General features: G+C 32.6%; 2 protein-coding genes across 4 annotated transcripts; one reads left to right on the forward strand and one right to left on the reverse strand.

Annotated features, from left to right (window-relative positions):
• Positions 1–17,726: 17,726 nt before the first annotated feature.
• On the forward strand, positions 17,727–47,050 carry LOC143236734 (alkyldihydroxyacetonephosphate synthase, peroxisomal-like). The gene is made up of 19 exons (XM_076475192.1): positions 17,727–17,913; positions 20,828–20,920; positions 24,170–24,260; positions 26,531–26,651; positions 27,559–27,633; positions 28,824–28,895; positions 29,490–29,569; positions 30,302–30,382; positions 32,516–32,695; positions 34,834–34,888; positions 35,654–35,781; positions 36,618–36,669; positions 37,569–37,708; positions 38,986–39,035; positions 40,586–40,655; positions 41,719–41,780; positions 42,416–42,605; positions 43,537–43,594; positions 45,485–47,050. Exons 1-19 carry the CDS (start codon positions 17,813–17,815, stop codon positions 45,610–45,612), a joined length of 1,827 nt encoding a protein of 608 aa, XP_076331307.1. The 5' UTR covers positions 17,727–17,812; the 3' UTR covers positions 45,613–47,050.
• Positions 47,051–50,016: 2,966 nt separating this feature from the next.
• On the reverse strand, positions 50,017–105,663 carry LOC143236733 (inactive rhomboid protein 1-like). Of its 3 annotated transcripts, none has more exons than XM_076475191.1 (18): positions 105,530–105,601; positions 100,925–101,021; positions 90,850–91,088; positions 88,277–88,394; positions 86,209–86,409; positions 81,269–81,385; positions 80,586–80,734; positions 77,409–77,490; positions 76,618–76,757; positions 74,033–74,144; positions 68,629–68,703; positions 65,956–66,117; positions 57,988–58,115; positions 56,849–56,912; positions 55,410–55,580; positions 53,679–53,779; positions 52,708–52,861; positions 50,017–50,580 (listed from the first exon to the last, which is right to left on the reverse strand). In XM_076475191.1, the coding sequence occupies exons 3-18, from the start codon at positions 91,068–91,070 to the stop codon at positions 50,149–50,151; spliced, it is 2,427 nt and encodes an 808-aa protein (XP_076331306.1). In that variant the 5' UTR covers positions 91,071–91,088; positions 100,925–101,021; positions 105,530–105,601; the 3' UTR covers positions 50,017–50,148. The 3 variants fall into 3 exon arrangements, with proteins under 3 accessions (XP_076331306.1, XP_076331305.1, XP_076331303.1); XM_076475190.1 differs by having other exon boundaries at positions 100,941–101,021; positions 105,530–105,586; XM_076475188.1 differs by lacking the exon at positions 100,925–101,021 and having other exon boundaries at positions 105,530–105,663.
• Positions 105,664–110,375: the final 4,712 nt, after the last annotated feature.

The raw sequence follows: 110,375 nt of genomic DNA on the forward strand, positions 1-110,375 counted from the left end.
CGAAAGTTTCATCTGACAACTACAAATTTGTAATAACATTAAAATTAATTAAAAAACTGGATTTAAAAAGGGGGGAAGGAATGATAACAAAGTACAGCATGTTATAAAACCTACAACTGGAGATATTAAAAATTAACAAACAAGGCTGGAAATAGTGTCCACATTATTTTATCAAGCTATAAATCCAAATTTTGATAAGTACTGTAGGCATGGGTTCAAAATAGGTATTTGTAGCTTGAGAACGTAATTTAAGCACTGTTTCAAGCCTTGTTTGTTTACTTTTTATTATATGTAGTTCCTAGTTGCAGGCTTGAAAATATTATCTTTCAATTTGATTCAGCTTGTTTCTATACTTTTTATTATTATCCATCTTCCTTTTTGCTAACCTTGTTTCTTAATAGTTTGTTTTTTATGTTCATTTAAGGAGAATAAATTTTATGCTAAGTACGTGCATGTGCTTTCAGTTGAATGGTGCATTGTATATATTGTAAGTTATATATTGTATATATATGAACAGTTTACAACTTCATTCCCTACTTTCCCTCCCAACAACCACACTGAACTTATTCAAAATCAACAAAACATGTACAACAAAGAATAAAGTACTGGTATGGAACTACAACAAATAAAATGTAAAACTGTTCTTCTTAAAGGATCATCTTTAAGGCAAAGATTTTATCGTCACAGATTTAATCACTGACTTCCATCAATGTCACAGTATAATGTAACAAAAGACGAGCAGCAACAGAGTAGTCTTGTCTGAATGGAATAATGTTTATTTTAAGATAACGCAACACATATTTTTGAAATTGGTCTGCTTTGTTTTAAATTTCGCGCAAAGCTACGCGATGGCTATCTGCACTAGCCGTCCCTAATTTAGCAATGTAAGACTAGAGGGAAAACAGCTAGTATTCACCACCCAGCACTAACTCTTGGGCTACTCTTTTACCAACAAATAGTTGGATTGACCGTCACTTATAACGCCCCCACGGCTGAAAGGACGTGCATGTTTGGTGTGACAGGGATTCCAACCCGCGACCCTAGAAATTTATGAAATATAAACATGCTTACCTTGTTATGTCTACATGCCACATATATATATTATAGGCCCAGCAAAGCAAGGTGGTTAAGGCACTCGCCTCATAATCTGAGGGTCGAGGGTTCGAATCCCCGTCATACCAAACTTGCTCGCTCTTTCAGCCGTGGGAGCGTTATAATGTGACGGTCAATCCCACTATTCGTTAGTAAAAGAGTAGTTCAAGAGATGGCGGTGAGTGGTGATGTCTAGTTGCCTTCCCTCTAGCCTTACCCTGCTAAATTAGGGACGGCTAGAGCCGATAGCCCTCGAGTAGCTTTGTGCGAAATTCTAAACAAACTAAACCAAACTCTCTAGTCTGATACTTTTCCTTATAGATGGCGTGTATAGCAACTTTTCGCGATATTCAACGAACAAATAAATAAATTCGATTTATCAACAATTTTCACTTAGTAGTACCTCAGTGGTGTTACTACAATTGTGAAATGGTGGTAGGCAGATGAATCATGAATGTAATTGTTTTTTTCAAAGAACTGTGTTGTGTGATAAAGTGCTTTACAGCACAAAGAACTGTGTTGTGTGATAAAGTGCTTTACAGCACAAATAACTGTGATGTGTGATAAAGTGCTTTACAGCATGAAGAACTGTGTTGTGTGATAAAGTGCTTTACAGCACAAAGAACTGTGTTGTGTGATAAAGTGTTTTACAGCATAAAGAACTGTGTTGTGTGATAAAGTGCTTTACAGCACAAAGAACTGTGTTGTGTGATAAAGTGCTTTATAGCACAAAATACAAGTAAAGGTGTGGAAATGACCCATATATCATCCTTTTCACCATGTTATACCACTACCTAAATTTACATTATAACGCCTCCACAACTGAAAGGGCGAGCATGTTTGGTGAAACGGAGATTCAAACCCACGACCCTCGGATTACGAGTCGAGAGCCTTAACCACCTGGGCATGCCGGGTCATGTTTTATATTAGTGTATGTGTTTATGACTAGTCTAAACTTTCTAAGCTGCCAGAATCTCGTGAAGTATTACTGGACTTTTAACTGCAAATATCATTAACAGCCAATGAATCCAATCCACGAATCACTGCGTCATAATGGTCACAGGGTTTAGTTTTCTGTTATAAGGATGTTTGATATTATGCTCGTTCAGTCAGTATTATTTTATTAATTAATTTATGAGATCACGTAGTTCTGATCCTTAAGTTTATTTTCGAGCAGAAGGTTCTGTACATGTACGTTTATAATAAAGTCACAATGAGCATTCTGTTATTTCCACAAAAGGGAACCGAAACTGTGATGTTAACATTACAAATCCGTAGGCTTACCATAATCCGTAGATTTACCTCTTTCTCACCAGGTGACTGAATAAAAATTATTATTAAATAATTTGATTTCACTGTGATGAATTTCCGTCACTGCTCTACTTTAGTAATGTGATTAAATTATATAAAAACATCTCCGTTTTAAATATGTAGATATTAATGTTGAAAAACTATGAACACATTACAGTTATATTTTCATAATTTCAAAATTATTAAAGCATAAATAATTGCCACGTGTAGTTAATATCTTAATTGTATTCAAATTATTCTATTTCACAACTTGCCTGCAAACATTGTACAAAAATATTAATTTTACTATAGTAGAAATTACCAACTTGATGGGTGGTTTCTGGCTGAACGACACACTAACATGACGTCAAAGTAAGAGATGATTTAACCTTTGTTGTTAGTTGAAAGCAACTCACTGTTGTATAAACGTGAATATTGTTAGTAAACACATTACACCTTGGAGTTAATTACAAACTTTATTTTGGTTCATAAACACTACAAGTAAAAACACTTCTTGTCGTGACCAGGATTCAAACCTGAGTTAATGCGGCCACAACGCATTGTACTAACCATTAGACAATCACGGCATATGCAATGTATTTAGTGTTTTCTTCTTTTCTCTATAGACTTTGTAGTGAGGTAACACAAGTAACTCGAACGATGTAATTCTACGGTAGTCATGACTCTTGGTACAGTGTTTTTCTTATAGCAAAGCCACATCGGGCTATTTGCTGAGTCCACCGAGGGGAATCAAACCCCTGATTTTAGCGTTGTAGATCTGTATACCAGCGGGGGACTCCTGGTACAAACCAGAACTTTTATCTACATCAAGTGTGTTGTCACAGTTCTTCCTGATGCAAGGAGGCTACTTGTTCCTGATTATTCAAACAGTTTTTATCGCACAAAAACCAACATATTTATACCTAGTTTAGATTAAGTAAAATAAACCGTAAACCAGCGGTGTAAGTACGGTTCCATTACGGATATTTTTTCTCTTCCCTATGTATAAAAAACGGGAGTGTTACAACAAACATCACACAGTGATCTGAAGTGATGATGACATCACGTTTGACATCCGTAACATGCATGATGATAAAAATCTGTTTGGTTTGTTTTTGAATTTCGCGCAAAGCTACACTAGGGCTATTACGCTAACCGTCTCTAATTTAGCAGTATAAGACTAGAGGGAAGGCAGCGAACCACCATCACTAACCGCCAGCTCTTGAGATACTCTTTTACCAACGAATAGTGGGATTGATCGTCCGTTATAACGCCCCTACGGCTGAAAGAGCAGGCATATTTGGTGTGACAGGAATTCTAATCCGCGAATCTCAGATTGCGAATCGAGCGCTTTAACCACCTGGCCATAATGATAAACACTCAGTATTTCACAAACTTAATGTTTAGTGTGTTCCAATCCCACTAGAGAGTTAAAAGTAAGCTGAATTAAAACCAGAGAATGAATAACCTTGGCGTTTAGAAGTTGATGGAAAATCTAAAGTGGGGTCACCTGGGATCAAAACTTTAGTATTCATGATGCAGTACGTGGTTTCTAACCTGACTTTAATTTGGAGTTGTTTTTTTGGTTTTTCCTCTAGATTTAAAAATAATAGAACATACGAAATGAGGCCCGGCATGGCCAAGCGCGTAAGGCGCGCGAGTCGTAATTCGAGGGTCGCGGGTTCGCGGCTGCGTCGCGCCAAACATGCTCGCCCTCACAGCCGTGGGGGCGTTATAATGTGACGGTCAATCCCACTTTTCGTTGGTAAAAGAGTAGCCCAAGAGTTGGCGGTGGGTGGTGATGACTAGCTGCCTTCCCTCTAGTCTTACACTGCTAAATTAGGGACGGCTAGCGCAGATAGCCCTCGAGTAGCTTTGTGCGAAATTCCAAAACAAACAAACATACGAAATGTATTAAAAATGAAGTGATATCTCACTAGTCACAACTATCAGTTCTGAAATTTAAGTACATTATTAGATTGTAGCTTCCGAGAAGCCCACCTGTGGAAAGCGCTTGGGTTACAGGGTATCTTTGGTATCTCAATTTTTTTAACCTACTTATTTTTCTGACATTACAAGTTTTTAGATTGTTGAATGTTGATTTAAATACTAAAACGTTCTTTACCGTTAAAACGTGTGTACTCACCACTTATTGGAACGTTGTACCTATTTTAAAAGTATTTTTCCTCACTCTAAAGGCCCGGCATGGCCAGGTGGTTAAGACACTCGACTCGTAATCTAAGGGTCGCGGGTTCGAATGCTCGTCACACCAAACATGCTTACCCTTTCAGCCGTGAAGGCGTTATAATGTGACGGTTAATCCCACTATTCGTTTGTAAAAGAGTAGCCCAAGAGTTGGCGGTGGGTGGTGATGACTAGTTGCCTTCCCTCTTGTCTTACACTGCTAAATTAGGGACGGCTAGCGCAGATAGCCCTCGAGTAGCTTTGGGTAAAATTCAAAACAAAGCAAACCAATCCACTGCTTAAAATGTGAAGTTCCTTTTGTGGTATTGCGCAAATTCGTCTTACTAACCCTAACGTTCCCCACTGATACAGAGGTAAGTCTTCGAATTAGCAACGCTAAAATCAGGGATTCGATTCTCCTCGGTGAACTCAGCAGATAGCCCAATGTGGCTTTGCTACAAAAAACACACAGACATAGGTGTAAACCTTTGTAAGAAGACAAATTGGAGTTGGTGACTCAGATCTTGAGAAGAATAAAGGAAAACTTACATTAAACATATAAACATATGTTCCTCACTCAGAAAACTTACATTAAACATATAAACATATGTTCCTCACTCAGAAAACTTGCATTAAGCATATGTTCCTCACTCAGAAATCTTACATTAAACGTATGTTCCTCACTAAGAAAACTTACATTAAACATACGTTCCTCACTCAGAAAACTTACATTAAACATATGTTACTCACGCAGGCATTTTAAACAGTGTGCATAACCAGTACATATTCGGTGTATATAGTTGTCTTTCTATTCACCTAGATGAACTGGTGTTTATATAAAATAATTCATTACACTAATGCGATGAATTCATTCTTTCGGATTATTTATCTGACCATTAGTTTTCTCTGGTTTCCAATACTGTACATTTCGGACAATTCCACTAATCATAGTGACCTTGAAAAATGGCAACTCGAAAAACAGCACTAGGCTTATTTATTTCCTTGTACTACAATTTTTGCTTTCCATAATTTTAAGGTATAATCCGTTAGTCAACAGTGCCATCCGCTAACTCTTGAGTTATTCATATGCGATCCACGGTGCCAAAATGTGCAGTAAATTTTCTAAGCGGGCGGTTAACCATGCATTTTGTATTCACAAACCGAAAGCATTAACCGCTAAATATAGACAAGCCTATCTATAAAAAATAAACAACTTGAATTTTAATTTTTGGCCCGGCATGGCCAGGTGGTTAAGGCACTCGACTTTTAGCCGTGGGAGCATTATAATATGACTGTCAATCCCACTATTCGTTGATAAAAGAGTAGTTCAAGAGTTGGCGGTGGGTGGTGATGACTAGCTGCCTTCCCTCTAGTTTTACACTGCTAAATTAGGGACGGCTAGCACAGATAGCCCTCGTGTAGCTTTGCGCGAAATAAAAACAAACCGAACTTTTTCACTTGCTGTTGTTTATTAGTGTATATTGACAAAACGTCATGGCATTTAATCAGAAACATCTTAGGCGTGACTAAAAAGTGTGGCCAAGGAGGATTGAGTGAACGACTTAGAGAAATGAAACCAAAATTGGCGCCCAGACTGGTAGCTAGCTACTCGTGTAGCGTTTATAATAATTTTACAGTAAATAATCATTCATTAGTTAGCTAGATTACATTTTCTGTTCAATTTCGGGCACGATAGCAGGGAAAACAAAATATGTGACCCTCTGGTCACACCGTTTTTTTCACACCTAAGATGTTTTTGATCGGATTGTTTTGAACGGATGGATTACGGCTAACAAGATAATGATATTTTGCAAGCACTCTAATTCAATTTTTTTTTAAAATTAAAATTGTTCATCTGTTTTGTTTTGAATTTCGCGCAAAGCTACATGATGGCTATATCTGCTAGCCGTCCCTAATTTAGCAGTGTAAGACTAGAGAGAAGGCAGCTAGTCATCACCATCCACCGCTAACTCTTAAGCTACTATTTTACTGACGAATAGTGGGATTGACCGTTACATTATAACACCCCCACGGCTGAGAGGACGAGCATGTTTGATGTAAGTGGGATTTCAACTCGCGACCCTCAGAAAGTAAGAAAGATGCACTTTTCATTGTAACCTATATTAGCTTTAGGATTGAAACTATATTACTGAGAACAGTAACCTTTTCTTTAAAAAACCATCCAAATTCTTTATAAGTATGAAGGTCATTTTTCCTCTCTAAAACAGTGCTAACAACTTCATTCACAGTATCGCCATGGAATTTAGATTAATAGTTTCTTGTCACCACCGAAATGAAATAATTAAAACCGTATCAAGCATCATTATTTATATTAATTGTTTAAGGGAATATCACATGACGCTAAACATTCTTTAATTAGGATAATTTCATGAGATTTTGTAAATTTGTACTGAAAATATGGTAAACAATCAATAATAATTAACCCCCTGTATTATTCTTTTGAAAACTTCAGCTAGAAACTGCTAATTTAGATTGCTTGGTCTAAACAACAGTTATGTATCTGCAAGTACTTTAACGTTATAGGTTTCCTGTCTATAATCAGAGAGACAAAAGTAAATAAAAACTTTGACTCCTAAGTGACGCTGCAGTAGAAGTGTTAGACTGACAATTCCTTGACTTTTAGCATAGGCGTGCGCAAAAATTCTATTTATATTTTAAGCGGTTTTCTTAAAGAACTTTCCATATGTGGCTTATAGTTACATCGATTGGGACTCCTAGGATAAAAAGATTTGTCAGAGTTCCAGGTTTGTAAAAATCCTCAAAAGTTGAATATATTTTTATATCAAATAAAGTTTAAGTACCTTTTTATATGCAAAAACGGCTCGTTTGGGTTGAGAAAATATTTTACATAGAAGAGCGAACAACGTTTCGACCTTCTTCGGTCATCGTCAGGTTCACAAAGAAAGAGGTAAATGACCGGAAGCTGACCACATGTTTGAAAGGGGTTGTGTAACTGTGTGTCGAAATGTAGAGGGCGGTATTAGATGTTTGAATATATAATTTTATTTATTTTATTATATTAATATAGGTATAAAGGCGTTCCTTTATATTGGTTTATTTTGGGTTTAAGTTGTTGTATAAGTAAGGCTTCTTTAATTTTGCGTTTGTTTATGTTTGTTTCTTTATTTAGTATTTGAGTGTTTTCCATGGTTATGTTGTGTTTATTTGACTTGCAGTGTTTCAAAACGTGTGAAGGTGACTTTTTATGTTCTTTGAATCTGGTTTCCATTTTTCTACTTGTTTCTCCAATATAGAAGTCGTGGCAGTTATCACATTGTATTTTATAAATAATGTTGGTGTGGTGTTTGTCAGTGTAGTCTTTACAAAGTATAAACCCCAGTTTTGTGCCGGGTTTTTTGAATAAATTTGGTATTAACTGGAATGTCATATTTTGTTACTAATTTTTGCCAAATGTTGGTTATTTGTTTACTGATGTCAGGAATATATGGTATACAGCAGTATATGATTTCGTGGTTTTTTGATTCGTGAGCTGTATTTACTTTAGTTGGTTGATTTTGCTTTCTGTCTAGGTGTGTGCGTATAATGTTTTCTACGGTTTGTGGAGGAAACTTATTGATGTTGATGAAGTATTGTTTTATTTTGTCTAATTCATCGTTAATTTTATCTGGTGACCATAGTTTTATGGCTGTGTTTATTTGGTTTCTTAGTATGTTGAGTTTTTGTTTTGTTTCATGTGCTGAGTCCCAAGGAATGTATAGTCCAATATGGGTTATTTTTCAGTGGATTCCTGTTTTAAATTATTTATCGGTTCTTGTAATTTTGAGGTTAAGAAATGATATTTAATTGCTTTCTTCCTGTTCACATGTGAAGTTAATGTTGGGATGTATAGAGTTTATGTGATTGAAAAAATTAAGTATGTGTTCTGTAGATTTGAATCCCGCAACCGTGTCATCTACATATCTGTACCAGTATAGTGGTGGATGTAATGCTGTGTTAATTGCTTGTGTTTCAACTTGTGTCATAAAAATATTGGCTAGAACTGGTGATACTGGGTTGCCCATGCTTAGGCCATTTGTTTGTATGTAGTTTTGGTTGTTGAACAAACAAATGACCTAAGCATGGGCAACCCAGTATCACCATTTATCACAACATAACCATAGAAAACACTCAAATACTAAATAAAGAAACAAACATAAACAAACGCAAAATTAAAGAAGCCTTACTTATACAACAACTTAAACCCAAAATAAACCAATATAAAGGAACGCCTTTATACCTATATTAATATAATAAAATAAATAAAATTATATATTCAAACATCTAATACCGCCCTCTACATTTCGACACACAGTTACACAACCCCTTTCAAACATGTGGTCAGCTTCCGGTCATTTACCTCTTTCTTTGTGAACCTGACGATGACCGAAGAAGGTCGAAACGTTGTTCGCTCTTCTATGTAAAATATTTTCTCAACCCAAACGAGCCGTTTTTTGCATATAAATTTCTCAACAAGTGGGTTTCTCGACATCACTGGTTTACGTACCTTTGATGCAAAGACAAAAAGGGAAGAAACTATCAAATTTGCTGTTTGAGATGTTACATCTCTGGTATTTCTTAATGGTATTTCTTGAAATTAAATATTTTAATTAAGAAATTAGCAGAGTACTCCCTCCAAGAATATGTGTTACTTTGGATTATCAAAGTCCAATATACAGGCGGAATATTGCTAAACTATGACTCCTGTTAATAACACAGAGCAGTTTGTTTAGGCTGTAAGACACACTACGATGTGTTTTGTGCGTGTTTTCTTATAACAAAGTCACATGGAGCTATTTGCTGTGTTCACCGAGGGAAATTAATCCCCTGATTTTAACAATATAAATCCAAAGGCTTATCGCTATCCCCCCGGAGAACATGTGTCTTGATATCAACCACCCGACATCTCTATATCCATTGTCAACTTGTTTTTTTTTTTGCGTAATTCCAGGACTCTTAAGGCTAGATAAGATATGGCAAATGTATCAATCGCTGAGACGCTATTCATACTAGAAAGGCCCGGCACGGCCAGGTGGTTAAGGTCCTCAAGTTGCAATTCGTGGGTCACGGGTTCGAATTCCCGTCACAGCAAACATGCTCGCCCTTTCAGCCGTGAGGGCGTTATAACGTGACGTGTCAATTCCACTATTCGTTGGTAAAAAAGTAACCCAAGATTTGGTGGTGGGTGGTGGTGACTAGCTGCCTTCCCTCTAGTCTTACGCTACTAAATTAGGGACGGCTAGCGCAGATAATCCTCGTGTAGCTTTGCGCGAGATTCAAAAAACAAATAATGAAAAACAAATCATACAAGAAAAACCTCTCATGTTTGCTTGTAGAAAATATGAAATCATTCATACAACTAATAGATAAATTGAAGTGATTCTACACGAACTGGAGTTAATCATTATTCACTTGAATTGCACATGAAAAGCTGATTTGTAGCTCCGAATGAAAAAACAATTAAGACAATAAAATTTCCCTTTCCTGACGGTGAAAGGTAAAAACGTGAAAATAGTTGTATTTTCTTCCATTTCAATAAAGACCGGGCTTTGAAGTGAGAGAACGAACCTGAGATTTTGTGTCACTTAGCACACGGAAGGAAATGCCTTAACATGGTCTTTAGTGTTATTTTTATTTTTGGAGATTTAATGATCGTCACACAACAAGCGTCAGGACTCAAAAAACTCAATGAACTCTGATGAAGTACAGTTACTCAATTAGGTCTACACCCATGACCCGAGGGTCAATTATTTAAGCATGCGAAAAATGTTTGTTTTGCTATTACTAATATAGAAATGATAGACTAGACGTAAGACATCTGACATCTAGTCAACACCACATATCGCGAACACGTGCATTATTCCTTAACACCGAATAATGGAATTAACCAAAACACAATATAACACCCTCACGGCCGAAAGGGCGGGAGTGTTCTATAATGGTATTGGAACCCGCTGGGATTGAACACATATTTCTAAAACTTTACAAACGAGAAAAAGCATGCGGCATCACTTAAACTTAAAACAAGTGAACTGGTGATAACATTTATCACAAATACTTTTAACACTAAATCCGTGGCTCTGTTCCCGCAGTTGACGCAGCGTAAGTAGTTCACTATGTAGCTTTGCTCTAAGGAAACAACAGAACAGGTTTTTAACATGAAATATGTATATTACAAATTAATAAAATAATACCTGGTAATTAGATCGAAGTCTTCAAGGTTTGAAACGTGGTATCACTAAACACGATTCACACTTTCAACTGTAAATGTGTTATAAGAGTGAGAGTAAATCACGTTATTCTGTTCTAAGAGCCACACGAAGCCTTGTAGATGGATGCTACTGGTTAAGCTGTCTTCCACCTGTTCAGTAGTTTAAAATTAAGAAAAGCTAAATCTTTATTCCAAGAGTCTCTAACTTCGCCGTTTAGCCTAATTGTATATAAGACGCTATTCAGTTTGACACTTTAAAATGAAACAAGTTTTAAATTCAGAATTTCTTCATACAGTTTATTCGGTTTTGTTCTTAATTAAGCACAACAGGTTATCTGTGCTCTGCCCACCACGGGTACATAATCCGGTATGTTGTAGTACAAGTCCGCAGACATACCACTGTTTATTTTTATTTCAAACATATCATATATAACGGACTATTTGAATTTTTACCACGGCGAGGAATTGAATAACAGATTTTAACTTTGTAATTCAGTGAACTAACTCATTTATCTCAACGTTCTGTAGATGCGAAATTCAAATCTATAGCTGTTTAACATAACCCAAAATATATGGCAGTATATTTTAATTCTTACGGTAGATGGCAGTAGCCTAGTTTCAAACATGTACAAGGAAGATCTTACAAACTATTTTCCTCCTTAACTTGTCAAACCAGTTCAAGTAAATGTTGGAAAAAAACTACTTTTCTCACTTCTCTCTGTCATTTGAATATTTGAATTTCTTTTGCACTTCGTAATTACTATTTCGTTCTTAACAAATAACTGGCTTCATAAATAACTCATGTGTACTTATCTCACTTCTGTTTTTTTTTCTGAATACCTCGACAACACCCATATGTTAGCATTTTCCTGCAACTTACCTTAAACTCGAAGGACAATCATCGGTAATAAGTGACGTTCCGTAACTTCCCAGTTAGCCTTTTTTTTTTCTATCTTTTTCTTTTTTTTTTTAACACCAGGAAATATTTCTCTAAAATTCACAAAATCACCTGCGTCGTCATATAACCCTAATTCATAGAAATCTGTTAATATTTGCCATTAAAATTATGACAACGTTTCAAACAAAAAATCAACGATACCGGTGTTGAATTATCTCACAAAGGCCTCTAGTTTTGTAGCAACTTTAATATTTGCGCTCGCTGTCTCTTTTACCAACGAACAGTGGAATTGACTGAAACTCCTATGGATGAAAGGACGACGTATTAGTTGCGGCAGGGATGTAAACTCACTACTCTCAGTGTGCGAGTTGAGCGCCCTCTCAACACTTATCGTAACAACGTTGCCACGTCCAGTCATGCGCGAAGAACAACCAACAATATCAACAGTAGCCTTACAGTGTTGTTCCTATTATAAAAAACTCTATCGTTAAGTTGTCATATTCTAAGAACACTATTGTTCCTTTGACACTTTTCATAAACCATCTATTTTACAATTATGTAGGTTTCCCAATGCTCGTTTCGACAGTCTAATCACTCATAAATCCTAAGGCGCTACATCCAGAGAGTTGATCGGTATGTCCTTTTATGGAATAACCTCAATAGCCATTTCATCCTCAAGCTGTTTAAGATACGTAATGGTTTTGTTTTGAATTTTGCCCAAAGCTACTCGAGGGCTATCTGCGCTAGCCGTCCCTAATTTAGCAGTGTAAGACTAGAGGGAAGACAACTAGTCATCACCACCCACCGCCAACTCTTGGGCTACTCTTTTACAAACGAATAGTGGGATTAACCGTCACATTATAACGCCCTCACGGCTGAAAGGGCAAGCATGTTTGGTGTGACGAGCATTCGAACCCGCAACCCTTAGATTACGAGTCGAGTGTCTTAACCACCTGGCCATGCCGGGCCTTTAGAGTGAGGAAAAATACTCTTAAAACAGGTACAACGTTCCAATAAGTGGTGAGTACACACGTTTTAACGGTAAAGAACGTTTTAGTATTTAAATCAACATTCAACAATCTAAAAACTTGTAATGTCAGAAAAATAAGTAGGTTCAAAAAATTGAGACACTAAAGATACCCTGTAACCCAAGCGCTTTCCACAGGTGGGCTTCTCGGAAGCTACAATCTAATAATGTACTTAAATTTCAGAACTGATAGTTGTGACTAGCTGATTTAAATACTAACACCTTCTTTTATCGTTAAAACTATTGACATTTTGAATGATCATACCAGTGATCGAAATTGCTTGTGCCTGTTATAAAAAATAATCTTCCTTATTGTAAAATCTGTAGCTTGTAAAAAAAAAAAAAATGTTTAAATTCATTGAGTATATGAATATTTTGCGTTGAAAAGGACCGTTACAGACGCTTTCCGAAAGCGATCAATGGCATCACACTGCTTATAAACATCAAATAACATCAAAATGTAGTTCTGATGTATTTCAACACGACGTTATATTATAAACTGTGGTTTTCATGTGACTTGTTGATGTTGAATGAGTTGTTTTTGGTTATTCAAATAAAAATAATAAAGCAGACATCAACCAACTGAACGACAGTGAAACTGTTTTATTTCTTTTGCTAAAAGTATTACAACTTAATGCAACTAGTAGGCCTAAATTCGCCACAGTAGTACAATAGATACTAACAAAACAGTTTAACTTGTTATTTTCCTTTCGTATGTAGGTGTGGCACTTTTCGTAGCTCATTTTGAAACACCAGTTAAACGCTTGTAAAAGTTAACTAATAAAACTTGAGTTAATCTATCTTCTTGTTTACTTTCTGTATAAAATTTATCAGTGTTTATTACCAGATAACGACAAACAATTCTCGTTGTAGAACTAATGTTAATAAACATATTGTACCAACAAACAAAGCGATTTATTTAATAATTTTGTTAAATAATGCTTATTTGTAACAGTTTTCATCTTCAAGACACCATTCCCTTGGTTTGTTTTTCATCACTGCTTGATTTGTCACATTCTTCAAAGAAATGCTCATGTCTTCCAAATTATAGCATTTTCCTTTTCCTGCCACATAATGGCAGCAGTTTTTGGTTTGCAAAGGTATTTGCGTGAAGTATCTGGTAATATCTCTTTTTAACTTGAAGTAGAAACACCCGTCACCTTGTGTTAACACCTATTTAATTAACTATTTTAGTTTTCTTGGACTTTATTAAAGAAAATTAATGTTTCTAAGCTATCTGATGTGATAATTTAGTAACTGGTTAAAATATTTGGTCAACTTTTTTTATTTCTTTAGTAAGTTTGACTGTGATATCAACCTACTCTTCTCCGAAACATTGTCTTACAAACTTCCTTCTAAGATAACACTCCCAATTACTTTAAACTGGCAGCCACTGATATTTTATAGTTGTTACGGTTAACTGTTGGAACATGGTTTGATGTGTCTAATAGTTGTTATAACCAACTGTTGGAACATGGTTTGATGTAACTAATAGTTGTTATGGTTAACTGTTGGAACATGGTTTGATGTACCTAATAGTTGTTATGGTTAACTGTTGGAACATGGTTTGATGTACCTAATAGTTGTTATGGTTAATTGTTGGAACATGGTTTGATATTGTTAAATTTTACCATTTTAAACACACAGCAAGATTAACAGTTTGTGGTTCATCACTCCATCTATTTACCATGGAAATGTTTCAAAACGTGCCTGATACGTTATATATCACACGCCTCCTCAAGCACCCTTCCGTTATTGGTTATTTGGTTGGGCAGTGTCGTTGAACTGTCTTGCAGTATTCTGTAACTGGATTAAACAGTGGTATGGCCGAACTAGTTCAAGAAAATCCTACAGTCACAGGCAGCATATCATTATTTGTAACAGATGGGTGCTCCTATACTGTATTATGTAACTAATGAAGTTTTTGGTTGAAATTATTGAGTCTGTGGAGAACAATGTGTGTCTGTTTTGGTTCTTGGAACAGATCTGTTTTGGTTTCTGGTACAGATCTGTTTTAATTTTTGGTACAGATCTGTTTTGGTTCATGGTGCAGACGACGAATATATGAATGATCCCTGTCCTCCACTCATTCCAATCTCGTGTAAAAGAGCAACACATATATTACTGTGCTGCCTCCTATTAAAAAAGCAGCTCAATGTAAAGTTAATACTTGCTTTATACATTACAAGGTTCAAAATATATCATATCTCACAGTGACGTTATAGAACCCTAATGCAATCCTATAATCTCGGATGTCTTTGGAAAAAGTCGGCGCTTATGATTCTTTCATTTACCAATTCAGTGTCCAGATAATACATCTTAGCATTGAATCTTTTCGGATAATTCTTTAAATTTGCCAGTTCAACGTTTATGTGTCTTATCTTAACAATGAAGTATTTTTTTTGTACTAGGGCCTGGCATGGCCAAGTGCGTTAAGGCGTTCGACTCGTAATCCGAGGATCGCGGGTTTGAATTCCCGTCGCACCAAACATGCTCGCCCTTTCAGCCGTGGAGGCGTTATAATGTTACGGTCAATCCCACTATTCGTTAGTAAAAGAGTAGCCCAAGAGTTGGCGGTGGGTTGGCCTTCCCTCTAGTCTTACATTGCTAAATTAGGGACGGATAGCGCAGATAGCCCTCGAGTACCTTTGCGCGAAATTAAAAAAACAAACAAACTAACATATTTGTTCTTCACTGGTTCCTTTTTTCCTAAATTTCCAATGTCTTCTCTGATTCTGTTGTGTTTTTCTTCCATTGATGACTTTTTGTACGTCATTGACCTTGTTATATTCCTTTAGTATAGCTCACATACCTTTTTTCACCTTCAATATGCACGTTTTTTGTAGTTTCTAAAATTTTGCCTTTCAGTCAAATTTTTGTTGGTATTTTTTCGAGATCGATCTGACGTTGTATTACTGTTATTTCTCCCTTAATTTCCTATCTGTTTCTCCTTTTATCATCTTTCCATTTTATTGAAATTCTCAGTATTTCTTTCAGGCCTGGTTTGTACTTTCGTCGCAGATAAACAAATGTTTTATAGGTAAAGTATAGTCAAGTGTGAAGGAGTTAGTGGTTTTTAATTTTGTTTTCTTCATAGAGTTGAGACTGCAGCCATTTTGCTAAATCAAAATGGTTGAAAACGTTGAAAATTTTCAACATTATTTGGCTGTGTACGTTATGAGGTTAAAGATAACGAGAAAAAGCCACATAACTCTCCCCCCCCCCTTCACACTCCAAAAGAGACGTGCATTGCCATTTTTGTTTTCCTTACAGAACAAACCCATATTTGGCTATATGTTGTTTCCAGCACAAGGAATCGACCCCCGAATTTTGTCGTTGTGAATCAGTAAACTTGTCGCTGTTACACAGGATTGTTTTGTTTTGTTTGTTTAGAATTGAGCACAAAGCTACAAAACGGGCCATCTGTGCTCTGCCCACCACGGGTATCGAAACAAGGTCTATAGCGGTGAGAGTTTGCAGACATACCGCTGTGCCACTGGAGGTATTTCTACAGGAGCATCTGGGTGAGTACCCGGATGCTATATCTTCGATTGCGCGATATGCTGCTGGAAGTACACACTTCTAACTGCTAACGTATTATAAAAGTGACAGTCGGTTCGGATTCTAGAGTAATAGTAGTTGTGTAGGTGGTGGTTGTTTTAGACTGTTTATTATATTTCCTGTAGTCAACGGTTTTGTAATGTTCTTGAGATATGAAACTGGCTATTTAACCACAAAGTAATTATCGGGTTGAAAATACCAAACATTTAATTTTAAGTATTTTCACACATTCACTGCTTTCAAGCTGGTGAACAAATATGAAATTCTGAATTTAATTGTATAAAACTGTATAAAAGTAAAGTAGCTGTCTTTTATTCATTAATAAAATATTTTCAAGCTAATATATCACCTTTGGTTCGTCATAATCGAGTGGTCAGAGTGCTTGACTCCCCATCTGAGGGTCGCGGGTTCCAATCCTCGTCACACAAAACATATTCTCCCCTTCAGTCGAGTGAGCGTTATAAGGATATGATCAATCCCACTATTCGTTAGTGAAAGAGTAGCTACAGAGTTGGCGGTAGGTGGTGATGACTAGCTGCTTTTCCTATAGCATTACGCTGTTAAATTATGGATGACTAGTGCAGATAGCCCTCGTGGTGGAGCTTTCAAAGGAATTCAAAACAAACCCAAAAAATATTACTTTTACCTACATTATTATGACTGGATGAAAACAGTTGTGAACAATAATTACAAAAACGGACAAAAACAATGTCTGGAATTTACAGAATCACACTTAAAACAAAGTTATTAACATATATGTAAAAAGAGATGGTTTGGATTGAAAAAAAATTTATGTAGAGAAGCGAACAACGTTTCGACCTTCTTCACGTGAACCTGACGATAACGAATTACAAGTGGGTTTTTTCGTTATCTCTGTAAGTTATTAACGTTTTAACTACGTAGTTGTATATTTATAAAATGTTGGTCGGGTGGGTTAAGGCGTTCGACTCGTAATCTGAGGGTCGTGGGTTTGAATCCTTGTCGCACTAAACATACTCGCCATTTCAGTCGTGAGGGCGTTATAATGTCACGATCAATCCCACTGTTCGTTGGTAAAAGAGTATCCCAAAAGTTGGCGGTGGGTGGTGAAGACTAGATACCATCCATCTAGTCTTACACTGCTGAATTAGGAACGGCTAGCGTAGATAGTCTTCGTGTAGCTGTGCGCGAAATTAAAAAAAACAAGATACCTTTTCCATAATTTATATTTGTTTCCTTTACTACAAATTAAACTTATTTGTTATTAGACTGTTCATCTAAGACAGTCAACAGTAAAGCGTATTTAAAGTGAAATATACGTCGTTTTTGCTCTCCATTTATACATATATTTATTTTCACTACAGGATTATTTTTAGTTAACTTATTCACAAGGTAACGCAAACAAAAAATAATATATGAGTTATTAACTACCACCCCTTAGCCCTTCTATTGAATTTATCCACGTGTAATAAGTTGTCATTCGATTTCTGAACGTTGCAGTTGTCGCGATTGCAAGTTTCCTTATTTGAAGGGCGGAATTTGTGGCGTAGGGATGGCAACAGAAAGGATACAAACAATCAAGCGGCATTTGGCTGGTTCTCAGGATTTCGGTATCGAAAACAATAGCTCAGAAAAATGCATGCCGAAAAACAGGTTAAAACTAAATATGAATTTTCACATTAGTGATTTAGTTAACCTAAACAGATGTTACAATTCTACAACTGTAATTGGTAAAATGTTTAGCATAGATCGGATTTTTAATCAAGCATACAAAGTTTGCCACTCGACTAACAGTTGTAACTCATAATATTACTTATAGTATTACTTTATAATGTGAGTTGTCTAAAGTTACTTGCTGTAGTTTTTTTTAAAGAGCACTAAATTGTGAAATTGATATACGTGTTACAACTCGTACCGGTATAGGCCTAATCATCATAACCAAAGCACGAATTTCTAACTAAGAGTTGCATTTAGAAGTTAAAAACTCAAGCTCATTGTGCGAATATGATTCTCTGTTTACTTTGTGCTACTGTTAGTATTAAGCTCAAAACCAGGAAGACAATAAAAAAAAATTAAAGTGAAATACTGGTTATTTTGGCTAATACAGTATTAAAACTATGTTTACAATAAACATTCTACTAGTAATAGTAGTACTTATTATACTAAAAGTAAACTTAATGAAAGTATGTAGCACAATTTTTGTTCAAGGGTTAAAAACAGAGACCTACTTGGTTTTTGAAACGTTTACCCAATTTCTGAGTTAGAGGTTGTGGATTAAACAGAAACAAGCCACAATGTGGTTAGTCATGTAGTAACACTTTAAAGTCATCTCGGTGTGATTGTGTAAATTGAGTAAATGTGGTTTTTATGGATCAGTTTGATGACTTTCTGCTAACAGAATTAGAATATCTGATCGTATTTCACATGTATTCATTGTAACTTGGTGAAAATTAGTAGGATCAGGCAATGAAGTGCAGTTCATTTAAGAGTTGTATATTACATGATATATGAGTGAATATTGGCCTGTACAACAACAGAAAGGTTCACACTATTTTCATGGTGCTGTGAAAACAATCCCAGTAAATATTATTATACTTGTTTACTTCAACAATAATCTAAATAGATAATTTACTTTATATTGCTCGATAGGATACCTTAGACTAGTTAAACTAGTAGTAATTCATTTAAAATCATTTAACTTGAAAAACTTTTTTGATTAAATAAGTGAATGTTTAGTTTGATATAAAATAATTACTTGGTCATGTTTAGTATGTTAGATGTGCTTTTGGCTAGTAGGCATGTAAATAATTGGACGTTTATTTCGAAGTATTGGCAACTCTAAAAAAGAAAAAAAAGAATGTTGTTATTAATAAGTTTTTGGAATACAGTACTTGAAAATAAAGAATAAAACAGTTTTAAGGTTACTGTTAACAGGAAAAAATATAATAAGCTTGATAGTAAAATTGCTTCAGATATGTCCATGTTAAAGTGTATAACATGGATCTGTGAGGATGAAAGTTATAAGGAAACATGATTGACAGAGAGCTTTAACAGTGAACAAACTTTCATTGAAACTTAGAAAATATGTATTGGACTGTGGTTGTTTAAAAGCTTGGATAAGCTATCGTTAAAAATTATTTTTTGATATGTACAATAGCAGTTACTTTTTGAGTGTTTGGGGTATTAAGTAAGAATTCATGAATGTTTATGACTATTCATTCCTAAACACAGTATTTTTGTTAATATATACATTTGAAAGCTACTTGTAGTTAATTTGGTGTTCATCAGTTTTAGGATGGCCCCAGTGAATTAAATGGCGTGCTGTACTCTCTATTGTTTGTACGTTTTAATAGTTGTAACACTATGCAACACAAATTTTGTTCCTGAATAGTATGTGTTATTTTTTAATTGCTTATGTTGTAAAAGTACAGAAAATGACCATTATTCCCTTCAAATTTTGCTTTTGTGACCTGGTTAATGAAATTTAGAAATTAACCTATTTTCTCTGTAAAAACAGGCAAATTTGCACATTTTCATTTACATAAGGTCTGAATAAAACAACATATGAATCAAGAATTACATGTATTTATACTAAAGTTATACAAAAATGTTTAGAAGTGAGTAGTTTTTCAAGGTTTGCGACTGTAATGTAAATCACTTTCATGGATCAGCCCAAAGTGTAGTCTCCCATCATGTTTTCGTTATATGCTCCCAGGTCACAAAAGCAAAGTTTGTAGAAAACAATAGATCTTTTCCATTTACTTTAGGCATAAGCAGTTGGGAAACAACACTTTCTGCCCAGGAACAAGAAAAAGTAAACATTTTGTTACATAGTGTAATTATAGTCAAATTGTGCTTCAGACAACAACCTGTTATTACTGTTAGTAATTAAAACAGTAATAAATAGAAGCTTTACATAAATTTAAAACTAAAGTTTTTTAAAATAAATTAGAAGATTCAGCCTTTTCATTTAGTGTATGTTTATTGTACTCTTACTGAGTTGACACCGTAGTATGATTTTAATGGCATAAATCATTGATTAAACGTAACATAGTGCAGAGTTAGAGCTACTGTTAGGTCATCCATAGTTTTGTGATTTATCTTACTGAATCCACTGTGTAACATTGTACAGATGCTGATTGAGCAAATTTCTTCACATTTGGTCTCTGTTAGCAGATAAATGTTCATAAAAGTGATTAAAGCTTAAATACATTTCTTGAATATCGGGAAGTAATCATTTTTGACAATAACTAATTTCAGGTTAGACATACAGTAGAAAAATTTTCTGAATGAAGTTTTAATTATGTTTTAAAATATAATTAAACTTTTAAACTGATATGAGATAATGTAACTGTTATTCCAGTTCTAATGTGTTGCCTTTTGTTTAAAGTCATAGTATCTTGATATTAGAACAAGTGTATGTGAGAGGTCTTTGGTTAAAATTTAGTGAGATCAGATTTCTCTTTTACTAGCACTAACTTATTAGTCTGTTGTTTTTATCAGATAAAGCCACTTTGAATGAAGTTACTTTATATTGATATAATAAGTTTTTTCTTCTTGATTTCAGACATAATGTTCTTAAGTGGAATGGTTGGGGCTACAAAGACTCAAAGTTTTATGTGGATGATAAAACTCGGAATATTTGTTTTGTTGGAGATAGGTAAGAATTTGTGTATTATTTCTTTGAAAGTCCAAATGTTATTGAATAATATAATTTAATGAAAAGTGGCCACTGATTAATATAGAAATGTAATATTGTTTTATACAGATCTCGGGTGTTGTAATATTTGTAAAGGTATTGTTATTATGTGGAAAATTGAGACCTTTTGAATTGGCAGAGGTAATGTATAGTCATTTCTACTAACATTTTCTAGCTTTAAACTGTTGAAATAAAGGTGTAGGATAAATGTTTTCTGAATCAGCTTGGAGACATAAGTGAAACAAGTGATAACTTCTTGGTTTTGTGAATAAAATTATTTTTCATATATAATGGTATCATTATTGTTTTAGATTGTGTTCCACAGGTACTGTAACATTTACTATTTCATTAAGTATTGCTTGTTATTGTTACAAATTACAAAGTAAACATAACAAAAACAACTATTCTGGAAGCTTTCGAGAGAATAAGGGTATTAGCAGCCAGAAACAGTATTTCTAGGAACAAAACAAGTTTAATTTTTAATGCAAGTAGGTTGAGGTGTACAGAATTACCATTCAGTGTATTGTTTATAAGTTTGTATCTATTCATACGTATTCAGAAATCCATTTGTGTACAATAGAAATACAAATAGCTTTGTAATTCTTGATGACAAGAAATCCACTTGCAGTAAAAATGTATCTGAGAACAACTGGTATGGGTATTAGCACTTATTGATAGAGCAGAGAACAACATTTTGACCTCATTAGGTCATCTTCATGGTTAACAAAGAGAGAGCTGCAACTTTTTTCAAGTTTGTTTGCAAGTTGTTCCTTTGTTCTAATTAACAAATGCAAAATCAAATAAGCCCTACTTATACAACAACTGAAACCAAAATTAAACCTATATAAATGAATGCCTTTATATCTATACTAATTAATAACCCAACATCTAATTACAATGTCCCCTACAATCCCACAAACATTCATACTCTCATCCCAAAGATGTGCCTGGCAACAGTCATTTGCAAGCTCTCTCTTTGTTAACCTTAAGATGACCTAGGAAGGACAAAATGTTATTCTCTGCCTTATTAGTAAGTGTTAATACCAATACCAGTTGTTCTGAGATACACAAATAGCTTTGTAGCATAAAATAGTCTCAGACTGTTAGAATTTTGTGTATTGACAGAGTTCCTGTATTCCTGGGCTTTCCACTTCTTAAGAACCTGAATTTCTTTGCTATGTAAAAAGTTAAGGTTTTGTAATTGTACTGTAAGAATGATTTACAGTAATTTGTTAATATGGTATTAGACACTAGTCACAATAATAGTTACATTGTAGAAAGTGTTGTTTATTCTGAAACAACAATATTGTATTTATTTTGTCATAAATTAATAATTGTTGACCTATTTTCTTTTACATTTCATGGGGAAAAATGTATATAAAATCTGGAAATATTGGGGATTATGATGTTCAAAGGAAGGCAAGAGGCAGTTGTCCACCTTTTGTTTCGTACAACTGTTTGGTTGTAGTAGCACTATACTTATTTTAAACATATAGTTTGTAAAATGCTTTCATTTTACCAGTCCCATATAATGTCCATTCCTTTGCAAGAAGTTTGTGTGGGTGAACTTTCCTTAACAGACTATGGAATGTGGAAGAATTGATGATTGGAACATGAATTTTTTTCCATTATCTTTGTAGCAAGGAAACAAACCACTTATTTTACATTTTCTAAACTTTGATGACAGACTATTTTAACTTTAAAAATAATCTTCAATTTTTGTATTTGCAAAAAATACAACAAACCACACTGAGGCATGCTGCTCCCACCTTTACTGAAACACAGAACTGTTGAATGTTGCTGATTGGGCAACAGATTTGTTTACTCTTTCCACATGATTGAGTTGAGAGAAACAGTAGCAAGTTAAAATGACAGTTCAGACTTTCTCATACAACAACAGAAAGAAAGATAAAATAAAAGTTCAATATGTGAACACTTTGGTGTAGGAATAGATTAATAAAATCCAACCTGTAAAATATGTGTTGCCAAGGTTAAATGCAAACAAAATAATATCAATAATATGATCTTGTACTTATGGCTTCAATGTCCAAAAATACACCTGTGTAGTTGTTCAGAAAAAAGAATGATCAGAGGATTACACATGACATTGGTTGGATTAACTCTTTGAACCCATAAATTTTTTGCACGTTCTGTTGTTGATCTGAAACCTTTTTTGAACCAACTGACAATGCTTCACATAGCTTCAGTTCTATTTACAAAAAATGGATAATAACGTGGTATGGATTAGTTTCAGCCAATGAGACCTTATTGGACAATGTCATCATTTAATGGGTAAATCAAATGCTGCTCTAGTTTAAAGAGTTAAAGAAGTCAACATTTTATGAATTTGTTAAAAAGTAAAAAGCTTTTTGTAAATAATGATTCAGAAGTGAGAACAGTGGATAGAGCTTTGGGATGTGTGTATGTATGTATATATAACGTCTGTTTACACTGTTGATTTGAAGAGATTTTTATAACTTCAAGAAACTGAATACCAAGTACTGCTTGCCTACAAGAAGACATTTTCCTGATGGTTGGATTCTGAGTAAGTATTTTGAATTAGTAGAATCCATAGTTGTCAAATCTTGAAGTTTGACCAGTGAAAAGCATTTAGGCAACGAGGGACTTGTTGGTCCATCTAGGCTGTTTCCCTAAACTAGACTAGAACTGTTAAATATATAGAAAACAAAGTCCTCAAAACCAACCCTTATCATTTATTGTTTTAACTTTATTGCCTGAACTACATCAGAAGGCAACCCATTCCAAAACCCAACCATCCTGTTAAAAAAATCAGTGTCTTAGCTGAAGATGATTCCTACCCTGCTAAAATATGTGTCCCCAGTTCTCAGGGTTTCTCTGACACCAGGGTATAAAATATCCTAGACATAACAAACTAAACGTATCATTGTGAAAGAAGTTGGTGGTTGTAACTTTCAATGGAAGCACATTGTAATTTCCGAGTTTGGTGTTTTTCAGTTTGTAGGGGAAAAAAAATTATAATAAATATTTTAAGTTTGATTAAAGAAAACAAAACAAAAAGCTTCTATTAACTATTATGATTATTATTATTCTATTAACTATGGTATCCTAGTTGTGAAATGCTACAGTAATCACAATATTTTGTCCTGCAGTTTGTTTGTTGTTTTTCCAAAGATTTTCAACCTCATGTAATCCCTAGTTGTTCTATTTTTTTGTTTGGTTTATTTGCAGATATCCTATAGGAAACAGAGTGCTTCCACTGTTTAAGTCATGGGTTGAGACAACGCTTGGGGTTGACTTGGATGTCCGACATCATTCACAGGTCAGTGTAAAACCTTCGTTTGGCCAAGATTTTCCCTTCAAAATCCATTTAAAGTGTACAGTTGTAATTATTTGGTATTTTGTGTAAACCTGAACCAGAAGTTTAATGTCCACTCTTTTTTTTTTTTTTATTGTACTGTTTCATAACCTGGTTATGTTATTACAGTTCTTCTGACATTCAGCAGTTGTACAATATTTAAGAGAGTCTGATTAAAAGAAAAATTATTTTGTTAACCCTTCAGTAGCACTAACCTCCTTCTGGTCGAACGATATTTTGTTAACAGAGTAATCTAGCCAAGCATTTCTTAAACTTCTATCATTCATGCTTCTCTTTAATAAATATGGTTTCTTTTGTGTCCCCCATGTTTTGTTTAACAAATCAAAGATTGAGCTTGGTGAAGAGGTATGATACACAAATACATATTAAAATGTTGTGTATTGTAGTAATTACTTATTTTCATTAATAAAATATATTAAAATGCTTAATTTTGTATTATTACACTACTGTTGCTGCTCTAATTACTTGCATGTTTCCCCAAGAGATAATGTCCCCTCTAGGGATGACACCCCACATTTTGGGAAGTTCTGACCTAGCCTCTTTTCTGAGATGGATGTATCATTGTTATGCAGTGTTTCTTCTACTAAAATGTTTATTGTATAAAGGTACAACAAATCAACCCCAATTAAGTAAATAACCTTTAATACTTGTCTCTTTAGTTGTAATTCAACTGAAAGAGGGGAGACTTTGTACAGCTTAAAATATATTCCTTTCCAAAATATAACTCTATTAACCACAAGTATGAAGTTTTATGACGTACTGAGAAATGTTTTGATTGGTTTATGTATTTCTAAGTTCTTCTGAGTGATTAAGAAATAGTACTATTAATAATAAATTATTTAAATAATGGTCTTTCATAAATAAAAGTATCTATTCTTTTATTTGATAATCAATTAAAAAGGTTGAGGTTGAAACATTTATTGCTTTTTTTCTTTTGTCTATAGCAAGTTTAAAAATGCTTTTCTATTATCAGATTTTATAACACTATACTTATTTGTTATTTGATTGCTACTAACATTGTGATGATGATGACTTGATTTGTTGTATTTTTCTGTGATATTTACTTTATATTTTAAAAGGTAGAAAGCTGATTAGTGAGTTAGATATGGTATAAAATAGGTGTCTCTGCATGCTGTATGATTAGGCCCAGTTATATGTATTTTCTTTGTCCTCTTCTCACCTGTCAGTTTCTTCCTCGTTCGTGTATTATTATGTTGATGTGTTATCACTGTCTTATGGTTTTGCACAACACATTTATCTTTCTTTAAATAGTATAACTGTTTGGAGTGTGGATGGTATCGATATGGAATCAACATGTTTGTAATTATTAGTACCAATTATTAAATTATTTTTGGGTCTTCTTTTTACATGAATGATGCAAATAAGTTTTGGAACCTGAAAACAAAAGATGAAATGTCTGATGTCTTCATAGCTTCTTTTAAAACATAAAATTAAAGTTGCAGCATCTGGTCACTTTCATGACAAATGTAGGCTACTCCATTGGTTTAAATAATGTGAGGTGTGTCATAGAGCTATAACATTGCTCAATGGTCTTTAGGAATCAAAGTGAAATAAATTTTAAAAAATTATTAGGAGCTTTGACATGCCCTTTGTTTATCCATTTTGGATTTTGGTATTATTGAAAAGTTTTATGTTCTTATTAATTCTTTTGTTTTCTGTTAATAGGGGCATTTAAAATTTAAAAAAATCTTTGTTCATCCATTGTGAGAATTGTTATTACTGGAAAGAATGATAGGTTCCCTGTTCATACTCTAAGATTTGGTATTATTAAGTGTAGTTATAGACCTTTTGTCTTTCAATTTCTTTCTCGCAGTTATAACTTTGTTCAATAGTTTCAGATTCTAAAGTGAGTAGATCTTTCTTGCAGTTATAACTTTGTGAATAGTTTCAGATGCTACAGTGAGTAGATCTTTCTCCCAGTTATAACTTTGTTGAATAGTTTCAGATACTACAGTGAGTAGATCTTTCTCCCAGTTATAACTTTGTTGATTAGTTTCAGATACTACAATGAGTAGTGTAGTCAGCATATTTCTATAGATTTCTCTTGGATAAGATATGAACTTGAAATGTGACTGGATTACTGGTATACAGTATATTTGTTGTTTGGCATATAGGGACTACATCAATGAAACTGAATTGTATATAAAAATATTGTCTTGTTGTATTGTACAAGTGAATTACTGTACTTTCAGCCAGAAATAAGTGACAAGGACTTGCCTGATCCAATTATCAATGAAGATTTTTTGACAGAGTTGAATAGAACAGGCATTTCATTCACTACAGATGGACAGGATAGACTGTTTAGGGCCCACGGTATTTGTAACTTTTATAAACTTTATAGCATATTTTGTTTTTTTGCATATCAAATATATTTGTAACAAACTTCATAGATGCCATAACCCAGTAAATTGATTAAAAAATTAAAAAAAATAGGAATATACTATTTATTTTTGAAACTACTTATATTAATTTCAGTATTCCAGGTGGCACCATTGTAGATCCCATTGACAATTTAAACTTATTTTTTTTAAAGTATTTTTGTCCATAACTTTATTTATTGGATGCCTTTGATTAACTGCCTTCCGAATAGCATGGTCATTCAAAACTGGGGACATCTAGTGCATGCATCTCTTCTGTAGCTGTATGTGACTTTTCCAAGATAAACAATTACTAGTGGCGTCAAGAACAGATTCTATGCAACATTTTTACTAGTGCAGTCACCCATGGTTATCTTGACACGGCTAATTAATCTCCAGTAAATATATACTTAATTCTCTTTCCAGTAGCTAACGAAGATTGAAATATAATTTGGTCAATTATAATTACTACTTCAAGTAAAAGTTTCTAATGAATCTTAGACAATTTAGAGAATTTTTTTTAAATATCTGGAAGTCTGAAGCTTTTGATTCAGGATAACAAATCTTTATGAAGTTTTCTGGATAGAGTTCATCTGATCATGTAAATGTTTATATGTTTAATGTAACTTTATTTGTTTGATAGTTTAAGTTTTGACATGATAAGTAATATTGGCATTTATTTAAAAAGCACAACTTGATGCAGACTTTGCACCTATTTCTTTCTTTTGTTACTGTTTTTTTTTGTTATCATTTAGTATTATCTGCTGTCTTATTGGAAATGGAAAGTCCAGTTTATTAAGTGTGTATCTAATTCTTATTACTCTGAATCTGATTTATTACTCAAGGCTCTTGTCTTTCTTTAGGACACACTATGAAGGAAATATTTATTCTGAGAGAAGGCAGATTTGATAGAATTCCAGACCTGGTGGTTTTCCCAGGTATGTAATTAGATATGGATATTTAATACGTTAGATTTGTTAATGTTAATTACATAAATCTAAATCTTTTCAGTACAATAGTCACTAAAAACTACATTGTGTAGTTGATTATAGTTTAAGCTTAGAAATCCATAAGTGTAAAATTACCAGATTAATTATCTTGGTGATTTAAAAGTAATGAAATAAGTGACTAGTAAAAAAAGAATTATATAAACATAATATATTATGTATATAATATAAATGAATGTAACAAGTGCTAGGTTTTGAAATGTGACTGATTCAGAAATTAATACTAACTTTTAAATAGATCTTTCATGCACAACGGAAATCAAATTACATTAATTACTTTCTGGCTCTCCTAATATAAAATAAGAACAATTTGAGACTAATTTCCTTCTATAATTTTGTCAGCTCATTTTTAAATAATTATACTAATTCTTTCTATATGACCAGATCAAAGTTGATGTCTTTTCATGATATGACTTTGAAAACTTACCTAAGCAACTTTATTATCAAAGTAAATTAGGTATGAAACAGGAATCCTGTCACTAAGTGAAATGCTTTTAAACTTTGCCTTTAAAGCTACTTTGGTTTTTCCTGCACAAATATTCAAATCATCTTTACTTTCAGCTCGAACAGTCACCCACCGTGCTAAACGTGACAAATAGTATTCTCACACTAGATTTACAGATTCTCAACGTAAGTGAATCTCATTGCTGAGATGCTAAATCTTAATCCATATTCTTCCAAGTGTTAATAAAGCTTTGAAATGTCAACGTATGAAACAGCTTTGAAAGAAGATGTACAACTGATGGGGGAAAAAAAAATGTCTACAAGTTAATCTTGCAAATGGATTCAGGCTAAACTTCCATTTTTTAAACAAACTTTTACCCTTTAAAACCACAGGTTCAAAACAAACTCATGATTGATCTTTTTGCAAATATTAGTTTGTCTTCAGTAAAATATGTTTGAAGTGCATGCCTCTCAGAGAAGAACTTCAGAAAACAAGAAACTTTTACTCTCTCAAGATAATCTGCTCATCACTTGAGAAGCAAGAAGTTGATATGTGTAACTTCTTTATTTCATTATCTTATTTTTAAGATATTATGTGTCAGTATTTTAATAGATAACAAGTTGATTACATGTTATTTAGCAGCTCATGACAGTGACTCTTATGTTTTTACTTCCAGTTTGTCATGAACAGGTTGTAAAGATAGTTGATATAGCATACAGACATGATGTTGTAATAATTCCTTTTGGAGGTAAGTACATGTTAAAAGATTTAGGATTACATATTTCATGTGCACCATAAAAACAGTGTTTAGAATTAATATCTCAATGTCGTAGTCTAGCTTAACTGAAGAATTCTGATGTCGATTTAAAAGTTTTATCTTGTGGCAGACGACAGATCGATTTGAAAGTAACATTAATAAAGTAAGAAAAACGGGTTCAGTGTTGTTGTTTTTAATTATTTTAATCCAACTTGACAACAAAAAAAATAAAGGCCATCTGAAATGCTTTTTTAATCAGATAAAATAATGAGGAAAAGATGAAAAATTAGAATATTATATACACATGTAAAATTCTGTGTTTTTCCTGGAAGTTGTGATGGGGAAGATTTGGTCACCTTTTAAAGAAAACAATAAGATAAAGCTATGTATAGTTATAGAATTGGCTACATTTTAATATTTAACTTTTATTTAATAAAAAGTAACAAATGATGGTGAATACTAGTCCAACAGATAAAGAACTCTTAGAAAACATGTCTTTAGGTTTTTGTTCCATTTAATAGTGATAACTTTTGTTATCAATAATAAAATATAACAGACTTATTAATGTACAATAAATTCTACTAGGTGGCACAAGTGTTTCAGGAGCATTGGAATGTCCAGCAGAAGAGAAAAGGATGATAGTGTCCTTGGATACCTCTCAAATGGTATTTTATCTCGTATAATACCCAAATGATGATAGAAACCATAGAATGTTTTATTTGTATCTGTGATTTAGTTTAATTTTTCAGTTTTACACTTGTGTATAAAAATAATGTCCATGTACATGTGTATGAATACACATACACAAATAAATAATGTCCGTGTACATGTGTATAAATACACATACACAAATAAATAATGTCCGTGTACATGTGTATGAATACACATACACAAATAAATAATGTCCGTGTACATGTGTATCAATACACATACACAAATAAATAATGTCCGTGTACATGTGTATAAATACACATACACAAATAGTATTTTTTACTTATTACCAGAATATTTCTTACCAGTACAAAATTTTGTATACATTGTTACAAATTGCAGATTTTCAACTAAAATAAAATATTATATCAAAACCTTAAATTTTCATATTAGGTTAAGCCAACAGAATTGTACAGACTATTAAATTGTAATAATGCCCCACTCCTTCCTCCAGTGGTAAGTCTTTAGATCCATGGTGGATACTGCGTAGCTTAACTACAGACAAAGAAAACTATGAACTTTTTTTTTTTAATGTTACATTTCACAATTATTGTCAACGTTAATGTCAAGTTAATACTTTCATTCTTATATCATTAAGGTTCTTCAGTTCAACATAACAGTTTGCACTGATTTAAAATTGACGGCAAATAAATGAATATTTAAATTCATTACTTTTATATTTATAGAATAAAATACTATGGGTGGACAAAGACAACCTCTTAGCCCACATTGAGGCTGGGATTATTGGAGAGGACTTGGATAAGAAGGTAAGTGGTAGTATATGGCACTTATTTCCTATTGTTTTTCTTTGCTAATGTACTTGATTTAGGATGTCTAGCAATAATGTTGAAACTTAAGGTGTGTAGAATTATTGAATGTTAAGAAATCCTGCTATTAATGTATAGTTGTTTAATTTCTGGAGTAATTGTTTGTGTAAACAGAAACTTCAGGATATTTCCTAATTTCATCTTTTGGTCTTAAACATGTTAACGGAAAAGAAAGAAAAAAACTGTCATAATCATCCATCGGCTTAAAAAGAAATGGCTAGCATGTTGAACCATGATTTACCCTACTAAAAAGAAGTTGCTTAACATATTGAGGCTTAGGGTGAATTATAAGACCAATGACCAAACACAAACATAAAATTTGCATCAATCTTTATCAGGACTGAAAACTGCAAAAACCAAGCCTCATTTTGAAAGGCTGAAAACTACATGACCAAGCCTCATTTTGAAAGGCTGAAAACTGCATGACCAAGCCCCACTTCTTGAAAGGCTGAAAACTACATGACCAAGCCTAACTTTGAAAGGCTGAAAACTACATGACCAAGCCTAACTTTGAAAGGCTGAAAACTGCATGACCAAGCCTCACTTCTTGAAAGGCTGAAAACTGCATGACCAAGCCTCACTTCTTGAAAGGCTGAAAACTACATGACCAAGCCTCACTTTGAAAGGCTGAAAACTACATGACCAAGCCTAACTTTGAAAGGCTGAAAACTGCATGACCAAGCCTCACATCTTGAAAGGCTGAAAACTACATGACCAAGCCTAACTTTGAAAGGCTGAAAACTACATGACCAAGCCTAACTTTGAAAGGCCGAAAACAACGTCACTGAGCCTAACTTTGAAAGGCCAAAAACAACGTAACCGAGCCTAACTTTGAAAGGCCAAAAACAACGTAACCGAGCCTAACTTTGAAAGGCCGAAAACAACGTAACCGAGCCTAACGTTGAAAGGCCGAAAACAACGTGAAAACCGAAGCCTAACGTTGAAAGGCCGATCGAAACAACGTAACCGAGCCTAACGTTGAAAGGCCGAAAACAACGTAACCGAGCCTAACGTTGAAAGGCCGAAAACAACGTGACCGGAGCCTAACTTTGAAAGGCCGAAAACAACGTGACCGAGCCTAACTTTGAAAGGCCGAAAACAACGTGACCGAGCCTAACGTTGAAAGGCCGAAAACTACGTGACCGAGCCTAACGTTGAAAGGCCGAAAACTACGTGACCGAGCCTAACTTTGAAAACAAGGAGAAAAACATTTCTAATAGATGTTCTGATATCTTTGTATGTGAAATAAAAAAAAATGAAGCTGAAGAAATATAATGAAATGGTATGTTAGATTTTCTATTTGTAGATTTATGTTACCTCTTAAAGATTGGCTGAATAACCTTGTAATTAGCTTGCAAGGATGTTTAGCCTAAGATCCATAGTATGTATAAAATTACTACCAAAACAAAATATGCTCACATTTTGAGGCTGTGGGTGTGTTATAAGATCAACAGTCAGATTATACTGTTTAATCTTACAAGAATAGTAATAATTAGCTGCCTTTTATCCAGTTTATCACTTAAATTATGAGTGTATAGTGCAGGTTGCTGTGAATCTAGCTTTGAATGGAAACAAACTAGTGAAGTAATATTTTTAACTTTCTGTTGAATTGATGAAATAGATAACACCCAGAAGATTGAAACCAGAAATCTGAAGTTTGAATTTTTCACTTGTGTATTTTTATAAACCTTGATGTTTTTTGTTGTTTTTTTTCAAAAGTTATTTTTGTTATTAAAAATCATTGACAGTTTAATACAAACATGGCATAACACAGCAAAGTGAAACCTGATACAGTTGAATTTAAAATATCTAGCTAAGCCTGTCTTGCCTTGTTTGATGAAAGACATGTATTATGCTTTAACATCATAATTAAAATGAATTACAAAACAGTAAAGCAAGTTTCAAAAATATGCAATAGTCTAACTGTGGCAGAAACAGTTCACCTAGATCTATCAACAGCATACCACAGTGTACCTTATAACTCAAGTATATTGTGTACAGTTACAGTTTAGTGTGAAGAAATTTAAAATCTGTCGAGACTATCCGTATCAACATTCTGTTTGTTTTTCTTAGCTTGCTGAGTATGGTCTCTGTACTGGCCACGAACCTGACTCTTATGAGTTCAGTTCATTGGGAGGCTGGGTGGCCACGAGGGCTTCTGGAATGAAAAAGAATGTCTATGGGAACATAGAAGATATGGTAATTCATGTAAAAATGGTTACATCTCTTGGTGTCCTCGAGAAAAACTGCAATGTAAGATTATGTTTTGGCTTCATAAACTCCTTTTACTTTTATATATAAACATACATCAAATTTGTTTTAACTCGCATGTTCTGTGAATATGAATAAACTTTTAATTTAATCATTACTGTATTTATGAAAACAGAGCAATTTAAAGTATATAAGCTCTTTAAAATTTGGTTTTTAGTTTTTCACTGTGTTAGCTCATCACCACACTTCCTAGGCCTATCTCCTGTGCAAGTTCTTCATCTTTTTAAGGGGCTTTGACAAATGTATCATTGTTTCCACATCAAAACTGGGTGTCTGAATGTCCAAATTTACAGGTTCAGCTATATATTGTTTTAAATTTATGTCATGAGAAGTACAATGCTTTTATGATGTGATAAGTGTACCATTTCCAACTGGAAAATGCATATCTAGTCTTTACCGGATGTGGAGAAACATATTCAGAGAACATTTCCATGCAAGAGACAAATACGAAAAATTGGATGTAATTCAATTAATCTGCTAGAAAGCGATATGAAATGTTGTGCTTCCAAGTGGTAAACCGAAGAGATTATAATACTACTAACAAGGTTTTCACACCTATGATGGGCAAAGCACATATAGGGTGTTCGGAAAGTCACTGTGCAGTTTTGTAATCATATGTCTATTCAGTCTATTTCAAGGCAGCAACTGATAGCGGTGTTTAGAAACAAAATAGGAAGGATCCAAGTCTGTATTGATGCCAACGAGGTTACTTTCAACATTGTTTATAATTGTCATTCATATTTACCTCTTGTATTCTATATTGAAATAAGTCTGTTAATAAATAATATAAGTGCACAGTAACTTTCTGAATGCCCTGTATAACCTATTACATGATTTTGTACCTAACAAACAAAGAAACATAACTTCCTATTAAGTTATCAGTAGTTTTTCAAATTAATCTGACAAAAGGCCCATGGAAACATTCAAAATGAGTGGTGAAAATCTCTTTGAACCCTAAGTGTTAAACATACAAGAATAGAAGAATTAGGTTTTTATCTACCTCATAGGGTACACGTCACTGTTGTTAATGTAGCATTTTCAAATTGTTTGCCTGATACACATTGTGTAACAATATTTAACACTTAAATTGTTGATTTAGTTGTATAAAAAGTTATTCATCATTTTCCTGTTTTAAAAATGTACTGATTAATGTTGTTGGAACTTAGCCTTAAGTTAATGTTAAACTTAAGATTCAACTCGTACAGATAGTTTATACTTGTTATTACACAGTAGAAATCTATTCAAACAATGTTTCAACCTTTCTATACATGTGTTGTTAAATGATAAAGTTTATAAATGTCGAACAACTCTTACTGAGCCTCGACTAACAAACTGTGGAAATGCTGTGCAAATCTTACTGTCTGGTAGTGAATTAAAAATTTGAAATAAACATAACTATTGTATTATAAATGAGTAAGTTTCCAAAACTAGCTAGTTCAACTAACAAGAAATTGATTTAAAGATATTTCTAAAGAAACTCTGTTAATAAAATACTGCCTCAATCCTCCAGAGATTTTGTTTTTTAAACTTGGAACTGGTGAACTTGTGTTATTAGAATCTATGAAAAACTTAGATTATAAGAAATTGATCCTTTTAAAAATGTTTTTCATATCATGGTATGGAGAATATTTCATATTCTGTTTTGACCTCTTCTTTATTTCAATGTTGTAGCAAGTTGTGAGAAAAAGTTTCTTTTATATCAAGTTACAAATGGTTAACTGCCCAGTTTATTTTTTGCTGTTTCAGACAGAGGATTACTTGAATTCTTTTTATCTTTACACATGATAATTGTTTTAGGTGACAAACAAGAAAAGGGGAGTATTGTGCTTCAGTAGAAGTGTCTGAGCCTTTTATTGGTGTTAATACTATACACAAAATCACCATTATCCATTGTAATTTTATGATGAAAATATGTACTTTGCACCCATACCCAGAGATATTAAGGTTAATTGTCAGGGTGTATCTATATACATTGGATTTGTGTGCGTGTCAGGGTGTATCTATATACATTGGATTTGTGTGCATGTCAGGGTGTATCTATATACATTGGATTTGTGTGTGCGAAGTAAAGTTATCTAATGTGTTGATTCATGTAAGTTAGATTCTTGCCTTCTTTACAGGTACCTCGAATTTCATGTGGCCCAGATATTCATCATTTTATCCTGGGTTCAGAAGGTAAGATGTAAACAGATTTATTAACATGACCATTTTGATTTCTAGAAATATTTTCTTCATGCTCTACTGATAGAGAAACTTTGTTAGTGAGTTAAAATATCTACAACAATAACATTATGTATGTACACTTTGAATACTAGGTTTTTATTCCTGTCAGTTTCTTTCATAAATATTAATAGATGACAAAGAGTTCTTTTATTTTATTCCACTAGTTTTCTGTGTTTGTATATTATTACTTATTGAAATTATTAATAGATTCAATTCTACTTGTTTGCTTTCTTTACAAAGTATCCCATTTGAAATTACCAGTTTGATTATTCTGACACTTTTTAACATTAGTGGAAAATGAGCAGAAATAGCAAGAGATTCGTATGTGATGACCTTTTAATGTAAATTATGTATAAGTAAATAATGTTAAGTTTCTGTTTTTCATGTGTGTCTATTCTAAATCTATTTTAAAAAGGAGTTTATGGAACAAAATTATTGGTTTAATTATCTTAATTTGATAATAAAAAAATTATAATAAAAGATATAAAAATAGCTTATGAAATGCTTTGATGTTCACACATAAATAACTTAAACACATTTCTGTCTGTTGTTCATGGTGATGGACTTGAATAATATATACGAGTTAACAAAAATAACTATTCGGTTGTTGAACTTGGTGTCAAAAACCTTTACACAAAGAACTAAAAACAATTAATTAGTGTTTGATATTTATGTATTTGAATGTGCTGTAGGTTTATATTTATAAATTAATTTCAGGAACTTTAGGAGTTATTACAGAAGTCACTCTGAAAGTCCATCCAATACCCGAATGCAAGAAATATGGATCGGTGATTTTTCCTTCATTTGAGCCAGGAGTAAGATGTCTAAGAGAAATAACTAGACAGGTAATTTGAAGCCACATATTAATGTTAAGAACTAAGTGAATATTTGATCAAGGTTGTGCAAAATGTTCTGTTGAAAGGTCGTGTAACAAGCTTTGATCATTAACATATTCATAAGTAAAGAAATTGTAAATTTCAAACCATGATATTAATACTGATATATGCCCCTAAACTTTATTCTTCAGTGAATTTGGCTAAATAAAAAAGACCTGTATACTTTCTACAATTCATTTTAAACAACATATGTCTGCTAAACTAAATTAATTCTACATTGTTTTCAGTGTGATTTAATAAAAAATATTTAAATAAATGGAAGGTTTGAATATCTAATATTGTTGTCAAATGGCCAGAAGGTGTCGATAGCTATTGGTGCTGTTAAATGGCTGGAAGGTGTTGACAGATATTATTATTAAGTTTCTATCAAGTGTCATGTAGAGAGAATGCTTTATAACATTATAATTATCTCCTTGTATATTATACGCCTGAATTTTAGCTTTTAGTATCTATTTTTGTCTCTCACTGTGTTCATATGATAGGATCTGACTGTGTCAGATGTACATTGATATTTTCAATTATAAAACCTTCTAGCATCTGTTGCCTGAAGTTTATTACTGTTTAAGTATATTACTTGTTTAAATTTTAGTATTGTTTTACAAGTCTAATATCTCTGGATTGCTTTGTCTGTTTCTTAGTTCATGTTATAAAGTGTCCATGAAGTGTAACAATGGGGTTATAGATTTTTTGTTTTATGTGATTAAAATGTCTTTGTTCATCAGTAATAGAAATAGAATCTGTCTAAAAAAAAAAGTTTTCATAATGTTTTTTTTTTATTCTGTCAGAGACTAAAACCAGCATCTATAAGACTGATGGATAATGAACAGTTTGTTTTTGGTATGTATATTTTCTTTGTTTTCCAGTTGTATGTATTTGTGAAGAAAGACCATGACTTTGTGTTTCAATTTTGGCAACTTAGGGTTAAAAGAGTGAAGGATAATAAAAGCATAGTATATGCAGTTTACCTCCAAGAGGTTAGTTGGGTTTCTTTGTTAATGTTAATAAGTTACTTTGAGTTGAACCAAGTTATTTTAAGCAAATATTTTAATGGGATTCTTTGAAAGAATCTTAAATTCCATAGTATTCACAAAGAAAATTTGACTTTAAAAGGAAGTTGTTTCTAAACTGAGGCATGTTCTGAAGTACAGTGGGATGAGAAAATTCTTTTTTTTTATTGTTTTTACTAAATTCGACTGTCTTTGTAACCACTGCATCACCATGAAACTATATAACTCATAACTCTGAATTGTTTAAGAGTATTTTCATGAAATGTGGCATGCTTCCAGTAAACATTACAACTATGGTGAACAAAATTTAGCTTCTTTATACAGTTTTTACTGAAGATTTCTCAGTAAATTTATGAAACCTTTATTGATTAAGTGCGAGTAAAATATGAACTCTTCATGCTAAGAATAAAAATATACTTGTTTCTTATTTCATTAGCCTAATCTATAGTACTTCCCAAAGTGTTTTTCTGTAGAACTTTATCCTTTACTTTTTTTATCTGCCTAAATGCAAACTGTGGCAAGATAATCTATTGTGAAAGTTCAAATATTGTGAAATAGAATCAAAAAGTACTTTATTTTGCAAGTAAACTTTCAAGTACATAACATACTAGAATTCCATTCATAAACAACTACACAAAATAGAAAGGGCACACTGCTCAACTGGATTGTGAGGTAAAATGCTGAGTTTCTTTACGTAACCCTAAAGCCTATTTCACTGTCAACTTGTAGGTCAAGCTTTGAAGCCAGAAGCTGCTTCTTTAGTGACTGCTCTGATGGATAGAGTGAAGAAGTTTTATGTCACTAAAGTCAAAGGATTTGACATTCAGAAGATGTGTGTAGCAACCTTACTGTTTGAAGGAACAAAGGAGGTGAGTTGTATGTTTTGTATTTCTCAGACTTCCTTCATTGTTTGGCATATAAGACAAGTTAACACTACCACTATTTACTCTGTAAATGAACCTGACAATTTCAAAATTGTTAGAAGTCATTAACACTTTGTATTTTAGGCCTCCTTGATGTTTAATAATAACATTTGGTTGTTGTCGTGACACAAGATTTTTGTGATCAGACATTGGATTTTCTGTAATTAATGACACAATTTTCCATCTCTATGATTAGCTGTATCTGCATTAACATGACAAATTATTAAGTGCCATCTCTCAACACTGATTCTGAATGTGAACTTTTTATCTGAGATTCTGGTGTAAAGTACATCAGTAAAGTCTACACCAGGGGTGGCCAACCTATGGCGCATGCACCAACCGTGGTGCATTGCACAGTTACAAGTGGCGCACTATACTCCAGAGATAAGAATGTACGTTTGCGGGTATATGAGTGTGAGTCCATTTATTAGGAGTTTGAAGTTGATGTGTGTTTGTTTGTCATTTGTGTTTGTGTATGAAGACGTTTGGTGCAATGATTTATTATGTAATTCAGTATATATCTTTATATCAAGACATAATAGACAGAAGAGAAAGAGAAACTTAGATACAGAAACTGCAACCTAAAATGCATACGTGAATACACAAGAAGATATAGATACATTGAAAGAAACCTAAATATAAGGGTCAGATTAACTGTACGTTACAAACCGGATGTTAAATATTGTAACAAAAAGTGCAGCTCAGGATTGAAAGGCTGTTAAAGTTTGTGTGGTGCACCTGAATTAGAAGTGAAAAAAATTGGTACATAGGAAACAAAAGGTTGGCCACCCCTGGTCTACACCAATGTTTCTGTTGTTCAGAATTGTTGAAGAAAAGTGTAAATAAAATAATGCAATTAACAGGTTTCCTGTGTATGTAGATAACGGATGACAGGTTTCCTGTGTATGTAGATAACGGATGACAGGCTTCCTGTGTATGTAGATAACGGATGACAGGCTTCCTGTGTATGTAGATAACGGATGACAGGCTTCCTGTGTATGTAGATAACGGATGACTGACATGTTTGAAATTTTGTTCCTGTTTAAAAGTCTATCTTTTGTAAAGATTTGTGAGAATCTTTAGAGATATATAGAGATATAGAGAGAATAAAAAGATTGGTTCAACTTGCTATTTTTTTTCAATTATTATTTAAAATTTAATACTTGACAAGATTTTGACTTTATTATTATTATTATTTATTATTTTTATTATGATTTCTCTAGGATGTAGAATCACTGGAAAAGAAAATTTATAACATTGCCATGAGGTTTGGGTAAGTGAAGCAATACTGTTTTTGTAAAGTTTTGTTAAGTCCTCAAGGAGGGGAGAATAAGAATCCACTAGTACATATGTAGTAAAGTAGTGTACACCATTGACAGTGGAATAAATATGGATGGAAGGCTTTGTTAACATTCAAGTCTTTCTTGTTTAAGAAAAAAAGAACCAAAAACTTAGGTCATATTATATTTTAAAGTAACAAATGAATATTAAATTTGTTACTGAAGGACTGTGAATGTACAATGTTATGCAGTAATATGTAACTATTAACATGGATATTTAAAGACTGCACAAACAATGTTATGCAGTAACACGGATACTCAAAGACTGCACGAACAATGTTATGCAGTAACATGGATACTCAAAGACTGCACGAACAATGTTATGTAGTAACATGGATACCCAAAGACTGCATGTACAACATTGTGTTCTGAAATATATCTATAATCCAGGGTTGTAGTTAGAATGGGCCAGGCCACCCAGAACTCATTCATGTACCCAGCATTCCTATGCACTGTGACTACTTCTGTCTAGCACTAAATATCACTGAGAAGACATTCACATGAACATGAAAACTTTATTTTAAGATGTTGCAGTACATACTAATAATAGATATCCAACTAGTAGCCTGTACAAAGCCACAAATATAACTTTGTATATATTTTCCATTCCTTCACAATGAGTATGTCTGTATATTAGTTTTCTTGATGTATTAATTTTCAATAAATAATTCACTTGAATGTGTGTATCTTGTTTTGGATAAATATTTTTCAAATGCAACTGAAATGTGAAATGTTTATAAATGTGTCCTGATCTGCATGTCTTGTATTGTATATAAATATATACCACCTTTTCTTAATGATAGTATATTTCTGCCTGTAATTTGGTCTATAGAAAACAAAATCTAATATTAATGCAAACCCTTATACTTAATTATGCATTGTACTAACACATAAATGTACAGTCTTTTTTATCAGTCTATTAGGTTGAGGAATAATTCGTGAGCGTTTTTAAATAATTTCTTTCAAGCATTACATGCAAGACTATACAATACTTCAATGCATGAACACATTACACCCAAAACATTTATTGTGATACTTTATATCATGTAATACCTAGGTATATAGTATGCATTGTTTTAAACGAAATTGCAAGAAATTAAATGCGAAAAGCAGATGGTGTCGAAAATGCTCGATTTTGTCCACTTGACATTCCATTTAATGAGCTGAAAATGAAAGCAAAAATTAAAGACATATGAAAATCAAACACACCATCTATTAGAGCAAAAAATTATCTACCAAATGACATGAAATATTTTGAGAAAGCGTTTCATTTATGAATATATTTTTTTAACTTGAAAAAACGCTCATGAATTATTCCTCAACCCAATATTTAAGTTTAAACTTCGTATATTAAATATTTTTATTATGAAAATATTTGAAAGCATGGTAATGTGAGGTTGAAAGATATTCCTCAATTATTGTTATGAATGGTTCTCTGCTTTAGTCATGTATTCCTAAAAATGTGTTTTTTATCATATGACAGTGGTATGTCAGCAGGAGAGGAGAATGGCTTGCGTGGATATATGCTAACATTTGTTATTGCTTATATAAGGGTAAGTAACTAGATTATGTTTAAAGTAAGAAAAAAAACTTTTGGTATTTGTAATGGTGACTCATACACAAAAAACTGAATTTAATTATTAATTAATTACTGTTTTTGTTTTACTAGGCACTAATTAGTTCATATTATCTGTTTTGATTGCTAGATATCTAATCTTGAGAAGGTCCAAAGGTCTGTTTCAATAAATTTAGTCATTTCTGGACTAACTGATTTCTTCCCATCTTCAACAACAAATTCCTAGATCTTTTACATTTTGTGGAGTTATTTTGTTTTTTAATGGGGGTAGGGTGGGGTCAACCTCTGCTATTTTATCTTAACATACATCTTTATAGGATACATCACTGTTTTCATTTAACTTTTTTTTTTTAATGTTGCCAAGTGTTTGCCTCATTCCAGCAAGTTTCCAGATGTTATTAAATTCAAATTATCAGATCCAGGGGAGATTAATTTAATGTATTAAAAATGGTAGAACCCACTTAATGTTAGTGGTTAACAGCTAAGTCAACCCAGAACATTGTTATCTTAAGATGATTTAATCGTAAATTAGCACTGGTGATACCAAAACAAGAAGTTCAGATTCAGTTTGGCAGGTTTTTCCCCCCTAGTATTCTGATGTCTTATTACATTAGTTATCCTTTGTTTTGTTGATACTTCTTTTGGAAATAAACTGCTATAAAAATTAATAAAATTATTTTTGTACATGTATGTTGTTAAAAAGGAGTACATTTTGTTTGATTTAAATGAATGCATAATATATATTTATCTATTAAAATATTTATGAAATTCTTGGTTAATTATCTAAAAACTTCTTTAAACAAGCTGTAAAGGTTTTTTAAATCCAGGTATATGCCGTTTATCTTCAATTCAGTGTTATTTAACTTCTGTAAACAAGCTGTAAAGGTTTTTTAAATCCAGGTATATGCCGTTTATCTTCAATTCAGTGTTATTTTATTTAGAATGTAAAAGATTGAAGAATAAGCCACTGGTAATTCTAATATTTTTTTAAGATAATTGTTGTATAATGATAAAAAATGAACTTGTTTTTGTTTTGATAGGATCTTGGATTAGATTATGGTGTGGTAGCAGAGTCATTTGAAACTTCAGTTCCCTGGAACAGGTAATCAGAACCTGAGACATCTTGGTTTTAATTTGGGTGAATGCTGTAACAAACAACAACTAGTACTTGGAGAAATATTTGTCTGTTTTTTGCACAAATAATTGATACAATAATTGCTTTTATCTAATCATTTGATCAGGTTCACTGTGTTAATACATAGCAGTTTTAATAAATTCCAATTTTAAAATGCTGGCAAAGAAACGCTAGCACAGAAAGACCTTGTAAACTGCACGGAAACTGAGATTTAATAAAATTATGAAATATGAAGAAAAATTCAATTTTGACTTTCCACTGGCATTGGTTTGTACAATCCACTAAAATGAATATTATAAATTAGGTTTCTTTTTAAAAACTTGTGAAAAAATTTATTAGTTTTAGGGAAGTGTTTTTAAAATGCTATTAAGTTAGAAAGTCGTGGATATTGAATGGTTTACAATCTAATCAGGTGTTTTCTTTGTGTAGAAATCAGTTAAAGTTCTACATGTATGCATTATCTGTAAGGTAACCATGGTCTGTTAGTCAGTCAAGACCAGAATACATATTGTTTCATTGTGTTTTAAGATATTGTAAGATCAATGTTAACAAGATGTACAGTGTACAAAGATTTCTTCATTATGTTTTGTTACTCCTTGTAGGGTGATTGACCTGTGTCGTAACGTTAAAGATAGAATAAAAAGAGAAGTTGAGAACCATGGAATTCGGCTGCCTCCACTAATCACCTGCAGGGTCACCCAGACCTATGATGCTGGAGCATGCGTTTATTTTTATTTTGCCTTTAATTACAGTGGTGTTCCTGACCCTGTCCACTGTTATGAAGAGATTGAGGTTAGTATTTTGGTCAGACAAATGGTTGCAGTGCTATTTCTAAAGATGAAGGAAAAAACATGTTAAAATTGCTCATTGCAAATGGTCTGTCTTAAAAGTTTCAAGAGTAAATGTAGAAGAGTTGTACACACAAGCTGTGAAAATTATTTCTCATTATCAAGAAATCACTAAATGATGGTAGTGCTTATATTTTTACTTCTCATAAATTGTTATAAGTTTTCCTTTGGTTTGGTTGAAGTATGTTACATTTCTATGTGTCATACTTCAGACAGTTTAGTTTTAAGTGTATGGGGAAAGTTAAAGACATGGGTGAACTTTTCTAATGAACATCATTAAGTCCACACTTATAATTCCAGCATTTATTAAACTTTTGTGTGAGTATAACACCTCTAATTTGTATTATGTTTAATTAGAAACTTTAGCCTAACTAAGAATTCTCTAAATATTTTAAAGACAGTGCATGTACATTATTCTGGCACAATGTTAAAGTGTTTATATAATAAACAGCCACATCAGTGTTTAAAAGTAATATTTAAAAGATGCCCAGTTACAGAGATACTTGTAACTAATATTGTTAACCACTGTTACAATTGTCACTTAAACTAGCTCATGAAGGAAAGTTAGTTGAGAGTTTAAGCCATACCAAATCCAACAATATATACATTTTTTAATTCATGTCTCCTACACTTTAGATACTGTGATACTGCAATATTTCTACCAGTTAATTTTCTCCTTCTAGGAACATTTCTGTCTCTGAACTATGCTAAAGACTGTTAGTACTGTACATTTAAATAGGTAAACTGTAACATTTTGCTGATGCCTGTAGTATCGTACACATTAATATTGGGTGGTATTACTACCACACTTTATGTGAATTATACTAAAGTCAGCTGTACATGATAATATGTGTAAAAGATTTCTTTTCGTACAGTCTGCAGCCAGGGATGAGATTATTGCTTCAGGTGGCAGTATTTCACACCATCATGGAGGTAAGTGTACAGCTTTACCTTGTAGTCCTAAGTGTGTTGACTTATGATGTGTACTTGATTGAAAACTAAAGTTTTTACACACTGTTATAAGTTTAAGATAGTTTGAAGGCACCTTCAAAGCAACAAAGAAGTTTATTGTCAAAGCAATGATAATAAAATCTAACATACAGTTTAATCTACTTGCTGAAATAGTGGATAACATCATCATGAGGTTTAATAGAAAGAGCTTTTGTTTGATGTTAATAACTGAAGTTATTCTGGGATGTTACTGGTTAGGTCTTTTTACCCACATAAGCAGGGAAACACCTATCGTTGGTATGTTTTCTACACCTTCGTTCTGTCAGTTACAACTACGTGCCACTTTTTGTTTAATTCATCCAAATACGTATTATTTTAGTGGGTCATTTTTGGTGCGAAGATATGTTTTGACAACTCCAACAGACAGATGAGAGATTGGTGATCATAAAGGAGAGTGGGGTAAAAATTCACAGAGTTTGGGCCTGTCATTCCTTAATCTTTGGGATTTGTGCCTTTCTTGTGAAAAGAAGTATTCCACAGATTTAGGGCTAAAGCCTACCACATCTGTTTCAACCACTATTGAGACTTTGTATAAATGTTATTGGAAATTCATATGCCCAGAATACCACTTTTGATGACATGAATTACCATGCTGTAAACTCATATTTCTTAGCTATGCAGTGGATTTAATGAGGTTATGTCTATAGTTCAGATACAAAAGTTACTGCTGTAGAATCACCATTATTAACTAATTTTTTTGTAAGGCATAGCAGCTTGTAGAATTGTTCCAACTTTTTTCGGTTTTCAAATACAAATTTTTAGCTCGTAGTTCCATCATTTCTTAATCAGTTTAAGATTTAATTACAGTCTTTAATTCAGGAGGCCAAACTCTTTCAATTAATGTAGTTTGTGCCCACGATCTTGCAGATTAATTTATTCTAATCCTAGCTAAAAGGATTTCAATTCGAGGGCACACTTGTAGAGAGACTGATAAGTAGTAAAGTTGAATCCGGTGTATCTGTGCTTGGTATTGGTAACACACCAAAATGTTACTAATAATAGTGAGAAAAAGGTCACACACTCTAATCCTGCATAGAAAACATTCAAGTTCTGCAGCTATTGAGGATTCCCTCTTATTTATTAATAAACTGTAGGCTAGATGACAATTAAAAAAATGAATTTTCTTTGGAAGTTAACAAACCTTGTGAATACTTCTTAAGTATTATGAACATGTAAAAATAGTTTATAAAAACACCTGTTCATGCGAGATTTCTTGCTGTGAGTTTTGTGTTCAATATAATTTATATCCAGGTCCTACTATTCACTAAGCTGAGCAAACATATTTTTAGTATGAGAATAAGAGGCAGCCTTACCAATATGGTGTATATATAGACTCACCCACACACAAGTGAATTGATGTAATTTAGTCTGGAGAAACCATGTTAATGTGTTTATGGTTAAGATGTTCTTGACCATAAATAACATGTATTTAATTTGTTCAGTAAGAAAGTTGTATACGTAACCAGAACAAGTTTTTCCATTACTTGTCCCACCAACAAAATTTTACTTAAGTAAACTCCATGCAGTAAACCAGCTTATAGTTGGTTGAGATTTCCCTTCTACGTTTTTTTTTTAAATGCTGTCACTTTATTACTCAAACACTTTCAGTATGTAAAAAGCACTTATTTGTACATGTTTTCCATATTATTAGTCCTTACGCATTATATGAACAAACTAGTCTCAATCTAGAAGTGAGAGGAATACCCTGTACCAGTCTGTCTCCATGTAATTTTAGATGATATATTATATCAGAACCTTTAGTAGGGAAAGTTATACAAATACTTCACCCAGTCTTGTTTCTATATTTGACAGTGGGTAAGATTCGCAAGCGTTGGTTGGAGAAGACAGTCTCCACTGTTGGCTTGGACATACTTAGAGCTATAAAACAAGAAGTGGACCCTAAGAACAACTTTGCTAATGGCAACTTGATGATGCCATGATAATTTCCATCTCATATTTGTGAGACAATTTGTTCTAGTAAATCCTTTTAGAAATTTCGTAATATAGTTGAAGAGCCACTTGTTTCCTTTTTTTTTTTTTTTTTAAGGTGTACAAGCAATTAATCCTAAATTTGTAATATTTTAATTATAACATTTCATGAAATGTGAGAAGTGTTTTGATATTCTTTTTTTAATGTTTTTATTTACCACTAGAGTAAAACCTTAACTCATATCTAAATGGATGGATTATTTTTATATAGATTGACAAAATTACAAAATAACTGAAATAAAAATTCACATAATTGGATTAAGCTTAATGGTTTGTATTACATCATTTACTTTATAATTAGAGGTTTAATCACAAAAGTATAAGTCTTTTCACTGCACAATTTGTGTTGCATGGGCATCTACAGAAGTGGGAGGGGCAGAGTAATAATCAAGTGATGGTGGACCTCCTTTATTTGACATTACACTCATAATTTGTTTAGCCCTGACCACAAAGTCTGCATCAGTCTCTTTCATAAACCTGGTGTCAGTATCACCAGTAGGTGATAATATATTGAAACCATTGCTGCTGTGTTGGTTTCTTTGACTCCAGTGCAATCCCAGATTAAGGTAAAACTGTAACCCAGGGCTTCAAACGAATTAAGAGGCCTCTTTAAGTTGAAAACCCTAACTCCAGCCTTGCTGCAGTGACAATTGTTATATCTAGTATTCCAGCTACAGTGTAGATATTTCTAGATATTGCAAGTATAGCTGTTGACACCCCTGGCAACTTTCTTAGAATTGCATTAAGATTACTTGTGAATTCATCCACGCATGGAAAAGGAGAAAAAAAAAAAAAGGTTTCTGATTTCCCTCCCATGTGCCAGTAAAGAAAACATTTTGTGATGTAACATCACACAAACTGCCTTTCAGATCATGCTTTGTTGACAGATGTTATAAGGAGGGACTGTAATGCTGTGGGTTTGCATCCGGTTTTCATAAAACTGCACTTCACCCACCCTGGATGAATTATAAGAATGATAGTCAATACTGACACTCATGGCTTGATTAATATGAATAAAACTGGTTTGGACTCATCTTTTTTTACAAAAATAGAAGGAATTGTTTCTTTGCTTGTGTAATAAAAATTTGTACATATTTTTCTAGAAATCGCATTAGAATCTTAAAGGTCACACTGTGTGTCGTATGTTTGCAACATGGCTTCTTAATGAGTCTGATCGAAAAATAGAAAACCCAGGGTAAGAAACTAGTAAAAACAGTTGAATATAATATGTGTAGGCAGTTCCTACCAGCATCAAGTTTTTTTTATGGTTAGTACTTTTTGATGTATGCTTCTTTGTAACAACAAGCAATGTTTTTCCTTTTATATTTCGTACTAAAACTTGTGAAATATTGGCTTGTACAACATGGTGATTAAAAGCTATAACTACCATGCTGCCAATCCTGTCTGTTATTTAAAAACAGTTGAATGCATGACATATTATTATTACAAGATTTTCTACGTTTTAAATACTTCTGTATTCCTGAAAATGAACAAAGTTGATATATATTGCACAAGGATACAAAGGCTAGTGAAGTAATTGTCATGTCACCATGAGCATCAAAACAACACCTTAATCTAATGTTTCACATGAGGCCTTCCCATTTTTGTTTTTTATATTTTGCACAAAGTTACATAAGAGGTGTCCTTAATTTAGCAGCATGAGACTGAAGAGAAGAGAGCTAGTCTTCACTCCTAACTGCTAGCAAATTATTATGTCCCCACCTCGGAAAGGGCAAGTGTTGCACATGTGTTGTGACAGGAATCTAGTGACTAGTCAATCCTGGGCCTTGAAGCATTTAATTCATTGTGAAGGTAAAATACTAAAAACTTATTGAATTAATGGAAGTTTTTTGTTAATAAACTTGAGACCACTGATGTTGCTGGACAGTTGGTCGTTCTATTTTGCATTGCTGTTATTTGTTCAGCAACTCATCTCTGGGGTTGTTACTAATCAAGTTATCTTATCATATATCTTATCAACACAATGATACTTTATTATTCTTGTTGAAAAATAGACACTAAAGTAGCACAAGGACTAGGAATGGTATAACAGGACTTTTCTTTATTCACAATGTTTTGAATGAAGACATGTAATCGAAATATTGAAAAGATCTGTCATAACGTTCATTGGTCTCATTGCTACCTTAGTATTGATGTAATACTTTCTTCTGTATCCTCTTACTAGAAAGGAAGGCCACAAGGTAGAGCAGCACCAATGCAATAATGTATTTATGTTCACTCAGTGAATAATAAGGTTGCCTGTACTCTTTTATATATTCAATCTTAATATATATTAAAAGTGAATACTTGCATTGCTCCAAGATTACTTCTTGTGATATGAAGCATATTCTTCAAACTTATAATTGACTTGTGAGTACAAGTCTATAATTTATCACAAGTGTTTTGGTGCTTTCTAGCTTATTTATTTGCATAAAAGATTGAAATCATTTGCTGATGTGAAGGATGTTACTACTCAAGACATCATACCACATGAATGAATGAGGAAATGACCATATCCAGTTTCTCTGGTCAGGGCATCTCTCTCCTATACCTCCCACAGATCTAACTTGAGCAGTTTGAAATCTTACTGATTCTAAACTTGCACCTCTGCTATCCATCTTGTTAACATGAGCATTCCTAAAGTGCCCATAGAAATTGGTAGCATTAAGTAGTGATGGTGCAGATAAACCCACAAGGAAACAAGTTTATCCAGTTTTTCTAAAATTCTATCTGATGTAGTGAGATCAGGTTTTACCATGAACCACATGAAATACTCTTTAATTTCCAATATTCCTTTAACCATAAGTAATCTTATTATCACACACACTTGATTCAGACAGCCAACACTGAGCATGCATTTTAAAACAATAGAATATGTATTATGATCCCTCCATTCTAAATGTCCTTTCCAAAATCACATATATGGGACCTATCCTTTTTAACATACTTGGCGTTTCATTGCCACACCAATTCAACTTCCTCCATTGTCTGACAGGTGTACGTTCTCTGAGCTGCAAGCACCACGAAATAAAGACTTTTCTCTACAAGCCACTGTACAGTTGAAACAAGATTCATCACAGCAGTACATTCTAACTGAATCTTTATTCTTAAGCTCAGGCTGGATATGTTCAGGACTATTTTGAAAACACTTAACAAATCGTACTTGTCTAGAAAAATAAAACAAGTTTGCAGCAGGAATAGCACTTGTTTTTTAAATACATAAACCAGATTTTTGGGATTCTCTCCCAATTCACTACACTAGATTATTAGTAAAGTGATACCCATTTTATTCATGGGAGAAAGCAAAAATCTGCCTCTCCTGAAGCATTGCTGTGCAAATGCACAATTCTTAAAGAGTAATAGGTTGTAAAATGAAGGCTGATTATTCTCCTTCAACTCTATTACCAGTGGACATAATGAAGATTGGTTTCTTCAATAGAATGTTACTTCACATTTATATGCTTCATACTTCAGTATATATTTATTAAAAGAAATATTACTCAGTGTAGAAAACACATCTTTTAAACAATGTTTACAAAGGAAATTTAATACTGAAATACTAATACACAACTAGGATGTCACTATACTGCAGCATGCTTCTTAGTGTGAAAAATAAGACTAAAACTGTAGTCATAATTTAAAAAATAAAATAATTGGTATTGTTATACTCACCTGGCTATTTGAACAGTCTGTCCTTAGAATCAAAGAAAATTTGTCCTTGACATCTGGGAAATTGTCTTTATTTAACACTAAGTTCACAAATGTTTAATTCCAACTTATAACAGTTACATGGTACACAGCATAAGCACTTTGCTCATGCAACACATTTGATCCCTTTGATTGTGTACTTGATTCAGAACAGAACATGTAATCCAAAGTTTGATGTACATTATAATATAATATTACACTTCGTTAGAGTTACGCTGACTAAGACTTAAAAACATATCTTTTTATTTCACGTTAAAATTTTAGACAAAAATAACCCATTGCTACATCCAGGTGTATAGGTTCTTTTTGCCCCTTCTGACAAACCTGTTAGACTTTCTAAGTTTAGTAAAGTAGAAAAATATTTCTGAATCTAATCTGTTGCTTTCTCTGTTTATGAACTCTTTCAATGATATAAAGAAACTTCTTGCTGCTGACTTCCTTAACTGATTGTAAAGACAGGTTTGACATTCTCATATGCAAGAATTATTTTATCTTTAATACAAAGATATAATGCTCTAATTGTTAAAAAAGTACACTGGAGAAGTAACAGCAAACTTGTCCTTACGAGAAAAGGAAAAAATGCCATGAAGGTAAAAGATCAAACCTTCTCTAGAGTGCTTGTGATGAAAGAAACACAGTAAACACACTTGCAAAATGGAAGAAATTTATTAAAATATACAAATCAAAGCTCTTTTATAAAAAACAGTTCTAGCACACTGCTAAAATTCCAGTCACAAAGTTGGCACTTCAAGGATTTTACACAGTCTCCACAGCTGTTATCAAAACTCTTCCTTCCGCAGAACACTGATGTCTTGAGTTTCACAAAAATCATGGGTGAAAGGAATGCAGTTGAAATACTTGCAGAATGAACACTCGTGGATTGGGTGCACATAAAATAAGACCACCAATCCTAAGAAGAGGACAGTCACCACCACAAGGCAAAGTACAATGATGATCATCTTAGTTGTACGATCGTATGTGCCAAAAGATAGAAATGGTAGAAGTGCATAGGATAGGAGGAAGCCAAATATAAAACCAAAGAGGTGCGAGTAGTTGTCAACCCACGGTAATAAGCCTAAGATGAATAAGATGAGAGCCACACCGAGAAGACGAAGTAAGGCCATTCCTGGCTGTTTCATAATTGGCCAGCAATGAATGACCTCTACTATAAAGCAAGCTAGCAAGCCAAACTGTGATCCTGCTGGGCCAACCTGGAACAGTTTATCAAGAATACATTAATAAAAAGAAAAGAAATATGAAAGACATATTAAAACTTTTAAACCATCACAAAAGAATATGTCAGTAAAAAGAAAAGAAAAAATATGAAGACTTGTGGAAACTTTAACCACAACATAAGAATACATTGGAAAACATGTTAAAACTTTTTTAACCAACAGGTTTCTGTCAGTGTATAAAAATAAAGTTTTACACAGAGCTATAAGTTCTACTAATTTGACTTTCCACAGATAAACAGGTTGATAGTTTAAGGAGTTATTGTGTGTATGGATTAAGTTATAATTTAGATTATTTTTAAATATGGGTGTATACAAAGTTTTACTATTGTCATACAAGTGACTTAAAGTGTAAAATATTTTCTATCAGATAAATCTGAAATTTGAAAATGTGACATTCAAATGTATTTTACTTTAAAATGAAATGATTCTTATTTCCTTTAATATAAATATCTTGCTGCTCATGGTTAAATCATATGCAGTGTAGTAACAAATAAAACTGATATCCTATATATTTATTAAACAAATGAAGAAAGTCAAACTAGGAGCCTGCCTCAGTTTACCAGTAATGTAATAACTGTTACAATACATCAGTAAATCATAATGTAACTCAGTGTTCATCTAATTCTTCCATACCAATTATCATTTCTTACCAAAATGTGCCAACTTTGATATAAGGAAGGCAACACAGAACACTATAAAGAAATGACGTGTAGCATACATCACTGAAGTTGTCCACAAAAATCAGTCACATCCAACAACAAAATTACAGGCACATGGTAACTTAGGTTGGTGTACATGTGATATCAATATTCACACTGGTCACTGCACCTACAGTTTTGCTTTACATGCATATATTCCTACTAGACATATTTCACGACCATCTTATATATCTCACGCAGTCCTATAGAGTAAAGAAAACACACCTAGCTTCCACTACTGGGTAAGAATAATTACATGAAAATAATGATTAACCCACAAAGACTGCAGCAATGTAATAAATGTTCATACTAAAATAAAGTGGGAGAGACAAGAATACATTATAGCAGCTTTAGTAACTTCAATAGCTACTTAGATACTGACAGAAAATTCATATCACCTTCCCTCACTACTGTATTTAATGTTTACCATATAACAACAAACATCAATGGAACTATGTACATTGTTTAAATGTGATTGTCGTTCATTGTGAAAACATACTACTAGATTAATCTGAAGGTGTATCTTTTTTATTTCTGGGTTTACAAATTAGACATTAACGTTGTGATAAGGTTTGTGTTTACTGCTTATCTTTCCCATAAAAACTGGAAGAGTCGTTTGTTGCAGAAGCTACAAAGTTTAAACTAATAGTTAACTTCTTGACAAACAGTCTTCATTTATATGTAAAAATGGGTAGAGAAATGAACAACATTTCGACCTTCGGTCATCGTCAGGTTCACAAAGAAAGAACAAGGTAACTGATCAATAGCTGACCACATGTTTGAAGTGGTTGTATAAGTGATTTAGATGGTGTGCTTAGATGTTTAATTATATTTATTAATACAGGTATAAAGGTGTTCCTTTGTATTGGTTTATTTTGGGCTTAAGTTGTCGTATAAGTAAGGCTTCTTTAATTTTGCATTTATGCTTGCATCTTTATTTAGTATTTGGGTGTTTTCTATGGTTATGTTGTGTTTATTTGACTTGCAGTGTTCAAAAACGTGTGAAAGTGACTTTTTATATTCTTTGAATCTGGTTTCCATTTTTCTACTTGTTTCTCCAATATAGAAGTCGTGGCAGTTATCACATTGTATTTTATAAATAATGTTGGTGTGGTGTTTGTCAGTGTAGTTTTTACATAGTATAGACCTCAGTTTTGTGCCTGGTTTTTGAATAAATTTGGTATTAACTGGAATGTCATATTTTGTTACTAGTTTTTGTTAAATGTTGGTTATTTGTCTGCTGATGTCAGGAATATATGGTATGCAGCAGTATATGGTTTCATGATTTTTTAAATCATGGGGTATATTTACTTGTGTTAGTCTTCATTTAATAACTGTGACTTTACAAGTACAGAACTGCCTTAAGCTGTCATTTGAAGAGATAATAATTCATAGTACTACTAACCTCAGCTCTGTACGGAACAAATATTGCACTTCCCAAGTTCCCAGCAATCCCTGACATGATGTAGATGATTCCAATCCTTAAAGGACCTGTTAGTTTTTCTAGATCTCTCATGAAATAGTACTGTATGATCACCGTAACAAAAAGATGTATGATCCTTAAACAGAGAGAGAGAGAGATCAGTTAAACCTTCAGAACTTAAATTAAAAACTTCATCTTACAAAAGTTGTTTAGATTCTGTAATTTAACATTTCATATAAAAAATGAAAGCCTGAAATTTCAAGATTCATTACGAAATTTTTCCACCTCTATTTCGATATTTTAATATTTAGACAACACTCGAGATTAAGATAGACGTATCATGTCTTTTCTCACGTCTAAATTATTCAGATAGAATTCTTAAGAAAGAAATATATTTTAAAGTAACGCTATGAAGTTGAAACAAATAGTAAAACCAGAGTATCAAATTACAACATATTAAAGAGCTGTAATCGAATCTTTGTTTCAAAAGTAAAATTATGATCACAGTCAAATAAAATGGTTTACAACAAACATTTTAAAAATTTCTGTGGAGAAAAATTAAGCTCTTGCTAAAACTTTAAGTATCTATTTGTTGACTAGAAGAAATATAATAAAAAATAAAATTATGAAACAGCAGTCATGAATGACTTACAATAGTACTAAACAATCTCTTTAAATGAAAAAAAAATTTGTCAGGCAATAAATGACCTGTACATCTAAACCACATTTCATTTTAAACAAATAAATGGATTCTTGTATCGACCTGTCTCACATACTATTAATTTTTATATCACAGTTCAGTTGAAATTCTGAACAGACTGTTAAGTATGATAATTACAATTCTTTGGTTCAAGAAGAGACAATCAGGGAATGTGCAGAATTCAATACAAAAACGTAAAGGTATATTTTAGATCCTCACAATTTGAAATTGGTTTCACATTCATTTATCTTACCCCGCATGAAGAAAAAGAGACGTCCAAAGACGATAAAACTGATCTGGTACTTCAGGGTTATAAAATGGTATCATTCCACAGACATCATCCAGACAGGAAACCTAGAAGAGTGAAGATATACTAACAATTAACTTGAGATATCATCTTAAAGGAAACAGGTACTGACAAAGTTGTGTTATTCAGTGTTACATGATAGTTTTGGTATATAACAAGATATGGATACCAAAACTACAGAATTTGTTTTAATATTTAGATTTCAAACAACCAGATATGATCTGATCTTTTCTCTTGATAATAGTGGATTAGTACTGGAAATAAAGATTATCTGATTTATAACTGGCAGAAAGAATCTAATATTTTTATTCATGCAGCTATAGCACATGACAACCAGATCTGCAGACATTCTTGACCTGTGGTTAATATGATTTGATCAATGTATAACACAAGACTACCACAGTAACAGACATTGTTGACCTATGGTTAATCCTAGCAGTTATGATTTGATCAATGTACAACACATGACTACCACAGTAACAGACATTGTTGACCTATGGTTAATCCTAGCAGTTATGATTTGATCAATGTACAACACATGACTACCACAGTAACAGACATTGTTGACCTATGGTTAATCCTAGCAGTTATGATTTGATCAATGTACAACACATGACTACCACAGTAACAGACATTGTTGACCTATGGTTAATCCTAGCAGTTATGATTTGATCAATGTACAACACATGACTACCACAGTAACAGACATTGTTGACCTATGGTTAATCCTAGCAGTTATGATTTGATCAATGTACAACACATGACTTGACCTATGGTTAATCCTAGCAGTTATGATTTGATCAATGTACAACACATGACTACCACAGTAACAGACATTGTTGACCTATGGTTAATCCTAGCAGTTATGATTTGATCAATGTACAACACATGACTACCACAGTAACAGACATTGTTGACCTATGGTTAATACTAGCAGTTATGATTTGATCAATGTACAACACATGTCTATCATCAGAGTAGCAGCATGTTGATCTGTAGTTGATACTAGCAGCTTTGATCTGATCAATGTATAACAATACATTAGTGGAGCTACAGTTTCTTAATAATAAAAGCAAGCATTGTGCTATTATTCAATAAACATAATTTTAAAGATGTTACACTGTGTACAATAATTATCACTTTAAAAAATCTTTGTGAATGTTGGAAGTGATCTAAGTCAACATTTCCCAGTTTGCCTCCTTGAACTGTTGGGTACAGTAAAAATACATTATAATTTTATAGTAAAGAAAATGGCATTAGGTACAATTACCTGCAAAATACCGAGTTTGAAAAATCCAATTTTCCAACTGTAAAAACAGGACTTCATCAATAGAGAGTTGGAAACAAATGAATAAAAATATCAGTAGTGAACTCAACTTGTAATTTGTGTTTCACTGCCCTACATGACAGTTACACAGCAACAGAATAATTTTAATTTTGGTCAATAAACTATTATTAGATTAGTGAATTTCAAGAATTACAGAAAATAATGTATAAAGATTAATGGTCTGAAAAACAGTCAAGGATGTATTTGGAATTGAAGTAAGAAAAGACAATTATACGTGTGCAGACAATTATGTCTTTAATGCAGTTGTCTGTACTGTTTTTTTATGTCTTTAAAAACAAAAATATTGTATGTATAATCTAAATCTGAACTAATGTGTATTCTTAACAAACCTGAGAACATAAAGCTGCCTCTTCATGGAAGAACCCTTTTACAAAATCACAATACTCTTTCGTTGTGATCCGACATTCCCCGTAGATCCCCACACAGCATGGACGACCAATGAGTTCACATGCCATATGTATATCAGCTTCATTCTCTCCCTGAACCCGTCGTTTGCATATCTACATGGCCAAAACAATACGGTTACTTAACAGTTTTCTAACATCAAACTCTGCACAGCCAACAATAAAATAGTCCTCATAATTATAATCAAAACTACAAATATGTCAGTCTTCCCTTTCTGGATATGTATATACAAGAAACATAACTAATTCTTACTCTAACCATACTTCTGCTTCTCAAAGAATGCCTTAACAAACTACCCACACAATATTTTAAGTGTTCCCCAACAAGAAACAAACAAACAAATTCACTCAACTAGCATCCACTCCAACTTCATGAGCAAAATATACATCCCCTCTCAATACAACCAAAAACACCACAATTTTAGCACACTCTTGTACTCCAATCACAACTTAAGCACACTCTCTTGTACTTCAATCACACCTGTATGTTTCATCTACCTTTCCTTTCTCAGCTTTAAGCATCAAGCAGGTTTAAATATTTGGCATTTGTCCAGTGAAAGTGGTTTTACTGGGTACTCCAGGTTACCCCACAACAAAATTTTCTGCCATTAGATCTACAGATCCCTGGCCCTGAGAACGCCCATACCTAGAAGTTAATAATTAACTATCAACTCTGTATTTGGTCACTACTACAACTTAATTAAAATGCCTATAACTCACCTCAAGTTAATTTAACAGTCACCCTGTTTTCAACAATATCTCTATATTAATGTTTCATTAATCTCGAGTTATTCCCTTAATACTACGTTAATTACATCAGTCCAACAGAGCATAATACACTCCACACATCCCTACACAAGTCTCCGGAGGTAACCTTGCCAACACCCCTCTCACTGCTCATGTTTCCACCATGTGTCAACCCTGTTTCTCAACAGCTTTCCTATCATGCTTTCAGAGTAATTTAGCTGGACAGTCATACCCACCCATAACAGTATACAAATTGAAAGAAATATATTACTGAGGTAAATATCTGTATGTACTATACATTTCATACTGCTTTTAAGAGCCTTCATTCTTGCCATATCTTAAACTTACATGTGAGGCTGAAGAGAAATAACACTTTTTGAGTGCCCATGGTTGTCTCTCAGACTCCTATTGGACCTGTTTAACTTAGAAACCTAAATTATTGTAATGACAGTTTCCAAGTGTGTAATTCCACCTTAAAAGTTCAATTAACAGTTTTAAAAAGCCCATTTGGCTACAAAATTTAGGAACAATATGGAATAACACCAACTGGATACAACATAAAACTGAAATGGGCATCACCTCTTCATTACCCATGATACACAAACAAATGAACTTACCGGCCATTTTGTGATGTCATCTGGCCATTCAAATGGATGAGCTGAAGCTGGTTCTTCACAGTATCTACAAGTACACAGTTCTCAGTTCTTATCAGAAATTGATAGATTTCTATGGAATATTCTTGATGTAAGTGTAAACATTTCATCTACCACCAGATGGTAATGTTACATCTGTATTTATCATCATTACACTATTATTGTTACATTTGTGTATTAAATATCACCACCACCAGATGTTAATGTTATATCTGTGTATTACAGGTCGTCACCACCAGATGTTAATGCTACATCCATGCCAGATTACAGTATATTACTATACAAATTAAACTGTTTACACTAATAAATATTCTAATTTCTTTGTACACATAAAAGCTAAAACCTGTAAAAAATATACAAGTGCAGTACTTTTATGGAAAATATTTGTTGACATTAAATTGTAGAGACACACATTTTACAGAGATACCATTCAACAGTTTATTAATATTCCATTACAATACAGGAAGTTTTTCATAAGTGAAACACTATTTAATATCTGGATATACTCCATAGGGAATTTATTGTGCAAATTCTAAAACTATGTATACAAACATAGAACCAATATAAGGTTTCCAAGAATATCTTTCAGATTAACAAATGATTACATGATTTTTTTAGTACCATTGTGGTAGTATTCATTGGCCTTTCTACCCACGATGTGTACTTAATGTTTATAGACAAAGAATGTGTTTACCTTCTCTGAATTTCTGATCACTTGGATTAATTTAACAATTAAAATCTTATCAGTTGTATGAAAAAACAAGAAGAAAAAACAATCTAGATGTACCAGTCTGTCTTTTTCTCAGTAATAAATTTATATTTTCAGAAATGTATGTAACAAACAAGTCCTTTATTCTATAGCAGTTTAAAGGAGCTTTGATTTATTTCAGAAACAAAAACATACAAACACATTTTAAGGTTCCATATAATTATTAGTAGCATAGCTTTATTTATAAAACTACATTAACTTGTACTTACTTGACATAGGTATCAAACATTTAGAACTTACTATGGGTCCTGGCTACTACCAGAGCCTGAAAGCCTTATAAATGTAAATAGCACTCATTCAGAACGTTACATAACATCAAACATGCAGAACTCACCGAGGATCCTGGCCACAAACGGAGCCTGAAAGTCTTCTGAATGTAGATAGTGCTTGTTCAGGATGTTGCATACGTGTAGGAGGTCCTGGATTAGTCCTGTTCCACTTCTTCCATGATGAAATGATTTTCTAGGAGAAACAATTTTTTTCTTTCACCAACAACAGTATTAAGAAACAAAGCTAGAAACACTGATATTTCCTTCACCTTAACCATTAACTGAAAACAACAACAAAAAGTAACATATAGTTAGTGTTCAATGAAGTATTAAAAAACTATTTAATTAATGTTACTTTCACAAACTTTGTATATATTGTCTAACTGAAATGTCAAATATTGGCTAAAAACATCTATTCCTCCCTGACTCAATCACCACTTCCTCACCCCCAACTTATAACATTTGATACAGCTGACTCTTAATTTTCTGGGGTAATGGAGGAGAATTGTTTGGTTGGTTGGTTGATTTAGTGTTTTATGGCACAAAGCAGCTAAGCTATATGCACTAAACGTTCGATAAAAAGGTAAAAATAAAGTAAATGTAGTTAAATACATAAAAAGGAAATGAAGGTAAAACAAAACAACATTGAAAAAACATAAATAGCATAAAACCAATGTTGACATCTAGTCTACAATGTTAAGAGAGGAACCAGAGTAAGAGAAGTTGTAAACCACTTTCTGTAGCATAATGGTAATTATCATAACCTGCCAGGAAGACTAACAGGCAAGTACAAGAACCACCATCACTCACCTGAAGTTGGTCTTTCCAGTCCTGGTTCCAGGTTATGTGTCATTATGGCCATTATCAAAAGGTAAAGTAATAAAAGTTTTAAAAGGCATGTAGCAAAATTGTAATAATAACTTGCCAGGATGAGTAATGGGCAGTTCAAACAGCAGATTTGGTCACCTGAAGTCTAGTTAGAACAACTTCCGATCCTTACGGAACCTAGATAGCCAAACTCCAATGTAAGGTTTTATTTGGAAAAGCTTGTTGTCATGTTGCTCACTCAAAGTCGACTGCCAACTGGCATGGAGCCGAGCCTTGAATACAGGATCATAGTCCATGTACGTAATAGGCACAGTGGTGATAGTGCCAGAGCAGATGGATTTATCTGCCATGTCTGCAAGCTCGTTCCTGTGAATACCAACGTGGCCTGGTATCCAGAAAAACTGGACAGAAGATGTTAATGAGAAATGGGCCAGTTGGTTTTGAATATCAGCTAGAACAGGGTGTGAACCAACATGAAGCAAGTCAGTATAAATAGTGCAGTTGGAGTACTGCTTAGCTTCAATACGATCCAGGGCAAGAGAAATGGCGTACAGTTCAGCAGTGAACACAGAAGTTGTAGAGGGGATTCTGCATGCAACCACCGAACTGTAACAAACCATGACAGAGCCCACAGAGTCACCTGATTTGGAACCATCCATATAATTGCCTTTGAATGCAACAGGAGTTCAGTGTTAGGATGTGGATGTTTCAACCAATGTCTCCAGACTGAAGCTTCTTTACTGACTTTGGAGAGCCAGCAAGTCCCTTCAGTCCCTTCTGAATAAAAAAGGGGGACATTTACCCTAAAGGTTTTTCTGAAACAGAATGTAGGATGAGAAAATGAAGTAAGTGTGTTACAGATGTTGAAGATCGCTGATCAGAGTCTTCAAGACCTGGTTGTTTACCTATTGACTGTTTTTCATTATTTTATTTAAATTTTCTGTAGGAGGATCCATAGCAAAAAAAGAAAGTTTCTGTGCCCACTGACCCCACCTACCATGGAGCCCTATGAGGGGATTCACTACAATGTCATGCAAGGATACTGCAGCAATGCCAGGGTTTCGTGAGCACTATACCCAAACACCAGCATCAGACAATGTCCACAACACCTGTTTAGAACTTCCAACACTGGTACTTGGTTGACTCTAGCCCAAGTGAACCAGCCGATTTACCCAAGGGAGCCACCCATCTACAGGAATTCAAGGCCAAAGTGGTGTGTTAGGGTTGGACCCCTCAACCACCAGGATCCTCTCCTACCCTTCACTGGTCGCCATGCACGGCAAACACATGGGTGAATGTTTAGATCCCAAAGGAGGTAACTGGAGAGAACAGAACCTTTCCTGGGAGGTCCCCTCACCACGTACAGGAATCCACACCAAAAGGAATGGAGGAAAAAGGGAATATATAATGAAAAAACACTAATAAAGTTGAGTAACTGATTTTCCCCTATGTTATACTTGTTCATAACATACAACCTAATAGACTACACTAAAATCATTTAGTTCCTTGTTTTTTCTAAATTGATACAACTGTTTTTCAAAATGCAGAACACACTAAACAGAACTAGTCTGTTTGACAATAGTGCACCCTCTTCTTGCACTAGGTAGCCGAGCAGGTTTTCCATGTGCGAGAAGGCTGTGAAACGAAACACCTTGTATGTATGTAAAAACGGCTCGTTTGGGTTGAGATTTTTTTTTTATGTAGAGGAGCGAACCTGACAATGACCAAAGAAGGTAGAAAAGTTGTTCGCTCCTCTACGTAAAAGAAAAAAAATTCTCAACCCAAACGAGCTGTTTTTACATACATAATTTTCTCTTAAAGTGGGTTTTCTCGACATCACTGAAGCACCTTCTAGTCACTAGTTCCTCTTCTTTCCTCCTCTTCATGACCTTCTGCATGCCTAACATTTTCTTCTGATGATAAAACTTCATGTCCCTGTCTACACACATCCATTTCTTACCACATTCTCTTCACCTATGTTTTCACCATTTTGCAATACCAGCATCAACTGTGACAATAATCTGAAGTCCTTATAATTTCCTGGTAAACCTTTTCCTCCACAACTGTTTCAGCATGAAAGACTTCACGAAATTTCATGACATATTGATTTCATTTACTGGATCCAGCACTTTGCAGTATTTCCAAAAGGTTAAAGGTTTAAGACTGGAACCTTCACAAAGGCAAGCCTGCAAAATATTTCATACAGAATCGGAAACTTAGGTCTGCTGGCTGTGTCAATGATGACACTTTAAGTGGTAAATAGTTGATGAATATCTCTTCACCATGAAATTGCAAAACCTCTTAATTCATGTGGGAAGAGGCATTGCTTTATGTGGTAGAAATTTTCAATGGACTGTAACTCAAGGAATAAATTTTTTATTTTGAAACACTTCTTTAGATATTGTGCCACTATTCATTTCCTTTTTTCATTAAATAAACAATATGAAAGCTTGATATTTTAGTAAATTTAAAAGAATGTAATTTAACAAACATGCCTGCAGCATTGCCACAAAATGTCAAATGTTATTTATATGATTTATGACCTGGAGTTTGACACTTCTACAAAAACCAACTAGGAAACATTTCCAACTGGAGCCAGTTTCGTCCACATTGTAAACTTGTTCTGGCTCGAAACTTTTTTCCCTACAAAGTTTTAAATTTCCGGTTTAGACACAATTTCCATTTCTTTCCACTTGTCTTCTCACCTTGAACATTTATCTCACTTACTCCAAGGCACTCCTTTAACTGTGTCAGTAAATCAGGTGCTACACTGAAATCACCATCTGTACCTAAAGACTGAAAGAAAAAATTACCTATGTTGCAGATATGAAACAAAGCACACGTGTTACACCTGCCTTCTTCAGGTCAAACTATTCAACCATGACCTTATCCACTTGTCATATGCAACAGGCTTCACGTATTTTGCATTTAGATAAACCATCCATGCTGTTAGCAGTACAAGTAAACTTACATTGATGTTTTTAATACCACAAACAGTCTTCCCACTGGTATTGAACAGATGTTCCTGTCAAAACCTTGCTTACAGTTTTCACTAATCCAGTGTTTTTGTTGCATTATCAATACAACGAATTTTATTCTTAAGAGCCAATAAATACAACAAACAACAATAACAAAACAAGAATGAAACAAATAGGAACTGCAACTGTTTTTGCATACATATATAGTTCTGAAATACACTGAAAGACAACAGTCTGTTGCACAATTAATCCATTAATAATGTGCCCACAGACAACCAAGAGTCAACTGTAACAGTAATCAGTGCAGTGAAATTATCAGTGTTCCTTTTACTACTTATGTGAAACTCCTGCTAAAGAATTCAACTCATTAATTTTTATCTAGAACTTAAGACTTGGTAAAAGAATATTTCAACCCACAAAATATGTTGAGAGATGTTACAGCATTTAAAAATTAAAGCTATAATCCTGAGAAATATACCTTAAAGAGTAATCTGATATTCAACTTACTTAAAAAGTTTATAATTGATTAAATCACTTACTTCTATAAACCCCTGAAAGTACACAAATGTTTAAAACTTGTTTCTAACTCAATAAACACGTGACAATTATCCCTCTCTTTCAAATAAAATTTGAAATGACTGTTTTGTTACACAATAAGTACTTTAAAACAAACTCATTTCCTCACTTTCATGCTTTAAAAAAATTCACAAACAGGAAGAAAAATAACTTTTCAAAAGGCCTACCCGCGCGAGCAATCCTCGTGTGAAATGCAGCAGGAAAAAAACAAAACAGAAACTACATGATTTTTCACATCTTCAGAAACTCAACATCACAGTTAATTAACAGAATGTTGTACAGAAATGTCATCTCAATCTGAAACATTCTGTTTTCAGAAGAATGTGGTACATACATTTAAGTACAGAGACATTCATAGAACCAGATTTAAAACCTTTATTTAAGCTTTAAAAAAAATTCATTAAAATGTGATTTGTCTAAAAGCAACATTGCATATAAATGTTTCTAACATCATACATTGAAAAAAATTATATATATTGCAAATTTTAACACCTTCATATAATAGTTTGGTTTTCTGTTTTTACTTTTGCAAAAGTTCTGTTAAAGTGCTGCAAGGAGAGAAGGTCCTCTCATAATAAAATCATTCAAATGTACAAGGAATGCTACTTTTAAGCCATTAATGTATTTGTATTTAACACTTCAATGTTTTCTTTGTGACAAACCAAATATTAACTTCACTTTACCAGGCCTAGAAAAACAATTACAGATTGGAGGTATAAAGCAGAAATATGTATATGGAAGGGTATGGGTAATTTTCTCTGAAAATGGTGCATTCTGGTGTTATTTGAGGCTATCTTTACACCTTTTTGAAATGTTTTGTGCACACGTGGGTATGTTTCCTCTCCCAATTGCCTAAATGCATACTTTCAATAATGTAACAATATTTGATAGAAATCTTGTGAATGTATCTTAAACCTTTGACTGTTTAAAATGAATTCAAATAGCATAAGACACCTTTTAAAGTGACTGCACACTTAATTGAACTGGTACATTCCAACTGATAAATTTAGCTCAAAAAGGAATTAATTATTTTTACACTACAAGGTCCTTGCGAAGAATTTCTTTGGAAGCACTGCCAGTGTTCTCTGATGTTGTTGAGGAATGTAACAGAACTATGATAGGATGGCTGAAGTATATCCAGTGATGAGAGTTGTAACAAGTATTGGACAGTTTCAACCTTATGTAGCAATGCAGCATTCATATTAATCTTTCACTGGTTAGAGTATAGGATGTTTCAACATACGCCTTTGCTACAGGATGGAGCAGATGATTTTCTGTAGCTCTATTTCCTGCTACAACTTGCAGTGTTTCAGGTAATTCTGGTTATTATGATATTAGCATAATGCGTCTTTGGTAATTCTGGTTATCATAATATTAACATGGCTAATGAAGCTATCTGTCAAAGGTTACCCAGTCACCTCCTTAGTGTTTTTATGAGATGGATAGAAGTGTCCACACAAGATGGTGATGGTTTATCCTCAGCAGAACATCTATTGCTGAGTGTACAGGACCAAGTTGTAGCTCTGGCAAAATTGATGGCATTTCAATGTCACTGCACCACTTGACATTCATGTACATGGACAGTTGCATTTTGCTTTAGATTTCAGTTTTGCCAGGACCTCTTTATGTACCAGAATATCACCTACAAAGTTAAGCTAGATCCATTATATAGACTTTGAAGAGGATTGCATGAGTAGCCATCCTTGAAGTAGACCAGTGTGGATGATGGTTCAATCTTATTGTAAGCTTTATGACACAAACATCTTCTGGTAGTTAATGCAGCTACAAGTTGTATTATACCTGTTACACTGATGCCTATTCTGAGTAGTTTGTCAAAATGGGTAAATGGACTTAATGTGCACATCTTCCAGATCTTAAGTATATTGTCCAGATGTTCTGACCCATTTAAAGGCTTTTCCAAGTATCAGCTGTAAATTAAAAACCACTGATCTACGTTTTCTTCCACTCCAACAGCCATCTGTTGAATTATGTTGACAGTAGTAGTTCAATTTGATAGATAAATATTCTAGTTACAGCCTTCAGTTGGATGTGGTCAATAGTGTTTTGAAGTGACGAAAAGAACTTCTCAGAGCCCAATTCTTATTATGTAACTAGAGTTAATTAATTCAATTTCATTAACACAAAAATACTTGTCCACACAGTATGCTCAAAACTTTGTGCATCAAATTCACCAATATCACCCAACAAGTTTTGATTATTTGTAGACAGGGTTCTTAAAAACAATCTAAACAGTACTACTTTTGGTTCCAAATATCCCAATGAAAACAGCCTCTTTTTTTGAAGCTTTCCATTTCATTTTGCTGAAAAATACATTGAATAAACAGAAGACCACTGGAAAAATTGATTTTAAAGGTTTGTTTTTTTCAAAAAACAGAAGATAGAAGTTCTGAAAACCAAATTATAGTTCAATATCTAGAAATTTATAACAAAAACATGAACTTTTTAATTCTCTGTAAATTTTTCATAAAGAAACCTATTACATTATGTGATAACAAATTTTAACAAGTAAATTCTGATAAAGCTCATAAGGGAGTCTGAATTATTTCAAAATTAACAATGGCATACAAACTTGTGCCATTCAACACAGGTTGAATGATTTACTACTTTAGTGACTAATAAGACAGTACAACCTTGTGTCACTCAACAGTTTTAATCCTTTACCCATGGAAAAGTTTCTTCAATTACTGTAGCAATGCTTTTACCACAGCAAACCAGGTGCAAAGCACTTAAATGGCACTTGAAACAAACAGCATAATATATAGAGATGATGTCTAGCACGTCTAAATATACAGATGGAGATTATGTCCACCACATTTACATAAATATATGGATAGAGATGATGTCTAGCACGTCTAAATATACAGATGGAGATTATGTCCACCACATTTACATAAATATATGGATAGAGATGATGTCTAGCATGTGTAAATATGTGAATGGAGATGACATCCAGCATGTGTAAATATACAGGTGGAGATGATAAAGGGTTAATACAATTCATTTATTATTTCATCATAGAATTTTTTCAGTTTTCACTTTGAGTACAGTAACATGGGTGTGTTGGATAATATGCCTTAAAGAAAAGCCAATGCAATTGATGTGTTAAATTATAAGTGGAAAATTACAGCTACAGACTAAAACACAGACTGAGTAGGTTTTACTTCTGACACTTGGGGACAAAGTTACACTATCATACAAATACATCATATCATGTTTTTTATCACAGAAGTCTAACATTCATATCATCCAGTAGAGCATTAATTTACATGAAATGTTCACTTAAGGAAACTACGTGAATCACCAGGCCAACTCTAAAAAGTGTAGAAAAAAACAATAAAAACACTAATAGCCAGAAGGAATATCTAATGAATTTAATTACCTGGTTCCTGTTTTTACTTGTTACCCTAACAAACAATGGTACTGGCAGAAAATATTACTACATTACATATTCAATTTCCATGTATTTCACAAATTCTTAATAACCAATATCATGGTTTCATTTCCAAAACACATTTTTATCAAAATGGTCTTAGAATTCTTCTGAAGCTTAATATAACCAAACACATGGAAATGTAATATTATTGTTAAAAAAAACAAGAAAGAAATACAAAGAAAAGGAAAAGAACTTACAGAGCACTTGCTACGTGATGTCTGTACACACCCTGACTGGTCGTTTCGCACGCAACAAGCTGTATCTTTCTCTTTATCACGATCTTTCATAATTGCATCAAAAATATTTTTGTCTCTTCGCATGCATGGAGTAAATTTCGCACCCAGGTGCACCAGGTCAGCCTATAAAAGTGAAAATCACAAAACACTAATACTGAAGAGGTGTATACATTACTAATATCTAATAGTGAACAAAACACTAATACTGAAGAGGTGTATACATTACTAATATCTAATAGTGAACAAAACACTAATACTGAAGAGGTGTATACATTACTAATATCTAATAGTGAACAAAACACTAATACTGAAGAGGTGTATACATTACTAATATCTAATAGTGAACAAAACACTAATACTGAAGAGGTGTATACATTACTAATATCTAATAGTGAACAAAACACTAATACTGAAGAGGTGTATACATTACTAATATCTAATAGTGAACAAAACACTAATACTGAAGAGGTGTATACATTACTAATATCTAATAGTGAACAAAACACTAATACTGAAGAGGTGTATACATTACTAATATCTAATAGTGAACAAAACGCTAATACTGAAGAGGTGTATACATTACTAATATCTAATAGTGAACAAAACACTAATACTGAAGAGGTGTATACATTACTAATATCTAATAGTGAACAAAACACTAATACTGAAGAGGTGTATACATTACTAATATCTACTAGTGAACAAAACACTAATACTGAAGAGGTGTATACATTACTAATATCTAATAGTGAACAAAACACTAATACTGAAGAGGTGTATACATTACTAATATCTAATAGTGAAAGCTTTCATACTCCATCACTCCATAAGAAGTCACTAAATAAGTGTGACATAACAAAGAAATGGACTTTACATTCTTTATAATATACTGATACTTGATTAATGAATGTTCACATTGAAGTGAACTTTCTCACATACACACTGCTGGCCAAAATCTAAAAACCAATGAATATGAAGAAAAAATATGCATTTTATGTCGTAAGACTCAACCACTCATTTGAGTAGAGCTTCGAAAGATGAAAATAAGAAAAGGGAAAATAAAAATAAAAAACTTTTACAGCATTTAATAAGGAAAATGTGAACACTATGAAATTAGCCTAAATACTAACTGGTCAAAAGTTAAAGACCATACTGAAACAGAGCATTAATCAGTAAACACGTAACAAAATTTAGTCAAGCATTAGTGTTGTCAAGATGTCCCAGGCTAAAAAGTTGACAGAGTTTAAATGTGGCAGAATTGTCGAGATGCAAAAGCAAGGTCTTCTCAACATGCCATCGCTGGTGAGATTGGGTAAATAAAACTGCTGCTGCAAATTTCTTAAAAGACTGAGAGATATGGAACGAGAATTTCAAATGATCAGTGCAAGAAACTTTCACCGGCATTGAGCAGGAGGATTTGGCAAGACACCAGCCGATCGTCAAACTACATTAAGGCCCTTATGGATGCAGAATGCAGCTCAAGAGCAATAAGATGGCATCTACGAAAGAAAGGCTTTAAAAACAGTAAACGTCTTCAAAGGCCAAGCCTCCTTCCTCACCACGAAACAGCTCGGTTAAACTTTGCTGAGAAGCATCAAACATGGGACATAGAAAAGTGTAGAAAGGTTTTGTTCTCTGATGAGAAAAAATTTAATCTGAATGGCCCAGAATGCTTCCGCTGTTACTGGCACGATAAGGATATCCCACCAGAGACATTTTTTACACAACACGGTGGAGGAGGTTCCATTATGATCTGGGATGCTTTCTCCTTCCATGGTACAATGGAGCTTGAGGTTATACAGGGGTGTCAAACAGCAGATGGCTACACTGGCATGTTGGAAAGAGCATCCTTATTGACTGAAGGCCTTCACTTGTGTGGAAATGACTGGATCTTTCAGCAAGACAACGCTGCAATTCACAATGCCCCGCAGGACAAAGGACTTTGTCATGGCGAATAATGTGATTATTTTGGACAATCCAGCATGTTCACCTGAACTGAACCCCATTGAAAATGTTTGGGGGTGGATAGCAAGGGAAGTCTATAGAAATTGACGTCAATTCCAAACAGTGCATGATCTTCCTGAAGCCATCTTCACCACTTGGAATAACATTCCAGCCAGCCTTCTGGGAACCCTTATATCAACCATGCCAAAGAAAATGTTTGAAGTTATTCGCAGTGACGGCCGTGCAACTCACTACTGAGACCTCTCATTGGGCATTTCCTACCCTGTTTAGGACTTGTTTTTGGTATAATCTTAAACCTTAAACCAACTAGTATTTTGGCTAATTTCATAGTGTTCACATTTTCCCTATTAAATGCTAAAAAAGTTTTTTATTTTTATTTTCTCTTTTCTTATTTTCATCTTTCAAAGCTCTACTCAAATAAGTGGTTGCATCTAACAACACAAAATGCATATTTTTTCTTTATGTTCACTGGCATTAAGATTTTGGCCAGCAGTGTATATACAACCTGAAACTCAATTTCATAGGGTTCTTATAAATAAGTAATGAATACACACACCAATTAAAAGAAGTATAAATTCCTTTAAATCAAATATATTACTCACTAAACAGGTTAAAAATATTTTCACGAATCTGAGATGTAAGTATTACAACATACAAACTCCAACTTACAGCTCTTGGGCCAACCCAGAAATTATCGGGTTCAAAGTAGTCAACTTGTTCTAAGGAAAGTCTCGTGACTAGCACCTAGATAAACAACAAATGGCTGTCAGTAACTGAAATAATCAAACACTGATTTTATCATGAATTTACATTAAACAGTGCGACATTTTGTCCCCATTAAGAGTCAAACTGTAAATATAAAACATAGCTCATATATTTTAAATCCGTATAGCATCTTGTGTAACACATGGAAGAAACATGTCAGATAAAATCTTATGTTCAGTTATAGCCAAACCCTCTTTTTATACAGTTGTTGTTCCAACAAAAATCAACAATAAACATGGCACCTAGGCCACTAACATATCAGCCGTCTTGAAAAACTATGGGCACAGGTTCTCGTTGGCACTGGACATGACAAATGTAGTATGGTTGACATATTGAAACATTCTCCTTTCTTTCATTCATGGGTTCTTAGAATTATAAGTGTTAACCAAGATGGAGGATAATGAGACAGAAGCACCCCATGAATATCTTAATCCAACAGTGAGTGACTGTAACATTTATAATGCTTCTACAACTTAAAGTATGGCGTGTATTCAACGACACAGCATGACTCAAACCTCTCATCTACTGACCAGCAAGCTAACCATTGGGCCACATATAGTTCATGTAATGAGGTGACAAAATGACTCTACTTAAAACCTGTTGACAGGGATCATGGGTCAAAAGTCATGTCATCACATTTGTTCACATGCATTCAAAATTTTATCAAGCTACTATTTTAAGAATATACGTCAGCAAGTTTAATATAAAATTATAGATTATAATTAAACTTTTAGTACTATATATTAGTTAATTTCTTAATTTAAAAGTAATTAATAAAAAGCACACCTAAAAGTAGATTTCTGTGTGTCACGTGATATGTTGAATGCCGCACTGGTTAAAATTAGATGTTCGAACAAAATACAGTTTAGTTACTATACTTGATAAACTATAATAAAATTACATGATATCAATGTAATTTATGATTTTTGTTACTTCAAATAGATGTATAAAACCTAAAAAAAATTATTTAATTTCATATCCTCCACGTGAAATTTGACAAGGTTCAGCAACTTACAGCAAACAGCAAGTACAAAGTTTGTAACTAGAAGAAATATCAGTTTGTTATGCTTCTCTATTTACTGTTCTATATTTTAAGAAAATAAATTTAAGAACTTATATGTAAATAGTAAATGTATCGTAACTGAAACCTGACTATTTTACTGACTGAGCCCCATGCTCAGAATTAAAAACATGAAAATATTACATGCACATGTAAAAAACTTTCTGTTTTTAACTTTATATTATCTTCCTAACATAATGAAATACTTAATGGCACCTTCTAGAAACATTTTTATAAAACAGGTTTCATAGTGACAGTAGACTATTAAAACAGGTTTCTGCCATTCAATGATATCCCATGACCCGTGGTGCAATAAATGTCCCAGTTATGCTGCTCTGCTAAAAGTTAAACAATATCAAATATTATTTGTCTAAAATGGGGAACAGAAAGTAAGTGTGGAGGGTTCACACTGACAGCCATTTATTTCAAGTGATATCAATGATATAAGTGTAACTATTACTACCTGTGTGATGTCTACCACTACACCTGCCACCTGAGGTGAAATAGATGTATATTATAGGACACTTATGGTTTTTTCTTACTTGTGACCAGGGAAATAACTGATTGCTACACTCTAATTAAAACAAATCACCTATAATTTCCTGTATAGGCTACAAGTCCTTATTACCATATCAGATAGTCTAACCTGAAACAGGTAAGTGGAAATTACTGCCTTTCAATGTTGAACAATTTAGTCAGCATACATTTTGTTACCTGTAAACATCATATATCGTGGCCATGATTAAATAAACTTAACTTACAAGATGACCGACATCAAAATACCTCTTACAAAATTTGATTGTTTTCATCACCAAACATAAGAATTGTATATTATTAATGACTTGTTTAAAATAGCTTCATTATTTTGTAATTATCACTACAGAGAATGATATTTGAAAAGCAAATATTAAGCACACACAATTTAAAATGTCTTATATTAGGTGAGAATGGATAACATGAAAAACAAACCTACATATTTGTAGATAAGGCTTATCACATTAATATATCACTTCTTACAGTTAGCATTTTTAATGTTTCTAAGAACTTTAGTTCAAGTCTATACTTTTACTGATGTGACATAAAACACCAAGTTCTTCGTTTTTCTCAGTTAAATTACTGGTTTTTGTAAATGATTTGTTTCCAACACTTACCTGCAGTCATTAAAAATGTTCTAATGACACTGAAACACTGAAACAACAAGCTATAAGCTGTTGAACAAGTTGTGTCACATAATGTGGAGAAAGTCTATGTCATGTTAAGGGAAGTAAACTTTCTCTGAACAATACATTTTTGTTTAATGTTCCACAGCTCAAAGGATGTCATCATTTGATACTGAGAAAACACAGCCTATCATTTACACTACTAACTAAAAAGGTACCTAGTACCCCAATAACAGTTATTAACAACCAGCACTTCAGCAAGTTGATACTGAAATATGCACCACTCTATTCTTATTACAGTTAATACCTTTCTGTAAAGGTACTGGGAACAAGCATACCTGAATACTAGTGGTACTGACAAATGTGTTAATATTCATTTGTGTGTTCTGCTAACATAATAAACTTTTGTATTTCAGCTGTTAATCAACAATGTTTTGATATCATATATATTGCGTTACCTGTCCAATAATACACCTGCCTACTGTTTTAAACATTGCACACACACACAAAGCTCAACATTCACTTTCCCAGTAGAACATGCATGAATAATAATGACAAAACTGTATTTCACAAGCAGGATATTCTACAATAAATTATTAGTAATTACACTATTATTCACATTTCAAAAAGCAACTTAAATAACAAAAATGTACCATATATTATTGAGTGACTCTTAGCATAACTGAAATGTTCAATAATTAATTTTTATAGTGGTCGGTATAACTAGCTCAAAGCTTCGGGTTCAAGTGAAACCAAGAGTCCATGCAACACAAACTTTTTACATTCCAAAAAACAATTTAACTTGATAGATTAACTTGAACATTTTCTGTCATTTGGGACACGTACTTTTGTTTTTTGTATCATATTACTTTTCCACAATTCTTTATTGTTTTAATTAATTCATTCTGCACATTGGCTATTTACACTTTAGGGTTACATGCATGCACAGTTTTATATTGATAATATAGTGATAGCTGTTGTTTGAAAAATGTTAATTATTCTGTACCATGGACGTAGACTTGACATAACTTTGGAAGGGATAGCAAGTCTGAAACCAAGAAAAATAGCCCTGCCTAATTTTTGTATATTACCATATGTTTGGTAGACTATTTTGTTCCATTTGGGAAATGCATTAAATATTATCTATCACAGTAAACTGTATCAACAATGAAATTCACTGCAAGAGCTGATATGCATTGAAGTTACAGAGATGTGTAAAGTACGTCTTGAGTTAACAGCACCGTATCTTTAGTTTGCATGGTTGTGGCTCTTCAATCAGAAGTTATAGAGATGTGTAAAGTACGTCTTGAGTTAACAGCATCGTATCTTTAGTTCTGCATGACTGTGGCTCTTCAATCAGAAGTTATAGAGATGTGTAAAGTACGTCTTGAGTTAACAGCATCGTATCTTTAGTTCTGCATGACTGTGGCTCTTCAATCAGAAGTTATAGAGATGTGTAAAGTACGTCTTGAGTTAACAGCACCGTATCTTTAGTTCTGCATGACTGTGGCTTTTCAATCAGAAGTTATAGAGATGTGTAAAGTACGTCTTGAGTTAACAGCACCGTATCTTTAGTTCTGCATGACTGTGGCTTTTCAATCAGAAGTTATAGAGATGTGTAAAGTACGTCTTGAGTTAACAGCACCGTATCTTTAGTTCTGCATGACTGTGGCTTTTCAATCAGAAGTTATAGAGATGTGTAAAGTACGTCTTGAGTTAACAGCATCGTATCTTTAGTTCTGCATGACTGTGGCTTTTCAATCAGAAGTTATAGAGATGTGTAAAGCACGTCTTGAGTTAACAGCATCGTATCTTTAGTTCTGCATGACTGTGGCTTTTCAATCAGAAGTTATAGAGATGTGTAAAGTACGTCTTTAGTTAACAGCATCGTATCTTTAGTTCTGCATGACTGTGGCTTTTCAATTAGAAGTTATAGAGATGTGTAAAGTACGTCTTGAGTTAACAGCATCGTATCTTTAGCTCTGCATGACTGTGGCTTTTCAATCAGAAGTTATAGAGATGTGTAAAGTACGTCTTGAGTTAACAGCATCGTATCTTTACTTTGCATGACTGTGGCTTTTCAATCAGAAGTTATAGAGATGTGTAAAGTACGTCTTGAGTTAACAGCATCGTATCTTTAGTTTGCATGACTGTGGCTTTTCAATCAGAAGTTATAGAGATGTGTAAAGTACGTCTTGAGTTAACAGCACCGTATCTTTAGTTCTGCATGACTGTGGCTTTTCAATCAGAAGTTATAGAGATGTGTAAAGTACGTCTTGAGTTAACAGCATCGTATCTTTAGTTCTGCATGACTGTGGCTTTTCAATCAGAAGTTATAGAGATGTGTAAAGTACGTCTTGAGTTAACAGCATCGTATCTTTAGTTTGCATGGTTGTGGCTTTTCAATGGAAAACATTATTCATACAGCCATTAAAGTTATTTATCAAAGATATTCCAAAAAAAATTTATAAAACACCAAATAATCATAACATTTCTAAGTAGAAATGACTCTCATTTCTTTTCACTTTTATTTCCTTCAGCCTATGGTAAACATACTAATGATAACCTAATCAGTGACCCTAAACACAAACACCCTTTCCCTCCCTCAAGTATTCTGCAATACATTAGTGCCAAATGAATGTCCAACTTACCAATAGCTAAGTTGTCTAATGAAATTTTTTTATAAGAATTCGTTATTTTCAGACATGATTATCCATTTTATCAAGAACCCACAGGAATCTTGCCAAAATATCAGTCGTGTCAGACATTAAATATGATAAAGAAATCAGTCTTTCTCAAACACAATCATAAATTGTATCCATTTATAATATTTAAAAACATGGAAATTTCTATGCAAATGCCTGTACAATAAGATTGGAATGTAAGTGTGAAATAAAAGTAAATTATGTACTTACCATTACTTACTGTATTTGAGAACATACTTTCACACAGGAAAAGGTAGTCTTGTTTTAAATAAACATGTCAATACAGCTTAAAAAACTATAAAGATAAAAAAATATATAAATACTAGTTCTCTGATGAAAGTATAAAAGACCTGTGAATTTTCATTGAACACAGACAGACATACCTGACTGGATCGCTGTGTTTTATGGAATCCAACTGGTCCAAACCCATACACAGCTAAGGAGATCACAGTTATCAAAATTTGCACAGTTGTCACCCAGTAAGTAAAATAAGGCCTAAACAAGAAAAACACAAAATTCTGAATGATGAAATACAGTGTAGAACATTACAATGGTAATAATATGGAGTAATAAGAAAGTTGCTTAATCACAGTAAGAACAGTGTAATACTGAAATTACTTTATCACAGTGAGAACACATGGTGTGATATGAAAGCAAGTTGCTTCATCACAATGACTGACACATGGTGCGATATTAAAGCAGGATACTTCAACAACTAGTCTACACCTAGACTGAATATAACATGAAACTACAAGGTTTTATATCAACTAAACCTACCAATCATTAGGTTACATGTAGACTGACTGTAACATGAACTACAATGTTTTATATCAACCAAACCAATGAGGTTACACAAAGACTGACTGTAACATCAAACTACAATGTTTTAAATCAACTAAGCCCACCAATCATTAGGTTACACACTGACTGTAACATGAAACTACAATGTTTTATATCAACTAAACCCACCAATCATTAGGTTACACACTGACTGTAACATCAAACTACAATGTTTTATATCAACTAAACCTACCAATCATTAGGTTACATGTAGACTGACTGTAACATGAACTACAATGTTTTATATCAACCAAACCAATGAGGTTACACAAAGACTGACTGTAACATCAAACTACAATGTTTTATATCAACCAAACCAATTAGGTTACACATAGACTAACTGTAACATGAACTACAATGTTTTAAATCAACTAAGCCCACCAATCATTAGGTTACACATTGACTGTAACATGAAACTACAATGTTTTATATCAACTAAACCCACCAATCATTAGGTTACACATTGACTGTAACATCAAACTACAATGTTTTATATCAACTAAGTACACCAATCATTAGGTTACACACTGACTGTAACATCAAACTACAATGTTTTATATCAACTAAACCCACCAATCATTAGGTTACATGTAGACTGACTGTAACATCAAACTACAATGTTTTATATCAACTAAACCCACCAATCATTAGGTTACACACTGACTGTAACATCAAACTACAATGTTTTGTATCAACTAAACCCACCAATCATTAGGTTACACACTGACTGTAACATCAAACTACAATGTTTTGTATCAACTAAACCCACCAATCATTAGGTTACACACTGACTGTAACATCAAACTACAATGTTTTATATCAACTAAACCCACCAATCATTAGGTTACACATTGACTGTAACATGAAACAATATTCTTTGTGTAACAGATTAGTATACGATGATCAAACTTCCAACAGATTGTTTCAGGAAAATGTTTCTGTTGGTATTTATTGCAACAGAAAGACAAATATTAAAGAGCAGTGAGTAAACACATCTTCATACAACTACAGTGAAAAACAAGGCTTGCTCCAGCCTGAACTTACGAGTGATATGTACACAACCAAGTAGTTAACTGCTAAATAAATACAGATACCACATGTTTCAATTTTTAAGAAATCTTGTTGTTCCTGACAAATCATCAACTTTAAAATCATGTAGTTAAAAGAATCATCACATTACCACAATTTTTGTACAAACCTTTATTAACTGTTATAAAAATTTTTATTTCCACAAATGAGGTGAGCACATTGTGACGAAATTCAAACCACAGATTGTGAGTCAAACACCCTAGCCATGAGGCCATACTATACCCACAAGTAAGACAGAGCAAACTTTTTATTTATAGTAATGATACAATAGTATTTTTTTAATTTTTCAGTTGCTAAAAATTACTCAAACAAAATAGTGGTAAACATTATAAAACTTTACAAATGCAAAACTGCTCTGAAAAAAATGACATTCCTAAATGCATTGTTAATAATGCATTGTTTCAATACAAGGCAGACTATGGAGAAACAAGTACGTCGTTACGTACGTGTTTATCATACATTAATACTTCATACACTAAACTGTTCAACCTGCATATTACCAAAGATAAGAGCTTCACATGTTTGTTGAAATGAGTTATTTTGCAGTACCAGTTCATATGTACTCCAAGTGAACCAGAGGAAATTTCTCAAGAAACTATTAAATTATGACACTTCAATTAAACAATCCCAGGAATTTACTTCAAACTTTACAGGCAAAAATTTAGTGTTGCATTTACTTATCAAGCCAAAATATAGAACACACAATTAAGAAAATTCAAACACTAAACATAAACAGTTATAAAATATTCATAAACTGAGGACAGCTACAATTGTTTTTGTCCCATTAAACACTGGCAATATTAAATTTATTTTAAAAATGTAAGTAGATTACTTCAACCTGTCTAACAGCAGTTTTGATACCAGTACCACACGTTATTACATCAAATTACCACAAGACTTCCATTTACACCGTTACTTGGGATATCACACCATTCTCAAAATAAGTTTTTATTATTGTGTACAAAAATACATGATTTGAGACTGACGCTAACACAAAACCTATTTAAAATTGTACAACTTTATAGACTGATACACTTGCCTACTATCTTCAATGTCGTCAAGTTGTTCTTTGACCTCTGAAGTAATGCGATCTTTTCGAAAACTTCTTTTCAAAAGGTTCCCTACCACTCCCATTCCATACACTCTTCTGTTTGAGTTATCAAATGCTTTACTCAGCACCTGTCAAACACACAACAAAACACAGTTTTCAATTTGGTAGCAAGAAGTCTTGCAACCGATACAAAAATTCTAATAAATCATTCTAAACATTTGAAGTTCAACAAATGATCATTTTAAAGCTGAGTCAACTAATATATACACATACAGATAAAAGTAATAATGACACAGATAACCTGTTTAGGGTTAATAGCACTTCATGTAAGAATCATGTTTCTGGTGCAGTTTTACCCTTTATGATGTTGGAAAATTCACCATGAATCAAATACATAGTTAATATTATAAATGATGCCACAGCTTGCAATTTCAGCAGCACAACATTACACTAACACATACAAGTTCTTCTAAAAGTGACTAACCTTTGATATTCTGCTTCTACTTTTTAGATTATCAACATGGTGTGACTGTCTTGTTCCTCAACTCCAGATTTCAACTAAAAAACTTATTAGTAACCTTCATACCAGCACTCATATTTTACTTAGCAACATTTATCCCTTTAAACATATTATCTGAAGTAGTTACATTAGAACCATTATACAACCATCTACTTCTATACTCAAAATTTAAAACTAGGCAAAACCTTAATTCATCCAAGCTCTTCTGTTTAAAACACCAATGAAAGTATTATCTACTAACAACATTCAGAGTACATACCCTCTCCCAGATTTGTTGTCTAGGCTCTGAAGGAGAAGGTTCAGCTGCTACCGATGGTCTGTACCACACTGTGGCTCCGTCACTAAATATTTAAAATACCCGTAACTGTTACACCTACTGCATTCATTCTTATGCAAATACCATTTCTTAACTATGTTCCTAAGTTATCTTTATAAAAAAAATGGACTGTAATGTGCAACTATTTTAACCCTATGTGTGTGGAAGGAGATAACTGTGCATATTATGAACTTTTATAAAGTGCCATTTAACCTGATATTATGTACTTGATGGCATTTATCAACAACTCATTTTACACCACAATGTTGATTTAGTAACTAAATACCACATACAGTGTACAGGGATATGTATAAAAACTGTAGATATACATTACAGAAACTCTAGATGTCACGTAAATACAATATAAACATTCAACAATGGATGAAAATATTTCTATTTCTCACAAGAAGAATACCTTCCAATATGATTTGTCAGTCTAAGCCAAATAGACACTAACATATCTTGAGAACAAATATTTCTGAAACACATCTGATATTTCTGTGTTCAGAAGACTTGTACATTTCACTAAATACTTGTCATGGAAAGAATTATTAAATTTGGAATTATAGTCAACATTCCTTCCTCTGAAAGGCATTGATCTAAAGGCCCAACTCAAGAAACAGGATATAAATATATCATTAATTATAATATATTTGAAAGTTATTGTTTTAATCGTTGCATTCTGTTTACAACAATTACAGTTCTAATAAGAACAAGTCACTATTCAAACACCCAGTAGATCACACATTATATCTTGGTTTTAGTAATACACTACACATGTTTAAGGTTTAGTCACACTTAATTAACAGAGAAAATCACATTTTAACTCCTACAGTTATGTAGTCAGAATATCAATAAAAATATAAATACATTACTTACATACCATTTTTGTTTTACTATGTTTTCAAGTGGTTAAAATCACTGTATGAACATATAATAATATTGTATTGTTTATTAGCCTGTTTTTATGAACAAAAACTAACGTGGCTTTCCATTTTGCCTCTGACTTAATACTAGGTAGTAAAAATATGACAACACTTGATTATGAGAAGAGCAATATTACATCAAAAATTTAAAGTTGAGATAAACCCCATAAACATCTAAAATATTATGAAACATTACAATGAAATCAAACAGAAATTACCTCATGACCATTTTAAATATTATGTTACTGGTAAGAAACATTACATTAAAAGCAAAAACAATTATCCCATTTAGAATTTTTTAACTTGTAAAATAGACTGCTGCTTGTACAACCAATTAGGAACACACTGTACATTATCATGTCTAAAATATAAATTTCCTACACCTTTCACATGTTGAGGTATCAAGAAATATAACACACCTGAGAATTTCCTCACTCCATCTTTCAAGATTATTTGCTAATTAAATTCACTCAGCTGATCAGTAAGTTTAAACTAATAACAAATCCTCCTCTATGTAAACCTTGCAGCTTCCTGTTTTCTCAACATTATCCTTAACTTAACACAAATGTTTTAACCTACACATAGCAACTCAGAAAACTGAATTACAGTAGCATTAGGACTTCCAATTCTAGTGTCTCATATATTTTGTGCATCTAAAATGCATACTTGAAAGCTACATAAATTTCTTTGAACATTCAAATTTATGAGACATAATTAGGCTTCGAGGAAAACAAGTATTTTTACTCAACTGCAAACGGCTCAAATATTCTGTGGGGGTTTTAAAGTCTTTGTTGTTTACACATTTTTATGGAGTATTATTATTTATTTCTAACATCTATAAACTCCAAAGTTTACCCTAACAAAACATCAGTAAAACAAGAAAAATAAGACATTTTAAAATTACACTAGCTTGACTTCCAGTGCAAAATATGACACAGGATGACTTGCTGTTTACATTAGTTATACAAGAAACAGAAATTGGCTTCCTCTATGGGTAATTTTTTATCTCAGAATTACTCTCCAATGGTATAAAATACAGCAATAAAACCATAAAACTTAAAAAGAAAACAAGGTGCAAAAACAGGTTAAATCCAAAACTGTTAAGATAACTGATACATGACTTTCTGATCAACACTGTATAGAAGAAAAAATGGTTTATTTCATATTTTTCAACTTTTCAATTCAACTTATGACTTCTCTACAGCTAGTGTGATAGTACACAACATAAAGACCGGAGATATCACACATACAATAAAATAACCTCTAACCACCATTAGCCCTTACACGATGTATCACGGGTCAAAGGCCATGTCATCTTATTTGTTGACTTGCATTCAAAATTTTATTGAATTACTATTATATGAATTTATGTCAACAAATTTAGAATCAAACTATATTGTAATTCAATATTATATACAAGTTAATTTCTTAGTTTAAAAGTAAATATTAAAAGAGCACACCTAAATTTAGATTTTTGTGAGTCATGTGGTATGTTGAATACAGCATTGGTTAAAACTGGATGTTTGTGACATCAAAATACTAAGTCTATAGTTTTGTACAAATTAAGAACTCTAATTTTACTAATATTTACAAGCTAGAATATAAAATAAAAACCTTGTATCTTTTTATTTTGTTGATGGCTTATGTACTGAATCAAACATAAACTAATATGGTTATAAGGTAACTTATAATCTTCACTGAAAGACTGCAAAATATATATTGTATCAAAAGATAGTGTAAATACTCAACATGTGCAAATGTGCACATAAACCCATGTATGTTATAATGAGCCTGTTGCAAAAGGGTTAATGTGGCACTATAAGGTAACATCTTTATCTCATCTTACTCTCTAATTTCCATCTTTCCCTCAGACCAACTTGATAAGGGCTTCAGAAATTCACAGACAAATCTCTAGCATAGATAATTTATTAATAAATTTTGTTTTTTGTATACAATGTACATGTAACATTTACTGAAAGATTAACAAATTCCATGAATATACATGATAAATTCTAAGTTCTGGTACACAGAAGTTTCACAGTTCCACAGTTGGTTGAACTAACCTAACTGACTGTTCTTATAAATGGCATTTCTAAAAAAAATTTCAATACAAATTAAAAAAAACAACTATATCAATTAGTTAGCATAAAATCATTGTCACTGGGTAATGGTATTACTTATCATAAATTCAAACCTGGGTTTATCAACTTGGTCCTCTCCTATTTCTACAGGTTTCTGAGCCCTTCTCAAAGATGTAGGTTCTAGATCTGTTACTACCTCAGGAGTTGGTGGTGGCCTCTCAAAAAAGACCTCTTCAGCTAGTTCTGCACTTTGATAAGCAGGCTATGAATTACAGACAATAAAAAATATTTTGTCTCTTGTTTAGAAAAAACATACTAAAAATAAACTTTGATTGCATTCCACTAAGAGGAATGTGGTAAGAAAAACACATGCAATTTACAAAAGGTTTTTCACAAGTTTTATACCTGGAGGTATATAGATATACTTTTCTTTAAATGTACAATCCATCTCTCACATGTAAATGAAGTTAGGGTTTTTTTCATCTATACAAGCACAAAACATTCAATCTAATAATCAAACTATTAAAGACAATGGATGTAAAAATAAAGGCCTGAAATTCAAGTTTAAACTACTTATGAATTACTCGTACAAGTTAACCATCTTCTATGAAGTATATAACAATTCTGGGCGTATATGTAGTTTTTAGCACATACATAGATAGACTTATTAAAAGTAAATGATTTAAGACATTTACCTAATTGCAATTTCTTATCTTATAAAAAAGATACCTTTATGACTGTTAAAAGGAAGTAAAGAAGTCCTCTTTTAAAACTTTCCCATAAAGCAAAATCTTACCTTTGGCTTACAAGTTTCCTGATCATCTTCGACAAATGTAGATCTTAAATTAGACGATTTTCTTTGAGGTGGTCTACCATTCTGAGATCGAGAACTTGAAAATTTTCTTTTCACATTCTATAACATAATACACATTTATTTACAAATTAAATTCTAAAATAGACTAAAAGGTATAAAATACAGATACATAAAAGTAATTTTCTGCCGTTTAAGCAAAAACAAAAAATCCACATTTACCAGTAAATCATTTGTTTGTGTGACATTGCATCACAGTAAGCCTGATGACACTTTTTAACAAATCTTTCTTGTCCAGGAATTATACTGGTATAAAGCACTATATACACCATAGTCACCAATATTCCAATTTTTATTTTCTGATTTGAAAAGGTTCATTTTCAAATGACATATAATTTAGAAGATTATCAAAATCAGAGAACTTACTTTCCACATTGATGTACTCAACCTGACATGTATGCAGTACCGTTCAATGTTGTTTTGTTTTTTTAAATACAAATATTCAATATCATTGTCATTTGGAGACAAGATCCTTCCATCAAGTTCTGCTTATATTGTTGACAAAAAGTACATTAGATCAAAATAACATTATAAAACAACAAATCTGTTTAACACATCATTTGAAAAATTGTTATTGTAGAATTCAATTAAACACAATAAAACCAAAGATACAGATAAGAGCACTAGTAAATGAAAGATTAAAATAAATTACTACATTATAATGAAGACTAAACAGCATAAATGTTATTTACAAACAGAAAAGTAATAACTTTAGAAATTAAATTACATTTACTAAACATGTTTACCTTTGTAAGCTTCATTCTTAAAAAAAAAAAAAGGAAAATAATCACACACAAAATTAACGTCAACCAGATCAAAATTAGGGAAAGAATTAAATCTTTATGAGGAAACAAAACTTTCAGAGAAAGTGCACTTGTCTTGTTAAATACATACACTCACAATGTAAACAATTCAACATTGTTGGTTTTTTTCAAATTTACAACAACTGCTGGGTTCATATTTCAAAGCAATTATTCTGAAATATTTAACACCAGTATTAAGTGTCATAGTATTTGTTCACATACATTGTTGTTGATGTTTTTTTAGGACTTTTACAAAATTTACAGTTTCCCATATTCCTGTATGTATATTTTGATTTTATAAAAGTCTTGGTCTATTTAGCATTTTAATTTAAAAAAAAAATGTACAAGATAACTTGTAGGGTACAACAATGTTCTGATACAACATGGGGCACCTTTTGAGCCATCTTGGCTGTTCCCTCTTCTAATCTAAATTAAAATGATTAAAAATAAATAATTTTAAAGCCATCCCTCATCTTTCATACACTTAAAGCTTTTTCTTAAACTTACCACCTCTACAATACTTAAAGATAATCCATTCCAAAACCCAACCACCCTGTTAAAAAAATGAAACTATCTTAGCTGATGATGACTCATACCCTGCCTAAAACTGTCCCCTAATATTACTATTATTGTTAAATATGAAAAAAGATGATGCTGTACCACAATTACGAGTGATATTAATCCAAGTTGACTGAACTCCATGTGTAACAACGCTCTGCTTTCTTACATCAAGCCACTCTTCTGTCCATTTAGTTAACTTATCCTTCACACATCTAGAGAGATACAGTTATTTACAAGCCTTTTATGTGGCACATTGTTAAATGCTTTCTGACAACCCAGATGTACCAAATCTACCCCTTACCCTCATCTACATAACCAGTAACCTTTTCAAAGAGTATCAAAAGATCTCAAAAGTGAGATTTTCCTTAGTGAAACCATGTTGCTTATTCAATAAAGTTATAAACATTGTTAAAATATCTTTTAACAGACTTTTCAAAACTTTTCCCACAACTGATGTAAAACTGATGGTTCTGTAATTACTGGAACACTTTTATCACTTCCCTTGAAAATAGGAGTTTACACTAGTTCACTTCCAATCCTCTGGTACTTGCCCATTATTCAAGGATCGACAAAAATAATAGTAAATAACTCACATCCAATCTTCAAACTCTTTCAAAACCTTTGGAGAAATACTATGTAGCCCAGGAGCCATATTGTTTTATACACTCCCCAGTTTTTCTTAGCAAGCTCAGAATTTATGCAGTTGTTTTATTTGATCTTGTTTCCATTTACAAACTGTTCAATACATAGAATACTGCTTAAATATTCACTAGTAAAAAACTGAAAAAAAAAATCAAAATTTAGTAAACTCAGCCATCTATAACCATCAGCTACTGGCCTTCCTGATAGGTCCCTACCCCTACTTTAACATTTTTGTTTACCCTTAGTGTACTTAAATAAATTTTTACATTTTCAGCCAACCTTTTCTCATACATCCTTCTTGATGTCCTAATTTCTTATTTCACAAACTTTATTGATATTATATAGTCTTCTAAGTCTCCTGTCCTATCAGTCAATTTAAATTTCTTAAATTTATGATGCTTTCCTTGAACTTTATCTCTTTAAAACTCTTTGTGAGCCAACCTAGTTTTTACTTATAGCTACCCTTTACTTCTATAAGAAATATGTTTTCCTTGAATATTTAAAAATTTTCCACATCTGATCAGTGTCAAGATAACTCAGCTGCCCAATTCACAACAGCTAGTTCTTGTTGCATCCCTTCAAAATGTGATTTTTTGAAAATCTAATATCATTATTTCTGATCTCCTTATGTAGCAGAACATCAAACCATGATTACTTATACTTAGATGTTCCCCATCTTCTACCCTCTTGATCATTTCCATATTTGAAGTTAACAATAAATCTAAAATAACATTGTTTCTAGTAAGTTCCTTGACTAACTGGTGAAGAAAGCAATTTGAACAGTTTCCAAAAACCTTCCTCCCTCATGATTTGTTTCTAGCATTTCCCAATATACATGCCTGTAATTAAAATCACCCATAATTATGACTTCAACAACTGGAATCTTATTCACACTGTAAAGTTCCTCCCTAATTTCATCAGTATCATTTGGTGGTCTGTAATAAATTCTCACTAAAAACCTTTTCCTTTTGTGTCCACTAAAAGAAACTGAAATGAATTCAACTTCTTTGACATCTCATTTTCAATAGGATGTAACTCACAGTTAACATATAAAGCCCCCCCTCTTTATTTTTGTATCCCTATTAAATATCTTGTAATCCTGTAATTGAAAAAAATTTCCATCATATGAATCATCTGTGTTTAACCATGTTTCAGTTACTCCTATTATATCAAAATCCTCCATTCCTACCAGGGCTCTAACATCATATATTATATTTTTTATACTTATAGCATTACAATAGCAACAATTAAGCCTATCCTTACAACTACTTCCATATTCATTTCCTATGTTAATCTTTTCTCTGCCTCTTATTCTCATTGCATTTAGTTCTTTTGTCTAGTTTAATTTAGAACTCCCCATACAGCTGAGATAACAGCCTTAGCAAACAAAGCCAGCTCCTCTACCCAGTTTAAATATAAACCATCCACTTCAAAAACTCCCCTTCTTAAACTGAATTGATCTTGCAAGTCCAGCCAGCCAATCTGCTCATCCTTACATACTAACCTAAGCCTATCATTTAGCCCTAATGACTCACTGATAACTTCATCCCCATAATTAACTCTGGGCAGTAAATTTGACAACATTTAGTTATGGACTTTTACATTGAATACCTTCATCATCCCCTTGTTCTTTTCCCTGCATCTCTGCTGGCCCCCTTTATTACACCTCCTGCTGTTTCAGTTATAACCTCCTGGGAAGCATAGTCTGATTCCTTTCTTATTTACCTACAGACAATTCTAACCACATATCTTGTGAATGAATCACCTATAACTACTACCTCCATATCATCCACATCCTTCTCTGACTCTTTTGTCTTCTTCCCCTTCAATAATTCCTCATCTGCAGAAGCCAAGACTGAAATCTGTTGCTCAACACAATAAGGCCAGTATAACTAAGTTCACTATTATTTACTCATTCTAACTTCCCGAAAGTCACTGTTATCAGATGTATCCCTTACATGTAAAAGCTCAAGTTACTCCTGAAATCCTTCTACCATTTTCCAGTCTACATTTCTATTTATCTATTGCCTCTACTTTAATTAAGATAGCCTACAAATTTACATAAAAATTTTACATCTTCATTACTAGTTTCCAGTCCCAAGTTCCCAAATAAAACCCAATCATTGCACCCATTACACCTAACAAACTGTGAATGCTCAACTCCTATATTAAAGTTAACCATTGTATATATACTTATAATTATAGCCAGAAAATCAATATAAAACACCAAATATCTGTACCCGATTGTTAATACTGTTACTATTAAGCCTAACGTTTAAAAATAATTTTTTTCTCTACTGTGTCTTTACCTTAAAGTAAAGTTTATCTTTAACTATATAAAACTTAAAAAGAACTTAAGTTAATTCTTGAAACACTAACATACTAGTTTTTAAGATGGTATTTATTTTACAAAACAACATATTTATTCCAGTTTAGAATTTACCAGTAAGTTGAAATATACCTAAGCCTAAAGTACTATTACATATTGTAAAGTCAGTTTTAAGGTTGGAGTAAAACTTACACTAAACTTAAGTTAAAATTTTGACCAGTTTACTTTTATTTACCAAAATTAATATATCTAGTTATATTATTTAACCCAAGTTACTACAATCTTAAATAACTTTCAGAAATTTGTAACAGCATAAAAGCTTAAGTTTCAACATGAGTATTTCCTATATAATAGAACATTTATATTTTTCATTATGTTAATGTCATTACTAATACACTCCTGTCCCATCCTAAACTGCAGACTTATTCACCTTAAAATGTTGTAAGAAAATAGTGTTAAAAATAAATGACTTAAGAAATAACTGTCCTAAACCAGCCACAGAACCTAAAATGAAAATATTCAGAACATACCTCAGCCAGAAAGATTAAGCCATCCCAAGTCATCCTACATACTGAATTCTTATGGATTCCATCTTTCCCTTCCAGGTCAGACTGATGAGTAATCACTCTTCCCACATGATCAGGTATATCAGTACCATGTTGAAGACCCCAATGAAAGGATGCTGGGACGGAATGGGGTACTGGCTGCTCTCTTCTATCTTCACTGCAATGCTATAAAATGAACACAAAAATCTGGGTTTATAAGTTGCTTTTTGTACTGACACTCCCACTTCACAAAATATCCAAACATGTACATTCGCCATGTAATGATTCAGATAGTAAACAAGGAGTTGTATTTACTATTAAATTTATCTAAGTAATTTACAGATCATATTTCAGGGTAATAATTAGTGTAAAAACAAAGACACACACCTGATATATAAATGCCATGCATATAATAAATACTTCTTATTCAAATTAAACCCCTTGACTGTTTTTGAACTCATCTGCTCCTGGTCCACATTTTTACCACTTCCAGCTGAGCCAGATGAAGGGCACATACCCAAAACACAATTAACAAAATCTCTTGCAATAATTAAGTTATAGTACTTTGTGCTATCCTCAAATGTTGTAATTATTAGCACTTTTATAAGCACATATTAAGTAACAAAGAAACACAAATTTAAAATAATATGAATTAACACAACTAGTTTTGACATACTACATGGTATTGTCACATTTTGCACAACTTGCTTTGATACATTCCCTTACAATGGCACCCCCTTCATTTTGTTAAGATAACAATGATACCAATATTGCTATGTTTAAATGATTATGTTGAACAAAAAATTAATAAATTTTTGAAATGTCAAACAAATTATTATATAGCCAATGTTCTGCTATAACATAGCCAGGCCAATGTTAGAAAACATCTTTCAAGACCTTTTTGTTAATGTAAGTGTATGACCAAGAAACAGCTTTGTTGTAAGTATAATTTCTAACTAAAACTGGCAAGCAACAATTATAGTTGCCCAAGTTCTGTCTGAAACATCTGAATGATGAAAATCAAACAAGTTAAAATGTGTGATCCTTGTTGTGTAACTTTGAAAATATACAGGTAATGATAAAGAATTGGCTCTTCAGGGTTACCCATTTCAATAAAAATTAAAAACAACTCTTTATTTAAAAAAAATACCTGATTAAAAGTTTAAGACTCTCGAGTTGTGTTCAGATTTCAGACATTCTTTGAGGTTCTAGAGAATAAATATGGTGGCAAGTGTAAAAAAATAAATGTATATTTAGTTTACACCCATATCACTTAGAATATGAAACCTTTCAATCTTTATTAGCAAATTTTATATGATTGAAAATTTTTATTTCAAATTAACCCAAAGCTTCAAGTTATCACTTGTAGTATACAACCAACACAGATTAGAATGTTATGATATAAAAACTAAGTTAATGTTGTTGTTTTTTTATCAGAATACCAATATTAAATTTTATGATTCAAACATATTATAACATGATACCCACTCACACTTTACATGTAAACATAATACACAATATACCAGTTTTTGTTATTTACATGCCTGATGTGAGCATTATGGGATATTCATAGTATCCACAAGCTAAAAAGAATGGATAGTGTGATGTCAGCTACATCTTCAACATCCAGTGTTTTAAGGAGATTGTGCCAAATACTCGGGCTAATCAGGCTATCTAGGATACAACTGACAACTGTTCTAGGCTCCATATTATATACACACATGTAACCAATCTTCATGAAAACTGTTACAGCAAAAACCAGTTAAAGAAAGTGAACCACAATTGTTATAAATTTCATTTACAATCAAGATTTTTAGGGTAAAACTTAATACACACTATTGCTTACTTCATCTTATCACTATTTGTTTATATTTAGTACAATGATATGTTGTATTACACCTCATTCAATGGTAAATCTGGTTGTTAACCATTCTTACTGAAGTGTTTTTTTTTTAAATTCACACAGATAATACAAGAATACTCTTTCAGAAATGTTTATTAAACTGGTGGTAAAGTACAAACCCCACAATTATTTAATTATACTGTTAGTTACCTTGAGACCTCCACATCTTCGGCTAAGTAGTCTATTGCGTCTCTCAGCCCATCTCTCTCTCTCAGTTTGGTCATGGTCATTCAATCCAAAGAATGATACGGTTTCCTTCTTTACATATCTAAAAAATGAGTCAGGTATACAATTACATTCCCAATGTACAGGTAAAATCACACAAGTTATTCTGATATTTATATCAGTGTACAACATTCACGACGTCAACAAAATACATAGGCTCAATAAGTCTTGACACGAAATTATAAAAACATAATAACCCAAGTGCTTTTAAAAGGTGGACCTTTCTTCTTTAGGGGCAAAAGATACAATATAAATTTCTCTTTAAATTTTCATAAATAATTTGGCACACAGAAACATAAGAAAGCACATGGTTGTTTGTTGTAAAATAAGAATAGTGGTGTTACAGATTAAAAATAAAAAAACACAGATTTGACTGTGATTACTGAAGAAAGCCAGGCTGTTATGACAAGAAGCTCTGAACTTCAAGGTAAGGAGGTAATTTCTACTGTGAGAAACATACACAGATTTCCATATTTACATTTAATCTCAATATTAAAGAGCTTCTAAAAAGCAGTCAAAGAAGGGCTACAACAAAAATGCCTGTGTTACTAAAGGTACGGACAGCAAAATATCATTAGTCTGAGGAAAATTACAGTGTGGATGACTATTATATATACATACAGATATCTTCACAATGGGAAATTTGAGCAATAATCAGTAAACCACAACAGACACAAGTATGGGTCAATGAGAAAAAAACATGCACTCTTAGTGGACACCAAGTTATGACATTTCTGGAAATGGCCTTCTGTTCAGTATGTATCACTGTATGATATTTTCCACAACTCTCATGAGAGGGACATCCATATAAACAAAAACAGATTTATATACTCTGCCTCAAGTATGTCATTTTTCTCAGTTTACCAGAAGAGAGAAAAGGTTTTAGTTTCAAAATCAATAGCACACAGGGACTTGTAACTCATTAAAAAATAATTCTGATATGCTATTAAGTAATAATATTCACAAATTCAATGTTTAGTTTTAAATTAAGTGTTTATATAGACAACTGAATAGAAACAAGAGAGTCCACTTGACTCAACTTTTTATACTGTGTATACCAGAGGCAACAGAGTCTCCACAGACTCCTCCAAGTATCCTCTTCCCCTAAGCCTGGAGATGCTTGAAAATGTCCTCATTTATCAATGAGCACCTATCCTTTAAATATCCTCTGCAAACTACTTAGTTATAATACTATAAAATTAAGGTGAATATAAATACTAATATAGTTAAAAAGTAGCGTGTGTTTATAGAAGAAATGTACATATGTATTTTATATTCTTTAAGTCACTGGTTTGGTTATTTAAGTGAAGATTATGACAATATGCCACTTTTATTATTCAATCTGTATAATTAATGAAGACATGAAATAATAAACTAATAACTTTATTGCATGTACCAGTTCGCACACCTACTCTTACTAGTTTTCACGTTTAACCTTACCAATCAACCAAATATGCTGTTCATAGTGTCCATTCACTGATTTGACTATTCAGATGTCTCAATAACCCAGAAGAACAGTGTCATTACACGTTTCTACTAAAGATTTTTCATTGTATTCACAAAATACTTGTGTTATATGCACAATAGGGTACTTGTTAAAAGTATTCTGGTTTCTCAACTGCCGAAGTTTGATTACTGACCTTAATATTGAAAATATCAAATATTAGCTTCACGAGCATAAGCTGCACCAGTCTTAAGCAGATTTCTTTCTTCCTCGAAAGTACTAGCTTGTGAACTAATCTACTGCTTGGGATCTATAATTAATGTTACCATTGATACAACGTTTTATGTTGTTGTCTACTGGTTTTGTTATCTCCACTAATTCAACACGGAGTACTGAACAAATCAATTAGGTCATAGAATATTAATCTTATTTCACCAATAGCATTGAAGTTCTATAAAGATGAACAGAAATATTTTATAATCATAGAAAGTTATCAGTTTCATGAAGATATAAACCTTGTAGAATTAAATTAGTTTGGTAGAATTTGCTCCATCAAGCCAAGCTACCTTAAGTTTTAAAAAAAACATGATTTCTGTCTCTGCCTATCCCATGTACATTTTTTAAAACAAATATTATGGTTAACAATATGTGTAAAGTATACATTCGAATCGATTAGATATAATTATTTTGCTTTTTAACATAAAAAACTATCAGATTAGTTTAACAAATCAAAATCATAGATTTATGTAATACATAAGGCTAGTAAATTCCTGGTCAGAAAACAGGAGTGGTAAATTTACCTTTAAACAATAGCATCTAATTAAAAAACAAAGACATCAACTTTCTTTGAGATATTTCTCTAATAAAACTACATTAAAATGTGTTTCTGTTCTGTTAAAATGCTGTTTCATGCTATTAATAAAAAACAGTTACCATGAAAGTGAAGAATATGTTACCCATGCAGCAATCACTTTGCCACTTTTGTATATTTAATCAATTTTCATTATATATATAAAAATTAATAATATAATTATGATTTGTCCATAACACTTACTCTTTCACAGACTTGGAGCGGGCTAAAGCTTTTTGTTTCATGGACTGTTGCCTGGAGACAGGCCTCTGTTCTTCTGAATGATACCTTATGGGTGGCCTAGGTGGCACAATGTCCTGTCTGTTTCCAACGTACATGGGGTTTTCAATAACTGTGGTTAATTTTGGAGTTTTATCTTTATGTTGCTTTTGGTCAGTGTTTCTTAGACATGCTGCCTGATCCATTTCGGCACAGGGTATCAGCTATAAGTTAAGAAAGTAGAAATTAACAATCATACCCGACAACTATCAATAAAAAGTGAATTTGGTAAGATGCATTGGTACATTATAATAATTAGATGGCTGTATCAGGCAGACAAATATATGGTAAATGTATTTGTTTGTTTGTTTGTTTTGAATTTTGTGCAAATCTACTCAAGGGCTATTTGCACTAGCCATCCCTAATTTAGTAGTGTAAGACTACAGGGAAGGCAGTTACTCATCACCACCCACTGCCAACCGTTGGGCTACTCTTTTACCAACGAATAGTGGGATTGACTGTCACATTATAACATACCCACAACTGAAAGAGTGAGCATGTTTGGTGCAAGGGGATTCAAACCCGTGACCCTCAAATTACAAGTTGAACACCCTAACTCACCTGGCCATGACTGGCCTTATTTGTTTGTAATTAAGCACAAAGCTACACAATGGGCTATCTGTGTTCTGCCCACAACAGGTAACAAAACCTAATTTCTAGCATTCTAAATCCAAAGACATACTGGTGTATAAGAACAAATCTAGAATCTAGTGTTCTTGTGCATTCTTTTAATCACAACTTCCCAAAAGTCGAGAAGTGAATCAATACCAGCTAGACATTTATACAACATAACCAACACCAATTTCATGTCCAGATAAAATGTCCATATTTCCCCATCATTATACAATTAATTACATATTGAAACTTCATTTTTCCAGGTTTTACAGTTAAGTCTGAAAGATTTCTAACTCAGTTTGCAAAATAATTATTTTCATGTATGATACTCATTTACAAACAGCTGATGAGATTAAACATTAGTATAACACATCTTTATGTTCATGGAGCTAAACTGTCATTTGTTGTTGGAGCAATTACATCCACTTGAAACTACAAGAAAATTGTGAGCACCAATATTTAACATAATCTAGTTTATTGGATATGAGACTTTAGTGTACATAGTATTATATTTATTTTTTGTTTGTAATTTATTAATGTTAAAGCTCTAGAGATCTTTTTAGAAGGCCTAAATGGTACATGTATAAATAGCCATGACTAGATTAGTGGAAACAGTAAAAGTAAAGACATGTGAAAGAGAAGTTCAGTCAGAGAAAAGTTAGAAATGTGAAGTTAACTGTTGTGAGAATGAATGGCTTAACACTAATACTAGAAAGCAAATTATCTAGGATCTCAACAATTTCACCTCATTCAGGAAAAAACCAAGTTCCCAACTTATTTAAATTGGCTATGACTGTTAGCAGCCCATGTATGAAAGCTTTCCAATACAAGTTTTGTGGTAACAGAAGAAACACAATTTTCAACCTTTAACCCTTAAACAGTGGGAATGTTGTAGGTAGAAGCATCAATTGATGATGGATGCCATTTAAGGGTTAAATACTGACTTTTATGTGTCAGTGCCTAACAAGTCACATAACACCACAGAGAAACTACGTTTAAAACTGCCAGTGGGAACCTTATGGACTCCACAGACTTTTAAATGTTTGTTCTTAGCTATTTGTACATAAATTTAATTGTAGGTCTATGTCTTTTGTGGTAACATTTTCTAATGACATGAGTCATACATAAAAAAGTATCATCAACAATACTACAGGTGCTAAATACAATTACAACAATACCACAGGTGCTAGATACAATTACAACAATACCACAGGTGCTAGATACAATTACAACAATACCACAGGTGCTAGATACAATTGCAACAATACTACAGGTGCTAGATACAATTGCAACAATACCACAGGTGCTAGATACAATTACAACAATACCACAGGTGCTAGATACAATTGCAACAATACCACAGGTGCTAGATACAATTGCAACAATACTACAATTGCTAGATACAATTGCAACAATACTACAGGTGCTAGATACAATTACAACAACACCACAGGTGCTAGATACAATTACAACAATACTACAGGCACTAGATATAATTACAACAATACTCCAGGTGCTAGATATAATTATAACAATACCACAAGTGCTAGATATAATTACAACAATACTGCAGGTGCTAGATATAATTACAACACTACTACAGGTGCAAGATATAATTAAATGTTTAAATATTATCTCAATTCAATATAAAAAAAACACTGAAAAAGCAGTATTTCTTGTTATACAAGTAACTTTATATCATTAGTTCTTTCAAGACTTTGAGTTCAAAAGAGTACCTATGAACTCCTTCTAATGTGTTCATTCTTCTGACCATTCTTCAACTTAAATTTTGTCCAGGTCATTATTACTCATATCCTTCTCATTTGTTCTACACCAAGTATTTTTTAGTCTTCCTCTGCATATTCTACAAACTGGCCTCCAGCCCAATGCATGTGTTGGCAGTCCTATATTTTTATAGTATCTCTATTGATACAACACAAGTTTTTGTATGATTCACTGTTATCTGATCATCTCTTTTAATATTCCTTCACTTACATGATCAGACAATCTGATCATTATGTTTCATAAACAATTACACCCAAAACTTCTCGATCTACAGAGTGTCCGAAATGTCTGAAATCATAGGCACTTCAATGAATTTCATAATGTATTCCACAAGCTGTCCTTATAATTCAAAACAAGTTTGGATCAAGTCAACCTTTTCATGCTTTGATGGAACAACCTTAATGTCATGTATCTTAAATTAAGGAAAGCTGTATACCACCTGAAGTTCCAGACTTTTGAACACCCTGTGGACTCAATTTCCTCCAACCATTTGTTTGTCTCAGAGCCATATAACACAGCTGAAAAAAGCAAGACTTAAGTTTAGTCTTAATAAACCTGTATTATTTTATATCCTATTTAATTATCTAAAAATGATTCCCACTTTTCTAAATATGTTTTTACCTTCATCAGTACTAACTACCAAGATATAAAAGTTTTCAAATCCTCAATCACCAATTCATCCAAATCAGCTGTCTCTAATCTCATCATCTTTGTCTAAACTCCGTCAACGTGTGTCGTTACACACCATACATGAGCACATTTGAATTATTTCAAGCGTTAAACTTTTCAGTATCAAAGTATGTAAAACGTCCCTCATAACACAAACTATAAACATATTAACCAATAAAAGTGATAGAATATCACCCTCACAAACTCCACTTCTATCCTCAAACCACTATATTATCTTGACCAACCCTCACTTATCACATTGATTATGTTTCTGGAAATTCACAGCATTGAAGTGTACTACATATTGACTGTCTATGTAGAATCAAAAGCCCTTTTAAAATCAATAAAATTCAACACAAGGAGTTTCTTCCATTCATCATATTACTCAGTGATGTTTCTATGAACAAAGATCTAGTCAGTACATCCTCTACTGCTTTGAAACTTCTCTCACAAAACCTTTTGTGGTGTCTTACATCCTTTTGTACAGAACAACGTAATTCTCATTGTTCTCTTGGTGTGTTACAATAACACAAACTTCATGGCACCAATTACACAAGTTTTATATCTCTGTTTAAAGCTAACTTATCTAGTAACTGAAACTTTTTTCAGTTTAATTCAACTTTTAATTAATAAAATCAAGTCATTGTTTGTTCTTTTTTGTTTGTTTTTGCAGTTTAATTTTTATGTTTACAATAATCAAATAGGAATAAACATTTCCTGTTTTTAGCATCTCTAGATGACCTGACTTCATGCAGAAAGAAATAATGGCTATACAATACAGTTGTGATCTATCTGACTTACAACTGAACCATCAGAGCTTCTTGCTAAAATTAACATTCACTTCACAGCCTTCTACAAATGTGAAGCCATTATTATTTTGAGCTTCTGTTTTGAACCTAACAAGAGTAACCTTGACACTCCTGTCTACCATTACCCTCTCACTATGGATACTTCCTTTAATCTGGGGTCAAAGGGCATGTCATCACACTTATAGACTCTCATTATAAATTATATTGAACTATGTCAATAAGTTTGGTATCAAATTGTGCATTATAATTCAAATGCCAGTACTATACATTAATTTCTCAAATATTATTTTTAAAAAATCCTAAATATCACTCTCCAAATGTTACACAGTAATGCTGAATGCAGTATTGGTTCAAATTATATGTTTGATATTCAAATGCAGTCTATAGAATTAAAAACCTAAATTACAAATTGATAAGATAGAATATAAGGGTCTCCAACTGTTTTTTATTTGCTGAAATACTTATTCATACATTTAACAAATCAAAGAGCAGACCCACCCACTTCTTTAACTTTTAGAAATACTTCCTTATACATGCTGGCTTTGCTTCTTCATGGCTCTACACACAAACAAAAGCTCAGAATTTCCCCATGTAGTTTTCTAACTCTTGAAAGTGATGCATTCAAAATATTTTTCATTTCATTTCAAATCTGGGAAGGAAGAGCTAAATATACTTTGAAGTATATTTTACTTAAACCCAAATACAGCTTAATAACTAAGCCTGATAAAAATTATAGTGGATATCTGTGTTATTAATAGAGTAATTTTACTTTTTTATTATTTCAAAAGCCATATATAAAACTTAAACATTTTCTTTCACATTCTGCACATGAAAAGTTTGTCAGATGCTATTGAAAGGCCAATATAATAAAAATAATATATACATACAGATGTATAATGCTACAAGATTTAAGCTATTTCAACTAATTATTTGTGGTTTTGTTATAATCTATCATCATGATGGAACAAAAAACTGTAATATGTCTATTTCCTAAATTTTTATGGTGGTTATACTGAAATAAAATTGTGAAAAGAACAGACAAAATACAAAGTTTTTATTATAAGCATAAAATGTTTGATAATTATCTGAATGTTATTAATAAGTTATAAATATTTTATATGTGATATCTGACAGTTTTGCATAAAAGTATTTTTAATCTTAAAATCAATTTATGTCAATACATTTGGAATCAAATTGTAGATTATAATTCAAACTTTAATATTATGTCTAAGTTAATTTCTTAATTTAAAATTAAATATTAAAAGAACACATTTAAATATATATTTTAGTGAGTTGTGTTTTGTTGATTGCAGCAGTTTAAAATTAGATGTTTCTAATGTCAAAATACCAAGTTACAGTTTTGTACAAATCAAGAACTCAAATTACTAATATTATGAATTTAGAAGAAAAAATTAGAACCTCATTTTTTATTTTGCTGAGATATGGTTCATGTTCTGAATCAAACACAGTGAGCCCATATAACTCTTTTCATATTTGAAACAGTCCTTTGTATACACTTACATCAATATTTTACATGTGAATAACCAATCATCAGCTTAGAATATCCCTAATGTAGTTTTCCCCACCATTTGTATCTTTGAAAATAGTAAAATATTCTTTCGATCCAATATTTCAATGACTTAATGTGTTGTTGTCAGTCTGCTCACAGTGTCATATTTTATAAAATTTAAATAACTCTTAGTTATCAAGCTTAATAGATTATAGTGAAATTCTATGGTATCAGTGTAGCTATTTATGATGTTTTGTTATTCAAGTGTGCATGTGTGTGTATGACCTACATTTTTATATCCTCCACATGCAAAATTTTAAAAGGCTTAGCAACCTATGTCCAGCAGCAACCAAGTACATAGGTCATAATGAGAAGAGAATTGTGTGCATTACCTCTTGATTTATTATTCTTTATTTTAAGAAAAATAAGTTTAATTTATTTCTAAATAGTAACAATCTATATACATATATACAGTAATTGAACTGTGACTGTATATTACAAAATACTAGTCCACTAAAACACAGCTATGACAAGGAAGACTGAGAGTCAGTTTTATATTACTGGACACTGACTTGAGTGCACATGCTATGTAATCTTAGGTAGGAATTACTAGAAGGTCAATATAACAAAACATAATATGTTCACAAATAGTGTTATGAGACTTAATGGTACTTAAACTAAACATTTGTATTTTCATGTTATAATATTTTATCACAAAAAAGCATAATATATATTTCCCTTTTTTTATAATGGATACAAAGTTGGTCAAGTGATAGACCCCATTTAGTTAGAGAAATATAAAATATGTTTTGGTGAAAACAAATGTTTGAAATGTATTTAGCAGGTTTTAGAGTTTACACACAATCTTTCAATCACAACATCTAATCACTCTGTACTCAGACTAGTAACAAAACAGTTTTTACAAACAAATCTTTAGTAAATATATTTCATTAAAACATCTAATTTGTTGTATCAAAAATTTGGCAAACTTTAGTGAAGATGACACTTCACTATAACATAAGTTATAGTGCAAATACTTAACATGTGCAACTGTGTAGATGAACTTGTGTATATTTTATTAGGCCCACTGCAAAAGGGTTAAATAACACATTACAGTGTCTTCAAAATTAAATAACTACTTCTTTCATACCAATTATTTCTATTTATAAAATACAGCAGATTCAGGGTTAAAATCCTATAACAGAAGTAGTTAGTTTATCAGTTCACAGATGTCACTGATCAACTGTTTGCTGCATTACTAAACATCCTGATTGTTCTAATAAATCTATTTCCTTTGATTCAACACACAAGGATATAGATACCGATTATCAAGAAACAGTAAATAAGTCAAAGAACATGTTAGTTTTCAATTTATACCTTTGGAATTAAGATTAATAGTATATAAGTGGATTGAAAACAAATAGTACAGAAGCGATAAACAGAAGGCATAAAAAAACAATTTTATGGTTAGATAAAGGTGATGAACACAAGGGGTATAGAGACCTTTACACTCATCATACTTTATTCACATGAACATCAAGATGTTGTACAAGTTTGTTAATGACACTATATAAACTGCTCTACTAAGACGAAGATTAACAAACGACAAGATAGAACCATTTTTACCCTCAAAGTTGTTCTTGTACACTCAACCTTCAAAAATGTAATAATTTAAACCCACTCGTTTTCTGGAAATCACAAACCCCCCACTTCAAACTCTGGGCCTTGATTACTATTAATAACAACTAATTTCATAACTTAATCATACCATCAGAAAAATAAAACCAACTTAAATGGAGCCTAGCCTTCTTTACCAAATCTTAAACTTGTGTTCCTGTCTTTAAAACAGACAAAAAACAATCAGAAGCCTTTTACTGTATCAATTCCCACAGATTATCAAAATTTAAACAAGGTCACTTATTATCCATCTATCAGATCTTAACCTATTCCTTCAAGCTAACCTTCCATCTCTAGAATCAATTCTAGGAGCTATCCTCTGAACCTTTTCCAACAAGCCAATATCCTTTCTTAGATAGAGACCAAAATTTTATATAGAATATGAAACAGAGAACAGAAAAAAATTATAATGGGAAAAAACTAACTTTTAATTAGTTGATTATTTTCATTAGTTGTGATATTAAGTGACTCAACTGAACAAACTTAAATTTATTGAAAATAATAATGAAAAAATATGAAATCAATATTATGATTACTTGGATTAATACTTTTGAATTGACAGTTTTAAATTACATTAATCAGTTTAATCTCCCAGTTCCTGTAAGATTTATAGTTTCTTCCAGCATATACTGTAAATGGTAAATATAAAATTGCTTTAATGCATTCTTCCAACACTTCTGTCCATGTCAACTCAATTTTTCTTTACTTATAAAGTTATTAATAACTTAAGTTTTTACAATGAGGATGGAATTTGAAAAAATAAATTAAAGCATCTGTAATTAAATATTTTTTATTAATATTACCATGATTAAGGTATTTGTTTTATAATAGTTTGATTTATGCCTTATGAATCATTTTACTCTCTGTAAAATCATCTCTACTGTCATGAATTGTACCATTTTTCTGAAATTACCATGAATTTGTTTTCACTGAATTATATATACCTTATCACCTACTGTCACTAAAAGTAATGTATAGTTTTATCAAATGAAAAAAAAAAGTTAATTTTAAACAGTTTTCTTATATTGCAAAGTCCTGTAGGAAAAAACCCATGGTATTAATAAAAGTTTGTTTCTTTTTTACAGGGGAGGTAGGTAAGCATGCTACATATTTTTTACCTCTTCCTATTAATATATAAAAAATTTTAAATCTTTAATTTGTGCAGGTATTCAACTACCACACGACACATTGGTCAAGAAAGTTCCTTTTCCTCTATCTACTTATTGTTCTGCGTTGTTTACCTAGAATAGAACATTCCATCTTCCTGTGAAAAAAGATGGCTGCAAGGTTGCTTGCATGTGTGAATTTAAATAAGTTTTTCTTGTGACAGTAAGGTGCAAATATTGAGGTAATGACCCATCATGTACTTCACTGGAAATGACCAGTCATGTTGGTAGCATTAATTGCTCTGGGTAAGTCTGATATTAACAATTTGAGTAATTAAGGTGAGATGTATTCAGTCTGGAACAGGTTACTGGGATTGTTTATGATATAGAGAACCTTCATATCTAGCTTTCCAGTTGAAACAAAGTACACATTTTAATTGTGTTTGCTCTAAATAAATATTAATTATTGTGATTTTTCATTCATGTTCATTCTCTCTTTACAAATTTAGTCAGTGATACAGAATGATTTCATGGTAAATTTTTCAACAAATTTTCCATTATTAAATAAACTCCACTTAACACACTCAAGTGAAACCACTTTCACCTGAAAATACCAAAAGATTTTTTGCTACATTACATTTACAAAACATCTACAAATACAATAGTTTACAATAGATTAAAGTAACTTAATACAATACCATTGTACCAAAAGATATCTATTAAGTGAAGCATAGTCAACATTTTTGAGAAGCTCAAAATAGAAAGAGTATTCCATGCAAGAACAATTACTTAATTGAAAGCAATCTATCAAGGAACCCAACAATTAATTGATTAGAAAATTCTTAATTGCCCTGCTATAACTCCGAGTAATGCATAATTAGCTATTTCTACAGATAATTACCTATCTTGACTTTTAATTATCGTTTCTCTTAAGTACACCTTTAATTTCTATTAACTTCACTACTACTAGATGGCTTAAGTGACTTATCCACCAATATGCTCACATCCTTTATTCAGCTTTACTACTGGGTTGGTTCTCCTCTATATTAAATGTATGATCCAAATTATAACAATCCAATAGCATTACTTCAAAATATTCAATATAGCTGTAAGTGGTTAAACATATCATCAGCAAACTTTATATTCGTACTAATTAGGCTCCTATCATTATCAATTTATCATTAATACCAGTAAGAAAAAGCAGAGGTCAGAGCACTGACCCCTAAGACACTCCCTCCACTAGTAACAAGTGTCTTACTTTACTCATCTCATTCTACCTTTTACTTTCCCTCATCCAACTATCCTAGATACAATTAACTAATCATTTACAACCCTACTAATGTTCTTTTCTTAACTAATCTTTTGTATGGCACTTATCAGAGTTTGCAGTCACTAACAATACTAGTTTATAGTATATCATAAGTCGAGAATAATATCTGTTATCACATGTCCCTTCTTTGGAGTTTTGACTGTACACCTTCAGTGGTATTTCAGCTTTGTTTTTCATGGAATTATAAATGTTTGATGTCTGGAGTTCATACTTCAGTAAATAAGTGAATCTCACTGTGAAAATCAACAATAGCATGAAATATGGAAAACTGACTTCTATGCTCTGAAAACAAACATGAATGTGCCTAAGTGACTGATTGCACATTAGTTAAGTGAATGAGTGATTAAACCTGTGGGCAGATAAAGCTATAAACATCACATTTTAGTGGGTTGCATTTAAAATGTAATTAAACTACTTAACTATCATGATATACAAACTGGATATCAAATCATAGATAATGAATCAAATTTTAATATTATACAAGTTTTAAGTCCCTAACTGCATAAGGAAATAACCTCAACTTCCCCTCATGAAAGAATTTGGATATTTATTCTTGGGTCATCTCCTCTTCTTGATTTTGTATCCCTCACAGAAGCCTATGAAATGCAACATAAAATATTTTCTATAATTTCATCATCAACATTCTTAAGCTACACTTTTATGTTCTTAAATCTTATGAGAATAAAGAGTAACCAATGATAACTCAGAAACCATTTTCCATGCCTACCTCTGACATGCTGTAATTCACAATTGACTAAAATATCCTTCTCAGGCTGACTTCCATTAAATTAACTAATAGAAAGCCTAGATTTCAACTTATTCATTAACACATTTGTCATACCATGTGAGATTACAATTATTACAATAATTTACAATTAAGTTTGAAGTGAAAAAATTTTTCCCCCAAGAACACAGTGGGAAGTATAGTTGACTTTCTAACTGCTCATGCCACAGGTTTAGAGATGCTTGAGTACTGGGCCAGTGGTACACGGTCAGTACCAGTACAGGCAGCCTGGTACCACCAGTACAGCTATACAAACCCTCACCTTATCAACATGTGTTCAGAATCAAAGCATCCTAAGTTCCCACCCTTTCCATCATTCACAAAACAAGTAATGTTTTCAAAATATGAAAAACAAATTAATAAAGCAAACTTTCTTCTTGAATCCATGTCAGTTTTCTTTTGACATATTTCTCTGAATTTTATCAGATTCCTCAGAATTTTTCTCCTAACAGAAAAAACACCAATTTTTATCACATTTCCACGATAACACTAACAGCCTTCTTATGTACAGTAAGACTAACAAGTTTACATTCCTTAGAACCTGCCCATTACCTGTTGATCTGTCAACAATAAGAACAGCTTGAATATCTGATTTTGAACATCCATCCAAGCCCTGGAATAAACCTTGTCTGGTTCTGACATTTCATTTATGTCATAACACTAACAGCCTTCTTATGTACAGTAAGACTAACAAGTTTGCATTCCTTAGAACCTGCCCATTACCTGTTGATCTGTCAACAATAAGAACAGCTTGAATATCTGATCTTGAACATCCATCCAAGCCCTGGAATAAACCTTGTCTGGTTCTGACATTTCATTTATAGTCTTCTTATTTATAATTAATGAAATAATATATGATTCAGATGAATTCCAATGTTTCCCATCAAATGTTTACATTCAAGAATACTGCTATTATTTTATCCTGTAAAAACAGAACATTTAAAAGCTTAGACATCTTCACAGTCAGCATCCTTTAAGAGATTAATTCCCATTTGAAAATCTGCTTACTTTCATCATACTTAAAAAACATTATTTATTTCAACATTAACAAACTTTTTATCATAAGCCCTTTCATAGTTACTTTTTAAAACAAAATTTCTAGTTTTCCCACAACTCCATAAATCATCTAAAACTTCGAATTTCTTGAACATGTGAAAACTATTCCTTAATTTCTCCTTTGTCTTTAATAAACCTATTAGGTTGGATCACCCCTTTGTATCTTTAGTAAAACTATTAAGCTTGATCTCTCCTTTATGACTTTATTAAAATTATTAAGTTTGAGCTACCCTTCATATCTTTGGTAAATTATTAGATTTGATCTCACCTTTGTATCTTTAGTAAATCTCTTAGGTTTGATCTCCCCATTATGTCTTTAGTAAATCTATTAAGTATGATCTCCCCTTTATGTGTTTGGTAAATATATTAGGTTTCATCTCTCCTTTATGACTTTAGTAAAATTATTAGGTTTGAACTCCCCCCTTTATATCTTTGGTAAATTATTAGGATTGTCTTTTCTTATAGCAAAGCCACATCGGTCTATCTGCTGAATCCACTGAGGGGGAATCAAACCCCTGATTTTAGCATTGTAAATCCACAAACTTACCACTTTACCAGAAGGGGACCCTATTAGGTTTGATCTCTTCTTTTACCATTTTCCTCTTATCTTAAACCAGAAGTTATTTTGAAAAATTTCTCATTTATGTTCCACATCACCTTTTAATTTGTTCCACTTCAATAATAACAAATCTTGTCTCATAATATCAAAACTGACTTTTCTGATTAAATGTCGTTTCTCTTTTCTCAACATTTAACAAAAAATTAAAACTACTTGAATAATGACTACACTTTTTCAAGTATTTCCCAAGCAACACTCTACTCCCCCTCTTTGGTCACTTCCAGAAAGTCCTCTCTTACTACTTGACATCACAAGTCTAATCAATGTGTAAACATTTCCCATAGTTACTGCTTCAGTATTTTTTATGAACAGCTTATCATTGGCTTCATTTGTTGTTTGGTTTAAAAGATATTGAAAATCTTTTACATAGCAAATGTACTCTATGTAAAGAAGAAACTTATAAGGGGCTTTGTTGTGTGGAAAAAATGGTGGATGTGTAGAAAAAGCCAGGTAATGTGGGAAAGAATGCTCTGAAAAGCCTGTAACCTATGACTAAACAGTTGTGATGAGTAGCAACAAAAACTATAGGATCTGTTCATAAAACTTCTGAGTTTTTGTCCTTTTAAATAGTATCAATATATTTAGTCTATTTTTTATCTCATGAAGGATAAAAAGCCAACTCAAAAAACTGCAGGAAAAATACATTCAGCTTTAGCTTCTATAAAAAGAAGTTTAACCTTGTGTGTACAGATTGGTCAAATTGACCACATCAAACTTTTTTTTATAGTACTGATTATTGAATATTTACTATGAATATATGTTCTTATGTTTATAACATATAAATTCTAATTTTTTATATTTCTATAGTAAATATTTAAATAATTCTCAATTTGCATGATGAAGTGCATGTGACTTCTCATTTATAGATTTTCATTCTTTCCTCCAGGTTGTTCAACCAATTAAAGATATTCTACACATACTGTCAAGCCACACAGAAAAATTCAACCTTTTCTCTTGCTTTGCTGACGTATCACTACAGTTGCTCAATCTACATTTACACATTCCTCTGAAACAAATGTCTATAATTGCTACTGACATTGTTACAAGTAGAAAAAAAGTAAATCCTATAGAATAAGTATTATATGATTGTTTTGTGTCAGTGGTAACAGCTGATAGTTTAACAAAGTTTAAAGTGTTCAAACTAAAAATGTTGCTCTGAGCATTAATGGAACTGTTTACATTTATTTCTAAATTAGTTAGAAAACCAGTTAAAGACATTCCATTTCTGTATCTGGTATACCTTGCTTATTCTAAAATGTATATTCCAAAGCTACATTATTTTTTCAACATGTACTCAACAAATTTAGGATTATAGTAAGTATAGTTTTAAGGTGAATTAGCAATTACAAGGTTGGTTAATGTAAGACATAAATCAACTATTCAAACCTGTTATTTGAATGTTTCAGGTAAATAAAGTATTGAAAGCTTTTTAAATATTTTCAGTTTAGGTCAGAAATATGAAAATTACAAAATGTTAATTTTAATTACCTTAAAAGTCTCTTCAACATGTGCAATTTTGAAAAGATCCACTTAAGTTTATTGGTAGCTGAAAACAATATATTATACACTTCTGTGTTTAGTATATCACTAAATTAGCCAAAATTTACATAAAGTTACCTAATTTTCAGTAAGCCTTCTTTGTGACCAGCTTAACAACTTAGCAAGTGCTATTCTGATTACCTTTTTTCAAAGATAACATAAACAGTGTAGTTTGAAGTCTATCTCTATCTTTCAGTGATGTCGAGAAAACACACTTGTAGAGAAATATATATGCAAAAACTGCTCGTTTGGGTTGAGAAAATATTTTACATAGAAGGTCGAAACGTTGTTCGCTCTTCTATGTAAAATATTTTCTCAACCCAAACGAGCCGTTTTTGCATATACTAGCTCTATCTTTATTTCTTCTAGTGTTTGACAACGTGTGATTGGCTTTATTTTATACAGGTCTTCTTTGCCCTTGTAAAATAACTCGTAGATGGTGTCATCAATAATACTTTTGGTAAGTCAATACAGTTTAGTCTAAAAGCTTTGGCTTTGTGAAACTTCCATGTTTAAACTTGAAAATATCTTAGTGTCAACTGCTTGCTTTATCCAATCCATTTCCTAGCTAAGCCTATACAATCACTATTTTGATAAGTCTTTTTTGAATTACAGTTACACAAGACAGAATGAAATTATTTAAACCTAAGTTAGGCTTAACTCTAGCTACAAATTTATTTACTAAACATATCTTTAACGCCGTGATATTAATAGCAGAACAAGTTAAATAGCATTAATATTAAATAATAGCACTCAGTTCTCTCATTGCTGTGTATACTCAAAAGTCTAAGCTGAAACTAAATTTATTTAAGTTTTAAAATGAAAAACAAAAGGATACAGTAGCTTACTTAAAGTTTATTTTATTCAAACAGTAACACACTTGTATAAACTTATAGTTATACTATAGCAAGTTACTGTATAGTACACAATGTCACTGTCACAGTGTCAGTATTATTTCCTGAGTACTAACACTATAACAATAACATAAAAAACAACAGTAGTTAAGCACTCGTTCTACAGTACTTTTACTTCTTTAAAATATAAACTATTTTACTTATTATCAATAACAACTGAATTTTTAACTCCTACTGATAATAAACACTTACCAAATACTCCAACTTTTACCACCTCCATTAGTCGCCATATTCATCTTTCCATAGTCATCAGTAAGAAACATTCCCTTGTACAATTTGATCACCCTTGGCTATAGCGACACCTATTACAAGTGGTAGAGTTTAAAGTGATAAAAATCGATATTTCATTTTTGACGTCTTGCGCAGTTTCATGAGACCATAAATGTGTTTTATCGTATTTGAAATTCATTATATTAGAATAAATAAAAATGTAACATGTTGTATGTTTCTCTTAACTTACAGTATAAATCATGTGTAGTACTCTAAATACATATCTATATTTTTAATTCCAACGAAATATGTTTATTTTCGCATAAGAAACATCATTTCTAGTTATACAATTTGATAATTCTGTATGAGAATCGTCTACTAGTAAATTTCATGCTCTTGCATAATTGACACTTAAATCCTCAGTGGATCAGAGGTAAATATGACAGCTCGTAACGCACAAATCTGGGTTCAGGTGCTCGCGATGAGCACATAACACGGTTAAGTCATTGTATAACTTTATGCTTGGTTTGTTTGAAATTAAGTACAAAGCTACACAATGGGCTACCGGAGCTCTGCCCGCAATGCGTATTGAAAACCAGATTCTAGCGGTGTAAGTCCACATACACACCACTGCGCCACTAGGGGGCAATATACGCTTGAGCTAAACATGGAAATAATTTTTTAAAAGTGTTAATTTTTTTTGGTTTTTTATTAATTTCACGCAAAGCTACATGAGGGCTATCTGCCCTAGCCATTCCTAATTTAGAAGTGTAAGACTAGATGGAAAGCAGTTAGTCACCACCACAAATAGCCAACTATTGGGCTACTCTTTTACCAACGAATAGTGGGATTGATCGTTACATAATAACGCCCTTACGGCTGAAAAGGCGAGCATGTTTTGATGTGACGTGGACTTGAACCCGCAACCCTCAGATTAAGAGTCGAGTGCCTAACCATCTGGTCATGCCGGGCCAAAAAGTGTTAAAAACTTATATTTAGCTGATTGTTCATGACATTACCAAAACCTAAGGAAAGAACTAAAGTAAAAAGAAAATCCGAAACTCGTGTGCAACCTTTTAATGAGATCATCTTGCGGAGTTTACTGTAATAAATACATTTATTCAAACTATCAAACAACAAAATTATAAAGCAATTATTAAGTTAAATCATAGAACAATTTAATTCAAGAAATTACATTCAATTATTATGTTAGTGATATATCAACTTAATTATTATGTTGTTGAGCTTTGAAACAATATCATAATTTGACTTAAACATGAGGCCCAACATGGCCAGGTGGGTTAAGGCGTTCGAATCCCCGTCGCACCAAACATGCTCGTTCTTTCAGCCGTGGAGACGTTATAATGTTACGGTCAATTTCACTATTCGTTGGTGAAAAAGTAGCCCAAGAATTGACGGTGGGTGGTGATAACTAGTTGCCTTCCCTCTTGTCTTACACTACTAAATTAGGGACGGCTAGCGCAGTTAGCCCTTGAGTAGCTTTATGCGAAATTCAAAACAAACAAACAGACTTAAACATGATACAGAAAACTGATGCATTCACAAATATATAGAAATTTCATGCAATTTTTATAATTTTCCAAGCACTAAAAGTGGCGTGTATACAGTAACAGTGAAATAAATTAAGAAACGAGATAATTGCATGAAGTCATAAAAAGGGCTAACTTAAGGACACAGTTTGATATTAACCACAGAGCCACATAATAACTTATCTGTGTTCTGCCCACCCAAGTATCGAAACCAATATTTACCCATGTGTTTTAAGTCCTCAGACCAAAAGCACGAGGACCTGAAGAGTACAAAAATGTCTGTACGTCGTGATAAAATAAATTAAACGTGAAACAAAGTATTTTAACGATATAAAACGATCAATAATCTTTCAGATTATAATTATACAAAATTATTGTTGTATACGTTTATTTAGCACGTTCATTTCTTTTACTTAGTCAGGTGAATATTATATGTTTACCTAGAGTTTTCAAAAATTTGCTTATCAAATAGATAATAGCTATTTAAAGGTTACAGCCTTAGCTACGTTGCTAGAGAACAGCCTATCACAGTAAATACGTCGACGGAAAGACATTTCGAAATGAGAAAGATGCTGGTTGAAAAAAATATCCACTGTTTACGCAACTATGCAGACTATTTTACTTGCCTTTGCATTTAATAAAGATTGTATTTCACTTAACGTCATCTATACAGTTTGTTTATTTTTGTAGCTTAAACACAGGTACATCACAACTTAATGGTCAATTTTTCAATTAGATAATAGACCTATCAAATACTGATGGTAGAAGTCAGTTAGTTACACCCGAGAAGACTAGAGAGTAAGTAGAAATGAGAAATGTTTATGTCATAATCATAGAATCTATTGCAGATTTTTTCATTTCTCCTAGCGTGCATGTTGACACTTATTTGACCTCTTAAGTTTAAGGCAATGCTTTTATAGAAATAATGGCATATTCTCAATGTTTAAATACTTTTGACTAAAGTGGGAGACCTTACTCCTAGAGAGAAGTGTAAGGTCTAAGTTGGAGAAGAAAAATCCTGCAGTGACACCTGCAGAAGATAGGCCTCAGACTGACTAACCTGCTAGATATTTTCACCATATCAAGCTAGAGTTAACCACCCACCCACACATCTAGTACATTATATTTTCATGTCTACCTGTAATGTATAAGCAATCAATCTACTTTGTGGATTAGTGAGATAGTGGTGAATTGGCTAGTTATACTTTGCCTCACAAATAGTGGCCTTGTCAAGGAAAAACAAATTTACTTCGGATGCAAAATGATCTAAGTCTACTTTGGGTTGTTCGTTGAAAAACATTTATTTTCCTATCATACTGCAACATTATAATTCAAATAAGTAAGAAGTAATCTAATCACAAGCTTTGAAAAATCAGACCTATGATTGTGATGGAAGATTTCATAAACATTACAATACACATATCATCACATTAAGATTTTATCATATCCTTCCAGCCTGTATGTGAGTCTTCGTTAAGTTGGAAGGTATATTTATTGCAGCTAAATAGCCATCCAGTGAAAATTAGAAATATCCTCAGCATTTCCCTTGACGGCTTTATCAAGAGATGCACATCCTGTTGAGCACAAACCCACTCTTAATTGAACAAACAGCTGATTTGATTCAAAATAATAACAATGTGCTCTTATTATTATAATGTTTTGTCATTTGGTGGGTTCTTGTGGATTATTCAGTAAAAGCGATGTCAAGTCCAGTTCATGTAATGATAATAAATTTATTTTATTTCTTTAATGACCAACTGGCAGGCCTAACTTCTCAAACAAATTTTCAATGAACTAATGATAAGCATCACTTAGAAATAAATTTAATCACTCACTCGCAAACCATTCTCACTAATCATAAGTTTCACCGGCGACAATATTTAATGTCGTCGTATAAGTACTAACGTGCGAAGTTAATTCACTGAATTTAAACGGCTTATAGTGTTCGGAATCGATAAATGCTTCTGGTCAAATATCTGTAGTATTCCGATTAATAAGCGCTAATCACAATTAATAGCTTCTGAGGTTTATAATATACTGACTGTAGCTGATGAATAATAATCTTCTGTCTCTCGGCTAGCTGCTTCCTACACAAACTACACGAGACTCTACAACGTTCACCAAAGTTCGAACACGCCAGTGTTTTTGTAAAACAAATATTGTTGATTCTTATTCTTAAGAATATTCTACAAACTTCGCGAACAGGCGGGACAGTCAAGAATATACGTCACATGCAAAAAAGAAAACTGTACTAAAACAAGCGTAGATATTAAAATAAACGTATAACAGTAAATCCGTTACATAAGCCTGTAGGCTTATAGCACTAACAATTGAGTTTTAATACTTGTAGTGGACAGAGCACAAATACCCCATAGTGTAGCTTTGTGCTTAAGAAATAAATAATCATTAAATTTTTAATATCTTATTTAAAAGTGTCGAAATTGTTCGTTCTTCTTGGTGGTTTTCTCTGTTCTGGGTTTTATGGTATGCAGATAAATGGACTGCTCATCTCTCACTGTCATTTGCTGTCTTTTCAACAGAATAGTTCCATATACGTAGATGGTTCAGAGAATCCACTAATGGCTCTATCCTTGATGGTTGTCTGGACGTCATCTCGAAATAAATTCTGGATTCTTCAACATGTTGGCTTTCCAATGGCAATCCTTCACTGAAGCTGTCTTGACAAGAACCTTTGGCTCATCCGTATGAGGAATTGCCACTGGTAGAGTCTTTTCTGAAGTTAACCAATTGATCATTCTCTTACAGGCACGAGGCCTGGCATGGCCGAGCGCGTAAGGCGTGTGACTCGTAATCCGAGGGTCGCGGGTTCGAGCCCGCGTCGCGCTAAACATGCTCGCCCTCCCGGCCGTGGGGGTGTATAATGTGACAGTCAATCCCACTATTCGTTGGTAAAAGAGTAGCCCAAGAGTTGGCGGTGGGTGGTGATGACTAGCTGCCTTCCCTCTAGTCTTACACTGCTAAATTAGAGACAGCTAGCACAGATAGCCCTAGAGTAGCTTTGTGCGAAATTCCAAAACAAACAAACAAACAAACTTACAGGCATACTTTCACCGATAATTATGGTGGATAATTTGGTGTTTTTCTCCCAAAGTGTTAAAATATGTCACAAACGAGGCTGATTTAAAATTTTATCCATGATCTGAAAACAGTGAAAAAAATACAACTATTACTGTGAAATTATTGAAACCTGTAGAGAAAGACATGCATATTCTGAAGAAGATTGTTGACAAGTTGAGTTGTATGGTAATTAAAATATA

Source organism: Tachypleus tridentatus, chromosome 13 (genome assembly GCF_004210375.1).
Source record: "Tachypleus tridentatus isolate NWPU-2018 chromosome 13, ASM421037v1, whole genome shotgun sequence".
Taxonomy (NCBI): Eukaryota; Metazoa; Arthropoda; class Merostomata; order Xiphosura; family Limulidae; genus Tachypleus; species Tachypleus tridentatus.

Coding starts and splice junctions, on each gene's coding strand:
- LOC143236734 (XM_076475192.1), top strand. CDS start 17,813: ATGGCAACAGAAAGGATACAAACAATCAAGCGGCATTTGGCTGGTTCT. Junction 34,889..35,653: donor TTTTATCCTGGGTTCAGAAG/GTAAGATGTAAA, acceptor AATTAATTTCAG/GAACTTTAGGAGTTATTACA. Junction 42,606..43,536: donor ACTGTTATGAAGAGATTGAG/GTTAGTATTTTG, acceptor CTTTTCGTACAG/TCTGCAGCCAGGGATGAGAT.
- LOC143236733 (XM_076475188.1), bottom strand. CDS start 91,070: ATGGATCAGGCAGCATGTCTAAGAAACACTGACCAAAAGCAACATAAA. Junction 68,704..74,032: donor AAACACAGCGATCCAGTCAG/GTATGTCTGTCT, acceptor TTGTTTATCTAG/GTGCTAGTCACGAGACTTTC. Junction 50,581..52,707: donor TTGTTCCGTACAGAGCTGAG/GTTAGTAGTACT, acceptor AAACTGTTCCAG/GTTGGCCCAGCAGGATCACA.